At 36.7% G+C, this 121,436-nt stretch overlaps 8 protein-coding genes, 1 long non-coding RNA gene and 1 pseudogene across 11 annotated transcripts; 8 read left to right on the top strand and 2 right to left on the bottom strand.

The window, feature by feature from the left end:
- The first annotated feature begins 13,728 nt into the window (after window positions 1-13,728).
- Window positions 13,729-16,873, top strand: LOC147564139 (protein indeterminate-domain 14-like). Its single transcript, XM_086643705.1, has 3 exons — window positions 13,729-14,556; window positions 14,646-15,045; window positions 15,718-16,873. The coding sequence occupies exons 1-3, from the start codon at window positions 14,403-14,405 to the stop codon at window positions 16,601-16,603; spliced, it is 1,440 nt and encodes a 479-aa protein (XP_086499831.1). The 5' UTR covers window positions 13,729-14,402; the 3' UTR covers window positions 16,604-16,873.
- Window positions 16,874-28,118: 11,245 nt separating this feature from the next.
- On the top strand, window positions 28,119-30,232 carry LOC147564138 (uncharacterized). Its single transcript, XM_086665747.1, has 4 exons — window positions 28,119-28,496; window positions 28,695-28,930; window positions 29,239-29,306; window positions 29,520-30,232. The coding sequence occupies exons 1-4, from the start codon at window positions 28,119-28,121 to the stop codon at window positions 30,230-30,232; spliced, it is 1,395 nt and encodes a 464-aa protein (XP_086521873.1).
- A 1,795-nt stretch (window positions 30,233-32,027) lies between these two features.
- On the top strand, window positions 32,028-49,762 carry LOC147564137 (uncharacterized). The gene is made up of 8 exons (XM_086643770.1): window positions 32,028-32,365; window positions 32,614-33,790; window positions 37,741-39,097; window positions 39,276-39,555; window positions 40,462-40,569; window positions 40,670-40,948; window positions 41,633-41,776; window positions 49,247-49,762. Exons 2-8 carry the CDS (start codon window positions 32,650-32,652, stop codon window positions 49,433-49,435), a joined length of 3,498 nt encoding a protein of 1,165 aa, XP_086499896.1. The 5' UTR covers window positions 32,028-32,365; window positions 32,614-32,649; the 3' UTR covers window positions 49,436-49,762.
- Window positions 49,763-52,756: 2,994 nt separating this feature from the next.
- On the top strand, window positions 52,757-68,314 carry NRPD1B (nuclear RNA polymerase D1B). 3 transcript variants are annotated; one of them, XM_086643743.1, is made up of 19 exons: window positions 52,757-53,214; window positions 53,732-53,835; window positions 55,001-55,127; window positions 55,286-55,401; window positions 56,370-56,426; window positions 58,329-58,493; window positions 59,208-59,366; window positions 59,483-59,638; window positions 60,727-62,472; window positions 62,576-62,751; window positions 63,376-63,448; window positions 63,545-63,672; window positions 63,832-63,986; window positions 64,271-64,545; window positions 64,647-64,820; window positions 64,979-65,119; window positions 65,277-67,489; window positions 67,625-67,739; window positions 67,828-68,314. In XM_086643743.1, exons 2-19 carry the CDS (start codon window positions 53,755-53,757, stop codon window positions 68,077-68,079), a joined length of 6,309 nt encoding a protein of 2,102 aa, XP_086499869.1. In that variant the 5' UTR covers window positions 52,757-53,214; window positions 53,732-53,754; the 3' UTR covers window positions 68,080-68,314. The 3 variants fall into 3 exon arrangements, with proteins under 3 accessions (XP_086499869.1, XP_086499887.1, XP_086499877.1); XM_086643761.1 differs by having other exon boundaries at window positions 52,807-53,087; XM_086643751.1 differs by having other exon boundaries at window positions 52,872-53,225.
- A 2,266-nt stretch (window positions 68,315-70,580) lies between these two features.
- Window positions 70,581-76,508, top strand: LOC147564135 (110 kDa U5 small nuclear ribonucleoprotein component CLO). Its single transcript, XM_086643725.1, has 10 exons — window positions 70,581-71,461; window positions 72,683-72,751; window positions 72,857-74,050; window positions 74,168-74,266; window positions 74,360-74,518; window positions 74,704-74,789; window positions 74,870-75,068; window positions 75,175-75,285; window positions 75,554-75,760; window positions 76,068-76,508. Exons 1-10 carry the CDS (start codon window positions 70,709-70,711, stop codon window positions 76,164-76,166), a joined length of 2,976 nt encoding a protein of 991 aa, XP_086499851.1. The 5' UTR covers window positions 70,581-70,708; the 3' UTR covers window positions 76,167-76,508.
- A 575-nt stretch (window positions 76,509-77,083) lies between these two features.
- On the bottom strand, window positions 77,084-79,632 carry LOC147564134 (disease resistance protein RPS5-like; annotated as a pseudogene).
- A 490-nt stretch (window positions 79,633-80,122) lies between these two features.
- LOC147564133 (uncharacterized) lies at window positions 80,123-81,507 on the bottom strand. Its single transcript, XM_086665638.1, has 3 exons — window positions 81,081-81,507; window positions 80,695-80,858; window positions 80,123-80,602 (listed from the first exon to the last, which is right to left on the bottom strand). The coding sequence occupies exons 1-3, from the start codon at window positions 81,505-81,507 to the stop codon at window positions 80,123-80,125; spliced, it is 1,071 nt and encodes a 356-aa protein (XP_086521764.1).
- A 3,707-nt stretch (window positions 81,508-85,214) lies between these two features.
- Window positions 85,215-85,808, top strand: LOC147564132 (uncharacterized). Its single transcript, XR_015226074.1, has 2 exons — window positions 85,215-85,396; window positions 85,695-85,808. It is a non-coding gene; the product is annotated as an uncharacterized LOC147564132 (long non-coding RNA).
- Window positions 85,809-89,322: 3,514 nt separating this feature from the next.
- On the top strand, window positions 89,323-101,245 carry LOC147564131 (uncharacterized). The gene is made up of 10 exons (XM_086643695.1): window positions 89,323-90,232; window positions 90,480-91,221; window positions 91,738-92,356; window positions 92,536-92,701; window positions 94,092-94,452; window positions 95,535-95,645; window positions 96,037-96,391; window positions 96,903-97,128; window positions 97,817-98,038; window positions 100,989-101,245. The coding sequence occupies exons 1-10, from the start codon at window positions 89,703-89,705 to the stop codon at window positions 101,140-101,142; spliced, it is 3,486 nt and encodes a 1,161-aa protein (XP_086499821.1). The 5' UTR covers window positions 89,323-89,702; the 3' UTR covers window positions 101,143-101,245.
- Window positions 101,246-102,255: 1,010 nt separating this feature from the next.
- On the top strand, window positions 102,256-117,615 carry SOS1 (sodium proton exchanger, putative (NHX7) (SOS1)). Its single transcript, XM_086643583.1, has 23 exons — window positions 102,256-102,907; window positions 103,037-103,087; window positions 103,629-103,720; window positions 106,334-106,411; window positions 106,483-106,637; window positions 106,776-106,877; window positions 106,968-107,085; window positions 107,393-107,445; window positions 107,555-107,620; window positions 108,391-108,435; window positions 109,451-109,506; window positions 109,971-110,155; window positions 110,648-110,695; window positions 110,827-110,934; window positions 111,722-111,953; window positions 113,272-113,574; window positions 113,720-113,817; window positions 113,965-114,096; window positions 114,205-114,423; window positions 114,518-114,724; window positions 115,316-115,580; window positions 116,567-116,802; window positions 117,034-117,615. Exons 1-23 carry the CDS (start codon window positions 102,712-102,714, stop codon window positions 117,334-117,336), a joined length of 3,348 nt encoding a protein of 1,115 aa, XP_086499709.1. The 5' UTR covers window positions 102,256-102,711; the 3' UTR covers window positions 117,337-117,615.
- Window positions 117,616-121,436: the final 3,821 nt, after the last annotated feature.

Genomic DNA, 121,436 nt, shown 5'->3' with positions numbered 1-121,436 from the left:
TTAACCACCTATAATGTAACAATCAGTTTCTCTAATCTAATGTTTTGAACTAACTTTCTATAAATGTTGTGTTAACCTATTTCGCGTTAACCGTGTCTTTTAAAAAAAAAATAAAAGATTTAGATTTTGGTTGAAGAAAACTGTATACTTTCACGTTTAATTATTTATAACAGAAGAATATTATAATAGTTAGAAACAAACAAAAAGAAACAAGAGTTATTTCCTTCATGGCACCCTACTTTGTGACCAGCTTCTTTTTTAGTCTTGTTTTACATAAATTCAAATTTAACCCCCTATTTTCAAGTAAATGCCATAACTACCCTTCCTAATTTCAAAGTAAAAATTAAAAAAAAAAAGAGGTATTACCACCTCACTTATTTTCAAGTAAATGCCATAACCACCCGGAAATTTTTCTCTTTTTATTAAATATTTTTAATATTTTTTTATATTCTTATTTTGAAATTAGGAAGGGTAGTTACGATATTTACTTGAAAATAGTGGACCAAATTTGAATTTATAAAAAATAGGGGGTCAAGAAGGAAGCTGGTCACAGAGTAGGGGGTCAAAAAGGAAATAACTCTATAAACAATCCTATTGTAGTGCATCCGATTAGTTTGTATCTTGGAGATATATTTGAGAAAATTCTTCTTCATTTGTATCTTGAATGCGATTCTTTGGACTCGAGTCTCACTGTTACCCTTTTATTCTTTATAGACTTACTCTACTTTTATACATTAGTTATAGTCTAAACATCTTGCATCTTCTAAAATGTTAGTCACGGACGTTTAATCTACTTCGTTAAATAAGCTTTCAATTTTAGTCTGCACATGTGGTTGGATCAGAACTAGTAAATGACACAAAGAATTTTCATTATGATATAACCAATGATAAGATGATGTTAAGATTTTCAAGATTTTGATATTCAAAAGACAACATGACAATGTTAGTTACAAGAGAGTAATATATGAGTAAAATGAATATTTTTCCACTCTACAAAGGTTAATCAAATGAAAATATAGTTTGAACGAAAACACACATATTAAGGTTTTCAAATTATGTATTTCTTACACACATTTTTTTCTTTTTTGCGGATCATCCTTGTAGTCTTTTTGGATGTAGAAAAAGAAGATATCTTAGATCGATTTGCAAGAATTTCAGTGTAAATGTTCTATTTACACACACACATTATTACCACCCCCAACCCTAATTGTCACTACCAATGCCCTGTAATAATTTTGTATTAAAAAGTCCACCGCCCTTTGGTGCAACGGTTAGGCACCCTCTTAAGCCCATGAGACCGTGAGATCGAGTTTCGGTAGAAACAGTTTGCCGTCAAGATTTATCCCATGTAATTTAGGCAATATATATAGTAAATAATATTATAAATTTGTCGGAGTTTAGGCTTCTTTCATGTTGTCGGGCTTTAGATCTCTTTCATTATGGTTTAAATTAGGCAGTTATCGCCTCATCACATCATCATACTGTATCAATGCTTTGTAACGACTAACGTATATCATAGTCGATTTCTTAAAAAAATATATATTAAAATAATATTTTGTGGAATAATATCTATGAAACTAATTTGTTTAAATGGAATATTTTGGAGAGTAACATATTATAACAGAAATTATTTTTGGTTCAAATGAGAGACTTGAATTGATCAGTAGAACCAAACTTGGATAGACATAAGATAATTCCGTCCCAAAGTAAAAGCAATAAACTTTTTGTTCCAATGAGGCAAATCAAACTTTCTTCTAGCGTTTTGCTCTCGGATGAGGAACAACGGTTTGGTTTCGTCTTAGAGGCAAGCTCATTTTGGTTTTGAAGCCTTGGTCCAATGGAATCAAATTTTCGCCTAGTCCATGACATATGATTTTCTATCAGAGTAGGTGGCCCGTAATTACGTTGAGATTGGGTCGAGATTCCCCTAGCTAGAGCATCGGTTTTTGACCGTACTTTTATCTTTCATTGTTTAAGCCCAAAAGACAACTAAAAAGAGTCATCAATATTGGAAAATGAGACTGTATCCGACACGCGCTCTGATCGAATCGCCATAGACTGACTTGTCAGACCATGATCTAAAGAGAAGGTGGATTTCAACTGTGTAAAATGAACTTATTTGGACTACCGACTATATATCCCTATTAACCATTTCATATGCCATGCCAGGTGGATTTCAACTGTTATGGTCCCACATTGGGAGTGGAGAATCAAAGGAAGAAACTTTTCAGGAAAAACTGATTTTATCTTTGGGGAGTTAGCCTAGCCAACAGATAGGACAACTCAATTCAACGGTAGTTCTTCCTTTTACCTAAAACGAACCGTCAAATCCCCCACTCTCTCTTTTTTCCTCCTTATCTAACGGTAACGACTAGAGAATCTAATGACGCCGTTAATACTTTTAATTCTCACGTGCTAAAGCTGTCACTCACGTGCGTATCCTTTTTGTCTTTCTTTCTTTTTCTCTTTTACATGATTATACAGTGAGGGAGAGAAAGATACGTGTGTAAATATCATGATTATAGCACGAGGTGGTATCTGACTCTGAAAAGGTTTAAATCGTTTAAAGAGATCCAACGGTTGAAAATGAAACCAATGGAGATGTAGAGAGATTATCTTCACCTCGAAGACTACGCAAAAATGTGGAGTAGTAAGTTAATTGATGGTCGCTTTAGCACATGTAAAAATGTGATTTACTCAAAGTTACTCAAAAGGTCTCTTTAACTTTTGACTCATAGATCATAGATGTGTCCTTCATCAAAAAAAAAAGATCATAGATGTGATTCCTGGATAAAGTCAATAACATGGTCTCTTTTTTTTTTTTTCTTCTTGAAAGATAGTCACTCTTTTTTTTACTTTCTAGCCTTTTTAACCTTTCTAATAAACAAAATATTTGTTTTCATGTAGGAATTTTGAGTTACTTTCACCACTAACAAGAACTTTTCTAATGTAAAATTCAAAAACAAAATTGACTTTGTATTGTGTGGCAAGTATCAAACAAAGATTTTTAAATAATAATTTTTAATTGTCTTATATGTTAAGTCTAAATTGAGATTTCTTTTTGTAAATGATACTATTGAAATCTTCAATTCCAATATGTCTAATGAAATACTATAAAAATTATTGAGGGGGCATTTCTCAAGTTGGTAGTTTTGTTTATAATATTGAGTGGACAACTGAGGCTCTAAAGAGAATTTTAAGTATTATTGAGTTCTCTCTTGATACATCTTAGAATTAAATGTTGCTACATCATCTTAAGGCTAAAATCGAGTTTCGCATTGGAGGGAGTTTTTGTAAAATAAATCAGAAAATCTTATGTGACACTTAGATTTTTTAATTTTAGTCTTGCATTTTAGATCTCTAATAATATATAATTATGATAAATTAGTAAACGGTCCAAAAAGTAGCTCTTTAATAGAGTGAATCCATGTTAGATAGATAATAAAGTTATATGAAATCTTTGATGAATCCAAATTCAATTAATGGTCTTGCCCTATTATGATCCTAATATTCAAATAAAACTTCTTCGATTTGTATAGGTTTTTATTCAAAATTATAGCTCCAACTTTGCCTTTTAACACAATAAATGATTAAAGTTTCAAGAGATGAATTCGATGTAGAGAGAGAAAGAGATTATATTGAGATTTGCAATGGAGAGAAGGGCATGCAAGAGGAAGAGAGGGAATATGAGTCAAGTAATGGGTTCGAGTAAACCTTGTTACCTTAGCCCTGAACTAGGATCTCTGCAGATGAAAGATCGACACTTTGAACTCTACTCAGCCTGAATGAAATAACAGTCATATGATCATAGTGGTGGGCAACGGGTCGTGCCGTTGCGGCACGACCCGTTTGACAGTCGTGGCGTGTTAGACACAGTGGCGAAGCCAGAAATTTTTATGAGTGGGGGCACCTCTTTGTTATAGGTAATGAAAGAATTCCACAGTACACGATCAAGCTAGAATCGAAAAGCAAATTCATAACAAAATTTTATTTATAGTTTAGATATCCGAGGTAATTTTGATGTATAACAATCAATCTCTAATTTTCTCAATATGGATCAATCCTCCATCTGGATTCTCAAAATATACTGAAATAAAAAACAAAGGAGGGGATGAAGAGATAATGGTGAAGATTAAGAAGAACGATGCTAGATGATGAAGAAGTGATCGTAATTGAAGAAAAGATGAAGATTAAGTTTTCTTTCTAATAACATGTTTACCAGAGCAAAAGTCTAAAAAAGACAAATTTGAAATTCAAAATACAAGTCACCGAAAAATAAGATAAAATCAAAATTAAGGGGGACGTTTAGAAAACTCATCATCTCTACGAGGCCATTTTCATTAGTTGGTCACTTTGTGGAGGTCAAAATTGAGTTATTCAATTGATAAGAACCAATTTTAAGCCAAACATGACCTTTATAATGTATTTTTAACAAGTAGTCATCTTAAACCAAACAATAATTTCAACTAACTTAAGTAGTAGATATTTTAGAAAAATAACTGTAAGTAGTAGATATTTTCTAGAAAAAAAGAATGTTGTGTGTGGGACTCGATCCCTTGACCTCAAGGTTGAAACATAATCACTTCACCAACTAAGCTAGGGAAGAGTGTTTGAAAAACGAAAATATGTATATATATATATATAGATATATGTATCTAATATAGCGGCAAATGTCGCATAACATTAACGAGCCACGTTATGGTCGTGGGGGCCTGCGCCCCCATGGGTCCCCTATGTGGGCTCGCCCCTGGTTAGACACGACTTTGAGCCATATTGTGTCGTTCCTGTGGCGGTTCCAGCCGTTGTTGTGCGGGGTCGTGGCTAATGGGCCAGTTGTTGTCAAACGTAGCAAAATGAAGCACTAAATAATTTTCAAGTCAAACGTGGTGATCTTTGTTTAAACTTAAGAATCTATGTTTATTTTATTACTTAATAATTTTATTAACTATTAATTTTATCAATTAACAACTACTTTCAACAAAATAGTAATAATATTTTGTAAATTAAGTACCCGTTTCTAACGAGTTAGCGAGTCGTGGCGGGTTAGGAACGCCACGGGCCGTGGCGTGTCGTGTTTCTGTTCCTAACGTGTCGTGGTTGATGGGTCTGGGAGCTTAAAATCTCAGACCCACCACGGCCAGCTTGACCCGTAACGGGTCGGCACGCAACGTTCCCTGCCGTGCCGTGTCGTGTTTCCTTATAAACGGGTCGTATCGGTCCGTTTTCGGGCCCACACGACCAGTTGGCTACCACTATATGATCATGATCTGAAAGATTCTTTTAACAACACGACCACATGGCCTTCATCTAATTGGTGTCTAACCACCACAAAATCACAAATCCTCAACCTATAATAATGGTTAGAGTATAAATTTTAATGAAATGTTTTAATCTATCATCTTCGATGTACGCAAACAGTAGTTTCGCTATACAATAAATGTTAATCCCTCCATCATTTTAAATTGGTTATATAAAACCTAGTTAAGTTTGTGGTTGTGCTACCAATGCATGGGTGGATTGTGGAGATCCTTCATAGTTTGGCCGATTGAGCTATTGCCTTCTCAAATGAGAAATTCCTCATGAAGAATTAGACCTCGGCCCTACGTGGTCCTTCGCACTGTCGGATCGGGTCCTACTGTGGGCGCCAGATGCGAGATTAGGAAATAAATAAAGTAAAGGTAGGAGTATATGGGTTTTCAAGCCTCGTAGGATGACCCTAAGGGTCTTTATATAGCCTTTAGGACCCAAAATGTCTTAATTGCCGATTACAGTGCTTATCCAAATTCATGATGTATTGCATATTATATTCATGTTGTATTGCATATTATATTCATGTTGTATCAAGGTCATTGATATGTAATGACTCTTGGAGTCCAACCTATAAAAAAAGTTCCTTTATAATGTATATTTTATCTTTTTTTCTCGCAAAAAAAATGCTAACAGACAAACACATCTTTCATTTCCTTCATAGTTAATAGAGGACGTGGTAGTCAATGTCAAAAATTAAAATTTAAATAGATAATTTGTCAACTTAACGTCTCTATTATTCATTTATTTAAGTTCAAATGCGCATTTGGTCCAAATTTTGGGGGTTCAATGCACGTTCAGTCCAAACTCGGACAGAAATGCGTTTTCAGTCCAAAGTGTCAAGACAGCTCACACTTTTCTGGTTTTCATTTTATTTATCCCTCTTTTACCCCTCCACGGGAAATTTCCGTGTTTTTCAACAATTTGACGGACGACAGCGAAGCAATTAGTTCCCTGTACATGACGTACTGTCATAGAAACATTCAGATTTTTTGAAAATTCAAAAATGGCGCCATTTTTTGACGAAATTTCAGCCAATTGTTTTGGACCCCGCCCATTATATTTTGTTTCAACTCCTTCTTTTTTCTTATTTATACATCCAAAAATCTTCTTCATCATTCTTATTTTGTTTCACATTTTATCTTCTTCATCTATTTCAATCTCTAAAAACATAAATTTTATGTTCTTTCTTTCTCTAAAAGTTTTATGTTCTTATTTTTGGATGTTCATCATTCTTATTTTATTTCACATTTTATCTTCTTCATCTCTTTCAATTTCTAAAAATATCAAAGTTTTCTGTTATTTCTCTCTCTAAAAGTTTTATGTTCTTATTTTTCTTCTTCACCATTCCTATTTGTTTCACATTTTATCTTCTTCATCTCTAAAAACACCAAAGTACATAACCAAATGGCCAGTGCACAGAACCATTCCCGGTACAGAAGAATATTCTCAGTTCAAAAGTGTCCAGTATTGAACCAAATGGGCAGTACACAGAGCAATTTTCGGTGCACAAGAAAATTCTCAGTTCAAAAATGTCTAGTACATAACCAAATGGCGAGTACACAAAACAATTCCCGGTACACAAGAAAATTCACACTACAAAAATGTCTAGTACATAACCAAATGACTTGTACACAGAATAATTCCCTGTACACAAGAAAATTCCCATAACAAAAATGTCTAGTACATAACCAAATGGCCAGCACACAAAAAAATTCCTGGTACACAAGAAAATTCCCAGTACAAAAATGTGTAGTACATATCCAAAAAATGGCCAGTACACTAAATAATTTCCGGTACACAAGAAAGTTTTCTTGTACAAATCAATGAAAAACTACCAAGAATGAAGAAATTTGTTGAGATTGGAAAGAGATAAGAAATAAATTTGGAAAAATGAACGAAATTTGTTGAGATTGGAGAGAAAAATTTAAAAAGGTTGGAGAGAGAAATATGTGTGGGAGAAAATAAAAAAGAAATAAGAAATAAATCTAGAAAAAAGAACGAAAATGGCAAGTTGGTAAATTTTGCATTGACAATTATGTAAATTCGTGGAAAGTACAGGGTTTGATGTCAGGTGCGTCAGACTATTTTTCAAAAAATTTATCATTTTCTGGAAATTTTTCGGTGGTAATTTTGTAAATTAATGGAAAGTACACAGTCTGATGGGAGGCATGTCGAATTATTTTTCAGAAATTTTTAAGTTTCCTTGAAATTTTTCGATGACCGTTTCGTAAATTTCGAAAAGAAGAAGGGTGTTTCGGAAATTCCACCCCCGACCTGACTTGTTGGACCTGCCCCTCATTCTTTATCTGCAGTGGGCCTGATACATGTTGTTAGGTTGGTTTTGGGTGTTTTGCCCAATGCCTCTTTATTTAGTTAGTTTTATTTAAATCGTCGAATCTCTTATTCTAGGTTTACCTTTATAATTAGTAATTAGTGATTTTCGCTTTGGATATTGGTATTGATCAAACCTGTTGAGATACCCGAATCCTGCACCGACAACCCTAGTTAGGGTCATATTGGGTGCCCAGCTTGACCCATACAAAAAAGGAAAACCAATATTAATTCTTCTCACTTTTTCATTTATGTTGTGTTTGTTTTGTTATCATGATGATTTGGGTTTAAGATATGCATGCATGCACCTCATAATTAAATTGAATGTCCCTTCTGAATCAATTTATCTTGGAATTTTATATTTGGACAGTTTATTCATGACACAGTTGATAATTATCACCAACACTGTCACTGTACGACCATCATTTACAATTTAGGGTTATAACTCTTTTATGATCATCACACTAGTTGGCATAGATTTCCTTCAGACTATCTTCATGAGATTAGCAATTTGTTCTTCAATCTTTTTTCTTTTCTTTTCATTACAAAAAGTTGTTACTTTCTTATATTTACATTTATATATCCATTTCTCTTCTATATATAATCTTATCACTTTGTCATATTTCAAAATGATTTTTTGGTGCTCAAATGTGGTCTAAAAATGTTTTAAAATGTCAAATATTGTTAAATACATATATTAATGGGTCAAAGAATCGTGTCTTGAATTTTTTGAGGGATGAAACAAGTTCTAGACGCAAAATCTATTATTGTTATGCATATGATCTGATATAATTGTGTTGCGTTACATATAAATATAACATGTCATAATACTTATGTTATATGTATAATAATAATAATAAAATAATAATAATAATAATAATAATAATAATAATAATAATAATAATAACAATAATAATAATAATAATAATACAAAATTACTCAGGCTTGAAGAGCCTTCTCAACCCGGGTAGGCCGCCATGCCTCTAAACAGGTCAGGCCTAAATGCTCCGGCGGGCTAAAAGGTCTGCCTAACCTGGTTCGTATCATAGGCTAGTTGAGGCTGGAGCCGCCGAAGTGAAAGGGCAATTTAGGCATGTCTTGAATGGGTCGGGTCGGGTCAGGTCTGGGTCAGACTCGTGGCGGCCCAACCACATCACACCATTATATTTTACTAGTATTGAAGGATAATAAAGGTCTCACTAGTTGGCACAAGAAGAAATGAATAAAGGAGCTTCTTCTCCTTCAATTTCATGGGGAGATTGTGCAGATTCAATGTCATTCTCTCCATCTCCATCTATCTTTTATTTATACAATAAAAGCGTCTTCGAACATAGAATCATGTTTCATGGTGCGAGGAAGAGAAGATGTTTAAATGTTAAATATTTTTCATTAGTTGGTTAAGACCATGTCTTATATCTTGTTGACGTATTACTTAAAACTTGGTCTACTATGTCTAAGGTTTCGAGAGAGTAGGTCGACGCCTCCCTGGTCGACAAAAGAGTTTCAAAAGAAAGAGTAAGAATGGAAGTCTAGCAAATGTGAAGTTAAACTTTAATGACACAATAATCAGTTTGTGTGCCAAATTTGCTAGTTAGAGGCATATAGGGCCAAATGTGCCAACTGGTTATAAAATTGGGAGCAAAAATAGAACTAACTCTATTTTATACATTTAGGCGTTTAGCCAAGGGGTGGGGTGAATTTAGTTTCCTAGAATTGGGAAGAAAATTTAGAGAATAGGGTATTCTTGTGAGTGAGGAAATAAGTATATTTCTCACTAAAGGAAAGATGTATATATTGTACTTACTAGCTCAGGGTATCTATTACTACTTTTCTTTTTTACTTTTTATCTCTAAAAACAACTTTTCATTTTTATTTTTGTTTTTCATTAGGGTGGGGGAATGACCTTTGAGACTCATCACACACCCCACCCATCAAAAACACATTGTCAGTTTCTTCTTTTTCACTTTCCATCTTCAATTCACTTTCTAAAAAAACAAAAGGAAAATGAATGAAAAATCAACCACTATACAAAAACCCTAAGTACACAATTAGAACCTCTAATTTATTAGTAGATTAAAAAACAAAAGCAAAATCTCACATGTAAATAGAGAGATGATTTGATCAATTTGTTTCATAGTTTGTAGAAGCTTTTATCATGGAATCATGTTTTCACTTTTGTTTTTATGATGAGATGCATTAAGAGATAGAGATGAAATCTTTCACTTCTATACACTAGGAAAAATTGTGAAGTTGGTCTTGATGACCAATTATTCATTGGCTACACATTTTATGTGGAATTGGGTTCATATAACAAAAACTTATACTATTATATTGAATAAAAACAAATATAAACAAGACAAAGGCTTAGATGACAATGAATAGAGATAGAGGCAATAATGAGTCATTTGTCCCCCACACCTCAAGAAATAATTTAACGACACATATACCCTATAAGAAACATGGGACTTTTATCCCCTTTATGTATTAAATTTCACCATTGTTCCGGTTGGTATACTAAAATTATATTATTATAATTTGTACATGATAATATAAAAGAGAAATCAAACTAATAACAACAAGATATCAGACTTTTATTTGAGAAAAGAACCATGAGAACTACTATATACTATTAGAGACATAGGTGACAAACATTGAAGTGTGGATAAATGACACTCGTGAACATACTAAATTATAATGTAAACTCTTAGTTATAGGGTACTTCGGTAGCTAGGTGTCTTAGTTTCTCTTTCTCAGGATTTCAATTTTGTTCAAGAAACTGAAATTCTTTTTTTTTTGAATCGTTCAGCATGTGCCTCGAACCCTTGACCTCTAGGTGAAAGATTATACCTCTTACCACTCCAACCAAGAGTTGTTGGCAAGAAACTGAAATTCTATAACCTTGATATGTAAAATTTATAGAATACGAATGACGTGAACGCATCAGAATGATTAAGAGAATCTAACTATGAGCTAAAAAGCATTGAAATAAAACAATTAATACAAAATGAAAAGGATATAAAAGATGGCAAGCTGTTTGGTTTTAATTCATTGATTTGAACATGATAAAAATAAAGCTACTAGCCCATGGCTTATCTTATGGTGTGGCCGACCTAATAGATTCATATTTGGGCTTACACTTATAAACCCTAATGGTTGATGCTTACTAGAGAGCCCTAATTTGTTGGGTACTCTAAAAGAATTCCGTCTATTTTGTAAATATATGTCTACATTGAAAAAAAAATGTTATAATCACTTACAGTTTGATACAATCAATGCATTAATAACGCAATCTGTGTCTTAAAATAATTGATTTTTTTTAAAGTTAGTTGTAGAATGTAGTTAGAAAATCAACACATCTACTTCTGACTTCTGAGTCTAACTTAGAGCAAGACTCGAATTAATCTCACGAATATACCTTGACTACTAGATGACATATTGGCATTATACACCCCATAAGCAACCGTGGTAGGCATGGCCGCATGACCTTTGCTTTAAAAAGAAACCTAACTCAAAAAGACAGGATTTATTCATTATGATGCTTTGGGTATTTCTCTAGCCAAGCCAACCCATATAGTTGCATGATCTCTATGATAAAGTTAAGGGAAGAGAGAGAAATAGAATGTTTAATTAAGAGAGAAAAGGAGATAGTTTAAGAGATCTTGTTTGATTAATGGTTATTTTGTATTTAAAAATTTAAGTTTAATAAGAGATGATTATATTTGGGATCAAAAACCCTTGGGAAGTATGATTGCCAAAGACATTCTCTTCTGATACTGCATGTGTTGAGAATCCTCTTCCCATCATCCACCCATTCCCCCCTCTCTCAATAAACTACAAAATTCATTATTAAACTCCTTTAATTTTGTTTTGTTGTTAATTTTTTAAAATTTATGTTTGATTTACTACAAATCGGCTTACATACACCCAACTTCATAATTGTTGGATCCGTTCTATTCATTCTGTATGTATTAATATCTATCAAAATCTAACGGTCACCCGCTCGTAAACACGTGAAGTCTAAGCAATTTACATTTTTTTATTCTTGCGCGCATTATAAAAATTATCAAGAAAAACAAAACACATACTTCTAAAATTCTTTAATTATTATGTTCTCTCCATAAGAAATTGTTATAATCATGGGATAAAATGGGATTGGCATTTTAATGGAATCATATTCAAACTTCCAAAACTTTGTTTTTATTTTCTTTGTAATATTATTTTGTTTGTAATAATGTCAATTTATTAAGGGAGAGGGAATGAGAAGTGTGTGGAAGAGGGATAGTGGTGAGGGTTAGTTTGGTCCACCACTTGACTAGTCGGGCAGCCACCTAACAAGAGACCATATATTTGGTGTTGCAGGTGCTCTCTTAGATTCTCTTTCAACAGGTGGTACTACTAATGTGCGCCAAATATTGTCATAAAAAAAATATCAGTATAACTGCAGCATCAATTTAGGATCTCCACTTGTGTGGATTCATGTTGTTTACTTATGACAATACGTATTGATCAATAAAGATCTGTAGGGCACATTGATCTGCATATGTGGTTGTGTGGCGAGCCGGTCAGTTCAGTATGCGTACTGATATCGTCTCTGGTTTTTATACTCAGGGCGGAAACCTAAATTGTACGGAATTTTATTTTTGGAACGAACTCTCACAAGAGCAATTAAAACGCATAGACATTCCAATATACTATCTTAGCGCAAGGCTATAGTAGCGTGTCACTATTGTCTCTGTTTTTGACACCTAGACCCAAACCCAACATGGAGGAGATTTTGTTTGTGTCATGGTCCCTCACAAACCATCCAACATGTATAAATGTCCTAAGGTACTTCTAAAACTCTCCCACTATTACACCACAATAACCCGCATATATCTCCCGCGGGCATCCGTTTTTTGGGTTACGCGTGGGAGGTCTATATCTTGGGATTGTTTACGCGTGCAAGATGGATGAAAAAAATCCCGCAACCTGCACATGGGTTTGAGGACAACATTGAGCATGTTGGAAGCTTATACTGTCGTTGTGTATTCTGATAAGTAATCAAATGTGTATCTTCGCCATAATTGAGGCCTACGGGTGTGGAACAAAGCTTCTTACCTTGGTGTCTAAGACAATTTTGATTAGGTAGGAGGCTAGAATCAAAACCCAATACCCACTGGGCTTGCACCTGAGTTTCATCACCCATACACTTCTCACGGTAGCTAGGTCTTTACAAGTTGGAACCAAATAGTTTAGAAGATTGGACATGAACATTGCCAATACTAATTATTTCAATTTAGAAGACTGTTATGCTTGTGGGATATTATTGAGGTTAATTTGGTTGAACGACTTTTTTTGTTTGTGGAAATTGACTACGATTTACGATAGTCATTACAATGACATCGATACATCAAAGATGCTGCCTAATTCAAACTCTTCCAAGAATGGCCATATAACCCAACAACATTGTTTATACCTTAATAACCAAAGTTTTGGAGTTTTAGAATTTATGTCAACATCATGCACCATTTAGGCTACCAAATGTTGACTGGTTGAACGACTCGGTTCCTCGTGTTTTTACCTTCCATTGGATGTGATTGTTTCAATGTAAAATGATTTTTTTTGTAAGAATATGTTATTCTTGAATTAATTGTAATATTTTACCTTTGATTGAGATGTAATTGTTTCTACCTAGAATGATTTTTGTTATTCTTGAATCCTATATCCAATAGTATACAAAAAATTAGTTGTAATGTCTTATCATTGTACCACCTATGGGATGATTTTGTAGTCTAAGGAGTGACAATTACAAAAAATTCGGAGAGAGATTTTTAAGAAAGAATATTTTGACAATAGTATCCAAGTAAAAAAGTGTATTTCATCAAAAAAAAAAAAAAAAAAGTAAAAAAGAGTAATCTTTCTCAAAAAACACAACTAACTTAGCCTAAAAGTTTAGTAGTAATTAAATTAGGGTATCTAAACCTTCTACTAGTCAAATACAACAAGAACTTACTCTACTATATACAAGTAGACTAGTAGAGAGAGAGAGAGAGAGAGAGAGAGAGTTCACACGTGTATTAACAGGGTCTGACCTGTATTTATGCATGCATATTACGGTGTTATGAATCATGAATGTTTGTTTCCTACGGGGATGTTTTTTTTTCCCTGTCCAAAAATGCTTGCTTGTGTGGGGCTCAAGTTTCGAACAATTTGATTAGGTCAGAAAACTCTCTCTCTCTCTCTCTCTCTCTCTCTCTCTAAACATCTCTTTCTCTCTCTCTAACACAAACTAGACCCCTCTTGATATGGGGAGGGGTTTATTAAGGAGAGAGATTTATTTAGTTCAAGCAAGGTAGCTAGTAGCTAGATAGAGTTGAATTAAGAGCCACAGCCCCAAGAGAGAAAACCATAAAGCTGAAACAAAAGTTGAAAACTTAAAGGCTGTATATGTAAGAAAGCTGATTGCCGAAAGATAGAAAAGCTTTTTCTCATGTTCTCCCTCTCTCTAGATCTCTCTCTCTCTTTTCTTCTCTCTCTCTCTAACCTCATTTGATTTCTTTCTTTCTACCCATTACTTACTCCCCTATTATTAAAGTTATTGTTGAGATGAATAGCATCTCCAACTAACTGATCATCAAGCTGCTGCTTCTGCAACATAGGAGGTAGTTTTTGTGTATGTCTGTTTCTATGCTTTAGAGAGAGAGAAAGATCAGCTGGCTAGCTAGCTAGGGTTTACTTACTACTTGTCCTTATAACAAAAAAGAAGATCAAGAAAGAAATTGATGCTGATGTTAAGCAACAATAATAATAACCCTTCTGCTTCAACTATTATTCCTCCTCCTCCTCCTACCCATGATCAAGATCATCATCATCAATTTACTTGTTCAGAAAATGGAAGTAATAGTAAAAGAAAAAGAAGACCAGCTGGAACTCCAGGTTAGTATAATTTTGAATTTTGAGATGTGGGTTCTTCTTCTTCATCTTTAATTCTTTATGATTAATTAATTAATTTTTCATTTTGATAGATCCTGATGCAGAAGTGGTATCATTATCACCAAAGACATTATTGGAATCAGATAGATATGTATGTGAAATATGTAATCAAGGGTTTCAAAGAGATCAGAATTTACAGATGCATAGAAGAAGACATAAAGTACCATGGAAATTGTTGAAAAGAGAAACAACTGAAGTTAGAAAAAGAGTATTTGTATGTCCAGAACCAAGTTGTTTACATCATGATCCTTGTCATGCATTAGGAGATCTCGTTGGTATTAAAAAACATTTCAGAAGAAAACATAGTAATCATAAACAATGGGTTTGTGATAAATGTTCTAAAGGTTATGCTGTTCAATCTGATTATAAAGCTCATCTTAAAACTTGTGGTACTAGAGGTCATTCTTGCGATTGTGGCCGCGTTTTCTCCAGGTACGTACCTATATATATATATATATTCTCTCTTTTGATAACGAAGATTATTAGTCAGAAAGAATGATACCTTAACTAATCAAGGATTCTGATTCCAAGAAATCAATCAAAAGAATGAGGAATTCATTCATTCATTCATTCATAAAGAAAACACACACTAGCTATATAGGTTTGTTAGTTTCTTTTTTATTGGATAATTTGAATCTCACTAGCAATATGTTCTTACTAGGGTTCTGGGTTATTCGGATATTCTTGATAATCTTATATCTCAAGAACAAGTCATGTCTAGCTAGACTTCAAAATCACCATGATCATTTAGGTTTAATGGGCTCCTCTCTTTTTCTCTAATCTTCCTTTGATGATCCTAATCATAATCTCACTGTTAGGCCCTTAACTAATTAAGATAAATATAGTTTCATTCTTGTCATTATTTTTCTTCTTTTTGTTCTACTAATTAATAATTAATACACTAAAAGAAGACTTCATCATCTTTTTCTTGACTTTGTCTCCAAAACCCTTTATTGAATACAAACATAAGATCAAGTCACCAAACAATATAAGTTAATATTCTCTCTACTTCCTACAAATCTAGACATATATTCCTTAATTCTTAAGAATCCTTTTATAATAATATATATAATAATTTAATCTATTTTTTTTTTTTTGTTTTAGAGTTGAGAGCTTCATTGAACATCAAGACGCTTGCACTTCCGGACGTGTCCGATCCGATCTACAAGTACTTCAACCAGCTGCCTGTTTATCAAGAACAGCATCAAGTCCTAGTCCTTCTAGTGAAACCAATTTTAGTACACCTCCTTGGCCAAGTAGTTTGAAGATGAGTAAACCGATGGAGACGAATGTATTCTTACGTCCTGACCGGAGAAATCAAAATACTTTTGCTTCCCCAAATGATAATCATCATCAAAATCTTGAACTTCAACTCTTACCCTCTTCAAATAATCCTCTCATGAACAATATGGGTACTTCTCTTTCCCAAAATCAAGATGAAAATCATGCTACCCAACTTCAACTCTCAATAGGATCACATGACAATAGTGAGAAGAATGAATCAAATCAACCCTCAAATTCGAATAAAAATGGGTTTAGTGGAACATACTGTAGTAGTACTCGGACGAATGCGATATCTATCGATGATCCTGCTGCCTCGAGGATGAAAGAACAAGCAAGAGAGCAACTAAGGATTGCCATGGCTGAGAAGGCATTTGCTGAAGAAGCTAGACAACAAGCAAAGAGACATATAGAATTAGCAGAACAAGAATTTGCCAATGCCAAGAGAATTAGACAACAAGCTCAAGCTGAACTAGATAAAGCTCAAATTATCAAAGAACATGCATCAAAGCAAATCAATTCAACACTTTTACAAATCACTTGTCATTCTTGTAAGCAACAATTCCATACCCCGGTCGCCACTACATCTTCGGTGCTACCCGACGAGAACTCACTTGTAGCTGTTAGTTACATGTCTTCAGCTATAACAGAAGGTGAAGGAGAGAATGATAATAGATCAAATCATCAAGCAAAGATCTCTAAAACATGAAACATTTTCTTTGTTTCTATTTCTTAGCTCTTTAACTATATCTATTCTATGTTTATTTTATTGTACCAAATGGGTGGGGGTTTTGTAACTAGTTTTTTGTGTTAATTTAGTTGTTTTTCTTTTGCTTTGTTTTTTTTTCCAGGGGAAATTAGCTAGCCCTAGATCACTTCCTTCTTCAATTGTTGTTGATCTTCTTCTCTACTTATTATTCCTCCTATGTTATTTGTTACTTTCTCCGAGTTATCTTAATAACTAGTAAATTTTTAAGAATTTGAATCTCTAATTTATATATGTGCAACCCTGGACAATTTAACTTTCTATCACTAAATTTGGTCTGGCACTCTAGCCACATAGTCTGTCTGGGATTTTCGTTGGACATATTATCAGTAAAGATAAATTTATACAATTTTATCATGATATATAAAACAGATCAATGTGTAACCTTTAATTTAAAACTTATAGATTATGGGTTTTGCTAACAAGTCTTTAGGGCAGCATAGCATTCAGTTGTTAAAAAAAGGAGACCCTATAATTCATCAAGAACTATACCTTCACTATGATGAGTGGAGAGACTTATAAAGGAATCACTTTATCTTTTTGTTTTATGTTTTAAAGTGTTAGAGATATGGTATTTGGACTATTTGAAGATTTCTGTAAACTTAGTACAGTCCAATAGGCCATAAATATTACCAACTAGCTGAATTAAGAGAGATAGAGATAGAGAGAGAGAGAGAAAAAAAAATTGTATAGTATATAGTATAGTATATAGTGGTAGATATATCTAATCAAGTAGTCATTTTCAATTACTGGGGTTTCTTCTGAATGTATTGAATGCTTATCATAAAATACACCACCATGGTTTTCAGTGCTGCAATGGTAAGACCTTAATGACCTCTCTGGTCACTCTCAATGACAGTGTCTAGTCTTACTCATCCAAATCCCTCTCTCTCTCTTTCTCTCTCTTTATATGCATCATTTTCTCTCTTTAGACTATCTCTCTCTCATCTTGGAGTCAGGAGCTAATTATATATAAAGGCAGTAGTAGGATCAGAAGTCAGGAAGAGGACCAAATTTATCTCTATATATATGATACAAACATAGACCCAAATCTAGTTAGATTTCAGTTAAGAGACAAATGTAGAGAGAGAATTAACAAGTTAAAACTCCTTGTTTGTGTGTTTATGTTTCATTTTCTCTTTTTTTTTTCTAACTCTGAAAGGCCCAAAGGAAATGACATAAAAGATGACAAGATTCTGATGTGATAGGCATGGGAAATTTAATTTGTCTCATGTTTTTGTTCTCATCTAAAGAGGGGAATAAGGTATTTGTCCCTTTTCTAGATATAGGACTGGCTATAAGAGAAGAGAGTGAGCTTGCTACAAGCACATCTTTTGATATCCTGACATAGCCCAGGCCTGCTAACCCAGTATAATTTGTTGTTTGTGGAGGTGGGCTCAGGGCATATTGGGTGCATTAAGCCCAATATACTCTTTTCTATTTAGTGGAAGTGTTATGGGCACAACTACTTTTACAATTGGCACACACGGTTAGAGACGCAACAAGCAAAATCATGGTTTTACGAGAGGACGTGTATTATTTGTACAAACACTTCATCTTCTTTCCCAAAATTTTCCGACAACCACGACCACCACCACCACCCGTTCTCTCTCTCTAACAACTTCAACTCTCTATCTATGACCATCAATATCTCTCTTTGATATCTAACGGTCACCAAGATTTCCTCCCTTTACAATTCTCGTAGATAGAGTGGTAGATGCATCGTTGTTTAAAGAACCCTAATTCTATCACTCTAAACCGTCGAACCCCCTAACTTTATAACTTGTGACAATTTTTGGACACAAGGCGTTACACTAGCACTTTAGTTCGAAAATGTACAAAGAAATGGCAGTTCTATAGGAACCACTAATATGGTACACTGACGAAGCCAAGGACTTCGGCTTTTTTCTTGCATTTCTGGATTACAAAAGAAAATGAATGAATACCAAGACCGCAATGTTGTTAACTAAATATCCTGGATAGTACGAACTAGTGATTTATTTATAATGCCTTCAAAACACATTTTCTAATTTCTATGACTTTCGAATAATCAAGCTAATGATGATTCTAGTCCTTCACATGAAGAATGTAATTTTGCAATCCTAACAGAATGTTTTGTTGTTACTATTGGTTCCCCACAGTGCTCCAAAGCATGAATAGGTGACACTGGTGCTTCGAGTCATATGACTCATTATCCAAAGGTACTCTCTACTTCTACACCTTACTCTAGCAATGAGTATGTGTTGGTAAGAAGTGGTAAATCAATTGCAATAGCTAGTACTGGTAGCTCTAAGGCAATCAATGCTTCACATGAATTTGATTTACATAATATATTACATGTTCCAAATATCAGAAAGAATTTATTGTCAATTTCAAAATTCACAAAGGATAATGAATGCTGAGTCGAGTTTTTTTTCATGGGGCTTTAGTGTGAAGGATTGGTTGTCTCAGTCTACACTCTTATAAGGACCTATGATCAACAATCTCTATCCTGTTAAGTTGGACATCTTGACTATAAGTCAAGTTGTGACTTTGCTTGCAAATTTGGTTGCACATAGGAGATTTGGTCATCCCTTAGGAGATTGTGTCATACTTTTACTTGATTCTGTTCGCAAATCTAATCAGAACAGGTAACCTCTAAAGAATTGGCTCATTTATACGATTCATGTCTGCTAGGTAAGAGTGTGTGGTCAACTTTTTGAATTATCACCTAGCTTGACTCCTTCACTTTACACTTAATTCATTGTGATATCTGGAGTCCTTCTCCATGGATATAGACTCTAGCATTCGATGATATATTATTTTCTTAGATGATTATAACAGGTACCATATATGGAGTGGGACAAAAGTAAAGATGAATTGAAAATGGTTGAAAAAGGGATAAGTAAAGAAAAATTATAGAAGGAATGAAAAGTAAGAGAAAAAGGTATGGATACATTACAAATAAAGGTGGCCAATACGTGGACAACCGTTTTTCTTATATGGACAACTATCTTATGTGGACAACCAAAATAATTAATTTTTTTATATGGACACCAGTTTCTAAGGGGACAACTCTCTATTATTTTCACTCCAGTCCTCTTAGAATTAGATGTATTAGTTTAACACCTCCCTCTTTCCTCATAAACCCTAAGTAAAGTTTGGTCTTCTTCTACTACTTCATCTTCATCATCAACACAAACTTCTAGAGAGAGAATTTTTTTGGAGAAGATTATGACATCAAACAAAGGGAAGAGAATTGTTGAAGGATATTCCTAACCATAAAGATCAGATCTAAAAACCCTAAAACTCGTTAAACTTTTAAAACCTAGAAATCAAAAATTTCAAAACCTTATATTTTTTTTACAAACAAGTAGAGTTGCTCGTGCTTCGTGGAAAATCGATAAAACACGAGAGATCTTAATTTCTGAGTTTTTGTAAAAAAAAAAAAAAAAAAAATCTGACTTGCCAATTTCGTAGATTTCCTACGAAAATTTGGCAAGACAGAAGCAAACTTGCCACGAAAATCTAGCATATTTTCGTAGATTTCCCACGAAATTCTGGGAATTTCTTCTTCACTTCGATTTTTTGCCTTGAAATCGTTTTGTATTCTTTCAAAACCCATCAATGTAGGGTTTGATTAAAACCCATCTATTAAAACTCATCTAGGATTTGATAAAAAACAAAGGGAAGTAGTAGAAGCTATAGTTCACTAAAAAACAAAGAGAAGTGGTAGAAACTATAATTTAATAAAAAAATAAGGGAAGTGGAGATTGATGAGTTTTATCTTCTTCATTCATCTAGGGCTTGATAAAAAACAAAAGGAAGTGGTAGAAACTATAGTTTACTTTTAGTAGCAGTACAAGAATAAGAATAAGACTAAGAAGAAGGAAAAAGAAGAAGATGATGAAGAAGATGATGAAGAAGAAGACAACTTAGGTTTTCAATTTTGAACTATTATTTTGTTAATGGTCTACAAGTTAGTAACTGTTAGTATTTAAGACTTTATGGAGTTGTCCCCTTATTAAATTAAAGTCAACTAAGTCAAGCATAATTGACTCGCACCGGGCCCGAAAATAGTTGTAAATATAATAAAAACAGTTGTCCACGTATTGACCACCCAAATAAATACATGAATCGGAAAAATTAGATAACTAGGATTATTAAATACTGTATATTTTGGACTCTAAGGTCGAATAGACACCCTAAAGCCTATAATAGGAGCATGAAAGTTTATTAGTAACATCACTTTATTTATATTTTTTAACACAAGTCAATAAATGATCGAATTTGGGACCTTCGAATTTCATGCATGGTTTCGTCTGAAATCATTCTAAATTTTGAACTATTGTATCCAAAGCATACTTACCTTCATTTTTATCTTCTTCTTTTTTCTGTATATTTCTTCATTATCTCCTCTCAAATACTTATGATCTCTTCATTTCTTTTTTAAATCAAGAATGCCAAGAAAACCTTGAGAGAAAAAGAGAGGAAGAAGGAAAGGGTTTGTGGCTGAAATGAAGTCAATTTGCGGATTTGTTGTTATTAGGGTGTTAAGTTTCTTAAGGGCTATTAATAATCACCCTTATGAATTTTTTAGAGTCAATCCCTTGCTATGACTATGAAATTGCATATCAACCCTAACATTAACAAACTAGCCCTATTATTAACCCTAACACTAACAAATCAACATTATTATTAACCCCCATCATAACATTGTTATTTTTTGAGTGTTATCTGTGATAACTAATTCGAGTTAGGCCTGCAATCTAACTATTTTATTGCAGATGAGCCTTCAAATAACTGATTTTGTCTCAAAGTTTATCAATTTTTTCTTTTCATTTTTGTCCCTTACATCATCTCCTTATAACAAATGTTTTTCGTAAGTTTTATTTTCGATAAGTAAATCAATTGTAACACATTTCTATCACTTTCGTAGATTGTAAAATTTTTACACTGAACGAAATATTCCACAAAACATGTCCACTTTCAGACCGACCGAAATTTTCACAGAAAGTGAAATTTCATATCTTGGTCCCTCGCTTGAGGAAAACTTATGTCCCACCAAATGGTGGGAGAGGTTACCCAGTTATTTAGGTGCTTCCCGAGCCCAATAAAGTATAAAACAAGGCCAGCGCTTTGGGGAAAGCTAAATAGTTTCCGGGGTGTGAAGACTTGGTCAAAAATTGGTCAATTTTGTTCGACAATTTTATTTAGGGAGAAAGAAACATAGCTTCTCCACCTCAGCTCTCTCTCTCTCCACCTCACCTCTTTATCTTCTCCGATTAGGTCGCCGGTCGAAAATTTTTTCGGCCGGCGACCATGAAAAAATATATATATATATATATAACTGGTCTGTTCTTCAACAGACCGGAACTCCGGCGAAGGGAAACCCCTTCGCCGGAGTTTCTAGAGAGAGAGAGAGAGTGAAAAAAATTGTTTTTTTTTCATGGTCGCCGACCGGAAAATTTTCCGGCCGGCGACCTAATCGGAGAAGACAAAGAGGTGAGGTGAGGTGGAGAGAGAGTGAGGTGAGGTGGAGTGTTTTTATATTCCCTTTAAAATTTCACACCCCGGAAACTATTTAACTTTCCCCAAAGCGCTTGCCTAAAACAAGTATGAACAGTGGGGCATAGGGTTGGGAATTTGGTCCGAAAACCCGGATCCGCCCGCGACCGTCCGCGACCGAGAGGAGACCGCGACCGCCCGTGACCGAATCGGTCAAGGCCCGTCCGACCGAGAAGGCTCTAGCGGACGGTCACGGACAAAAGGGTCTACCCGGAGGTCCGCCCGTGACCGCCCGCTTTGGGTAAGACCCGCCCGCCCGCACCTTGACTAGAAGATCATGGACCATTAGATTTTCTAGGGTTACACTTAAGCCGTTGGATTTTCCTAAGTTTGAGTATATAAACACGAAAAACCCTAGAATCATTTCTCTTTTGTTTCTTCTTCTCTTCTAGCTTCTGGAATCTCGGCGACTTAATCCCCTAAACCTAAATGGCTAAATCTATTTTCCAAATCTGAAATCCCTAACCCTAAGTACCCTAAATCCTTAATCTTCCAAAGTTCAACCATGTTTAGTCTTCAACGAAAAATCAACCTTCACCCAATCAACCCTAAATCCTTAATCTTTGTTTGTTTTCGTTTGATGAAGTAGTTATCATCTTCAACCCCAAACGATGGTCGATTGAAGATTCAACCCTCTTCATTTTCATCTTCACATCTGGTGATTTAATCCTTTCGGTATGATCAAAGGTACGATCTAAGATCTATATATATATATATAGTTTTTTATTTATTATTATTCTTCTCTGTTTTCTTTTATTGATGATCTTCTCTGTTTCTTCACTTGTAGTTCACTGTTTTCTTACTATATCATCTTCTTCATCAAATCATCACCATTGGCCGTCGACAACTTTTTATCATCAAATCTACAAGATCTATACTTGGTAAAACCCAAAACTTTGATATTATTCTGATTTCTGATATTGTATAATATTTATTATATCCTATTTTCTGATTTTTGTTTTCATCTTATTTGTTATTTCAGGATACAACAACAACACAAACATTATTTCAAGTTTGTTGATATAATCGACTAAATTTTTGGTGTAATATTAAGTTGTATTCTCCAACTGATAGTTTGTAAATTTGTAACTTCATCTTTAAGTAAATTCTAAAATTTCACCTTTTTGTAATTTTTTTTGTAATTCTAAATACCCGAAGCCCGACCGACCGGTGCCCGACATGTCCGGATGGATAAAACGGACACGGGCGGACATTTTGAAGGGAAATTTCCGTTTAGTCCGTCCGTTTAGTCCGCCAGTCCGAGTGGACACCGCAGACTTTTGTCCGTTCCGTCCGGACCGGGAGCAAGTCTGTCTGTGGACTGTCCGTCCGGACCGATTCCCAACCCTAGCTGGGGGTAGGGTTGGGAATTTGGTCCGAAAACCCGAGCCCGCCCGCGTCCGCCCACGTCCGCAAAGGACCGCGACCGCCCGTGACCGAATCGGGCAAAAACCCGTCCGACCGAGAAGGCTTTAGCGGACGGTCACGGACAAAAGGGCCTGTCCGGAGGTTCGCCCGTGACCGACCACTTTAGAGAATGAACGACCGCCCGACCGAATACCCGTCCGTTTATTTGAAACCGTTTAGTCCCGCACCATTGCCCGGAAGAAGCGTGACCATTAGATTGTGTAGGGTTTTATCAGAGTCGTTGGATTTCTTCAGCCTCAGTATATAATTAAAAAAAAACCTAAATCCTCTCATTTCTTTCTTCTCACTTCTGAAAAAAAACCTTAGAAGTGGCTAACCCTAAAATCCTAAATCCCTAATTTCTGAAATCTCTAATCTTCTCGAATCGAGTCATCGACTTTCAAGGCTTCAACAGTTCAAACAATCAATCCTAAATCTCTAATCTTTGTTAGTTTTGATTATCATCTTCATTCTTCTACTGTTCAACCCCCAACGATCAAAGGTACGTTTCAACCCTAAATCCCTAATCTCTCTTTTATTCTTTTTGATTAAGATTTAGAAATATTTTGTGATTCGTATATTATATTTCATCACGTCTCAGAAGGATTTTTGTTCAAACATTTCTTTCTGATTTTGATGTATTAATATGATAAAGGTAAAACTTATACTAACATACTGTTTGGTATGTTTTTGTTTGTTCTTCTTCTTTTGTCTACTGATTCATTCCTTTCTTTGTTTATTGGTTTGTTCTTCTTCTTCATCTTACATAGACTGTGATTATTTTGCATCATAAGATCTATCAGATCAAAAGGTAAAACTCATAACTTCGTTATTATGTTTTCTGATATTCTATAATCTTTTATTATATTATAGTTTTTGAATCATTTTATTTACTATTTCAGGACAACACAACTCATTTCATTTGAAATTTGCAACCACAGAACCACCTCTCTCTGTGAGTATAAATTTTTGTATGAATTTGATGTTTTATGTGTATGTTGTTGTTATTACTATTCGAATGAATTTGATGGCTTTTGAATGAATGAACTATGTACACTGACCTTGTTTTATACAACATATGATGTTAACTCTTAACATGCCCTAGAGAAGTTTTCGGACTTGTTCAAGTTGAGTCGCTTCCTATTGATGATGGTTGATTTAGAGTTGGCAACATGGTCTGATTTAGGTTGTTTACCAAATGATGACAAACTGTAACATTGTAAATATGTTGTTTCTAGATTTCTAGGCATGTTGTAGAGTTAGGAACAACTGAAATAGTTGTTATGTTGTAGGTCATGGACATTGGCAACATGGTCGGTAAAACATGTATTAATATGCTTTCTTATATTCATTTTATCCGATATGGGTTGTTAATGTTGACCGATTGTGATGGCATATTAGGGTCAGTAACTATTTCATTTCATTCATGGTCGTGTGATGTTATGTTAGACTCTTATATTTTGTTTTCTGATTTCTTTTTATATCTTATTTGTTATTTTAGGATAGAACAAGAACACATGAAGAAGAGGACTGCCAAAATCTGGAAAATGTGGGACATCATTGAAGTACCTGATCCTGATAATGCTGGGAGAATTGTAGAAGTTGCGGTCTGTAAAATTTGTGGTGAAAGAACGATATGCGAGTCTAAGACTGGTACGATTGATTTCTTTCGGCATAGTTAAGTTTGTTCGAAAAAGCATCAGGTGGATTTTGAAACTGATTAAGAATGGTGTTTTGTTAATCGTGTGCATTCAATGGTGTCGAAGAATTGAAGTTAATGATTTTAGGCTACTTTGGTACTTAATTTTTCGATTTATCTTCTGTCTGCTTTGTAATTGAATTTTATTTTTGTTACACTTCTCGCTTAGTTCAGACTTCAGTAAATTTTAAATATTCGCCTCTTTGCACGTATTTTATTTCTCATTCCCGAAGCCCGACCGACCGGTGCCCGGCATGTCCGGATGGATAAAACGGACACGGGCAGACATTTTGAGGAAAAAATTCTGTTTAGCCCGTCCGTTTAGTCCGCCAGTCCGAACGGTCATCGTGGAGTTTTGTCCGTTCCGCCCGGACCGGAAACAAGTCTGTCCGCGGACTGCCCGTCCGGACCGATTCCCAACCCTAAGTGGGGGTTAGAAATTTGTAAAGAAACTAATGTCTTATTCTTTATTCCATTTAAGATGCGAGACTATGTCTTATTAACCAATAGCTTATTAGGGGAGAAGATCTATTCAATTCCTATAAACCAATTTCAACTTCAAATCTGAGGTCTGTTGAGTATAGGGAGTGCCTGTAGTGGGCAGTCTTTGCACTGTCGCCTTCCTAGGTGCTTTCAGGGTTGAGGTCTATTAGGTTTTGGGAGTGCTGTCATAGTCGAGTCTTAGAGCGTAGTCTTGGGGGGTGCCTTTTTTTTTAGGTTAGGGTGGGCCTTTTTAAGGTATTCTGTAGGAGTGCTCTCAGAGTCTAATTCTAGAACGCAGTCGTGGGTAGTGCTTATGGAGGCTAGTCTTAGAGCTGAGAACTTTTAGGTGCCCTTCAGGACTTAGGTTAGTAGGGTTAAGGGAGTGCCTGTAGAGCTGAGGTTTACATTCTTTTCGCTTTAGTCTGCTCTGTGGTGGTAGTTAGTTGGAGGTGTCCGTTAGTTTCAGCTTAGGCCTTTGGGTGGTTTCGGCATTATGGATTTAAAGGTGTTGGCCTGGAATGTTAATGGTTGCAATAATTTTGCTAATCGTAAACATCTTCTTAGCCTTATCAAAGCTCACAACCCGGACATTATTTTCCTTTCTGAGACTAAATGCATGAATGTTAATATAGACAAAATGGTGAATACCAATAATATATATAATAAGCATGTTGTTGAACCGGTGAATAAAGCAGGTGAACTTGCCCTTTTCTGGAATACCAATTATGACATGGAGATTATTCATGCTGATATTAATATGACCCATGTCAAAAGTACGCAGGGGATTTCGGGTAGTAAGATTTTTCTCACGGGTTTCTATGGTTGCCCTTATAAAAACAATAAAATGAAACCTTGGGAAAATCTCGCTAGTCTGGCCCCTAGTGACAATACCCCGTGGTTAGTTATAGGCGACCTTAACTGCATCCTTGATCCTTCGAAAAAGTCGGGTGGCCAACCGGCTCATCTTCCTACGATTCAACTGCACAACAATAAGATTAATAATCTGGGCCTCCATGATTTAGGTTATATTGGTTATCCGTATACTTGGACTAATAGACAATTTGCAGGGAATCTGATTGAAGAACGACTGGATAGAGTAGTGGCTAATTACAATTGGCTTAGCAATTACCCGAATTCTAGAATTAATCATCTCGATACTCTGGGTTCTGATCATAACCCTATTCTTCTTTCGACCAAGAATCAATCGCCTCTTGGCCGTAAACCCTTCAAATTCATTCGCACTTGGATGTCTGACCCCAATTGCGCCAGTTTTTATCAATACCAATTGGCTCACTATTCCTAATCCGATTCAATCCAAACTTAATTCCCTTGCCATTAAGCTCTCTAAGTGGAACAAAGAAGTCTTTGGTAATCTGGATACTAATATTAAGCAGCTCACTCAGAATCTTCAGAGAATTAAAAATGCTGAAGTGTTCAAAACTACTTACTCCCAAATCGAAAATCTCCTTCTTCAGCAAAAGAGTCTATGGAAGGAAAAATCTCGAATTGCTAATATCCACTTGGGAGATAAAAAATACTCAATATTTCCATGCCAAGGCCACCACTAGACATCGCCAGAATAAGATTCTGGCCATTAAGAGGGAGGATAATACGTGGGCAAATGATGAAGTGGAAATTGCGATGCTCTTTTCGAAACATATTCAGCAGATTTCCACCACAGCGGGATCTACGATCTCCTCTACTATTACGGGATGCTTCTACCCTCAGATTTCGGATGTGCAAAATGATTCCCTTACTGCGTTTCCGCATTACGATGAGCTTCGGAAGGCTACTTTCTCTCTTAAGCCAGGGGCGGCTCGGGGTCCAGATGGTTTTCCTCCGTATTTTTACCAGTCTAATTGGGATACAGTTAAGGATGACATTCAACTCATGACTAACTCCTTTTTTCAGAACTCTACTTTACCTGAGATGTCGAACCACACTCACATTTGCCTTCTGCCCAAAACTAAAGCTCCTCAATCGCCGGCTGACTACCGTCCTATTAGTTTGCTGAACACCACGTATAAGATCATTACCAAAATTCTGGCTAATAGACTGAAACCCATTCTGACTGATATCATCTCCCCTTTTCAAGGAGCTTATGTTCCTGGCAGACAAATTACTGATAATATTATTATTAGTCAAGAAATTATACACTCCTTCAAGAAAGTTAAGGGAGCCAAAAGCTACTTTGGGTTAAAGTTAGACATGTCTAAAGCTTTTGACAGAATTGAATAGAGCTATCTGGAGAATGTTATGAAACTGATGGGATTTTCTAGCAACTGGATCAATCTCATTAATACTTGTCTTTCTACTAGCTCGATGGCGGTGCTTATTAATGGGCGTCCGGGCAGTACATTCAATGTGAGCAGGGGAATTAGGCAAGGTGATCCACTCTCCCCTTTTCTGTTTGCCATAGCCATGGAAGGTCTTAGCCGTCTTCTAGAGAAAAATCAAAATGCTTCTTCTTTCATTGGCTTTCCCATCCCCAACGCGAACTTCTCGATCAAACATCTCCTTTTTGCGGATGACTGCATCATTTTCGGGCAAAACTCTCTTGAGAATATTTTCAATCTTAAACAAATTCTTAAGGAATTCAGCGAAGCATCAGGTCAGATGATTAACTATGCTAAGTCGAATATCTTTTTCTCGAAAAATGCGCACCCTAAGTTCAAACGGATGATTATCAGAGAACTTAAGGTTCATCAATCTTCGTCTGGGGATAAATACCTAGGCACTAAACTTTTCATCGATCGTAACAAGAAACAAGCTTTTAACTCCCTTATCACCCAAATAAAAAATAAACTTGCCAAATGGCAAACTCATCTCCTCTCGCAAGCTGGCCGCTCGGTAGTTCTATCAACCATCGCAGCGGCTGTTCCCCGATACCAAATGCAGTGTTTTGCTCTTCCTAAAGGCATTAGCAACGGCATTGAGTCTATTCAAAGGACTTTTTGGTGGGGAAAATCCAAAACTTTCCATACTATCAACTGGAATTCTATTTGCAAACCTCGCAAATATGGAGGTCTCGGGCTTCGTCTTCCTCAACTCGACAATCAAGCTTTCCTGCACAAGCTGAACTGGCGTATTATCAACAACCCGAATGCTATTTGGGTCCAAGTGCTTAAAGGGAAGTATTTTCATAATTCTCATAAACCTAAGCCATTTCCAAAAAAAAAAAAAAACCTAAGCCACCCAAGAATCATCATTCTTGGCCGTGGAAATCTATATCGAATTACTATCATCAAAGTGAGAGTCTGATTTTTTGGAACATCAACAAAGGAGAGCAAATCAATATATGGACTGACTACTGGATACCTAATCATCCTCCACCTATTCCGAATGATAGAGGTTGCACCTATGTTCGGGTTTCTCAACTTATTACGAATGGTACGTGGAATTTAAATGACATAAATATGTACTTTAATAATGATATTTGCAGAGCGATACTCAGCATCAATCTAAATCCTAATGATGAGGATAAAGCTATCTGGACACTGATAAAATCAGGTAATTTCTCTCTTAAATCCATGTACAATTTTTTACGTAACAATACACTTTATAATACTCATGATCAGATGGATTGGTTTTTTATATGGAATATGAACACTATTCCTAGGATCAAACTATTTCTTTGGAAATGCTGTACGAATAGCTTACCAGTAAAATCAAAGATTGGCAAGTTCATTGATAATAATTACTCCTATGTGAACTGTAATGAAGAGGAGACTATTGATCATGTTATGCTGCATTGCCCGTTTGCGAAAGCAATTTGGTTTCATTACCAAGTTAGAACTGATCACATCAATACCACTATTCAATGGATTCAGCAATGGAAATCCCTTGAGGAAGAAACTATTAATCTGTATGCTAAAATTCTTTGGTTTCTGTGGAAAGCCAGATGTGAAAACTGCTTTACGACGAATAAACAAAATCCATTACAGATGATAAAAAGGATTAACAACACCACTACTACTCCACTCAGAACTGAGAATAGCATTACCACTAAGTGTCAGGAAAAAACGGTTATACAAACATGGAGATCTCCATCGATACCTTATATTAAAATCAATGTAGATGCCTCTTTTGTTAATTTACATGAACAGGCTGGAATCAGTTACATTATGCGAGATGCAGATGCCAACTTTATAATGGCGGTAGCAGATATTGTACGAGGGCAACACGCTGAAGAATGTGAAAGCTTAGCGATATTATATGGTCTACTAAGCGCGATGCAACTTCAACTATCTTATGTGCATATAGAAAGTGATAATAAAGCAATAATCCAAGCTCTCAATGGTGAGGAAGGACGTATTAAATGGCAATCTCAAAGTATCATCCGACAGATCAAAGACATCAAGGAAAATTTTTCAGGAATTATATTCTCTCATGTGTCTAGGAATGGTAATAATTATGCAGATGCTTTAGCTAATTAATGGGGACGAGCTCACGGGTGTAAGAAACTTTGGAATGATGTTGTCTTTTTTTTTTTTCAGATTTCTAGTTGGTTTGTATTAGACGCTTTGGTTTAATGGTAATTTCCTTCATCAAAAAAAAAATTTCAACTTCAAATCTCATTTTTTTCATGGCAATAATCACTGGTCTGAGTTATTTTAAGGGTCTGATAAGAAGAGTTAGAAGATTTTTCAATTTTACTGTAAGCAAGTTTGGTGAACACGAGTCTAAACAAAAGTTTGTCTGTTTTCAAGTTCAACAACTTTCTATTAGGTTTGTTTGATATCAAGGAAACAATTTCATGGAAATAAAAGAATTCCGTGGAAACTCTTTCACGGAACTTGTTCCGTGGAAATAAGAGTTCTTTCGTTTGGTAGTCATTTATTATTTCGTGGAATTACGAACTCTGTTATTTGGTTGACAACTAACTTCTAAGAATATAATATTCAATTAAGAGTTTTTATTTACTCTTATGTAGTCTAAGTGATATTTTTACTTTTGCGAAAATTACATTTTCATCCTTATGTTGTCTAAATTACATTTTTACCCTTATGTTTTCAAAATTATATTTTTACCCATATGTTGTAAAATTATTTAAGCTTGTGTCACTTTACTAATTTAAGGATAAAAATGTCATGTTGATATTATATGAGGGTAAAAATGTCATTTTGACAACAAAAGGGTAAAATGTCAATTTGATATTATAAAAGGGTAGGAATGTAATTTTGGCTATAAATTCCAAAATGTCATTTTGACAACTTTGTAAACATGTCTTTTGGTAAGAATGACAAAAATGTCATTTGCCCAATGTATAAGTAAAAATTTATTTTGCTAAATTTTATGGGTAAAAATATCATTTTGAACATATATGGAGATAAATATTAGGTTTCGAGTATCCGAATAAATTAAAATATTTTTATTTTGATTTTTGACTTTCCACGGAAACTAATTCCGAGGGGGAGCAAGGAATTAAAAGTGGACTATTTCGTGGAAATAGATCCCCTAGGAAATTAAAGTCATGGAATTACACTTCGTATCAAAACGTAGAAATACCTATTTCCATGGAAATTCTTTTATTTCCATGGAAATGGGAGATATCAAACACACCATTAGAAGTACCATCTCATCGAAAGATTAATCATTGTATTATGAGATAAAACAAACATCAGTAACTGTATAGTACAATACATAGTTCAGACGGTTTTAAGGAAAGAAGTACAATGGCCTCAATTAAAACATATATTTCTATTCCTCTAATTTATCATTTTAATTTATTTGGTTTTCGAATCGAAGACAATATAATTTATTCAGAACTGATATGATTTTAAAATAATAAATCCGAAAACATTGAGGGGGGCAAGTTGCAAGTTACCTAGATAGCGGCTGATCCAGAAACTAGGCCTGCATGGGGGTGGAAATCAAATCGAATTCGAAATCGACACTATTACAAAAACTTCTCATACCCTAATCCAAATCAATTAATAAAATTTATGTATAATTAGTTTATGTTTTATGCAACACCAGAGTGACATAGACGAAATATGAGCTCAGACATTCAAGACTCTTTTTGGAGGTGCTCATAGGCAATATAAATTAACTGATCGTCCGGTATCACATACCTCCGACTCGAGGCATTTTTTTTGAACGTATCGGACTCTCGAACTAAATTCTCATGTTCCGAACCCTAAAACCACCGTGGACGTATATTCATGGCCCAATTCGAATAACCCAACCCCACTTTACGCTATAAATAAAAAAGGAGTAGTAATTTTGTGCAACGACTATATTTTTATCTATATTAATCTTATGTCCCTGCTTGCTGGGGAAATGCAGGCCCAATTATTAAGAAAAAAAAATACACAAAAAGTAGAGAGAGAGAGAGAAAACGATAGTGAGAGAGAGAGAAGACGAAGGAGAGAGAAAGAGAGAGCAAATGCTGTGGAGATTTCTTTGTTTTCTTTGATGGCGATGGAATCTATAGCAGACGAGACTTACCAGTACACTTTTCCCCTCATTTCAAATTCTCTCTAAACAAAAAAAAAAAGGTAGTCTTTTTTTCTCATAAAATCAATCTCCTTTCTCTTCTTCAATCGACCGACCGCCTTCTTTGATCCGTAAGTACCCTTGTTCATTTTACCTCATTTCAAATTCTCTCTACTTACCCCTTGTCTTTATTCTCATTTCAAAACTAGGGTTTCTGGTATATTCGCCATCCGGAACTCCGAATATTATTTCCTTTCTCATCTTTATTGAGTGTTTTGGATCTCTGCACTTTTTAGGGATTGGATATTTTTATGGGGGTTAGGGTTTTCTAAGTTAGGGTTTTGAACTGATTTAATCGAAATTTGGATTATTTTTTCAGGTGAGGGACGATTAGAAGTGGTGTGGGGGATTTATAATGGCGGAATCTGTTGATGTCATTTTAGAATTTCTTAGAAGGAATCGATTTACTAGGGCAGAAGCTGCTTTACTTGGGGAACTTACAAAACGTCCTGATTTGAAAGGATCCATTAAGCAACCTAGCTCTGAAGAAAATAGTTCAGCCAATCTGCCAGAAGAAGAGAAATACGACAATAGAGTAGTAGGAACTGTTTCTCGAAATAATAGTAGCGAAGTTTCGAAAGAACTGATTATTAAGGAGATTGAATGTGGTGAAGCTGATAGAAATGGGTCTGATAGCAAATGGAAGACTAGTTCTGTTGTGGAAAGAAAGAAACCTAACGAATCGTCTAATTCAACAGAGAGAAGTTTGAATTTTCCTCAACAATCTGAGGGTACTTCAGCTGATTTATACTCATGGCAATTCAGTCCTAATAATGGTCCTATTGATCTACTTCAGAAAGATCGTGATAGTACAGTTAATAAGTTTTCAGAGCTTCAAATATCCGAACAATCAATGTATTTATCAAAAGTTGGTTCTGCAACTTCAGGAGAAAATTATGGAACTCAGTCAGGTGAGCAGAGAGTGTTGTGGACTGGAAGCACAAGTACAGATGATCTCGAATTGAAACAGGAACAGAATCAGACGAATGATCGTAAGAAAATCGGTAAGGGATTGGAGACTGAGAATCTGTGGACGAAGAATGAGGATCCGAGAAGGTCTTCTTCAGAACAGTGGAAGGATGGTCTTGTCAAGACTGCTTTCCCTTTCCCCAAAGGTAATGCGTTATCCAGTAATGATAATGATCTTAGTTCTAGTGATGTTAGAAATGAAGGAAAGAGGAAAGTGGAGGGTAAAGATATCAGGGAAGCCATGAAGGAGGAGGTGGATGAGGTTGGGATGTCTTTATTTTTCGGAAAGAATCAAGGATTATTAGAGCAACAAAACATGGGTACCTTAGATTTAACACTTATGGCTGAGAACCACAAGGAAGATTATCCAAGGTTACCTCCTGTCAAACTCAAATCGGAGGATAAGTCAGTAAACATTCCTTGGGAGGAAAAGTTTGATCGCCAACCAAAGTTCACTAGTGCAGATAATACCTTTTTGATTGGATCTTTTTTGGATGTTCCGGTTGGACAGGAAATCAGCTCTTCAGGTTTGTTACTTGGAACACTTTGTTCCATTATATTGTGCTGCTATTGTCGTACTCATATGCAACTGCTATAACTTGCAAGCTCTTTGTGCTTTGATTTATCAGTTACTTGCCTTTCTAGAGAAGTTCGCCGGTTTTGTGATTTGAGCTCATGTTGCACTAGGAGCTGGTGTTACTCATAAGTACCAGGAATGTTACTTTGTCCAGTTTAGCTTGACAGAGTGATGTCCTCATTTAAGATGTCTGTAGGAACACAGTGTTGCAAACTTTAATCCATTCCGATTTTAGAATTTAAGATACTCGTTCCAAGTGTGAAGTGACGGTAGGTTTTCCAAGATAATTTTGATTAATGTCCGGTACTGATAATTTCATTTCACAATATATGTTTTCATGTTGCTAAGTATAAGAGTCGAAAAAAGAAATAAGTACATTCTGCTCATAGAGTTGTATCTTTTATCTACAAGGAAAGTGAGCAGACTTTGATGTTTTGAGGAAGATTGAAAACAAAACTTATGTGCAATAAGTTTTCCCGGTTGCTTATAGTTCCCCAATTTTCTGTGAAATGCATGTACTCATAGTCCTCTCAACTCCATCACCCACTACCTGTTGTCCTTTATTCTCGTTATTCTTCCAATTTTCGTTGTGAAGTTGATGTAAATGTGTTGGCCGAAGCTTAAAGGAGGTTTACATATTTAAAAATAAATTCGTAGTAGAATCTCATTGCTCTTGAAACAAACAAAACCAAAATTTATCATCATTTAATCTAGAAAATTATAACGGAGCTCTTTATACAGATAACTTCAATAAACACTCCTAGACCTACTACCTAGTAAAAGTCCAAAAATTGCTACCTAGGATAGCTAATACCACTGAAGCCTTTTTAGATATAAGTAACCCAAAACTAGTGAGTTATGACACTTCTAATTAGCTGCTGACAGCAATTGTGAAGATTGCAAAAGGAAGAAAGTTGTCCTAAATTTTTTCAGTTTAATCAAGAAACATAAATAAAAACAAATAGAAGTGAATGAAACAAAGATACCAAAACTATAGTTGTTTGCGCTGAAAATAACTCTCAAGGAACTTGATGGCCGTCAAAATTCTCTGTGCATTTCATCTTTGACTATATTCAGTGTCAACCATATGCTTCTTTTATGTCGTGTACATGAAATAAATTGCCTGAAATAGTCCATGTGCCTCCAAGGGTTGTTTTATCTAAACACCAGGTTCTCATGGGAGAAAGCTGGTATATGGTTGTATTAATTTCATGCTGTAGGATGACTATTCAAAATTCATGCATAATAAACTAGTCAGTTTAATTCATCGCTTAATGATATGTAATATGTTATAGTGATGACCAAATGGCAAATTTTACCATAGTTATTAAAAAATATGCTAAGCCTAAATTAGAAAGCTGGACACGTAAAGTATCAATTATGCCTCCTTGATCCATGGAAAGTCATCTTGTTGCTTATAACAACATATCATATATCAATGTTTGAAAAAATAGTTTTCCTCCTCGAGGCCGTCAGTGGGTATGTCAATTTGGAAAAGGAAAGAAGTAAAGAACACCGTAATCATTTTTTTTTTGAAAATTAGATTGAATATATTAGGAGAAAAAACTATTTACAGATGGGAGGGATACAATGGGCAATGTCTCACATCATCCATGTATCCCATTGCATAACTACTTCAAGATAAGATACATTCTTAAATTTATCTATTCTCCTAATCCAAGCGAAGATTGTGCCCTTCACGTCTTCAATATCAACTGAAGAATTGAGGTTCTTCTCTTTAAAGATCTTGTTATTCCTGTCGTTCCATATGCTCCATATAATTGCAGCAGGAACTAGTTGCCATACCTCCCTTCTATGCTTATGTTTGTAAAGCCCATCCCATTGAGTAACCATATGATTGATAGAGTTAGGTATGCACCATTGCCCAGTCATGGATTGAATGAAAAAACTCCACAAGTTGGAAGCCACCTTGCAGTGCAAAAACAAATGCTCCAACGATTCTTCCTCTAGCTTACATAGGATACATCTGTTAGGTATCTGGAATCCTCTTCTTTTCAGGGCATCCACCGTAGGTATTTTGCGTAGCAAAATTGCCCACATGAAGAACCCTACCCTGGGAGGCAGAGCTTTTATCCAAGCATAATTTGAAACACATGGCTCGAGCAGGCTGTCATCACTGTCCAATCTCTTGTAGCAATTCGAGACTGATAATGGATCTTTATCCTCGTTGCGCCATACTCTTATATCCGAGCCTTCCCCCCAACTGACATCATGGAGGATTTGTAATAGGTGAACATACTGTTGGAGTTCCCAATCATTCAAATTTCTTCTGACTGTTATGTCCCATTCCCTGCTAGTGTTGTTGGAAACCTCTGCCACGGTTGCTTTTGGTTTCATAGCCAGCCTATAGATATTAGGGAAAGTAGTTTGCAAGGTTTCAGTCCCCAGCCATAAGTCCGTCCAAAACTCAATCTTGTACCCATCACCCAGCCTCCACTTAGTGAGACTATGATACTTTCCCACATTAGCTGTTATGCCTTTCCAAACTCCACACCCATAGGATGCTCTTTTGCACTTATATGTCCATTCCTTATAGCTCCTGCCATACTTGCTACATATAATCTTTTGCCAAAGTTGATCCTTCTCATGATCCATCCTCCACAACCACTTAGTAAGGAGAGCTTGATTCATGTGTGCTAAATTTTTGACCCCCATGCCTCCCTTAGCTCTGCTAGTGGAAAGCTGCTTCCACTTCATCCAGTGAAGACTTTTCTGGTTCAAAGTATTGTTCCAAAAGAAAGAACACATTTTCTGCTCGATGCTCTTGAGGACCCCTTTCGGAATTGAGAACAATGACAGGTAGTAAGTTGGTAGAGCCTGAAGTACTGACTTTAGGAGGGTTATCTTGCCCCCTTTGGACAAAATATGGCCTTTCCATGCAGCTAACCTCTTATTGATCCTTTCGATAACAGGATCCCATAGCTTCTTGGACTTATAGCTTTCTCCCAGGGGCAAACCAAGAACACCGTAATCATATAGAAAGGAAGATATGACATAGCTTGCTATTAAATATTAAGTCACTAAATCTTCAGTATTTTGGTTAAATTATAAATATTGTTGATGTTCTAAACGCTTACACCCTCAATTTTTTGTTGAAAATTAAAACTTTACTGCAGACCTTAGAAAGATTCTAGTTATGATTGGTGTAGAGGGTTTTCAACAGTGTGATGTTCTTAAAACAAATAATTTCATGACTAAGACATAAAATAGGCATTTGTACTCTTGTTCGAGAAAAGAAGAAATAAGTTTATGTACTATAAGTTAAAACAATGTTACCAACTACTCTACTCCCCCTTGCGTACTGTGTACCATATTCCCCGTACTTTTGGGTAGTTTGCAATAGGGTACCCCAAATATGGCACCGAAATTCCCAATCTTAATTAATTGATTCCTTTATCAAACTCTATAAGCTCGATAGTTGGAGTAGTTAACTAGTAGACTTTTTTATTTAGCGAGTTAAGATTTTATGGTTTACGGGATAGAATGTCTGAAAGTAGGAGTATCTATTATATATGCATCATAGAGAGTATATATTGGTTTGAAAACTAGTCCAGAACGTACTGTAACAGAACATAGCATAGTGAAGAGGTATGTATACCCGATACTCACATGGTAGCGTACCGGTACCCGCAACATGTACTGGAGCGATCCGCGTACCAAGTAACATTGAGTTTAATTTAAAGCAGTGATTCTTACATTTCATTCTACAAGTGTCTCCTTAGCTTTACTTTTCTTGCTATTTCGTTCTCGTAGATCTAGAAAAATTTCATTTGCAGAGATTTATGTCGTTTGAATATATAGTCCAGTTATTAGTTCATAAAGAATATGTTCTTTCGTTCTCCTATAGATCATTCACCTATCTGTAAATAATGATATCAGGTGGGAAGAGGACTGTTGGGAATAGTTGGTTATCTGTAAGTCAGGGCATCGCTGAGGATACTTCTGATTTGGTTTCTGGTTTTGCAACTGTTGGTGATGGATTAAGTGATATGATTGACTACCCAAATGAGTATTGGGACTCTGATGAATATGATGATGACGAGGACGTTGGGTACATGAGACAACCCATTGAAGATGAGACCTGGTTTCTGGCTCATGAAGTTGATTATCCAAGTGATAATGAAAAGGGAGTAGGGCATGGAAGCATTCCTGATCGACAGGAAACAGGTCCAAGCAAAGAGGACGACGATGACCAATCATTTGCCGAGGAGGACTCTTACTTCTCCGGGGAGCAGTATTTCCAGGCAAAAAATATTGAACAGGTTGTAGCTTCGGGTGATCCTGTGGGGTTTTCAGGGGCTAAAATATATAGGAGCAATGAGCGAGATATGGTTGTTCAGTATGATGGTCAACTGATGGATGAAGAAGAATTGAATTTGATGCGTGCAGAACCTGTTTGGCAGGGATTCATCACTCAGAGCAATGAACTTGTCATGTTGGGGAATGGTGGGAGAGTACCGAACGAGTGTGAAGGACCTCTACCGGATGATATCTGCATGGAGGATGACCAGCATGGTTCAGTCAGGTCTATTGGTGTGGGAATCAGCAGTGATGTTGCTGATGTTGGAAGTGAACTACGTGAAAGTTTTGTTGGAGAAAGTAGTGAAGGGGACTTGGAATATTTTCGTGACCATGATGTTGGTATTAGTGGTTCTGTACCATATAATCCAGACACGGAAAGGAAACATCGTAACAGGTTGAAAAGAGAAAAGGGAAGGGCAGCTGCAAAACAGCCTGATAAATATATTATGGGACAAGGACAGGGTAACCCTTCAATTGGAGCAAATCATACCGATGCTGGATTTTCTTTTCCACCACCTTTGAGGTCTGGACAATTGCTGCAAGGAGAAGGTAAATCTCCATGGGTAAACAAGTGTGATGTTGGGATTGGAGATGAAGTAAATGATTGTGGTAATAGTTCGATCCTTGCTGATGACAAGCTTGCTCCGTGGAGGCGGAAAAGTACTGACTCTTCACCTGCCAAAAGCTCAAGGGATGAAGATCAAACAAATGCTGTAGGGTCTAATGACTCCACAGTCTCGAATGAGGGATGTCTGGAAAGAGAACATATGGTTAAAGGTGAAGATGATGAAGCTAGTGATGCCAGAGAAGAAGATCCTGTGACAACCTTGGAAGACGAGGAAGCAGCAGCTGTGCAAGAGCAAGTTAGACAGATAAAAGCTCAGGAGGAGGAATTTGAAACCTTTAATCTCAAGATTGTGCACAGGAAAAACAGGCATGTATTGCTCTAAATGTGTTCACCTTTGCCAAGTTTAGATATTATTGTTCATGTGCTAGTACTCTTATTACTTAGACGGCAGTGTCTTTTGCTTGTTTATTTTGAGAAGACCTGTTCCTTTTGAATTTCGTTCCTCTAAAATTTTGCCTGAATCAGTTGTATTTTCCCCCCTCAGAACTGGCTTCGAGGAGGACAAAAATTTCCATGTTGTTCTAAACTCCGTTATTGCTGGGCGTTATCACGTTACTGAGTATCTTGGATCAGCTGCTTTCAGCAAAGCTATTCAAGCACATGACTTGCACACAGGCATGGATGTCTGCGTGAAAATTATAAAGAACAACAAAGATTTTTTTGATCAGAGCCTTGATGAAATAAAGCTTCTCAAGTTTGTTAACAAGAATGATCCGGGTGACAAGTACCATCTTCTGCGTTTGTATGATTACTTCTATTATCGGGTAACATAGAGTTCCTTATAACCACTTTTCTAATTTTGAAGTGTTTACTCTAATTATGTGATTCTTTCTCTTCTTTTTGTGAAGAATGTTTATCTTGTTTTATCATGTTTCTTTACTTGTAGCATAACTCTTACATTTCTCTCATTTCCTGTTAATTCGTGGATAGTTTGTTAAAATGGTTGCTATGTTTCTTGCTAGTAACATCTGAAGTTCGCTGTCATCTTGTATGGGTCATGACGTATATATAATTTGTTTCAAGTCAGCCTTCCCACATTGTTTGTTTCAATTAGTAGAAACTTGAGAGGCACCATGCCAGTAGTGTAAACGTTACCTGATACTCTCCTCCCCCTAGCGTACCGCGTACCCGATTCCCCACACCCTTTTGTGTGAGTTCGTGATCAAGTATCCCAAAATTAGCTTACTGGAAGTTTAGTCTTAATTAACCCAAAGTCTTTGTAGAAAATCTATAAACTCTACCAGTTCAATAGTTAACTACAAGAATTTTTTGAATTAACTTGTTAGATTTTAAGTTTTATGTAGACAAAATGTCTGAGAGTAGGTGTATCTATTATAAATGCATCATAAAGGGTATGTATTGTGTAGGAAAATAGGCCAAACCGCGCAGCAATTGAAACTAGCGCATCGAAGAAGTATACCTCTAGGCTACCCGACACTCACATTGTCACATGATAGGAATGCGTACCCGTACCCGTACCACGCGTATTAGGTAACATTGAGTGTATTACCATACCTGCATCAAAGGAATATGCATATCCAGTTGAAACTTGTTCATGTATCATCAAAGTGGAGACGTCATCTGTTTTGCAAGACTTCATTAGTTGCAGATACTGTTAGTGTTGTCTGTCACAAAAACAAGCTCGGTCTGATTACTTTACGTATATGCAGGAGCATTTGTTAATTGTATGTGAACTTCTCAAGGCCAACTTGTATGAATTTCACAAGTTTAATCGAGAATCTGGAGGAGAGGTTTACTTTACAATGCCCAGGCTACAGGTTTGTGTGTCCCACATCCCAAAAGTTTCAATATTGAAGCCTTGTGCTGATAATTGTTTATCTAATATGGGATATAACTTTGTTGGAATTCTGCATGCAGTCAATTACAATTCAGTGTTTAGAGGCACTTCAGTTTTTGCACGGCCTTGGACTTATACATTGTGATTTGAAGCCTGAAAATATATTGGTGAAGAGCTACAGTAGATGCGAGATAAAGGTCATTGACCTGGGAAGTAGTTGCTTTCAAACAGATCATCTTTGTTCCTATGTCCAGTCCAGATCCTACCGTGCACCAGAGGTTATCTTGGGACTCCCTTATGATAAAAAGATCGATATCTGGTCACTTGGTTGTATCTTGGCAGAGCTTTGCACTGGCAATGTAAGTCATAGTAATCATCCGTTAGTTACATAGTTTAATTATCCATGTCAACTCCAATGCTTATCGTTGTTGCTTCATCTTTTTTAGTGGTCATTAGGCTGCTGTCATCTAGGTAGCATTGAGTTAAGACATGAAAGTTTATCGAATTTAGTTGGGACCTTCTGACTACAATATCCCTAACAAGGAGAAATGTCCCCTGGGATGGCCACAACCCTTAGAGGGATCTGAACTCTCAGCCTCCTATTTGTGAGGGAAGAAACAAGAGCCTTCCCAAAAGTCCTTTATCTATTCAAGCATAGTTGTTTATAGATGTTTTGCTATAAAAAGAGTGAACTGTGGTCCAAGTCTTTCTGCCTGAATTTGCACCTGTTATCTATGACGGACACCTGTCAGTTCGGGTCGTTTTATTAAGGGCAGCCATTGAGTTCCTATTAGTATTTTCACTTCCTTGTGAATGGAACTGTCCTTGACACCTTGTTAGCCACTTAGCCCCCAATATCATTTCTCGAAAATTGTTTAGATAAGTTTTGTTTGTTATGAATTTGCTAAAAAGATATTAACTCATCTGTATGCCTGTGTGCCAGACCTTCCCTGCATGCTCCAATCTGTTTTTTGACAATTTTCCTGTGTCAAACATTCACAAGCCTCATTAAAGATGTCATAATATTAGTTTTATTTGTGCAGGTTCTCTTCCAGAACGATTCTCCCGCAACTTTACTTGCACGTGTCATTGGAATAATAGGCCCCATTCAACAAAGCATGCTTGCAAAGGGACGGGATACATACAAATATTTCACAAAAAACCATATGCTGTATGAACGGAATCAGGTAACTGGTTTGTGTTAGCTCTAGCTACTGCTTTATGAACAAATTCCTGAAGTAGGGTATCAAAACTGTATGCTGTTAAAAAATCAAGCTGGTTTTTTAGGAGAGAGAAGCTCTGACACAGGCGACTTTTCCGGCGACCACCGGGCACACCCAAACCTAAAGATCGCAGCCAAACCGCTCCATCGCTAACGCCATTGCACTGAATACTCATTCAGGTATAGCGCCGACCGGTTTTGCTGAGTGCATCAATAGGATACTGTGTGTCGGGTTTCTAGTCGGAGAAGGGTGGGTTGTAGGTAAGTTCCGGTAGCAACTCCTACCCTCGAGATCGCAGGAAACCAAGTCACCGCTACTGCCATTGCACGGAACGTTGGTTCCGGTATAGCGCCGCTTGGTGACCTGAGTTGCATCAAGAGGGGGTACCGTCTCACCGGTCTTAGTTGCAGACCACCATGAACGGAAAAACTATAAAAATAGAACAGAAGCGTTATCTTCTCTCTCGCTCTAGGAATGGCAGGTGTAGTATTTCGGAGTTAGGTTTCTTTAGGGAATGGTGTATTGATCTTCCGTCCCCTGGGGTGGTAAGTTTATACACATTCCTTTTGGGTTTGGCTAGAGACAGAGATATGAAGGTTCTTGATAGAAAGATGTCTCGGTTTAGAGATGGGTCGTCTCTGTGGCTGTGGGAGAGTATGGTGAACCAGAGAGGTGAATTCATCTGGGCTCATAAAGTAGGTGAGGGCAATAATAGTAAGAAATCGGTTTGTATCCCAAGAGGGACTGCAACCGGCGGGTGGAGGGCTATGGCGGCGGAACTAAAGTTGCTGGTGGAACCTAATACTCAGGCCAAGAGGGTAGATCAAATAGGCCTAGGGAAGAGGGTCTCTCCATCTATTCCATTCTCTAGGATTCACATGGGGAATAAGGAAATATCCAATCCAGTTGTCACCGGTAATAGATTTGAGGTATTAGGGACTACCGAGGCGGCAGCTCAACAGATGACGGCATCATCACTCGGTGAGGTCAGGCGTGCTCCAACGGGCGGGATTTTGAAAAGACCTGAGAGGTCAGATGTCTATAAAGCGCACAGCCTGAGGAGAGGTAAGTACCATAATCCTTCTACTACTGTTTCTCCTCCCTCTGATCTTAAACCCTCATCTGTTTCTACTCTCCCTCCCTCCTCCTCTAATCCCCTTATGGCGTCGTCTGAAATACACATGGTTGACTGGTCTAAGACTATGGTTTGCTCGGTTGAGTGCCCTGAAAGTTCGTGGAAAGATGTTCAAGTGGTGGTTAAGAACATCGTTGGGTCGTCGGACTTTGTCGTACGCCCGTTCTCTGATAAAGACGCTATCATTTGGTCCAAATCCTCCTTGGAGGTTCTTAAGGAAGTGAGGTCGGTGTTACACCCATTTGCTAGGGGTTCTATCTATTTCCGACCATGGTCACCGGACTGCAACTCGGTTAAAATCACTCAACTTCTGGTGGAGGTCCGTATGTACGGAATTCCGTTCAATCTCTGGAATGGAAGTATCTTTTCGGACTTGGTGGCAGATCTAGGAGAAGTGGTGGAGATAGGGGAAGATACCCTGTTTCTCAAGAATCTCAAATACGCTTCAGTTAATGTGGAAGTCAAGAACGGGGGTAAACTGGCCGAACGGAAAGTATTACTGGTGGACGGAGTTGGTTACAACATTGACTTTAAGTCGATCACGATTGCTGAAAAGCACGAGAGTCTTAGATCCCATAGGGATACGGTGGCCCTAACGGAGGTTATACCTCAGGCGACTGGAAGTCCGGTCATGGAGAAGGAGGTTGGTAGCGACAGGAACTGTCCTGAAGGACGGCTGGTTGGTGAAAGTGGCAGTGTTAGTGGGGGACTAGCAGACACGCAGGCGGGTACGGATGCAGAGGAGTTGTTTCCACCCCTCATCCGGGACCCTAGAAAAGGTAAGGGGGTAATTACCCGTTTGGACCCAGAAGAGATTTCAAATAAATTGGCGGGAATGAAGGAAATGATAGGAATTGAGATTCGTCAAGAGATGGTCAAGGCCATGACGGACTTGATAAATAGTGCCAATAAGTGGGCTAAGGGTATTACTTATGTCAGAAAAAGAAAGGGTGCGAACCGCTCGCCACCTAAGTTCAAGGAAGGTCCCAAAAAGAAGGTGGTGCGGAAACCTTCTGGCATCAAGATAGGCAGCAAGAGTGCGGAGGGTAATACTGAGAGCCCGGAAGGTATGTCGGCTAAGAAGTTTGTGAATATGAATGAGGATGAACGTATGGCACACCTTCTCCAAACAGGAGCTGGACTGGGTTTCTCAGGAGCTGAAGAGTATGAGAGGATGTTTAACATCCTTAAGGCGGAAAAGATTGAGCTGGGTGGTACAAGTACAGAGGTTCTTGCAGGGGAGGAAGAAGCCATGATTATTGAACCACTCTCGGTCATTGCTCCTCCACCGAGCCAGGTGCAAGAATGCAGAGAAATAGTGCCATATGTGGGGAAGATAATGCAGGCTGAAGCTGAGGGTTCGAAGGGTAAGAAAGGAAAAAAGAAGAAGGCTAGAAGTGAGGGGAAGAAGACACACAAGGGTCTGGAGGTTAAGAAAAAGAAGTTCAAGGTCAAGAAAAGTGCAGGGGAAGGGGATGATGTAGATCAATGCCCTTAAACATTCTTAGTTGGAATGTTAGGGGGCTTGGCAAGCCAGGAAAGAAGTTAGCTGTTCGTAACTTAGTTAGGAAATATAATATTTCAGTTTTATGTATTCAGGAGACGAAAGTTAGTGACTTTCCTCCTTCTTTGTTTCGTAGTTTATGGGGTTCTGATTCATGTGGGTGGGATGGGGTTCCTTCTGAGGGGGCCTCAGGAGGCATTTTGTGTCTTTGGGACTCACTTGCAGTTAATGTGTGTGATGTACTTAAAGGCAAATATAGCTTATCTATTTTGTTCAAGAACCTTAATGACAATTTTGAATGGGTATTTACTGGTGTGTATGGACCCTGTGTGAATTCCTTGAGGATAGATATGTGGAATGAGTTAGATCTAGTGGCAGCAAAGTGGGATAAACCCTGGTGCCTAGGGGGAGACTTTAACGTTATCAGATTCATTCATGAGAAAAGAGGTAACTGCACTGTCACACCTGCTATGAGGGATTTTGGGGAGTGGATTGATAGGAATAGCCTGTTGGATTTACCTAAGCAAGGAATAGAGTTCACTTGGTCGAATAATCAAGATGACCCAGTGATGTGTGTCTTAGATAGATTCCTTATAAATGGGTTGTGGGAGGACAAATTTCCTGAGGTAGAGCAGATTGTACTACCCAGGCCAACATCAGATCACAATCCAATTCTTCTTAGAACCGAGCCGGAGCAATCGAACCCCCCTCCCTTTCGGTTGGAAGAGATATGGATGCTAGACAAGGACTTTAAGAGTAACATTGCCACCTGGTGGGCGGAGGCCCCTGTAGGAAGCACAGCTGGGCATACTTTATGGGTAAAGTTTCAGTTCCTAAAGGAAAAGTTAAAGATTTGGTCGAGGGAGAAATTCAAATGCTTTTCCAAGAACTTCAACGATCTCCAGAAAGAAATTCAAGAGCTGGATGATAAGGAAGTTTCTCGGAATCTGTCCCAACAAGAATTAATATCCAAAAAATGCTTGAGAGCTGAAATGGATAAATTATTAAGTCTTGAGGAAATTAGCATGCGACAGAAGTCGAGAACTCAGTGGCTGGAGGCAGGAGATAGAAACACTGCTTATTTCCACAAAATCATTAAATGCAGAAGGAGGCAAAACCGGATTGGCGTTATCATGAAGGATGATGTGGTAATTTCTGATGAAGGTGAGATTAGCAAGGAGGCCATCTCATATTTCAGTAATTTGTATGAAGAACCTCGTCTGTGGAGACCAGGGATAAATAATATGCACCTTCCTTCCTTGTCTGGTATAGAGGCTGAGTCTCTAGAAGCTGATATAACAGAGGAGGAAGTGTCGAATGCTATTAAGGAGATGGCTAAAGATAAGGCACCAGGGCCGGATGGTTTTCCCATATCCTTTTTCGTCAGGGTATGGGACATCATCAAGCCTCTGTTTATGGATATGATTGCTGAATTCTCGGAAGGGGCCCAGTTCCATTGGAGGCTCAACCATACTTTCATAGTTCTGATTCCTAAGACTCAAAATAGTTCTAGATTCCAGGAGTTCAGACCCATTAGCCTAGTTGGGGGAGCATACAAGATTGTTGCTAAGGTATTGGCTATGAGGCTGGCAGGTGTTATAGGAAGTCTAATCTCTCCCTTCCAAGGGGCTTTTGTGAGTGGTAGACAGATCTTAGACGGAGTTCTTATAGCTAATGAACTAATTGATTCTAGGAGGAAAGGGAGGACTAAAGGTTTAGTTGTGAAAGCAGACTTAGAAAAGGCCTACGACAGGATCAGTTGGGACTTCTTGTATCAGGCTATGGAGAGGATGGGTTTCGGTTATAAATGGAGAAGCTGGATATACTCGTGCATATCTACAGCCTCATTTTCAGTTCTGATTAATGGAAGACCGTCGGAGGTGTTCCAAAGTTCCAGAGGCATCAGACAGGGGGACCCCCTCTCTCCACTAATATTCCTATTGGTTGCAGAAGTCTTGAGCAACTGTCTTCAAGAGGCAGGAAAAAGGAACTGGATTAAAGGATTCAGAGCGGACGAAAATGGCGATGAGATCAACCATCTTCAGTTTGCAGATGACACATTATTTTTCATTGAAGAGGATGCCAACCAGCTGAGGAGACTGAGGGACATACTAATTTGGTACGAGTTAGCGTCGGGCCTTAAGGTTAATATGCACAAGTCCTTCATCTATAGTGCTACCAAGCTAGATGAGGATAATATGAGCCAGGACATGATTAAGGAGTTTGGTTGTCAGGTGGGCTCCCTCCCCACCACCTACCTGGGACTCCCTTTGGGTGAAAGTTATAAATCCAAAAAGTTGTGGGATCCTATAATAGAGAGGATTAACAAAAGGCTAGCTGCCTGGAAGGGTCAATTATTATCTAAAGGGGGGAAAATAACTTTGTTGAAATCAGTCCTCCAGGCTCTACCCACATACTACTTATCCCTCTTCTCTATACCAAAAGGAGTGCTGAAGATCATTGATAGCAAAATGTGCTCCTTTCTATGGAACAAAACTAATGGTGTTAAGAGTATGCACTGGATCAACTGGAACCAGGTTCGCACTAGCAGAAGTAAGGGAGGCATGGGAGTGAAAAATTTAAAATATATGAACCAAGCACTCCTCACTAAATGGCTTTGGAGGATGGACAAGGAGAGAAACCAGTTGTGGCAGAAGGTTATACATAGTAAGTATGGTGGGAGCTGTGACCTTTGGATTAGAAAATGCAAGAGCACATCCTTTGGATGTGGAGTTTGGAAAGGAATAGTGGCACACCTGAAGGACTATCATGCTATCACTAAATGGGTCCTGGGGGATGGAAGAAATATCAAATTTTGGACGGACAAATGGATTGGGTCGAATAGCTTAAGTATAAGCTTCCCGGATATCTTTCGAGTGGCAGTCAGGCCTATAGCTTCTGTGGCAGAGATGTATAATATTGAAAGCCAATCCTGGGACATTATACTCAGGAGAAACCTTAATGATTGGGAGCTGCAGCAATATGTCCACCTGTTGCAAATCCTTCAGGAAGCAAATTTCTCAGATGAGCCGGATTCTAGAGTTTGGAGCAATGGGGAGAGTGATCCTATGACAGTTGCTAATTGTTATAGAAGGTTGGACATAGATGGTAACATCCTAGAGCCTTGCGTATCCAAATCTGCCTGGATCAAGGCAATCCCACCAAGAGTGGGTTTTTTCATTTGGGCCATTTTAGTACAGAAAGTCCCAACTGTGGATGCGTTGAAAAGAAGGGGCTTCCAAGTTCCTAACAGATGCATCCTGTGCAAGGAAGAGGAGGAATCGGCTGACCACCTGTTCCTCCATTGTAGGGTGGCAGCTGGTATCTGGAACTATTTTGCTAGTTTGTTGAAAACTCAGTGGTGTCACCCGAACTCCATTCATAAGATGATAACTCAGTGGGATGGTTTGGCTAAAAGGAAGCACAGAAAGGAGGTTTGGCAGCTTATCCCAGCTGCTATTGTTTGGAGTATTTGGCATGACAGGAATAGTAAAATCTTTAAGGAAAAGAATCTGAATTCTTTGGTTGACATTGAAGATGTCAAGGGTATCATCTATTCCTGGATTAGGAGAATTGATAAGTTTAAGAATGTTACATACTTGGATGTAGTAGTTAATTGGGAGGCTTGGATGTTGTGAAAGTTCACCTATAGTCTCCCTCCCCTATGTACATAGCTATTTTATTTTAATAATATATTCATTCTAACTTTTCAAAAAAAAAAAAAAAACTGTATGCTGTTCAGATAATATTCTCTACCGTTATTTCTTCATATCTTTTGCCTGATGTAGCATCTCTTTCAATGAGCCCTCAACGAAACGTAGTACCTTTTGTCTTTTTAGAATCTCAATCAGATCTCTTGCAAATTTTTATTTTTTTAAACAGAGTTATTTGAATGCTTTTATCTCTAAGTGGGGTCGTATCTTTAAAAAAGTATGCAAAAAAAAAACAATCTGTTGCATCCTAGTCGTCTGCAAGAATGGAAATCAGAAATTGTCGGTGTTTCCTAGTTGGTGAAGATTTGCCATTTCTTCCATAACCATAATTAAGATCACAAATGCAAAATACCCATCTGAAAGAACATGGCGAGTGTAAAGGATTCCCGTTAAACTAGTGGTATAGTGTTCTCCAACATTAGACATCTTAGTTCTGGTTAATTTGTTACATGTTCCTTGTTTAATGAAATCCCAAGCTGCCCGTTTGCTTCTTTCTATAATGTCTGCCCTTTTTTCTTAGGTTGTGTTTGATAGCAAGTACGCTAGGTTTTGCCTGCCATTTTTCTTAGGTTGTGTTTGATAGCAAGTACGCTAGGTTTTGCCTGCCATTTTTCTTAGGTTGTGTTTGATAGCAAGTATGCTAGAGTTCCACGGAAGTGATCTTACGTGGATGGCAAAGAAGTGTATTCCATGAAATTGCAACCGAAAATAGTTAATGTGGGTTCACTGTTTCGTGGAAAGAAAATTGCAACCAGACAATAAAATTAGCCTATTTCTGTAGAACGCACGCATTTCCTCGGATATGAAGGCTAAGAAAGACAACCTTAATTTTCTCCATTTCCTCTCATTCTAGCAGTTCTATGTTAGTACATTACTTGATAAATGTTATACCCTTAACTATTTACAAACTTGTCTATTTCTCACTTAATGTATTGTTATCAAGTTGTGTATGATATTGGTCGTCCCTGTTGTGTTTTGTAAAATTTCTCATCTAAATGTATTGAAATATAAGTTTCAACAGAAAAGTATGTCAAATCATTACTGGCATTATGTTTAAATTGTTTGTGCATTATTCTTTTCAGGAAACAAACAGGTTAGAATATCTAATACCTAAGAAATCATCCATACGGCATCGTCTGCCAATGGGTGACCAAGGGTTCGTCGATTTTGTTGCTCATCTTCTTGAAGTAAACCCAAAGAAACGACCAACTGCTTTAGAAGCTCTAAAACATCCATGGCTCTCCTACCCGTATGAACCAATATCATCTTGAAGGAATTCCAGTCTAGAACTGACATTTTACAGGTGCCTAAAGAATTTCAGATTGGGTGTCACAGCGAGGAATTCACATCCATCGATCATCTAGTGGAAGCAACCGAGAAAACTGGGTGAGACTATTGTCGAATGTAATGGTGTATTTCTTTTTCAAAGAAGGTATATGTCAGCTGTAACTTTCCAATATAATTTCTCAATGCCTTCAAGAATTGACAGTTTTTTTTTGTTGATGTTGATTGTCCTGGTCTGAAGGGGTTCTTAAATCCTGTTGTGTATTTGATTGTGGATATTTAAGTTTACCCTTCATTGAAATTTCTTATCGAAATACTTTTTGGTTGGTTTGAAATGAACAGAGAACTCAGATATTGGAGCTGAGATTGACCTGGTAAGAAGTAAACAAACACATTTTGATGTATTATTGTAGTTTAGAAGAACTGAATCATTCAAGCTTTATTGATAAGGAAGCAAAATTTCTTTCTTGTTTTATGGCTTTATCTGTGCTGTTGGTGTTAAGCCCCAACCTAGTTCTGAACTTGTATTACTTTTGTATTTGTCATGTTTTTGTATTTTCGACTATTTCGACCTTTACAAGGAAGATTTTTGTAGTCGTTAGAAAACAGTAAAAATGGTTAGGGTGGTAACATGCCGCGGCCATTAATGCTTACAGCGGAATGGGTAACAATGTGATGTGAATTTCTTGGCAGAAACATCAGCAAGGAATTGACTTCAAGAAAGTGAAGTTTTTGCATCTGTTTTCCTATTTTCTTCTTTTCGGCTTTCATTTGTGTTGGTAGCAAATCATAATCCAGTAAGAAGAAAAGAGGAAACTTGAGTTGAAGAGGAGTATGGGTGAAATTTGAAGAAGACTATTTCATCAAATTTGAGGAAACTTATTGAAAATACACCGGCGGTCCTAGGGCTTGGATTGTTACAAGTGGCATTCGAGCAAAAATGGGCCGAGTGTCCATTCACTGGCTGCTGGTGGAGACACCAGTAACTTGTGATACTCGCCCCTTCGGGGTGGCCTTCTCTAAGCTCAGGACATGAACAACCTTGATGTCAATCAATCCCTTCATGTTTCACATAGGTGGAGTAAACCTGTCTTAAGGAAGAACATAGTAAACACTAAAAGTTAGGGTTTCCCTTGAACGGGAAAGATTTACTCTTTTCTAGAACACAGGATCCACCAAAAAAAACTAAAAATTCATGTACTCATGTATTTTCCATTCTTTGGTTGAGCGAACAACTTCACCTATTTTGTTTGTTTTTCAACAACTACCAAGTTACAAAAACAATAATATAACCGTTGTAATTTTGTAATGTCTGTTTTGTTCGACCAAAACAGCAACAACAGTTGCATAATAAAAGAAAGGGTCTATCAAAATGGGTTTCTTTTTTTGATAGGAAGGCTGTAACAAATAGCGGGTAGACGTGCTCTTAAATCTATACCATACGCGTGCGAGTTTGGTCAAATATTATATTTTATTATCTTCTTCTTTTCCTCATTATTGATGGTACATATTTAGTCAGATTCTGGTTCATAAATTTGAAACCAGTTATAGCAACTAAGATGGGCCATATAATTGTTAATATGGGATAAAATAAAATAAAACTATTTGTTCCCTAATAGATTAGCAAAGCAATTTATAGAAGTTAAAAAAAAAAATAAGTTAAACATTCTAGGAGATACTGTGCCTGTGAGTTGGAATCATTAGCAACATATTAGTAAGATACAGGGGGAAGTGAATTGTAATCTTGGATTAGTGTCTTTACTTGGAGAATCATGGGAGAAAACATGATGAGAATTTAAAATCACATATCAATTTCCCCACTGGTCATATTATTTTGAGTATGTGGTTTATAAAAATGTCTTGTTAGTGAGTGTAGCGGACGAAAAAGAATATACCTTTCCAGTCAACATCATTTATAAGCGCCCCTCTCCTTCGTTACTCGGGGGCCTTCTCATCTTAGCGTCAAGGTGATATTTTGCCGTTGAGTTACACCTTTTTTGTGTCCCATCGAGATATATAACTGGTTAGTCTTAAGGGGAAGGGTCGAGAAACTCAATAACGCTAGAGAAAGGGCACTGAAGATCAAAATGACGGGATGCCTATAATGACAATCTTGAACTTGAGAGAAATTTAAAGAAAGAATGAGATTGATAACATAACACGCCCTGCCTGTGTCTCAACAAGGTGGGCGGTAACGAGCTGGTGTTGCCAACTTTTCCATACTCCGTGCCCTGTTTGAAAATGGCTGGTTGATATGCATCATTTATAAATCGGTAGTAATGTCCAAGTGCAGGCGCGAGCCTAGAGGACAAACGAAAAGAGTCTCGTTTCAGGTCCCAGAACCAAGGGCCCTCCCAGGAAGGTTACGGAGAGAGAATTAAATGGATCTCGATTTTATTTTATCTTTATAAAAAATTACCAAAAACAAAAAGTAGTTTACCTTAATCGATAGAAAGTATGTCAGAGAGTCCAAGTAACTCAAGTTCAATCTTAAGCATAAGCAATTTTGGTGTTAAGAAAAAACTGAATAAAGTTCTAATTCGCCGAGTTCCGAACTCGTTGAACCACTTGATCATGAGGTCGGCAATGGACAAACGAGGGCTCTCTCCGAATCCAAACCGATTTTCGAGTAACTCAATCAGATCATTCGATTCAAACTGCAAGTTATGAACACAAGTTCCATGTTTAAATCTCAAATTATGTGCAAAGAAAATGTAAAAACTTTGAAATGATGTTTAATTTCTGGACATGAGAATCAAAGAGTTAGATAAACTTTGGAAAATAAAAGTCCTACTGAGCAAAAGGATGAGAATAGTTAACCTCGCAGTATTTTATAGTTGTACTAAAGTACTTTTTCAGGTAAACATACATTTGGAATGATGTTTAATTTCTTGACATGAAAATCAGAGAGTTCATATATGTTTTTTTTTTGTTAAAAGAGTTGATATATGTTATTTATCACTCACAAGAATATCTTCCATTTTTTAAGAACTTATCAATGTCCGAGAACCACGAGATTATACACATTTATAGAAACGGTATACTTCGATACTTTCAATTATCGTAATCAATAAATTTAAAATCCATTTATATAAACAAGGACCACAAAAATGTACAGTAATTAATTACTGTAATCCGTACCAATATTTTTTAAGTATCGTATAACAACATGTAATACAAGAAATATTTGTTCACAGTAGAAGTACTTTTGCTTAAAAAACATATACTTCTAAAAAGAAATTGTATACAAATCTTTTAAATATAAAACATAAGTAAGAAGAAACAAAAAATTTCGAACTTTTATTCTCATAGAAGTTGTGGCGAAGTTATAGTCGTTTTAGTGGGGATGACTGTAGATGTGGGGTGGTTGTGGTTGAAATCTGTGGTACTGAAATAAAAATGTATCTCAACACGTTACGTACTACTTATTTTTGTGTTACCAAACTACACCTTAATATGTTTTAGTGTTTTTTGTCTCAAATTATTTAACAGTACCACTAGGTGTGGTGAAAACCACGATACTCTTGGAAGACTGCACTGTGACAGTGCCTGCGGGTTAAACGATTCTTCTCTTCAATTTCTCTCTCTTCTCTCCACTCCTCTCCCCTCTCTCTCTCTCTCTACTTTTGGAGCTACTCGGTAAGAAGAACTAGAGAGAGAGAGTCGACGATACCACTAAACCCTTTCTTCGTTTTCAAAACCTCTTAAGAAAAAAAAAGAAATTGTATTTTCATACAGATCGTTTTTGTTAAAGAAGAAATTGAAGGTGAAGAAATTGTATTTTCCCCCTTTCATTTATCCATTTTTTTTCTGATGTTTTCTTCTTTTTTTTGTTGTTGATTTTTAGCTTTTCCTTCTTCTACATTTGTCTTTTCTTCTTCATTTTGACTTGAAAAAAAAACCTAGATTACTTTCTTTCCTTTGTGCCTTTCTTAAAATCAGGGCTTCTATTTTCTTACTAGATGTGGAAATTAGTTTTCACTCAAATCCACATCGTTTTACTTCATTTTATGTTGTTGCATGTCGTTTATGATAGTGTTTTAACAACATTTCTTTGCTATTACAGGATTTTAATTTTGTTATGAACTTCTTATGGGTTTTCCTCATTTTACTTTGTCATTCTTCTTATGGGTTTGGTTGTAAATTTCTTTCATGAAATTAGGTTTAGTTCATGAAGTAAGATGATTCTAGGTTTTAAGAAAATGGGTTTGGTTATACATTTATATACTTGTTTTAGTTTTGGTTTCTGGTACCTGAGGAGTGTTTTTGGTTTGTGTTTGCAGTAGGGTTTAATGTGAAGAAAAAGATGGAGGAGAAATTTTCAACCCTAGTAGTAGATGGAAGAATAACCAGAATCAAATTTAGTTTAGCATCTCATCAGGAAATTGTGAGTATAATGTACAGTTTTTTTATTGGTAATTTCAGAAGTAAGTGATGTTTAATCTTGTCATTACACAAGTTCCAAGTAATGTCGTTGATGTAGTTCGATTTATTTAAGCTAGATGCGTGCTGAAAGATTAGTTCATACTTTGATGATTTTATTTCTGTGTGCTGATCATTTGTTATGATTTTCTAGAACTTAAGTTTACGCTCCTGGATTGATGCTCTTCCCATTCTTGGTTCTTTAATTTGGGATTTTTTTTTCTTCTGAGATTGTTTGTCAACTTAAACAAATAAGTTGGAAGAACGTGGTTTCCGTCGTATTAGAATATGACGATACCTTGGTATCCATGGATACTCCTTTTAGTATTTCTTTTGCAACGTTGGATACAGATACTCATACAAGGGTGTCATACTTATTATGTCTTCGGGGGTGTACCTTCAAGTTGCACACAACTTTCACAACAAATACCAAATTACCATAGTGTATCGTGTACAGCAATAGTTGATCCATCTGTAAAAATTGGTAAATGAAATAAAGGACCTAGCTATGGAAAAAATGTTGATGGGCGCTTCACATTTTGTGATTTTCGCAGTTGATTTATTCTACACCTTGTGCTGATATTGTATACTGATTGCTGTACAAATGACTATCTCACATTGGCCGATACCAAGGGTTTACGAGTGGCATGTGATGGGAACCAAGGTTGTTGCTACTTGACTAAGTTTTCCCCTTCAAGCTGTAGGTTGTATCACTCTTTGGTTCAAGTTTACTAAGTACAGACTAGTGGCAGCCTATTCCAGTACTTCTGTCTAGAACTGCCTAAATGCGTACTTTAAACTTCAGTTTCTCATGGTATCTTGGATTTTATACCAATGCAAACCAGAGAAAGTTCCTAAACCTTATGTTACCATGTTCTTTTGTTTTAATATTGAACTTTCATGTATTCTTCACTTGGATTATAATTACCACGTCTGAAGTCTTAAGATGTATACATAGGTAGTAGTTGATGTATACAATTCCCAGTCGAAATCCAATCATTTTAGTAGTTCGCATTCAATTTCTATGCTAAAGAGGTCGTTTCATTTTCCGGGATATGCTTCTGTACTGCGGCTGTTTAATTATATTTCAGATTTCTACTTCTGATCATGTTCTTATTTTCTTTTTGCAGTGTACATCATCTATAAGTGAGTGTCCAATTACTCACCCCAGTCAGCTAACAAATCCTTTCCTTGGCCTGCCCTTGGAAACTGGAAAATGTGAATCATGCGGGACTGCAGAACCAGGAGCTTGTGATGGTGCGCAACTTTATCATCTGCATTTTATCACATCTGTTGGATTTATTGGGTGTCAAAGAAAATTATTTCATTAACGGATTGTAGTATACACTTGGAGGCACTATTGAAGTACTGTTGGCTAATCATCTTGGTAATAGATCCATTTCTTGTTAGTGCAGGTCATTTTGGATATATTGAATTGCCGATACCTGTGTACCATCCATCACACGTGGGTGAGCTGAAAAGACTCTTAAGTGCGATCTGCTTGAAATGCCTACGCTTGAAGAAGGGGAAGGTACCTTATATCTCCTACCAAGATATAGTTGCATTCCTTGTCTAGCCTGGTATTGTTATGTTGTAAGACGCGTAACATTTTACCCTAAATAAGTATCCTTCGATCATAAGATCCATATGAGAATGTAAGTTCGTTCCATTTTAGCCTCTAGTAACCCTTTTCTTCACAGCTACATGGAGAAGTTAATTTCTGCAAAACTCGAGGTTTTTATGTGCATATTCTAGTCAGCGTGGAAACGGAGATTATTGAGAAGAATGGAGGTAGCGATACTTCCAAACAAGTTGCTGGAAGTACGCCAACCTGAGTTCTTATAAACGACGAATTCAAGCTCAACTCCTTTCCACATCGACTTTTCAGTGTTTTAGCTCCTGTAGTTTTGAATTTGATTTTCCATTTCCTCATTAAAAGATTAAAATAAGCTAACTATTTAAGCCTTCAAACTTTTTGGAGCGTCACTTCCCGTTTAGTACATGTGGAAGGTCCTATATGTTTAACTGATCACCACATTTCAAATTTCTAGTTTAACATGATTGGATACTGGTATAAAGGTTCATGCGTTTAACTGATCACCACATTTCAAATTTTGATATTTATTTGTTTTAGAACCGCCACACTTTTAGAATTCTTTAGCTCATCTCTTTCCTTCAACTTTCCCCTCCTCAACAAGGCTTAAACCTAGATTTATCGAGGGCACACAAGTCTTCTTAGGATTCGGGCCAACTATATGGAACATTGGTACATACAGTTTAGTTCTTTTTCGTGAACACTTTGCTTCACAACTCAAGTTCTTACATGCACCTTCAATATTCAGTTTTGTGAAGGGACTTGAGGCTGACTTCATGCATAATTCTAGATTTGTAATACAAAACAATGACGCGATGGCGCTGCACTTCGTTTACACACTTAAAATATATCTTTTCTCACGCTTTTCAACTGTTAGTTTGTATAATATGGTTTTGTCTTTTCAGATCGGGCAAAATGGTGCAACAAAAAAATCCTTAAGTGTACCATGTTCATACTGTCTGGTAAGCATCATAGAATGTAATTTCAATATGGTGGATTTTGTTTATGAGTGTCATAGCATATTAAGAAGGTATTGTAATGCAAAGCAAAACATACAAAAAGCAACCTGAAAGTGCAAAAACTAGAACATCCTGGTTGCACCTGAAAGTGCAGGATCATATGAAGTTAAATGTGACACTCTATATGCTATTAACAAATGAAGAAACTGTTTTGATACCAGGTTCAAATGATAACTTTCACTTTTGAATCTAACTGATAACTTTGGGTTTGCTCTTGTTTGGCTTCGAAGTTATATGTCATGCATTCTATATTTTCAGTAATACTTGTATTCTTTCGTTCAAAAGACAGTTTTGAAACCAAAAAGTAGCAGAATATTATTCTGGGATATTGATACCTTTATATAGGGCTTGTGCACATGAAAATCAACCCTTAACAAGAACTTGGTTAAACAATTCGGTGTTCCTCTAGGCACCAAAGACTTGCAGGCTTATTTTTAGGATTTAATGATTTATTGAATCAAAATTGTGATAGGCAACATATTTCAATTGGTTTCCTTGGCCAATATATTTCAATTGCTTCGCTGTATATAAAAATATGATATATATATATATATATATATATAAACTTCGAATGAATATTTATTGGAAAAGAATATACATGATATAGGTGGTTAGCTTTGTTGTGTTATCATAGTGTCCCAATTGTGAACAAAATTATTGTAAGACTTAAAAGTAGGTGTTAGAATATATGAATGTCTAGCAACCAAACATATAATGTCCCAATTGGGTATCTAGCAACCAAACATATAATGTCCCAATTGGGTATCTAGCAACCAAACATATAATGTCCCAATTGGGTATCTAGCAACCAAACATATAATGTCTAGGTCCTCTCCACTCATTGCCAATTGGTTTTGAGTTGGATGACCACAAACTTAACATGGTATCAGAGCTAGGCCCACACGTGATAGGCTTAAAAGCCACACGTGCTCCACGTCACCCAAAAAGAAAGAAAAATCACGTGCTAGGCTAAAAAAAAACGCCACACGTGAGGGGGCATGTGAGAATAGTCCGACATAGGAGAATGTGGTATTATGTATTTTAACATTCATATATTCTAACAGTAGGCCAACTCATTTTCCTACTCCAATAAAATAATAACCCTTTAACATCCTCTACGCCTATGTTATATGAGGATTGGAGTATTTGAATATCTTGTTGTTTCTATCGTTCCACAAACTCCAGATGATCGACATAGAAACGAAGTTCCATAGATTAACCTTTGGAGTTTTCAAGTTTTGTCAGTTGGATAGTTTGATCTACTGACTTTGGGAGGTACCAACTGCTGTGGAAATTGTGTATGAAATAATACGATAAGCTTGGTGCCACGGTGCAGTGTAGAAGCAGATGCTTTGAGGTTTCTTAATTATCTTTACATTGTTTGCATCTGTTCACCAGCTGAAATACTCGGCATTTCAGTTGATCCAAAGTTGGAAGTTTTTGTAACAAGCAACCCACACAGTGAAACTTACTCTAGGTGGGATCATTTTCTTTTTCCAAAATATGGCTTGAAATTATACAGAAGTACCTTTGTTTGTCGCATTCATCCTTTGGTAGCATTGTTTTACCGAGAGGTCTTCCTTTCCCCTTCCTTCCGGACTTAGGTATCTGCTTCTTCGTTTAGGTGTTGATCTTCAATTTTGTCCAATAGATGGAGTAAAATTGGGAATTTTCAGTTGAGATTCCTTCTGACTTGAATGTTTCTGCATGCATAATTGATATATTCTTCTTTTTTCCTTCTACATATAATTCAATTTATGCGCACAAGTGTAGAATAGTATCAAACTGTCAATTTCTAAAAGTGAACTTTTTCTTATACAATCTATGATCTCAATGTCTTTCTAGGATATGCCACCGATATCTATAAGGGAAAGTAATGCTAAAGATGGTGCCTTCTGCTTAGAGCTGAAACTGCCGAAGTCAAAATTAAGGGATGGCGTGTGGGATTTCCTGGACAGATATGGGTTCCGCTACGGTTACGAAGAATGTCGAACTTTGCTTCCTTGTGAGGTATGCTATATCTTGCCCATCTTCAATTTTCATGTTAGTTATGCGTTGGTTCATTTTCTTATGGTTTACTATATTGTACTTGTTATTTGCTTGAACTGATAAGCTAACAAAGGGGCTGGTCATACAATTCTTTAGAATTTTGATCCCAACTTTAAGAGACTGTTACGTTGTCCAAATTTTGCTATTGCATGAACTCGAATAAGCATGTAGAGGAAGTTTGTATTTGGTACGATCTACTATTTTAGGGCATTTATAATTGTAAACAAGTGAGAAATATCTAATTCTGTAAAACAAAGTTAAAAAGCGTAACAGTCATTTAAAAGCTTCTTATTTTTTCCAACTTAAGAGAAAGAGTGAGTTTGTATATCAGTACAAATGTAAAGATTTGTCATTTTCTTAATGTCATGGAATATATGATCCCATTAGTTTATTTGGAAAAGCTTTATAAACTGCTTCTGGTGGGACACATTATGAAATTGGAAGCTTTACATGCTCAATAGACTGTTGAAAAGTGCCTCATGGTCCAGCATTTTGATGAAATGGAAGAAATGCTGGCGATTTTTTTAAGCTATAACCCTTCCAGTGATTCTTTGATACATGTTTTTTTTTCTCATTTTTAATCGAACTAACATGTCGGCTTTTATTAGTCAATATCTGAAACCATAGTTAAGAAAACTGAGTTTGTGTGTTATTCTCTATTGCTTACAAAATCAGGTTCTTGAAATTCTGAGAAGAATTACTGCTGAGACTAAAAAAAAGCTCACAGCAAAAGGTTACTTCCCTCAGGATGGGTATATCATACAAAAATTACCTGTACCTCCAAATTGTTTGTCCGTGCCGGAGATTACTGATGGAGTTAGTGTCATGTCTTCTGTAAGTAGTTCCCAGCCGAGTTACTCAGTTTACTGCCCTCATTGGTACTTGTACATGTTATTTGTTTATCATCTTTGCAGTATCTTACTACAAATTTTTGTTCTTTCGCTTTCCAGGATCTTTCTGTTTCAATGCTCAAGAAAGTTCTTAAGCAAAGTGAGATTATAAAAACTTCCAGATCAGGTCCTCCTAATTTTGAGTCGCATGAAGTGGAGGCTAACGAATTGCAGTCAGCAATTCACCAATATTTTCATTTCAGGGGTACTACAAAGGTATGAATGCTTTCCGTGTTTAGATGTATAAAGTCTACTCCTTGACCGTGGGTGATGAATTTAGAAATGCTGAGTAGGAAAATTGTGGTATGGTCGTAGTTGGGTTCCTGACTTACTCACAAGTCAGGTGGGGGTTAGGTGTTGGCTGAGTCAATGACCGAACCCTCAAGCCAGTCTAATCCCGAGTAACTTGCCAAGTCATCACGGCTTAGACAAGGTCCTTTCAGTGGATTAATTTAGTTGTGATCCCTACTGCGGAAGCTTTGGCAAAAACTGATCTATAATAGAATGCATACAAATGACAATGGTCAATTATTATGTGAAGAGATGTCCCTCAAGAGCTTGATAACTTTACGACGATGGTCTTTGAACCAAACTTTTAAGTAATGGGTTCGATCTCCATTAGTGTTTCATGTGTTGTATGCTAGCAGATAAAAGGGACCCATGTTTAAATTTTTTTTTTCCCACCTAGGCGTTAATGGTTTTCTCCAAGAAGCAAGTGCTGCCTTGAGGCACATGCTTCGATGCATAAAAGGTGTGCACTAGTTCTTTTAGAAGAAAAATAATAATTCCTTTTTTAATCTAAAAAGATAACATGATATAGTCTTTTTCACTGTGCTACGATAACATGATATACTCCCTCAGTCCCAAAATGAATGGCCTATTTCGAAAACCCAACATTTTAAGGGAACATCATTAATTAGAGTTTGACTATAAAGAATAACATGATTTTTCCAATTGTACCCTCATTAATTACAATGAAAAAGTTTAACTTAATTTTAAATAAAGTTGTCATTAAATTTATAGTAATGGGTATTATTAGAAAGAGCAAAAAGTTTTCTTTATTTTTAGAAATGGGACACTAAAATGGGACAACCCAAAAAGGAAATTAGGTCATTCAATTTGGGACCGAGGGAGCAGTCTTTTCCACTTTGCTACGATAACAGAAAGACCTAAGTCTGGAACTGAGGGGTACCTTTTCTGATTTCTGCATTTTCTTCCTGATTTTGGTACTTGTACAATATTATTGTTCGTAGTTTATTGCCATTTTCATTCTGTAAATTTGAATTTATTATTTACTTCACAAGGCGCCTCAAGATGTAAATACGAGGTTTGGGATCAGCAAAGAAAACGAGAGTTCTTCTACGAAAGCGTGGCTTGAAAAAATGAAGACTTTGTTCATCAGTAAGGGTTCAGGATTTTCCTCCCGCAGTGTAATTACAGGAGATGTGTACAAAAGAGTTGATGAAATTGGAGTGCCATCAGAAATTGCGCAAAGGATTACATTTGAAGAGAAGGTCACTGTTCACAACAAAGCATACTTGCAAGACCTAGTTGATAAAAAGTTGTGTCTTACATACCGGGATGGTGGATCCACATACTCCTTAAGGGAAGGATCAACGGGCCACACATCCTTGAAAGTTGGGCAAGTTGTACACCGCCGGATAATGGATGGAGATATCATATTCATTAATAGGCCACCAAGTACCCACAAACACTCTCTGCAAGCATTTTCAGTATACATACATGATGACAATACGGTCAAGATCAATCCTCTCATTTGCAGCCCCCTTGGTGCCGACTTTGATGGTGATTGTATTCATCTATTCTACCCACAGTCTCTTGCAGCAAAAGCTGAGGTGCTTGAGCTGTTCTCTGTGGAGCATCAATTACTTAGCTCGCATAGCGGGAACCTGAACTTGCAATTGGCAAATGATGCGTTATTGTCTCTGAAGATTATGCTGAAAAAATCTTTTTTGGACAAAGCAACTGCGCAACAACTAATGATGTTTCTGTCCACTAGTGGAGGCATACAACAGTATCCTGCTTTGGTAAAAGCTAATGGTGCTGGTGCTCATTGGACTGGGTTACAGATATTGCAGAATGTACTGCCCGCAGATTTGGATTGCTTAGGGGAGAGATACCTTATTAGTAAAAGTGAGATAGTTAAATTTGACTATAATAGGGACGTGGTGCAGTCAGTGTTCAATGATATCATAAACAGTGTTTTCTTCAAAAAAGGTTCATCGGAGGCTTTGAAGGTCTTCAACTCCATACAGCCACTGCTGATGGAGAATATATTTGTAGAAGGCTATAGTGTAAGCTTGGAAGATTTTTGCATTCCAGAGGCAATCACGCAAACCCTTCAGAAGAATGTTCAAGGTATTTCACCGCTTCTTTGTCATTTAAGGAGCACATATAACGAAGTGGTTGAGTTGCAAGTGGAGAATCACTTAAGAAGTGTGAAAGTGCCAGTAGCAAATTTCATTCTTAAATCTTCCGCCTTGGGTAATTTAATAGATTCAAAGAGCGAGGGATCCATTAATAAGGTTGTTCAACAAATTGGTTTCTTAGGCCTTCAGCTTTTTGACAGGGGAAGGTTTTATACGAGGACCTTAATTGAGGACATGACTTCGTTTTTCAAGAAAAAGTTTGCTGTTAATGGAGTTGATTATCCTTCTGAGGCGTTTGGGTTGATCAAGAATGGTTTTTTTCATGGTTTGAACCCGTATGAGAAGTTGGTTGATTCCATTTCTTCGAGAGAAGTGCTTGTGCGATCATCTAGAGGATTAACTGAACCTGGAACGCTTTTCAAAAATTTAATGGCCATTCTTCGAGATGTTGTAATTTGCTATGATGGCACAGTTCGAAATGTCTGTAGTAACACTTTAATCGAATTTGAATATGGAGAGGATGCCAAAACTAGTCCCCAGATTTTCTCCCCAGCTGGTGAACCAGTTGGCGTGTTAGCTGCAACTGCAATATCAAATCCTGCATATAAGGCTGTTCTTGATTCTTCTCCAAGTAGCAATTCATCATGGGAGTTAATGAAGGTATTTTTTTCACTTAGCAGTTGATTGGTGTACGTTTCACATTTCTCACTTTCCTAGGCCTTCATCTTTGGTTTATTTATCATCTAACAGTTTGTTCTTCCAGGAAATTCTACTGTGCAGGGTTAATTACAAGAATGATCTGAATGACCGCCGTGTAATCTTGTACTTAAATGACTGCGAATGTGGGAAGAAATATTGCAAAGAGAATGCAGCATGTTCGATTCAGGCTCACTTGAAAAGGAGGAATCTGAAGGACGTAGCAGACAATTTTCTTGTTGAGTAAGTTCTATCTTCATTTCTGAATTCTTTCTTGTCCTTCGTTATTTTTAGGTCATTTTCATTAACTAGTGCTTCTTTAGCAAATATGTTTCTTTGCTGGCATGTCAGTAATATCCTTTTCTTTCTTAATCTCCTTTTTTCAACTTTTATAATTTATATTATCTTGTTATCCCTTAAAAATTACTTCGTTTCTTCTTCTTTTTTCCACTCAATTGACGATCCGTCAGAGTCTATTGGTTTTGCTCCACTGACGATCATGGTATTATAATAACAATTAGCTACTTAATTTTTTATATGAACCCTGCTTTCCCTAACCATCAAAAAATGCCGTTCCATATTTTGAAAGCTGACACTTATCATGTATATATGTCTTTTTGTGTCTTTGAAGCCCAATACTTATGGGGGCCTCTTCCATACACATTGGATGTGCAAGATGACTAGTAGACTATATGTTGTAGTTAATTGATGTGCATGCTGCTGCTTACTTTGTTTATGACAGAAGATCAACTAAGATGTGGCATTCATTTGCTTTCTCTTTCATCCTCGTTTTTTTACTTCAAAAAGTCAGTGTTCTACATTAATAGTTTGCTAGGTTAACTCCACTACTGACTTTTCCAATAATAGATATAAAAGACGAGCTTCTACTGACAACGTTGAAACGGATGCTAGCCTTGTTGGCCATATTCACCTTAACAAGGTTAGTTCTTCTCTTTTCATATAACACTGATTGACCGGGTTTCAATTAAGTACAGCAAGTGTGAATTAAGGAATATTTTTTTGTATATTTGGACAGACACGGTTCAAAGAAGTGGATCTAAGCATGCTTCAAGTTCTTCAGAAGTGTCAAGAAAAAATCAGTTCGATGCCAAAGAAGAAAGACAGACTTGGTCGAATACTCAAAATTCTTTCTTTATCAGTCAGGTTTGTTTTGTAATGCAAATTTGTTATCTGTTTGTCTGATAGATCTTCGGCTACTTTCAGTTGATTGTTTTCTATTAATCTTAAGGATTTCTCAGTCGTTTTATGAAAGACTGGAAGTTGGGTGTACAATTAATTGATGGTTCCTGTTTTAACTTTCAGTGAGTGTTGCTGTTTCTGCGCGAATGATAACGAATGGTCCGAGAGTCCATGCTTACAGTTCTCCTGGCAAGATACTAGCGACTGTTCTTTAGAACAGACTTCACAGTTAATGGCCAACACTATTTGCTCCATCCTGTTAGAGACAATTGTTAAAGGTATCAACAGTTACACTTGATTCTTTTCTAAGAAACATTGAAATTATTTATCAATAACTACTTATGCTTAGTGCGCTCGAGTTCTTTCTGATTCCAACTTCAAGTAGTATTTTAAATTTTCTATCACAGTCGTATTGATGCCCCAAGTATAATTGGCCATAATTTTCCTTATCAATTGTCCAGGGTCTTGGCACTAGTCAAACTTAACAGGTTAAATCCTTTTGTTTCAATTTGCTATAGTGCCTACTTTTTAAAGTTGTTTCCTATCTCGTATGACTACTCAGGTGATCCCAGAGTATACATGGCCAACATAATGTGGGTTAGTCCAGATACGACAACTTGGGTGAGAAGACCTAGTAAGGTTCACAAAGGTGAGCTGGCACTGGAAATAGTTCTTGAAAAGGACGTTGTCAAGAAACATGGTGAAACTTGGAGGATTGTCTTGGATTCCTGCCTTCCAGTCATGCATCTAATTGACACCAGGAGATCGATTCCATATGCCATCAAACAGCTACATGAATTAGTAGGCGTTTCTTGCGCTTTTGATCAAGCAGTTCAGGTATACCATTGTTTTTCCAGAGGACATTTAGAGGTTTTCTGGTTTGTGTGTGTTCTGGTCAAACAGTGGCGTACTTCTAACATCGCGTTTGATTTCTGAAGCGCCTTGCAACATCAATCAGGATGGTTGCAAAAGGGGTGCTGAAGGAGCACCTCATCCTTGTGGCGAATAGCATGACCTGCACCGGAAATTTGCTCGGCTTCAACACTGGTGGTTATAAAGCTCTATTCCGGTCTCTGAATGTGCAAGTACCATTTACTGAAGCTACTCTTTTTGTAAGAAATTATAACTCATTTACTTTCAGACATATTTGTATTATGATTTATAGGGTTGGCACCTTAAGAAATCACAATTGTGCATTTATGTGGTTCTTTGCATTGAGGCAATTTGACTTGCCTGTTCCTTTTGTAGCTTATCTTTTTTCTTTCCGCAGACACCTAGAAAATGTTTTGAGAGGGCTGCTGAAAAGTGTCACACGGACTCTTTATCAAGCACAGTGGCATCTTGTTCCTGGGGCAAGCGTGTGGCAGTTGGTACTGGAGCGCGATTTGAAATTTTGTGGAACAAAAAGGAGGTTAGTTTAGATAAATTTATCATTGGTTGGTTCTGGAATATCAGATAAATATATATTATTTCGCTCTTTAAAAGTTATGCAGTACTTCAATAATTCATATACATATTGGGATTGCTTTTGCTATAATGTGGTTGAGTTGTTTGTTCCTGTTTGCTAGATGGAAATGCACAAAGAAGATGGACTAGATATTTTCAACTTTCTATCGCTAGTGAGGAAAACTTCAAATGAAGGGGAGTTGATCTCCGAGTGTTTAGGTGAAGATATTGATGACATTGAGATGCATAATGGGGATTTTGATCGGGCCTTATCTCCCGAAATACCTGATTGTGGTAAACCCACCTTTGATGACGGTATTGAAGTTGAAGGCAACTTAGAGCAGAACCAAACAGCAGAAGGAAATTGGGGAGGAGGTCCATCACAAGCTGTTGAGTCTGGGGCTTGGGGAAGTTCAGGTGCAGTGGCATCAAAACCAGGGGCTTGGTCTGGGTGGGATAGTAATGATAAAGTTCAGCAATGGGATAACAATTCTAGCAAGGCATCAGAAGAGCCCTCCGGTTCTGGTGGCTGGAATACGATGCAATCCATGAAGCAGCAGCCCCCGCAAGACAAACTCGATGATCCTTGGGCTAAAAAAGCTAGTACTACTAATAACGAAGGTAAAGCTCAGGTCGAAGCTTCTTGGGGAAAACAGAATGGTGAGGATAATACTGGTAGCTGGAATAAAAGTGGAGATAAATCTCAGTGGGGTCAAGAAAAAGGTTCAGATAATTGGGGTACAAATACTGCACAGGAAAAGGTCATTTCTCCACAAGCTTCAGGTGGTTGGGGAAAGCAAGATAAAAAAACAGATACAAGTGGGTGGAACACTTCAACAAATTCAGGTGGTTGGGCGAAACAGGATCAAAAAGCAGATACAAGTGACTGGGGTGGAGGTAAATCTCAGTGGGGCCAAGAAACAGATTCCGGCAGTTGGGGTAAGAATACTGTGCAAAAGAAGATCACTTCTCCAGAAACTTCAGGTGGTTGGGGAAAACAGGATAAAAAAGCAGATACAAGTGGGTGGAATAAAAGTGAAGGTAAGTCTCAATGGGGTCAAGAACAAGATGCAGGTAATCTGGGTACGGTGAACACTTCAACAAGTTCAGGTGGTTGGGCAAAACAGGATCAAAAAGCAAATACAAGTGGCTGGGGTGGAGGTAAACCTCAGTGGGGCCAAGAAACAGGTTCAGACAGTTGGGGTAAGAATGCTGTGGAAAAGAAGATCGATTCTCCAGAAACTTCAGGTGGTTGGGGAAAACAAGATAAAAAAGCAGATACAGGTAGTTGGGGTAAGAATGCTGTGGAAAAGAGGATCAATTCTCCAGAAACTTCAGGTGGTTGGGGAAAACAAGATAAAAAAGCAGATACAAGTGGCTGGAATAAAAGTGGAGGTAAGTCTCAATGGGGTCAAGAACAAGATGGAGGTAATCTGGGTACGGTGAACACTTCAACAAGTTCAGGTGGTTGGGCAAAACAGGATAAAAAAGCAGATACAAGTGGCTGGGGTGGAGGTAAATCTCAGTGGGGCCAAGAAACAGGTTCAGACAGTTGGGGTAAGAATGCTGTGCAAAAGGTCAATTCTCCAGAAACTTCAGGTGGTTGGGGAAAACAAGATAAAAAAGCAGATACAGGTGGGTGGAATAAAAGTGGAGGTAAATCTCAGTGGGGTCAAGAACAAGATTCAGGTTGGGGTACAAATGCCATTCAAGATACTGCAAATCCTCCAACAAGCTCAGATGGTTGGGGAAAACAAGATCAAGCAGCAAATACGAGTAGCTGGAGTAAAAATGGAGGTTCATTACAGTCGGGTGAAGAGAAAGATTCAGATAATTGGGGTAAGAAAGCAAACAAGCCAACAAGTTCAAGTGGCTGGGGATCTGCTGGTACTTCAGAATGGACTAACAATGAACAGCCTTCTCAAGGGGAGCAACAAAGTGAGTTACCTATCAAATCAGGTAGTTGGGATGCTATTCAGGTGAGTCAACCAGTTGCTTCACAAGGTTGGAATTCTTCAGGTAGTGAGGATCAGAGCAAAAAGGAAAATCCATGGACCCCAAGAGAAGAGGCGCCTGTCAAATCACATGCTTGGGGCACTGGTAGACCAGCAGGTTCTCGCCGTTGGGGTTCTGGAAATGATGGAGACCGCAAATTCAACAAGAATCGCCCCCCTACTCCACAAGGGAAACCGGATGATCAAAATAGTTGGAATTCGAATGGGCTCTTCACTGCAACTAGGCAAAGATTGGATCTTTTTACATCTGAGGAGCAAAGCGCTCTTACTGATGTTGAACCCGTAATGCAGTCAATAAGGAGAATCATGAACCAATACAGGTATATTTTGTGAAATTTCTTGGTGAAAAACAAATTCGTATATCAGTTGACTATCTTCTAATATGTACGAGTTCAAAAACTGATTAACCTTATCTGATTATTCTAATCTGGTATTTCTCTTTTGATACTGTGAAGAGAAACCGATGGAGAGCCTCTTTCGGCTGAAGACCAAACATACATCCTCGACAATGTCTTCAAATATCACCCTGAAAAAGCAGCAAAGACGGGTGCTGGAGTTGATCATGTTATGGTAACTGCTTATCACTAGACTTTTAATCATCACCCATATATATAAATATATGTTGCTGTTTGTTAATATCCGTTTTGGTGGTTAACAGATAAGCAAACACGGCACTTTCCAGGACACGAGATGTCTTTACATAGTGTCTACGGATGGACGTAAAGAAGATTTCTCCTACAGAAAATGCATGGAAAATTTTGTAAAAGAGAGGCACCCTGATGTAGCCGAAACATTCACGGGCAAGTACTTCAGAAAGCCTCGTGACCGAGAACCAGGAGCTATGCCTGCTACTCCTGCAACACCAGCAACACCTGCAACACCCATGCAAGAACGAAGAATGGATGAATGAAGTAGAAGGAATGTTTTGTATATCTTGTCTAGTTGTCTTCCTTGCAGTTCTAAAATTATATCCAGCTCTCAACTTTTGATATTTAGATAATGATATCTGTTTCCTTTTTAGGATTTTGTAAATTTGGATTTGAGAGCTAATGTTTTGACAGGGCTGCCTGCTCCTTTACTATGGAGGTTTTTGTTGTTGGCTTTCATGTTTTAATTGATACTTCAGAAGGTAAATTTTTGTGACAGTGATCCGAACTTACAGTCTCCATTAGTATATGAACATGACAAATGTGGCAGCCATGGGAACTTCTAGCCCGTCTGGCGAGTTCCTTTCTATATAAGATAGACTGCTATAGGAAAACCATTATGAAACTATATTCCCTAAATAGGTATTCCTTCCCAATTTTTGTTGAAATTGGAGGGTTGTTTCCACTAAAAGTTTGGACTGGGCTGTTTGGGATGGGCTCACTTCCAAGCCAGATTGGACGGTGGGGCTTGAGATTCCGGTGAATCGGTGATCATTATGGTAGCTGGGCAAATAAGGAGAAAATGGAGTCATGGTTATTAAAGGTATAAAAAATTTAATAAGTTTGTCGCACTTTAGACTTCTTTCATATTGTTGGACTTCAGGACTCTATCATTATTGGTTTAACTCAAGCAATTATTGTGCTTATTACATCTTTATGATGCATCAATGTTTAACACTAGACTACCAGGATCTATACATGAACATATCAATGAACTTGAATAGAAAGAAAATTACCTTTAACCGTTTTCCCACGAACTAAATCCCGACCAGTATTCGGAAGATAAGAGTCCCAATTGTTGCTCCTCTACTTGAGACACCGAGTGTATAACTTGAACTCCCTCATTTCAGTCCGCTAGGACCTTCTTGAAGGTTGAGATGAAGAACTCCTTCTTGACTAGATAATTGAGAAAACTCCTTTTGTCTCTCTCTCTCTCTCTCTGAAATGTATATTCTGAACCCTTTCAGTTGTAAGTAGAAGTCTCACTTCTTTTTTCTGTTTCTTAGATCTCTCTTTTTGAGTTGTCTAAGTTTTCCCTTTAGGTTGTCTAATTAGGTCCTTATATAGAAATTCCTAGAAAAGGTATTTGACCCAAACTAGGATTACTAAAGCCTAATTATAATATGTTTCCCAAAACACCCTTTTAGGGTTCCTTAGTGTGGCCGGCCAACATAGCCCTTTATGGGCTTCCTTGGCCGGCCCCTTGCTAAGGTCGGCCATCACATAGCCGGCCCACCTAAAGCCTCCCCGGGTCCTTCTTTAAGGCCCGGATGTGTTTATCTCTTATTCAGACTCCTCTGAACTAATTAGTCTTACTTATAATGGATCCAATCCACTTATGTGCCAGTCTGTTACTAGTCAATTCTCTCCGTTTAAACCATCACTCTTATGTGTAACCCTTGTAGGATCCGGTCTATGTTAGCAACGGATTATCGAAGTTATCCGACGATCGTAGTTGGCTTCTAGCTAAGCATTACGACCCCTAATTGGACCGGACTAATGATCTTCCGAGTAAGGTCATTAAGATCATATTCGCCAAATCGTACGCATTGACACCTTGGTCGAAGGACACTCCTTCGGAAGGATACCATTCCTTCTGACCGAGGGAATATATCATTCATGAACCTCCTAGGTAGTGAGGCCGTCGATCTGAGTGAAATGCTTCCTGAGGATTTTCTAGTTCCAAGAATGGTGAGATTTGGCTGGACTTGGATGCTCAGAGTGAGGATAGTACTTAGCTTTAAGGAATTGGACCCATATAGCATTCGGCTCAGTTTTTAGTCTCCATGCTAGCTTGCTAAGAAGGTTAGTGTTGTCTAGATCTGGTAAATGAATCCTCAATCCATCTAGTTTTTTAGGAAGACAGATATATGACTATGCTTTGGTACATATACCTTTAGACTTACCCCACCAAAACGATCTTTATAATGTCGTAATGCTTTTGCTTACACCTTTGAGAATGGCGAAGCAATGCATCTGGTATCGGGGTACGACTGCAGCAATTGCCGAGATGACAACTGTGCGGCCAACGTGGGAAAGGAAATAGTGGTTCCATTTATTGAGTTTAGTTCTGATTTGGGCAATAATATCATTGAAGACTTTAGTTTTATGAGCTCTTATGAAAAGCTGAGCACCTAGGTATTTCTCCGAGGTAAAAACGTATTTAACTGTGAGTGCTCGCATAACGAGTCGCTTAAATTTAGGGTGAGAGTTTTTGGAGTAGAAAATGTTTGACTTGGTGTAGTCTATCATCTGACCAGAAGCATCACAAAAAGACTGTAAAATGTTCTTGAGATTATGGATGTTGTCAATCGAGTTACGACCGAAAATAATACAGTCATATGCAAAAAGAGGTGGCTGGGGATTTTCCAACCAATATTTCGTATAGGGGGAAATTTTGTTGTTTGGCCTTCTCTTTACTCCCACCGCCTAGACTGCCCATATGACATCCCCATTTCTCACTCTCTCCCGTCTTCACTTGTAGTACAACTTTAAGGGTTTTGAACTTGCTGCAAAGGCGGTAGCTATAAACCCTTTCGAAGAAGACTCGACGCCTTTCTCTTTCTCCCTTCAAATTCGACCTAAAACTTGAGAGGTTCTAGTTTCGAAGCCATGGATGACAGTTTATATGACGAATTCGGGAACTACATTGGACCAGAAATCGACTCTGATCGAGATTCCGACAGAGAAGAAGAAGAAGATGACGATGAAGATATCCCTGACAAACCCTCAGAAGAACAAGCTCAATCTGATGAAGATAACCAACTTTCTGGTCCAAATGGTTGGATTACTGCCTCAAATGATGTTGATATGGATAATCAGATTGTTCTTGCTGAAGATAAGAAGTATTATCCCACTGCTGAAGAAGTCTATGGTGAAGATGTGGAAACCCTAGTTATGGATGAAGATGAACAACCTCTTGAACAACCCATTGTGAAACCTGTTAAAAATCTGAAGTTCGAATTAGGGGTAAAAGACTCTTCTACTTATGTTTCAACTCAGTTTCTTTTAGGTTTAATGTCAAATCCTTCTTTAGTTAGAAATGTTGCTCTTGTTGGTCATATACAACATGGGAAAACTGTTTTCATGGATATGTTAGTTGAGCAAACCCATCATATTTCAACTTTTGATTCCACTAGTGAGAAGCATATGAGGTATACTGATACTAGGATTGATGAACAAGAGAGAAGGATTTCGATTAAAGCGGTTCCGATGTCTCTTGTTCTTGAGGATAGTAATGCAAAATCTTATTTGTGTAATGTTATGGATACTCCTGGTCATGTTAATTTCTCTGATGAAATGACCGCCGCTCTTCAACTTGCTGATGGTGCTGTTTTAATTGTTGATGCTGCTGAAGGAGTTATGGTATGTTGGGTTATCTCTCTTTCTTACAATATTTAAGTTCTCAGAATATTTTCTTTTGTGTAAACACATCTAATGGCTGTTAGTTGTCATTTGTTATATGTTTTTGTTTCGGTTATAAGTACTAGCATTTTACGGGTATAATTGTAGGACACATTGATGAACAACTAGTTGTTCCCACATTGGTTTCTGCTCTTATTAAGTGACATCAGTCCTAAATACGGAGTACCTAATAGTATACGGAGACAAAGTAATACTGAATCGTTTTAGTGAAGGAACATAATAACGTACTAGTGCTTATGGTTTAGAAGAAGAGTTCCCTTGGTTCAAAGTTTACCCAAATTGACGCAAATAAGAAATGATGCGTGGTGAATTCTCTGATGGAGTTATCTTTAACTTCATCAATATAGATTTCATACAAATCAATTATGAGATAGTATTAGTTATCAAGGAGTCAAGGTTAGAGAGTTGGGGATTTAGATGTTCTGTTCATTTTAATATGAAGTTATGAACTTGGTTTAAGAGCTTGGCTTATTGCTCAGGGTACCTATTCTGGATTTAATTTGTTTCTAAACTCGAAATTATTCAAAATAGAGAATTATGTAAAGCTACTAAAATGCGAATATGTTCATAATGGTGTGCCAGGAATACAATATTTTTGTTATTTGACCACAATCGGAGAAAAAAATAGAAATAGCAACTCGAGGTTAGAATGCTCTGATGCTTTTCTTGGTGGTGGTTTTTGATGTATAAAAGTTCATTAGGATGTGCTAGTCTCTCTCTCTCTCTCTCTCTCTCTCAATAACACCTTAAAATAGCTCCGCGATGGAGTGCTAATTTAAGCAATTCTGGGAGACTTTGTGACCAAAACATACTACCTAAGGTCCCAAACTAATAAATGTCAATTAAACTAAATTGGTGCAGAATGATTTATATTCTCAAATTGGTCTTATTTGTACAAAATCTTATGTACTTAGTTAGTCATATTTGTGCTAAATGGTTTGGTTGTCAAACTATCAATAACGAGTTTCTTGATTTCTTGAAGCCTTCGGGGTAATGTGTTCATACCAATACTGAGTTTTTGAATGCTCCTTGGCGGGCCATTTATTGTGTTTTTTGTGCTTAGCTATCTTCATTTGTTTGACAGGATCATGGTAAGAGTAAATGTTTGTTAAGATATATAACTTCGTCAAAATGATGTGTTTGTCCATATTCTCATGGCAGGCAAATACTGAAAGGGCTATTCGTCATGCAATCCAAGAAAGGCTTCCTATTGTTGTTGTGATCAGTAAGGTATGATACGTCTTTTCCCTAGTGAAGTTCTCGTTTCAACTTTCAACTTCTCATATCTTTCCCATTTTAGTTTACTGATCTTCGTTCACTGAAATGATTTTGTAGGTTGACAGACTTATAACCGAACTTAAATTGCCACCAAATGATGCTTACCACAAATTAAGACATATTATTGAAGTCATTAATAATCACATATCTGCCGTCTCCTCTACTGCCGGAGGTGTCCAAGCCATTGACCCTGCCGCTGGTAATGTCTGTTTTGCAAGTGCAAGTGCAGGCTGGTCCTTCACACTGCAATCATTTGCTAAGTTGTATGTCAAGCTTCACGGGGTTCCATTTGACGCTTCAAAGTTTGCATCAAGACTTTGGGGAGACATGTATTATCATCCTGATACTAGAGTTTTTAAGAAGAAACCCCCGGCGAGTGGAGGAGATAGATCTTTTGTGCAGTTCATCCTTGAACCTCTTTATAAAATCTATAGTCAAGTAATTGGGGAACACAAGAAGGCCGTCGAGACAACTCTTGCAGAACTTGGTGTTACACTTAGTAATGCAGCATATAGGTCGAACGTCAGACCTTTGCTAAGGTTGGCTTGCAGCTCAGTTTTTGGGTCTGCCACAGGCTTTACTGATATGCTGGTTCAGCACATTCCTTCGGCCAAGGAGGCGGCAATGAGAAAGGTAGAACACATATATACAGGACCTCGAGATTCTTCAATCTTTAGCTCAATGGGTGATTGTGATCCTTCTGGTCCACTTATGGTTAACATAACTAAACTCTATCCAAAAGCAGACTGTAGTGTGTTTGATGCGTTTGGTAGAGTTTACAGTGGTGAGATTCAGACTGGACAGACAGTACGTGTATTGGGAGAAGGTTATTCACCAGATGATGAAGAGGACATGACTGTAAAAGAAGTAACTAAGTTATGGGTTTATCAAGCCCGTTACCGCATACCCGTAAGCAAAGCTCCTGCTGGTTCGTGGGTACTCATTGAAGGTGTCGATGCTTCAATTATGAAGACTGCAACTCTTTGCCATGCCAATTATGATGAAGATGTGTATATTTTCTGTCCTCTTCGTTTCAATACCCTTCCCGTTGTCAAGACTGCTACAGAGCCTTTGAATCCTAGCGAATTACCCAAAATGGTGGAGGGTCTTAGAAAAATCAGCAAGAGCTATCCTCTGGCCATTACTAAAGTTGAGGAGTCAGGCGAACATACTATTTTAGGCACTGGAGAGTTGTATTTAGATTGTATTATGAAGGATCTTCGTGAGCTGTATTCTGAAGTGGAAGTCAAGGTGTGCCTACTCTACTTCCTGCCCTTCCTTTAGTCCTTATAGCTGAAATTTATATAGTACAACACATTTGTTTGTTAAATAGCCTCGTGTTTTCATATCTACTTGGTGGTGGTGTAGGTGGCAGATCCGGTTGTCTCCTTCTGTGAGACGGTGGTGGAGTCCTCGTCAATGAAGTGCTTTGCTGAAACACCCAACAGAAAGAATAAAATAACCATGGTAGAGAATGGATCTTTCTTATCGAAAGTTTTTCGTTACATATTTACAGTATTTGCTTGAGAAATAAATGCAAATTTTATTTTTGTACTTTAGATAGCGGAACCTCTAGAGAAGGGTCTAGCAGAGGATATTGAAAATGGTGTTGTAAGCATTGATTGGCCTCGAAAGAAACTGGGTGACTTTTTTCAAACAAAATATGATTGGGATTTGCTTGCGGCAAGGTCTATTTGGGCCTTTGGGCCCGAAAAGCAGGTAATGCCAGTGCTTTATTCTAAGTCTTATGCGAAGGCTTATATAATTATTATACTTGCAAATTGAAACTTAATGTGGTTCTCCAAGATGATTTCACTCGCTTCATAGAATATTGCACTCACTTGATAAACTTCAGGTTTTCTTAAGACTTGAATCGCTTTTTGACTAATATCATCTGTTGCCAGGGACCTAACATTCTTTTAGATGATACCCTCCCAAGTGAAGTTGATAAGAACTTGCTGAATGCTGTCAAAGATTCTATTGTTCAGGGGTAAGTGAAAACTGCATTTATTTTGTTGTCTCATGGTTCTGCTTGTTTCATTCATAACATTGCCCATATTTTGTCTACAGATTCCAATGGGGTGCACGAGAAGGCCCTCTCTGTGATGAGCCCATCAGAAATGTGAAATTCAAGATTGTTGATGCGAAGATCGCCCCCGAACCCTTGCATCGAGGTACTGGCCAGATAATTCCCACCGCTCGACGGGTGGCATATTCGTCTTTCCTCATGGCAACTCCACGTCTCATGGAACCTGTGTATTATATAGAGGTAAAAATGACTTGCTCTTAAAAATACTGATGATTAAGAAGGTTGAAGAGGAAGCAAAGGGATATATTGGGAGTCTAACTTGGTCATTCTAATTTCTTCGTTTCAGATCCAAACCCCAATAGATTGTGTATCTGCCATCTATACTGTGCTATCACGTCGACGTGGGCATGTCACAGCTGATGTTCCTCAGCCGGGTACCCCAGCTTATATTGTCAAGGTTTGATGATTAAACATACCGTTTCTTTTAATCACCTTTTAGTAGTTATAAAGAAAAAACAACAGATGTTACTGCTGATTTTTTTATAACGAACTCTTAATACAGTCCAAATAGTACTCTCAGTATCATAAATTGTTCCCTTTTTCCTTTAAATTATGTTTTATGATATACAGGAGATTTATACGTTAATGCTTTCCTTTTGGTTATTTTCTGAAGTTTATTCTCCTTCACATGGGTTTTGATATTTTCTCTATTTATTATTTTCTAGGCATTTCTACCAGTGATAGAATCTTTTGGTTTTGAAACGGATTTGAGGTATCATACTCAAGGGCAAGCTTTCTGTCTTTCGGTGTTTGATCATTGGGCTATAGTTCCAGGAGACCCACTCGACAAAAGCATTGTCCTCCGTCCTCTTGAACCTGCACCAATTCAGCACCTTGCTCGTGAATTCATGGTGAAAACTAGGCGTCGTAAGGTATTTCACTTTTATATTATTGAGTACTACTCGTAGTCCAATAATATTAAACCCTTCGAAGAATAACTTGAAGTAAGGCTGAAATTTTTCGAAGCTCTTTTTAGCCCTCGTGGTTGTTACATAAATAAATAGATTTTCTTTTGCCTTCTGCTTATATTTGGTTGTGTGGAAGTCTTCTTCTGCAATCTCTGTTAAAATAACCACATATGGAGTAGATTATGTATGGAAAAACATAATATTTGTTAAATAAATTCATAAATTAGAAGACTATTATTCTTCAAATGACCTTTTTGTTGCATTTGTGCAGGGAATGAGTGAGGATGTGAGTATCAATAAATTCTTCGACGAGGCCATGGTTGTGGAGCTTGCTCAGCAAGCCGCTGATCTTCATCTGCAAATGATGTAAAGTTCTAAAAAGACACATCTGCTGAGAACTGTGAGAAATTGAGCTTTCTGTTATTGATGCTTAGACGGACGAATGAGGTTTTGTATGGTTGCATCTTGTTCTGTAATGCTGTTTTATTTTTGGTTTATGTAATGCTTATACGGCAGTTGAAACAAAGTTAACATCTCTATCTGTCATGAAAGATTTGATAACTTCTACTTAGTTGAGTAATTGGTATGTCTTAGTTTACCAACAACAGTTGAACAGAGTTTATGGGTAACAAAATATACTTGAGATGCCTAATTGTGAGGCCTGTTTTTTGAAGTTGTAATCAGATAATGTACTTAGTTGTTGGATGTTTCATTTTCTTTCTTTTTGTAGAATAGAAGATATGTTTCTTAATGACATTGATCAATGATCTTCCTTTGTGTGTGGGAAGTTAGTATTACCCTGTCCAAGGAAAGAAGCTGTCTTTATTGAGGTTAGAGACAAACCTGAAAAATGTTTTTTCCAAGTGCAGTTTCCATTTTGTTGCTCTTATATCTTAGGGATGTGTTCTTAAAGTCGGAAATAAGTGGGTCTTTAGTCAACCCATTCAGGTGTTAGGGTAATTCATCTAAGAATTCAGATTTTCTTAAATAAAATAACAAACATCTTAAATTTGAAAAATTGTGTAAACAATAACAACCTTAGTTTGGAAATAGCTTCTTCAGTTTGGAACAGTTAGCTACACAGGTAAAGCTCTATTAAGTTGACTAAATCAATATACAATATAAGTAGCAGGCATGAAAACGTCTTTAACTTTGTACGATCATTAACTTAAAATCCATGAGAAATTATTTCTTCTCTAAGGTTTTGAGCATAAGTAACCCATTTAAGTTTCTTCGACTAATGACAACCATAAACTTCCACATACTGAAGGTCTGAAAGACACAACTCCAGTCTCTTGTTCATGTTTAAGAGGCAAAAGCTTATTAACCCCCACTAGCTTTGGTAACAAAGTCAGATTTAGACACTACAAGGTTTGCATCTCCCAAGAGCTGATTCTCAACTCTTTCAACTCGAAACAAGATTCTAACGGAGTAAGGAAGAAAAGCGGTCTTTGACGGTGTCATCATCCCATTCTAAGCTTTCCCACCATTCCTTCCCTCCAAGAATACCTTTCAAAGTATTAGTTCTGTTGTCAAATGGCAGCTTTTTCAATTTAGGACAGTCATCTACACTTATATATTCTAAAGCGGGAAAAGGCATACTACTCGAACATATGCTCCTTAAGTTCCCTAGATCACACAACTTGAGATCTGTCAGATTTTGAAACAAATTTAACTTTTATGGTCGTCCACTAGAAACCAATCAGAAATTATTTCTTCTATTCCAACCATGAAGGATAAATCAAGGTTTTTAAGGTCCTGAGCATAAGTAAGCCATGTAAGGTTCTTTATTGATTCGCAACCGATGATTTCCACATTTTGAAGGTTTGAAAGACAAGACTGCTTTTGATCAGCTGGCAAAACCAGCTGCTTATTATCCCACACAATCTTTAACTTTGGTAACCTAAACAGAATTAGATGCTCCAAGGTTTGCATTCCCCAAGGGTTGATTTTCAACCTTTTCAACTCATAACAATCTTTTAACTGAAGTTTCTTTAAATTCTTCAAATTAGCAAATCTTAAAGATGGTGATGATTTTGCCAGTGATACAGAGGTGATACCTTCACAAAGTGTGATAGATAGCCTTTTGGTGATAAGTTGAAATTTGGAGGTGCGTACCAACTTTCGAAGAGCTACAAGATTGCCTATTGTGATCTCAAGATCATCCAAATGTTTCAAGCTCTCCAATTCCATTAGACTTGCACAACCCTCCATTTCCCAGTCCTTGAAGTCAGATTCATACAAGTCCAACACTCGCAATTGTGCAAGACAAGGTATCACCCCACTAGGCAATTTATTACTAATTCTCCCCATACGTAAGAACATCAAGTTCGCCAAAGACTTTAACTCGTTAGGAGAAAAATTCGAGCTTGTATAGCATAGATTGAGGTATCGTAATTCAGAAAGTTGACCAATATTTGCTGGAAACATTGAATTTCTATCTATGCTTAGAATTCTAAGTTTAGGCATATTGTCACAAGCCAGACTACCCCATGTTGCTTTTCCTGTACACCCACTTAAAATTATCAAAGTTGACAGATTAGAGCAATTTGTTGAAAGATTAATATTATGACGAGAATCATTCAATACTGATATCTTTTCAGCCTTCTCCCATTCATCCAGTCTAGGTTCTAAACCGACGTCGGCCAAATATTTTCCCTTGTTTCTCCCATAGTCAGAGACTATCCAAATTGCCAAATCTCGAACTACATCATGCATTTTAACATCCTTGAGATCTGAGTTGCTATTGGTCTCCAACAAAGACACACTCCTGAGACTTCCAATGATATCATGACCTTGGTCACGAGCTTCGTCTGTGTTCTCAAAGTCGTCTATGAATCCTTCCGCTATCCAATAGTCGATAAGTTCTTCTCCATCAAAATAATGATCTTCGGGGAACAATGAACAATAAAGGAAGCAAGATTTGATTTTCTCACTCGGTAAATTGTCATAGCTAAACTTTAGAACTCGTAAAACATCATCATCCATACCTGGAAACTCGGAGGCTGACTTACGTAATACATTTATTGCGTGCCTCCATTCATGTACCGTCTTCTTGCTAGCCATAGTTCGACCAATAGTGATGAGTGCTAGAGGTAAACCACGACATTCATTTGCAACAACTGCCGCAAGCTCAGGTATTTGTGGGTGACCATTTATCACTTCTTTTCCTACTTTCTTTTGGAACAGACTCCAAGCTTCTCTCTCTTCTAAGCAGTCTACTTGTATCTTTCTATGGGCTTCCATTTGCCCGCAAACACCCTCAGATCTAGTAGTGAAAACGACCATGGACTTGTTGGTTTCATGAGTACTATTAGAGTCGAAAGCGGGAACTCCTATGCTTTGTAAATCAATCCGTTGCCAAATATCATCCAAAAGCAACACAAATTTCTTGTTTGTCAACACCCTAAATATTTCTCTAGCTGTTGTGGCTAAATTTTGTTCGGCTGGCAGAGTCAAATGAAGTGAATCTATGATTTGTTTCTGAACGTCTTGTAAGTTCATATCTTTAGAAACCACAGCCCAGATCAAAAAATCAAAGTTATGACTCCTTTTGGATAATTCATTGTTGAGTTTCTGCAAGAGTGTAGTCTTTCCAACTCCACCCATCCCATATATTCCTAGAATCCTGACTTGATCATCTTCATTAACAAACTTCCACAACTCTTCAAGCATTGGTTCCATACCGACAACCCCAGCTACTGTTGGCATCTCTTGAATCTGTTCCATACCAAGAGTAGGTCTTAATAATAATGAGCTAGGAATTTAGGTTGTCGAAAGTTCGTTCAAAATAAGTTTGTTGGGCAAGCTATAGATGGTAGTAGTAGATCTTATATTTGCCATGTAAAATGTTTCAAAAGATAAAGTATTTGTGGATAGAAATTTAAGTGGCCTTTGAGCAAATTATATGGTTGGGTTTGGCTTGGAGTTGGATGAGGGGGTGGAGGCATTAAAGTAAAAAGGCTAAGGGCCAGGGACCAATACTATTAATTGACACATTGTTCGTCGACTCGAAAAATATAAGCGTCCATGTTGGATAATGATGAAGGAACATTCCATTGCAAAACGTGAGAGATCTACTAATATTTTGTTAACTCCTTTTATACGCTAATGCGTTCCTCTTGGTTATTTTCTTAAGTTTATCCTCCACATGGGTTTTTGATATTTTTTCTAATTATTATTTTCTAGGCATTTCTTTTTTTTTTTTTTTGAAAGCCATTAATACCAAACCAAGTTACAAAATTCGGACCAATTACAAACTTTGTAAAGTTAAATAAAGGACGAAATGTAATTAATTATCAACTGAGAGGCGAAAAACAGAATAACTTAATGAACGGTGGGTAGAACTGAAGCTGCCAACAAATGAGCGTCCTTGTTATTAATTCTGGGGCAGTATCGTATATCCAGCCGTTGGTTTTGTACTCTTGAACGGATGCCGTTGATTTTATCCACCAATCGCCATGGGATTTCCGGATCAACGGCCACGATTAGTTCGATCAAAACCCTACAATCGCCTTCGATTATAAAAGAGGATAGCTGCAGCTCATTTGCTAGGGTTAATCCCATCTCAAAGCCGGCAATTTCACTGTGAATAGGGGAAATCGGTTCTATCAAACTAGCTCGAGAATTCAAGATAACTCCATTCGAGTTCCTAATCAAGGCTGCACAAGATGCATGTGCTTCTTTGAAGGATCCATCGAAGTTAATCTTTAGTATTCCTTCTGGTGGAGGACTCCAACGATCATCCTGGTCATATTGGTTAGTCGAAAAAGTAGGGTTTTGCAGATGAACATACCTTAATTCTTCCTGTATACTCCAGCAACATCTGTTCAGAGGGTTTTGTTTTGGAAATGAAGATTATTTCTTAATTTCCACCAAAACCACATCATGTAAGTTACTTTGTACCAATTATTCATTCTCGAATTTTTATCATTTAGCACGGCTTTGAGAGTATAAACATGATCTAGTTTGATATATTGCAGATCCTCCACACCTACTTTCTGGATCAAACGATGATATAAAGGACAATCTCCGAAGAGGTGATCTCTGGATTCTAAGGTACCTGAATCACACAACTTACAAATCTGGCTTATATGAGGGATCCTAACTCCTATATTGGTAAGTGTAGGAATACCATTATGAATTAATTTCCTGATAAAGTTTTGGATTTTAGGTTGCATGAATTTCATTTTCCAAAATTGAGACCAAGGAAAGTCTAAAACTTGTTGAGAAATACTCGGATTTACCCTAATTTCCTCATAAAAGGATTTAGATGAAAACTTACCACTCTGAGTTGGACACCAAATCAATTTATCCATTGTATTAGTATGAATAATAGGGATGTTTTGAATAATGTCTGCTTCTTCTTCATTGAAAAATTGTTGGATTAACGATCTATTCCAAACTTGATTTTCCTGCATGATTAGTTCTGAAACATATACAATGTTATGAGGTAAGTTAGAATAATCAGAGGGGACATTATGAGTTCTATTAGGGATCCAAGGGTCTGATCTGATTTTTATAGAATGTCCATTAGCCACTTGCCATATACTATTGTCTCTGATAATCTCCTTGGTATCATTTAAAGATTTCCAAAATGGAGAAGACCCATTTTTTGCTCTATAAGACCAAAAATCCTCATTCTTGAGATACTTAGCCTGTAAGAGTCTAACCCAAATTTCATTGGGTTTAGTTATGAATCTCCAAGTCATTTTGGCTATAAGAGACATATTAACTTGAGCCACCGTTCTAATTCCCAAGCCCCCTTTATGTTTAGGGCTAGTAACAATATCCCAATTAAGGAAATTGAGTTTTTTCTCTGAAATAGAATGTCCCCACCAAAAAAATCTTTCAATTTTCTCTATATGCCTAGATACTGTTTTAGGCATAACTAGATAGCTGCAGGGGTAAGTGCAAAAGGAAGATAATATAGATTTAATTAAAATGGTTCTACCTGCCTGAGAAATAAACTTCTGCTTCCATCCTGATAATGATTTTTGGAATTTTTCAATGAGCCAGTTATAACTCTCTATTCTGTTATCTTTTTTGAGAACAAGAGCCCCCAGTTATTTTTCTCCGTCAGTCATCAATGGAGCATTAAGAGTGCGAACAAAAAGGTTGGAGATATCAGCTGGAACTCCTTTGCTAAAGTACAAAGATGATTTCAAGTAGTTCACTTGTTGACCAGAGAAGCTCCCATACTGTCCCATTATATTCATAACTGTGTTAAGGTTTTCTCTAGTTGCTTTACCAAAAATGATCAAATCATCAGCAAATAGTAAGTGAGTGATGCTAGGAGCTGCTTGATTGATTTGATAACCTGTAAATGTACCTTGTAACTCATAAGGATTAAAAAGGAGTGAGAGCGATTGTGAGGTTAAAATAAAAAGATAGGGCGATAAATGACAGCCCTGTCTAAGACCTCTAGAGCCCCTAAAGTCACCCACCTTACTCCCATTCAATTGAATATTGAACCTAGCTGAAGTAACACAAGACATTATGAGAGTTAATATACGGCCATTAAGGCCAGTGGCTTTAAGTACACGTTCAAGAAATTCCCAACTGACTCGATCATAGGCCTTAGCCATATCCATTTTCAGGGAAAAAGTGCCTTTTTTAGCGTGGGAAGCATGCATGGAATGTAAAAGCTCTTTGGTAATCACTATATTATCCATAATTTGCCTATTCGGGACGAACGCATTTTGATTCCACATAATACCATCCTCTAGATAAGACCTGATTCTATTCGCTATAAGTTTAGTGATGAATTATATACCGAGTTGCAGAGGGATATTGGCCTGTACTCCGAGGCCGTACTCGGATTTCTGGTCTTGGGAATTAAGGCAATAGTGGTAAAATTAAGATGAGGATCGATCAAACCTGTATTGAAGACAGATTGTATGTATGAGGTAAGATCTTCACCAATGATGTCCCAGTTATGTTGGAAGAAGAAGCACGGAAGACCATCTGGACCCGGACTTTTGATCGGTCCCATTTTCATAACCACGTCTTTAATTTCCTCTACTGAAGGAGTTCTAGAGATATCGGCCAGGTGATCAGGCGAGAATACCTTATAAGCAGTAATAATCTCGGTAGGCGGTTCACTTACTGGATCTGCCTTGAATAAGTTCTGAAAATACTCAATAAATTCCTTCGATATACTGTCCATATCTGGCCATCGGACTTAGTAAGTTGATGAATTTTATTCTTTTGTCTTCTAGACGACATAGCTAAGTGGAAAGCCTTAGTATTTCGATCCCCGTTTTGCACCCATCTGGCTCTTGATCGTTGCTCTGCCCTCGTTCTCTCAATATCTTCCAAAAACAGTAATTCTTCTTGAATTTTACTCTCCCGTTTTAATAACTCAGTAGTGGAGGGTAAAGATTGTAGGTCGACCAATCTCTTTCTAAGTATGGTTAGTCTATTCTTAAGAATTCCAAATGCTCTTTTACTCCATACCGTAATTGAGTCTTTAACTTTATTAGTCTTTTCTAGAAAGTTACCCTGAGTATTACTCCAATTTTCTTCGAACACCCTGTTGTAGTTTTGATGCTTAGTCCAATAGATTTCGAATTTAGCAATGGTTTTAATTGGTTGACCAGCAACAGTTAGTTTTAGCAAGATCGGAGCATGGTCACTATTGTATCGAGGTAAGTGGAATAACCCGGCTTCCGGATATTGCATCAACCAATTCGCATCACACAGACTTCTATCTAGTCTTTCTTTTGTCAGGTGGTGTATCGCCTTGTTATTGGTCCAAGTATACGCAGGGCCATTGAATCCTAAATCCAACAAATTTGCATCTCGAACAAACTGTTTAAAATTAGACATAAAAGGTATATTAGAATGACCTCCCCATTTTTCACTTTATATAAAGCATTCAGATCACCAATACATCAATAGGGGTTAGTAATATGTTGAATACCGGTAAGAATATTGTTCCAAAAAACCGGTCTATCAGCAGCATTTGGAGGACCATAAATAAAAAGCATATCCCAAGGATTAGAATAAGGGAATTTGATAGTAGCATGTATAAGGTTAGAAGAAGAGTAGTGTATGTTCAAATTTAATTCACTATTCCAGTGTAATACAAGACCACCACTACGACCTCTAGATGGAACATGATGATAATTAGAAAGAAAATATTTATTAAAACAAACAAGAGGAACATAAGTAGTAAGTTTAGTTTCAGAGAGAAAAACCACAGAAGGTTTAGTCGCTCCTAGGAACTGATTCAAAGTTTCTTTTGTCGGGGAGTTCCCTAACCCACGACAATTCCATGCCAGAACACTCATGGCTTCTGCGGCATTGGGGATGCCGTGACCCTTTCTTCACCTAACACAATTGAATGAGATGATCTCCTATAATATTTGGCAGATCTTTCAGTAACCGGTTGCATGTCTTCATCAACATATCCTACTAAATCTGTTCCTCCCGACTGCCCAGGATTAGTTGTTGACGTTTCCCTTGTAAACAAAGAGTTGTTAAATAGAGTAGTAGAATTATAGGTAGATTCAATTCCTCTCTTTTTATTTTGACATAAAGTAGACAATAAGTCTCCAAAATTGGAATTAACAGTCAAGTCAGGAATGGATTGAGGAACTCCCTGCTTTAGATCAGAACGGACCTCTCGACCGAAAGAGTCTAAGTCCCTAGTTTTATTTTTTGCAGAATAAGGAACCTTAAAATCATCATTGAATTTAGGAATCATAGATCGGGTAATTTGAGTCCTAAGATCTTCGGATATATTATGTTTGAGAAGATCATTGAAGGCTAACATGGTTGGACAAAATTTGATCGTATGTCCCGTAAGACCACACAAAATACAGAATCTAGGTAATTTTTCAATCTTAATAGAAATAGCAATCATTTTAGTATTAGAGATCTTTAAGTAGACTCTCGGAACAAAAGGTTTATTTAATTTAAATTCAATTTTGATTCTGCCGAAAAGACCCCATTTCGCTGCATCTTCTTTAGTAGTGGGATTAATTTGGCCTAGAGATTCCGCTAGTCTATTCACTATAGTGCTGTTTAGATGACTAGGAGGAAGACCATGCAACTGCACCCAAAACCAGGCCGAGTCGAAAATGTGATCCCCAGGCATAACATCTGGGCGACATCTCTGCAAAACTATTAGTTCTTCTTGGATAACCCAAGGAGAACTTTCCAAAGCAATATCGAGTTCCGTCACAGTAGAGAACTTAATAAGAAAAACATTATCCTTAACTTCAGATATATTGAACTTATTTGGACCGTGTATCACCCTCGAAAGTCTAGATAACGCCTGGTTAATATCAACCTTTTTGTCACTTTGAAACCAAATGACTCCATTTTTGACAATATCTGAAGAACTTTCATCAGAATCTACATCTTCTATCACTATAGGAGTAGGTTCATTAGTAGTTAATGCAGCAATCGTTTGGTTTTGAGACGGATTTGAGGTATTATACTCAAGGGCAAGCATTCTGTCTTTCGGTGTTTGATCATTGGGCTATAGTTCCAGGAGACCCACTCGACAAAAGCATTGTCCTCCGTCCTCTTGAACCTGCACCAATTCAGCACCTTGCTCGTGAATTCATGGTGAAAACTAGGCGTCGTAAGGTATTGTCTCTTTTATGTTATTGAGTACTACTTGTTGTCCAATAATATTAAACCCTTTGAAGAATAACTTGAAATAGGGCTGAAATTTTGCTAAGCTCTTTTCAGGTCTCGTGGTTGCTACATAAATAAATAGATTTTGTTTTGCCTTGTGCTTATATTTGGTTGTCTGGAAGTCTTCTGCAATCTCTGTTAAAATAACCACATATGTATCGAAAAACATAATATTTGTTAAATAAATAAATTTCATAAATTAGAAGGCTATTATTCTTCAAATGACCTTTCTGTTGCATTTGTGCAGGGAATGAGTGAGGACGTGAGTATCAATAAATTCTTCGACGAGGCCATGGTTGTGGAGCTTGCTCAGCAAGCCGCTGATCTTCATCTGCAAATGATGTAAAGTTTGTTCTAAAAAGACACATCTGCTGAGAACTGTGAGAAATTGAGCTTTCTGTTATTGATGCTTCGACGGACGAATGAGGTTTTGTATGGTTACATCTTGTTCTGTAATGCTTTTTTTGTTGGCCGCGGCTTTAGAGAATAAAGAAAAATCTTCAGGGAATAAATACTTTCTTTAAAATTGGTCAAATGAGATTGACTTTTTGGTTTCTATATGTTGCTAAGACGCTTCTAATTTTGGGAGTCCAAAAAAAAGATGCAGTCGATTTGTTAGGGTTAGAGAGAGAAACAGAGTTGTTTGTCCCGAGCTAGATTCATACCTTTATACTTTTTCTTCTCTTCTTCTGTACAACTAAGAAGTCTAGTAATGGTCCTGGTTGCTTAGCTTTTTTTCAAACTACGAACAAGTCCAAATGTTTTTTTTGTTGAACAAGTCCAAGTGTTTGCCAATCAAAATAATCTTGACATCAACATAAAACAATATGTGGATTCTCCATGGAACTTCTTGTAGATTATAGATTTCTAACCCAAACCCACTAATCATTAGGCCTAGTAAAGTAACCAAAACAAGAAATTTCTCCATTAGAACAAGTTTCATGGAGAAATTTGACATGGGTTTTCTTGCAGAGATTTAAATTTCATGTTTAGAGAGAGAGAGAGAAAGAGAGAGGGATGAAGATCAGTGGGTATCCAATTTGATTATTCTAATAAGAAGATCAATTGGGTTAGAGAGAGAAATGAAGTTGTTTGTCCTGATTGTGATTGGGGATTTGGTGAAGAGGTTGAAAACCCTTCTCGATCTACAAACGGAGAGGGTTGACGGAGAAGATTACCTGCTACTGCTACCATGTACATGTAAAATGAATACGAGGGGTTAGGTTTCGTCTAAGTAAAATGATATGAGTTGAATTAGCAGTTTCTCTCTCTAGTCCTCTTTGAAAGGGTATGAGTTGAATTAGCAGAATGGGAGATGAAGAGAAAAGATTAATTTTAGTTATGTAAGAGAACAGGAGATGAGTAAAGAGAGGACATGAAGAATAGATTTCTGAATTTCTATAGAGGAAAGAGAGGAGGGAAGATGAAAGAGGAGGGAATGACTTGAGTTAATTTTATTAATTTTTAAGGTATCCCCATAAAAAATTATTCCCTGGAGAATTTTCGGAAAAATCTGGATTCCCTCGAGAATTTATTTCCCGGAGAATTTTCTTTATTCCCCAAAGCCGCACCCTTTTTGTTTCTGTAATGCTTATACAGCAGCTGAAACAAAGTTAACATCTACTTAGTTGAGTAATTGGTATGTCTTACCAACAAAAGTTGAACAGAGTTTATGGGTAATTTTGAGGTTGATAAACTGTTTTTTGAAGTTGTAATCAGATAATGTACTTAGTTGTTAGATGTTTCATTTTCTTTCTTTTTGTAGAATAGAATATATATTTTTTCGAAAATGATATATGACCCTCTTTGTAACTCCCTTTCTTTCGTGGCAAATGAGACAAGCGGTATTTTAGTTTTTTCACCGTGAAGAATAAAATACCTCTTCTGTTATTCCGGCTCGTGTACAAGGGAGTGCACGAGAGAGCCCTTGTATCAGCGTCTATCGAGTAAGTGTAAGAATAAAAGCCACCCGTTTGAGTTTTCAGAAGATGGCATTGATCAATGATCTTTGTTTCCGGGGAAGTTAATATTACCCAACCAAGGAAAGAAGCTGATTTTATTGAGGTTGAGACAAGGAAAAAAGAAAATCATAACCTGAAAAACGTTTTTCAGTGCATTTTCCATTTTGTTGCTCTCTTATGTCTTAGGGGAATTTGGAAAAAGGAAGCCGCTAGTAGCACCCGCTAAAATTGTTGTTAGCCCTTGGATGATGTAGGTACCCCGTAAGGAGTGGGTGCCTACTAAGGAAGCACGCGGCCTGCCCTTTTTTTTTTTTTTTCTCTTCTTCACCTCTTCTCTTTCGAATCACCATTAACACTTTATCATGGAAACAACAATGTTTCTAAATCTATCATCATCAATCAACAATGAGGAGTTAGAGCAAGTCCAAGGCTAGCCGGTCCCGTGCTCTTAATTTCACTTTTTCATTCAAATTTAAGGGCCTCAGTTCAGCCCCTAAAATTCAACTCCAAGGCTAGCCGGTCTCAGGCCCTTAAATTTGGATTTTTAATTTCTCAATTTACTTAAATAATTCCATTAAACAATATCAATTACAAACTTAACATTTGATTAGAAATTTAAATCTACGTAAATACGACTAAACAACAATAGAAAAGTTAAAAATAGCTATAAGGGGTTTCTTGGTTCTTGTGGATGACTGCCGAACCAAGCTTCTCGCGCCGCTATAAGCATCCGTGCACCATGTTCGTCGACAGACCTAACATCAATCCTCAATAAGTCTATCCCATATTGTCGGTCTTTTGCTTGTTTATCGGTTTCTAGAAACCCTTTTTGAATTTCTATAGATTCTTTAAGTGATAACGATCTTTTTTGAGATTCTTCCATTCTATTTTGCCAATATTCCGGCGGAGCATCACACGGCTACTACTTTGTCTTTAGTGGTAGAATTTGTCGAATTTTCTCTGACTTTTGCATTTGCTTTGGCTTGTTTACAACCCATTGGTCTTTCCTCCGATGGATTGGTATTGGAATCTCTTTTCTCGAATGTTGACTCTCCTGGCATGTCTGCCATCCACTTGTTATGCGACATCAAAACTTTGTAAACATGTTGGAATCTAAACATTTTTCCTTTGTGATTGTTTTTAAAAACATCAAGTGCTCTTTGTATCTGAAATAATCAAAATTGATTTAAAGGGATATTATGAAATCAGATAAAAATATATAGATTAAAAGTAAGAAAAATTACCCGGTCATAGTCGTTCTCCCCGCTTTTTGGATTACGATCCTCAAAGTTAACTCTGACAATCGGCATTTATCTCACTGAAATGAGATTTACAACTCTTTTTTGTGCGTTGAGAGTTTGTAATTTCATTAAATTCATCGGTTATTTTTTGCCAAAATACATTAGATTTTTGGCAATTTCCGACAACCGTATCAAACGTGAATTTCAAATAAGAATTAGTAAGTACTATATCTTCATTGGTAGTATACGCAACCCGTTTAGCTTCTTGGTTGAAGTCGTGCCTTCTTGCTCGCAAGAATCATCTAAAGTTTCATCTACCGCCGAGAGAACGCGTGAAGAATCATTAAAAGTTTCATCACTTTCAAATTGGCTAGAGTGATAACCGGGAGTTTGAATGAGATCCATAAATAACTCATTATCATTAAAGGAATCCATTGAAAAAGATTGAAGAAATTGGCAAGAAAGTTGGAGAGATAAAATGAAAGAGAAAGAGTTAAAATAGAGTGAATGAGAGAGAGATGAAGGATGATTTGGGTTCAACCCCTATTTATAGGGGTTGAACCCAAAATCTAGCAGTTGGATTTGCTCCAACGGCAGATCTAGCCCCCCAACATGACCGTTGGGAGCTCCCCAACGGTCTATTGGGAGGGGCCGACTGTTCGTCTAAAGGGACAGATCGGGGGGGCTCAACCCCAACCGACTTGCTCTTAGAGAGATACAAAACTTTGTTTTAGAGAGAGAAAGAGAGTAAAACCAATAGGGAATAACTTTGATTTCGAACCAACCTTGATCTACAATGAGGTGTTGGAGAGAGAAAAAAATTTGATCCAAAATCACCATTAAAAATACTCTGGGGAACCATTACTCACGGACTGGTGCGAGACCAGTCCGAGCCCTTGATTTGGGTTTAGGGCAGGTCGATTTATATTGACTCCACCTGACTTCCAATCCGACCAAGTTGAATCCTTTGCCTTCCGGACCTAACCCGAGTTAAACTTTCAATTTCTGAAAGATACCCCCCTTATTCATTTCCAAGGGAATTTCAGACCAAAAATGGAGGAATCCGAACAACTGTCTGAAGAAAGCAACGAGAGAGAAACAACAACGAAACCCACTCCCTCTTCTCTCTTCCCTCTCTCATCTTCATCACCATCATTACAACCCATCAATACTTCTAACAATCCACAATGGCTATCCAATTCCAGCTTCACCACTGAACTCTCAGTCATTCAACAATCCGTATCTTCTCATTACGAAACCCTAACTACTACCGACCCTTTTCAACTACAAGATGACGACGAACAACAAGAAGAACCTGAGTCTCTTCTTCAACAAACAAAACCTTCTTCTTTCTCTCTTTTAAGTTCTTCTTCTTCTTCTGATTCAGATGAGAGAGAAAGAAATAAGAAGAAGAGGAAAAAGGAGGAAAGGAGACGTAAGAGGAAGAGATCCGGAGAAGATGATTCTTCTTCGAGAAAATCTGGTGTTCGACTTTGGGATGGTTCTGGCATCAAACCCTCCAAAGATTATTACTTTGATTCTCGTGGTGATCTTGATAATTTGGCGTTTGGATCACTTTACAGGTAAATGCGTTTTTTTTTCATTAAGCTTTTGCATTTAATAATTTAGAGGGAATTCATAGTTTATTAAACAAAATTAGCAAATTTCAATCTCCTGAAATATTTTTTCTAGGTTTTAGCAGAATATTTCATATGGGGGTGGGGGTGCTCAATTGTTTAGGTTTTAGGTTTACATGATTGGATTGTTAGGTATAGGTTTCACATTAAAAGATTATAGTAAAGCCAATAATTATGTCTAATTTAATCACAGAATGGATGTTGCTCGATACAAGCTCTGCAATCCCAACGAATCATCTGGACATCAAAAATTTTATGCTTTGCACCGAAAAAAGGATTCTTTATTGGATGGAGAAGTAGATACCAATTATTTGGATACTAAACTAAAATCGGGTGGACGATACTGGTCTATGAAATACTCAGCTTTAGAACGTCACAAGGATTTCAAACGTGTTCGAATTGTTGCAACTCCACACATGCCTGAATTTTCAGAGTTTATTCCAGTATCAGAGATGGGTGATGATGGATCACAAGTAAGTAGTACGCAAATTGAAGAATCTTGGGAAGATGAAGTGTTACGCCGAACTAAGGAATTTAATAGGATGTCGAGGGAATCGCCTAATGATGAAAAAGTTTGGATAGCTTTCGCCGAATTTCAGGATAAGGTTGCTAGTAAGCAGCCACAGAAAGCTGCCCGTCTACAAATACTTGAAAAAAAGATAAGTATATTGGAGAAGGCTATTGAGCTTAATCCAGATAATGAGGAATTACTTATTTGTTTAATGAAGGGGTATCAGAGAAGGGATAGCAATGATGTTCTCCTTAAAAGGTGGGAGAAAATACTTACGCAGAATCCAGGGAGTTACAAGCTGTGGAAAGAGTTTTTGCGAATTCTTCAAGGAGAATTCTCCACATTCAAGCTTTCCAACATGAGAAAGATGTACGGGCATGCCATTCAGGCATTATCTTCTTCATGTGCCAAGCTGTATAGGCAGGTTCTATATTATTACACTTCAGTCTTCATATGTTTTTACGTGCAGTTAATTCCCTCCATTCTGAACCTAAGATTTACGCTTCTCAGTTTCTTTATCATGTAATATTTGTCAATCTCTGGTGATGACCGTGATGTTAACACATGGAAGTTTAAATGTAATCGAAGTATGAACTGAGAATACAGTAGGAAACTAGAAATACAGAAGACAATGTAGAAGAAGACAAAGCAACCAAAGTTTAAATATAATCGAAGTAGTAATAACTTTGATTGAGAAGTGCTACAATTAGAGCCACTTATATTGGGCCTTATAAGGCCCCTCAAATAATAACTCTAGTTTCTAAACAATAAACACGACTCTAGCAGGATCTGGCTAGCCGCTAGCATGAAGTTTTCTTTTAGTGGTTGGACCATTTTAATAGAACTTCGCAATTTTTCAGAAGAAAGACAAAATAAGTTTATAATTTTCTGGTCAAGCTGTTGTTTCTTATGTTATATACTGATTATTGTCTGTGTGCAGGCTACACAAACTGCTAAACCAACCGTGACAGATTCAGCTACAATCCAATTGGAACTTAGTGTCGTCGATATTTTTGTAAGCCTATGTAGGCTAGAATGGCAGTCTGGCCATCAGGAACTGGCAACCGGGTTGTTGCAAGCTGAAATTGAGTACAGTTTGTTTTGTCCTTCTTTGCTCCTCACAGAACAAAGTAAACAAAGACTGTTTGAGCACTTCTGGGATGGAAATGGTGCAAGACTTGGAGAAGATGGGGCTCTTGGGTGGTCGAGGTGGTTAGAGAAAGAGGAGGAGGAAAGGCATAAGGTTATTCGTGAGGATCCTATTCAAGAAGATGAAGGTGGTTGGACAGGTTGGTCAGAACCTCAACCGATAATTAGTGAAAATGGACAAAACCCAGAAAGTCTTGAAGACGATCTTTTGGGTAATGAGGATATTGAGGAAGATATTGAAACTGAGGGTAAACAGGAAGATGACATAGAATCTCTTTTGAAGAAGGTGGGCCTTCATGTCGAGGCTGACGCTGATAAAGATGTAAAAGATACAACTACGTGGATTAAATGGTCGGAGGAAGAGATGATAAGAGATAGCGAGCAATGGATGCCTGTGCGCGGAAACTCTGGTGCTTTCTCTTTTCTTTTCTTTTGCTTTTGTCTCATAATTGTGGTTTAGCATGCATTTGTCTATTTATATCTGTAGGTTCAGGATTTACCTTGAACTTTTGTATTTCATTTAGTTTTGATATACCACATGTATTCCTTGACTAATCAATTGTTTGCACTCAATATGATCATCAAATAGGCGGAGCTTCTGATAATCCATCTGAAAAAGAAGAGGATGAGCAACTTCTAAGAACCATATTGTTTGAAGATGTTAGTGAATATTTGTTCTCCTTGTGCTCAGAGGAGGCCCGCATCTCTTTGGTATCACAGTTCATTGATTTCTATGGTGGGAAGATTTGTCAGTGGTTGGTATTCTTACTAATCTTTCCTTCACATCATTTACTTGCTAATAATTTAGCACTTTTAACTTATATTATGGTTAGTCAATATCTATTTGTAATTTAGATCAAAATATCAAATACTGAAATTAATTCTTGTGTTTCATGCCTTAATCTAAACCATCAAGCTAGTAAAAGTCTGTCCTTTAAGTTCTTCTTGTCATTTTTGGAACATTAACTTTTGAAGACTTTTAAATTAGTGGAAGATCTATGTATGAGGACGTTGGTCGAACTGGTGCCGACAAGTGATTAAATTTCAGTAGCCACTGGGAAGAGAAATATTTAGTTAAAATTATGCAGTCAGTGTGGGTACAATTACAAATTTAATGATGCAAATATATTTCAAGTGATGGACATATCATCTTGTTTTTGTGGGAATTTACTTAAGCACAAGGTCATCCTCTTGATAATCGTATTTAGATAACTTCATGTTGGGCTCGTGGGCGATTATCATTAATGAAGCAGACCTGATGGCTTGGTATTCGGTAGGGATAACAAGAACAAGAAACATCGTTTGGGACTTTGGAGAGCACTTGTTATCTTAAAAACTTGGTTTTTGCTAAATGATAAGGCCTAAATGCTAAATGATTGGTCCTACTTTTTAGACGAATTGTAAGCATTGATCATTGGGTTTCTATTATTATCCCCTTTATCATACACCCCATTTTGATCATTAACTGGCAATTCTTAATTACTTTCATTGTTTCTCCTTTAAAAGTTCGTAAAAACTCTGAAAAGCTGCACTTTTACTGTTTTTCCACATTGGTCTAAACATATGTTGATTGAAATATTTCGTTTACGTCTGAAATATATAGTGAGGGAAATTGTAAGTGGAATGTGTTGTCAGTTGAGTTCAGAACTGAAATATTGGCTCATTTTGGTTTGAAATTTAGCTCCACGGTTGGAAAATGAAATTTTGATTTTGAATGAAAAACATTTCTCAGACTTACAGTTACAGTATGTATATGGCAGTAACGTTATTACTTTACAAATAAAACTTTTGTACTGTGATTAAGTGTTTCTTTGAGTGGACTTAATTTTTCATTTGGAAAAAATGGTAACATTATTCAGTTGGATCAAATGAAATTTTGATGAGCATTAGAGAGTAAAGATATCATGCGTCAATATTGGCTTACTATACCGTTGGAGTCGGCATTTCAGTTGAACAAAGTTCATACTATGACTTTATTTCTAAGTGGGATGAGCTAATGCTGCAATAGTTTCTTTTTAATATATGCAATACCACTGTATTATACCACATTTTATTAATATTAATTCAAGTTTTTCAGAAAAAAAGGGGTTTTCCTCAATCTATGCGGTAAGTGATTATAACCATGTTTTTTCTTCTTGGTAACAGGACATGCACCAACAGTCCAAGTTGGGTAGATAACACCCTAAGCTTAGAAGTGTTAACAGATTCTATTTTAGAATATTTAAGAAGTGTCCATGAAGCGATATCCAACACAAAAAGCAGTTCGAGTACTTCTGCCTTGGAGTATCTTTTAGGAAGCTCAGATGACGTGTCTAAAAGAACTAACATGATGAAATTTCTTAGCAATGCACTTTTGCTTTGTTTGACTGCTTTTCCACGTAACTACCGCTTAGAAGAGGCTGCTCTTGTTGCCGAGGAACTATTTATAACAAGAATGAGTTCTTGTCCGCATTCAGTAACACCATCTCGAGCTTTAGCCAAAGTCCTCTTGAAAAATGATAGACAGGTATTCTTTGTTCTACATAGCCTATAACAGAAGTTATTGTCTTTATCATTGTATAAATGCATTTGTTACATTGACTATTAACATTGCTTTTACAAGTCTTTAGTTTTTCATCTTATAGGGTTTAAGGTATTCTTGTTCTCCACTCTTTGTGCAGATAAGTGTTAAGTTCTCGTCACTTGTGCAACTTGTTAGTTACTTGCATGGTACTTCCTATGATAGTATGGTATTATGATAAACTATCTGCTGGATCATGCTGGTGGTGATTCCATCTTAGCTCCAGAAGCATTGTGCCGTGAACTCTTGTAACCTCTAAATGTTGAAGCCTAAACATGTACCGGAAAGCAATCTAATTTTTTAGATTTAGTTTTTCTATTATGCGGACTATAGTTCTCCTACATCAATTACCATTGACTACAAGAGGGTCTTAAGAGGCAAAGAACAAAAAAAACACTATAATGATTGCTTACCTGAAGAGATCTACTAATACAATACATTCAACTAGGAAAATTAATAGTTTAGATCTATGTAAAATTGACACTTCTTAACACTTTTTCCCATGTTGAATAGTCACAGTGAGTTCAATGATATTATGTGAAAGATGTCATAAATATATTTCGATTATACCGGCACAAGATCGTGTTAGGCTCATAAAATTCAATGTAAAGACTAACAGTGTTTCAATTCAACCCCAATCAAGATAATTGTAGCCTCTTAGGTCATAAAATATAAGCTGCAGGACGTAACTAATATCGGAAACTAGAATATACAGTGTTTCAACCCCTAATTATTTAATAGCAGCAGACTGCTCTTAATCGTTTAACGTATTTAACGCTAAAAGGGGAAACTTGTAAAAGAAGTCGATGTGTTCTTAAAAAATGAACTGACGGTTAAGTGTTAACCTCTCTGAATGTTGACCATCCTCTGGATGTCTTCTAGAGAAGAAAAACTGAAAGCATGTAGTTAAAAGAGGAGAATATTGAAAAGCACGGGCAGACACTTCATTTTAAATCAGTTGTAAATATTTGATGACTCATTTTAGTCATCTATCTTGATTCGTCAATCATTTTAATATGTTGACACAGGATTTGTTGCTCTGTGGAGTTTATGCACGTCGTGAGGCTGCTTATGGGAACATTGATCTTGCAAGAAAGGTGTTCGACATGGCCTTATCCTCTATTGAAGGGCTTCCAACGGTAAGCATTCTATATTTGCTTACTTTATTTGCACGGAAAAGGAAACTTATGATGCCAACATTGGTAACTTAGTTTTGCTAGCAAGGCACCACACTCCCTATCCTTAGCAACAGAGAACTTTCTTCGTTTGGTGCAAGGCTGGTGCTAAGGTCGTTCCTACTCGACCCCGTAGGTCCAAGTGCATTGTGCTTTCATGTAAAAGATGTTATGCATCTTTACGTGCTTGCCCTTTTTATAGTTTTTTTTTCTTTTTAATGATAAAGGAGCATTAGTTAATTGTATCCAAGGGTCTACAACTTCTCATTGTGTTAATGTACTCTGTTTTGAGTTTTACTACAATATAATGAACAGAGCCTGGAATAATATGTATGTGTTTCAAACAAATTAACAGGACCTTCAGTCAAATGCACCTCTTTTGTACTTTTGGTATGCTGAAATTGAGCTTGCCAATTGTTCCGGAGGAGTACCAGATTCATGTGTGGAGCGTGCAACTCACATATTATCCTGCTTAGGAAGTGGTGTGAAATACAGTCCATTTAAGTGCCAACCTTCGAGTCCTCAATTGCTTAGAGCACATCAGGGATTTAAAGAAGGTATCAAAACATTGCGATCAACATGGGCACGTGGAGACATTAAACACGAGTCAATTGCTCTCGTTTGCTCGGCTGCTTTATTTGAAGAGTTGACTACCGGACCGATTGCTGGTGCTGGAGTTTTAGAGGAAGCTTTCTCCATGGTGCTTCCAGGTAATCTAACTTCTTTGGATACTTCTATATCTTAAGTATTCTTTCAATAGATTTTTAAGCTTCCTTTCCAACTACATTTCGACTGTAAACTAGTGAAAGAAAGATTAATAAAGATGTAAACAACCAAGTTTCTCTTTTTGTCAATGGTGAAGAAAGTAACTAGATATGGGCTGTTTAGGCTGTTCTGTTACCTTGTAAACAGTATATCTGATTCAAAGATATTAACTCGTCAATCGTCATGCATCTCTGTGTTGTACTTCAACATTGGTTGAATGTTTAAGTTGGTTATGCTTCGGTTGCTGTCTGAGAGAACTGATAGTCATGACATATTCATCTAAACATTTATCTTACATGTTAATAATTGTTATGTGAATATGAAACATGGTTCTTTTCCTTGGACGTTTTTTTTATGGCCAACGTTGACGAAAACAGTTCTTAAACATTTAGATTTGAGTTGTTAAAGAATTTTTCACTTCACTTGTATGATACTAAGTTATGGTTCTTAACTTAGAGAGAAGGAGCCAGAGTTCTCAGCTCGAACATTTGTTCAACTTCTACTTGAAAATGCTCCAGAAAAACAGCAAGCAGTCAAAGCTTCCGAGAGTATGGCAGTCAGTCTTGCAAGGCTTGCAGATATATCCTTACAGTCCAAAAGTTTTTTCTGCTTTCGTAGAGATCGGCTATCTTTATACAGTATCAAACAAACTTCGGTGGCTATTCGACGAATACTGTCAGAAGTAAGGTTTTCTTCTTGCAATTAACTAATGTCATGTTATCTACAAATTCAATAAATCATGGAGTGAAGTTCTCTATTTGTTTCTCCTTATTGCATATCTATAAGCCCAATAATCTGCGCATGAATTGCTTCTCAAGAATCTTCTTTATGACTTAATGTTGGAAGCAATCACTTTTTAGTTGTTAAACATCTGGTAAAAGCTGGATGCGTGCTTTCCTCCTTTTATTTGCTTTTTTATCTTTATTTTGGACGAAAATTGATTGAATTAATGGTGGGAATAGAAGTTAAATATATTATACTTGTGCGGAAGAAGTCGCAAACTACCAGAGAAAAAGTCATCTCTTAGAATACATTCAACTCTAATAGGGCCCTTCAATTTCTTCTCATCAGATGATGCTAGATGTTACTATCGACAAAATTTTAATTATATCGTCGATACCTGTCTGCTTGTGACTGATCAACTATATCAAGATATAAAGTAGATAGATGCTTTATGGGGGAAATTAGCTACATAAATGTTGTTCGATTTAGAAGACTAATCTCATTTCATCAGTAGTTTCTTTCTCCCACATGTTTGCATTTGCTTGAATGCTGTTTTGTTATCCTCCATTTATGTCAAATAGTCAGTAGTCTTTGTTGTTTAGTATCTCTACTTTTAACTGAACTTCTCTATTTTGCGTGTACTTCAGGAAACCATCTGTTATTGCTTGGCTCTTTGCATTGTCATTTGAGTTGGATAAAGTTGGTTCTCATCATAGAATCCATGGATTGTTCGAGAGGGCATTGGCAAGTGATAAGTTGCAAAACTCGGTTATATTATGGCGGTGCTATATTGCATATGAAATCAATGTTGCATGCAACCCTTCTGCTGCTAAAAGAATCTTTTTCAGAGCCATCCATGCTTGCCCATGGTAAGAGCTTGTTTTTTTATATACCATGAAAATCTGAACTGTTTTTTTTTTTCCGTTACTCCTATCATAATAGGCAAATTTGCTTCCTTCTTCAAATCAAATTACATTTTTTTTTCTCATTACTTGGATATCTTAGGAAGTAGAGTTCAATACCTTAATCCCATTGATTAATGGTTAATATAACAAGTAGCAAAAGGAAAGTCATAATATGAGAATTACTAAGGAACAGATAATGCTATAAATGTTTAGAAGGTGGAGCTAGGACCTAGGTCGAACGGTTAGCGGTGGAGTAGACCTTTGAATGTGACAAATGCTTACCTGTTCTATCTTAACTCCGTCCCTCTCTTAACAGCGAGAAAATCCTTCATCTTATGCACTCTTCGGCTTAAAATAAGTGAAATCTTAGGCTGATCAATGGAAGACCCTCAGAGGTCTTTCAAAGCTCTAGAGGAATCAGACAAGGGGATCCCCTGTCTCCCCTCCTGTTCCTGTTAGTTGCTGAAGTTCTTAGCCAGTGCCTGCAGGAAGCTGGGAAAAGAGGATGGGTAAAGGGTTTCACTGCGGATAATGGAGGAGAAAGGATCAACCACCTCCAATTTGCGGATGATACCCTTTTCTTTATAGAGGAGGATGGCAATCAACTTAGGACACTAAGAGATATCCTCATATGGTATGAAATTTCCTCAGGTCTTAAGGTGAACATGCTGAAGTCTTATATATACAGTGCTACCAAGATAGGCCACAATAATATGAATCATGAGATGATTAAGGAATTTGGGTGCCAGGTAGGATGTCTACCTACCTCGTACCTCGGATTGCCGCTGGGAGAAAGCTACAAATTCAAGAAGCTTTGGGATCCTGTTATTGAAAGGGTCAACAAGAGGTTAGCTGCATGGAAAGGTCACATTTTATCCAAAGGTGGTAAGATAACCCTCCTGAAGTCAGTCCTCCAGGCTCTCCCCACTTATTACCTGTCACTGTTCTTAATTCCGAAAGGGGTACTTAAGATCATTGAGAATAAAATGTGCTCCTTCTTATGGAATCATACTATGAATCAGAGAAGTCTTCATTGGATGAAGTGGAAGCAGATTACCACTAGCAGAGGTAAGGGAGGTATGGGGGTCAAAAACTTAGCACTCATGAATCAAGCTCTCCTTATTAAGTGGTTGTGGAGGATGGACCATGAAAAGGATCAACTTAGGCAAAAGATTATTTCTAGCAAGTACGGTAGGGGCTATAAGGAGTGGACCTATAAGTGCAAAAGAGCATCCTACGGGTGTGGAATTTGGAAAGGCATAATGACCAACCTGAAAGAGTATCATAACCTTACGAAGTGGAGACTGGGTGATGGGTCCAAGATAGAGTTTTGGACGGACTTATGGCTGGGGACAGAAACCTTGCAAATTACATTCCCTGACATCTATAGGCTGGCTATGAAACCAAAAGCCACTGTGGCAGAGGTTTTCAACAATGAGAGCAGGGAATGGGACATAACAATCAGAAGAAACTTGAATGATTGGGAACTTCAACAATATGTTCACCTATTGCAAATCCTCCATGATGCTAGTAGGGGGGAAGGGTCGGATATAAGAGTATGGCGTACCGAGGAAAAAGATCCGCTATCAGTCTCGAATTGCTATAAGAGATTGGATAGTGATGATAGCTTGCTCGAGCCATGTGTCTCAAAATATGCTTGGATCAAAGCTCTACCTCCTAGGGTAGGCTTCTTTATGTGGGCAATACTGATGCGTAAAGTACCTACGGTGGATGCCCTGAAAAGAAGAGGCTTCCAGATACCTAACAGATGCATCCTATGTAAGCAAGAGGAAGAATCATTGGAGCACCTGTTTCTGCATTGTAAGGTGGCCTCTAACTTGTGGAGTTTCTTCATTCAGTCCATGGCAGGACAATGGTGCACACCAAACTCTATAAACCATATGGTAACCCCGTGGGATGGGCTTTTCAAACATAAACATAGAAGGGAGGTGTGGCAGTTAGTGCCTGCTGCAATTATATGGAGCATATGGAACGATAGGAATAATAAGATCTTTAAAGAAAAAAACCTCAACTCTTCAGTTGATATTGAAGATGTGAAGGGCACAATCTTCGCTTGGATTAGGAGAATAGATAAATTTAAGAATGTATCTTATTTTGATGTTGTTATTACATGGATGATGTGAGACATTGCCCAAAGTATCCCACCCATTGTAAATAGATTCTTTTTCTTATATATTCAATCTAACTTTCAAAAAAAAAATCCTAGGCTTTGCTTGATCGAGGCTCATAGAAAATGACAATTGACAACTAAAGTAGAAATTCCAATGATTTGAATCAATCCTCACCAGCAGGATCATCTTCACAAGAAATTAGTGTAGCCAGTTAGGCCCGCTCATCTAAATTCGTTTCTTTGACATTTATATCACAAATTAGATGGAAACATATGTGACGTTTCTCACCGTCATCACCGCCTTCACTAATTGGAGGGTGGGTACGGTTTAAAGGAGATCAGTTAAGTGTGGTAACTGGATGCCAGTTTCTGCAAGAGGAGACTAATTAAATGTGGTAACAGGATGTCTATTTTTGCAAAGGGAAGGTCAATTCATTTCGGTAACCGGAGTTAAACTTTTACTAAAATCAGACGAGTCGACTAAGATAATCAGACATATGTTTGTGATGTCTTACATTCTAACACGTTCGACATAAGCCTTTCCTGGTCACTTCGAAATGTACTCAGATAACTAAATCTCGTGTAACGTGATCAAGGGAACTGTTTGTGCCCTACAGGCACAGGTTACCTAGTCAATATGAATGAAGTTTAAATTTTAATGGGGTATAGAATTTACTCTGAGATGCTTCCTTTAATATTATTTTCAATATAAGACAAAACTAGTTAGGTTATCAGTATGTTTCTGCTTCATGACCTTTCCGTTACTTCTTTGATCCCGGACAGGTCGAAAAAGCTATGGCTTGATGGGTTCGTGAAGTTAAATTCCGTCTTGACCGCGAAAGAGCTTTCAGATCTCCAAGAAGTTATGCGAGACAAGGAATTGAATCTGAGAACAGACATTTACGAAATTCTCTTACAAGATGAGATAATAACTTGAACTTATTTTACTCTGTTATACATGTACTTCAATAGTGTACCTAACTTGTAACATATACTTGTTTCCTCATCCCATTATAAAGCAATTTACTTCTTTGTTCTAATTCTTTTTTTTTTGTTTGTCTTTGTGTTTAATGTTGGAGTTATCAAGAAAACCGAAAGGCATGTAGAGTTGTAGACTGCCCTAAATTTACTAATATTTTGGTATAGGACTTCCACAACTACTGTTTTTATAACAGGTTACAGGTTGAGATTGAGTTTGTATTAATTTGTATTCTGTGATTGATGTGGGATTATCAGAAGATGTGGGATTATCAAAACACAAAAAAGAAGACTAGAGTATTATATTTTCGAACTCCTAAAGTCAAATTCGGCTACCAATTTTATCGACTTTCTATGCGTGAGAATTTTCGTCCCTTAATGTTTTAAGAATTGAGTTGTGATTTTTTTTTACAGGAAAAATGATGTATAACAAATTACTTAATAAAAAATGGCAACCCTTTGTTGAAAATGTTATAATCAAATTGGTTAAGTGACTTTCTGTTATCAGATTTGTACCTACAAACCTTTTTTTTATTTGTTGAACAAAAGTTATACCTACAAACCTGATTTGAATAACTCAATAAAAAGGACAAAATCCAATAAAAATATTTCACTTTTTTGGATTGTCTAGGAGTGATGACTAGCTATGAAAAGATTAACAGCATCTTCTATTTAAAAAAAAAGAAAAAAAATCCTACTAGACAAGTCTATATGAGATTTTATATTTGGATTTAACCGAATCACTACAAAAATATTGTGGACTTCAAAATAGATGTAAAACTATGTGAGTTTAATGATTTAGGATTATACTTCTAGTTCTCATATTCTTGTACATAGAAAAGTTATTAATTTGAAAAAACAAAGAGTAGCCGATGATGTAGCCGACTCGCATATTGGGTCAGATAGAGAGACATAAAAGATCTGTCAACGACAATGTAAGTTGATCACTCACGATGGGGTGGCCTTTTTTTGGTCAATTAATTACTTTTATTTTATTTATTGTCTCAATTACGTAAACACAAATCTTGATCATAAGTTGCTTTAATCATAAAGATTTGATCTTACAACCTCCTGGAGTTTGAGCATCCCACGACTGTATCACAAAGTGTTGGGAAAATGGGTTGGACGGCAAATAACATTTCTAAACAAATAAAAGGGACAAAGGTACCAAAATGTATAGAAGAAAATGTCAATCCTTGTCTAAGATCCAATAAACAAATTTATTTCGTGTGTCTTTGAATAGAGTGATGACTAGCCATGAAAAAGATCAGGAGCATCTTCTGTCTATTTAACTGAAATTTGTCAAACTTTTGATTATTAAATTTCTTCTCTCTTCATCCTACTGATTAAATAAAATACAGTAAGAATGAGTAGTAGGCTTATACCATTTCAGAGCAACAGAGAAACCACCACACATTTCAAATCTCTAAGTTTCTTGGGATCCATTTAGAGAGAGATTTTTTTACAGAGAGATTTTTCAATTAGTTCTACTGTTGTTGAAATCAAAATTAGGGTTTTGATTGGGAAGATGTCTACTGTATCTGAAGGTCCAGTTCCATTTGATGCAACAACTCAGAAAGAGAATATTTCAGAACCAACAGATGCTGTTGTGTTCTTTGGAATTTGTATGGTTTTGGGAATTGGTTCAAGGCATCTTCTTCGTGGAACTAGAGTACCTTATACAGTTGCTTTGCTTATTATTGGCATTGCTCTTGGATCTTTAGGTTTCTTTCTTTAACCATCTCACTTCTTTGCTTTGATTACTAAATTGTACTTTTATCACTTAATTTTGTGCTTGTTTAATGGTTTTGATATGTGAAAGTTATTACTCTTTTTGCTACTTCAATGTGCAGAATATGGTACACACCATGGATTGGGAAAGATTGGCTCTGGAATACGAATTTGTAAGTATATCTTGTATGAAATTCTTTCCATTATTTTTACAAAGTTAATTTCCATGTTTTCGATTATGGCACACGAGGTTGTAGATCAACTTGTTATACATCCCTTCAAAAGGATAGAACTTGAATACTATTGTCATGGCATATTATCATGGCTTTTAGGGTTAGTTTACATGACCTTTAGATGGCAGTTTATGTGCTAAAATTCAATCCTTTGGTATATCGATGTCATATGATGTAACATGATGTAATGAATCTTAAAAAAACAAAAGATAGAACTTGAATACTATTGTTATATGATGTACGATGAGTCTTTCCATCTTTCTATGGTAATGAAGCTCTAGTTGTTGAAGTAGTGTTAGAATTTATGAATGATATGTTTTGGTTTCAAAAATTTAATGAGACATACAACGCGAAGAATACTCTGAACGATGTGTTTTTTTAACCAATTGTCATAGTAAGATGTTGGAGTTCTACTGACAAAGTTTCCTCTTTTACTTCCATTTAGTTCTTCTTAACAAGGTTTACTGGCTTTAATGGACAGGGTCAAGTATTAATCCTGACCTCCTATTGGCTATTTTTCTTCCTGCTCTTCTTTTTGAAAGCTCATTTTTGATGGAAGTGCATCAAATCAAGGTTTGTCTTCTCTTGTCTTTTACAATTCATTTACTGATGAAATTCTCGTGTAATATTGAGTGTAAAAGGATTGTAAATTATAATTTACTCTTCTCTCATCGTAGACACCATATCCCATAATCCAGATGAACATAACACGTTCAAATTTCTCTTTTATCTGTTTTGTTTGTGATATATATTTTTTAATCTTAACTGAACGTCATCTTGGGTTGTTTTGCCATGTTGGATACTTGTGTTAAATACTCTTGTCTGTACTTGTAGCCACTTTAGTTTTTTTTTTTTGATGAGATTGTAGCCACTTTAGTTGGTGTAGTATACATGATAAACCTTGTGTACTTGCACTCTATCATGTTAACGACCATGAAAATACTTCTCCAGGTTCACATTTTTTAATAAAAGAAAGTTTGACTAGAACACATGACCGGAAACTATGGCGTGAGCTAAATCAAGGAAGAGGGTCCCTTGAGTTGGCTATTGGCCATGCTTGGACAATCCTAATTCAACTTTATGTGGTATCAATTTCTTTTAGATGTGGATTAGTCTTTGTTGATTTTCTTTTGAAAAGGTAAAATTGTATTTGATCATTTTTGTAATAGCTTTTAGGGAGTATCTAAGGAGGTCATAACTATTTTTCTTATATCCAGAAGAGAGTCCTAAGCTTGATATCTCGATTCACAACTTTTCTTGCTGCTCCTTAGTTCTTGTCATGGCGGCAATAGAGCAAGGAATGAAAACCGAAATTTCGGCAGGAAATGACCGAAATTTTTGGTTTTATAAAATAGGTACACGATATATCACTTACAGATATATCTTGTCAGATTTTCCATCGAAATTAGTCCAAATTTCAAAATAATGTTGTCCGATTTTCGAATTATTCGAATTTGGGTGGAATCTGACAATTTTTACTAGAAAAAGTGAAAATAATTGAAATTAAAATAAAAGGTAGAAGAGAAGATGCTTAAATTATGATGTTTATGTATTATTGAAGTCAATCAATCTATAAATCCAGACTCCATGGAAACTAAAAATCAAGGAATGAAATTTCGGCCGGACAAAATGGAATGTTTCCTTGAAATATTTCGATTAGTGTGGAAATTTTACAAATCTACGGAAATGGTAGAAATATGATGGAATTGTGCATAACAAGACTTTTCAACCATAACTAAGCATCAAAAAGATGTAATCTTGACTCTAACAACTCTAACAATAATTGATTAAGGTAGAAATGTAAATCACTTGCAGTTTGTTACGTTAAACATTAGTACCACATTGATCTCCTGCCTCCTTCATCACCGCCTTGGTTTGGACGTACATGGGATCCCTTTCCAATAAAATTGCAATACGTTCCCGTGACATGCGATTTTGGAACCAATTTTGATATTGTTGAAATGTGTAGCATGTTTTGTTCCTCATGAATATCCCTTAGTGGTCCTAGTAGGGGATAATGAGAGTACACAAAATAACTTGGTCCTCAAGGCACCAATAGAATTGGTTGTTCATCACCATAACTTGGGTAGTTATATCAAATGATGCGGATGAACTACCGTAACCAACGAGCGATCTTCTATACGCATACTACTGAAAGTCTTCGCAACAAAGTCAAGAGAATTGCTCCAAGACAGAGTACTCGAGACATCCATTTCAGCCAACTGTTTTTTATTTCTACGAGCATATGATATAAGTTTTGATGGTCTCTGTGGTACTTCATGATCCTGATCTTGCGTCAGATGATCAAAGTATTTTTCCTCTGTGCAAGGGACATATCCTTCATATTTTTCATTAGTATCTTCCTCATCATTGTTACCATCGTTATTCAAGCTATTGTGTCTGTTATTCCCGTTCCCACTATCTCGCTAGAAGGTGAAACAGAACCTCACTTATTAGGATCCATCAAACGATTGACATCTTCAGTACGTGATGCCCTAATCTAGGAATTAGCATTTAATACTAGTCGGAGCAATTCGATAATTTGGCCTACTGTTTGGTTCATCCTTTTCTTTTTTGATTTTTCATTCCTTGCCTAAAATTATAGTGAGATTTAGATGCAATAAGAATTGAAAGCAGAAGAGAAGAAACGTTCATATTAATGATTTATTGGGGTTGTGTTAATCTCTTACATATTTATTGGCTTATCACAATGTGCTTCTGGACGAAATACAAACTCTTGAAGTTGGAAGCCTGATGTTTCTTTACACAAGGATGCTTCTTCGAAAAAGTTTGATCTCCGTAACAGCTTCTCGTAAATGGTTGTCTATTGTCTGCCATTTATTTGTTGTTCGAGGCGCTGAATACAATTCACATGTTAGTTATGCACTTAGTTGGTTTTTAAATTGCTCATACCTTGCTTCACTTGAGCATGCACATTGCTTTGCACCTCAGGTGATGTAGACACAGTGCGTCTGCGCCCTTAACTATATTGCTTCTCTAATTTGTGATTTTTACGCTACACATTTCTTCTCCCTCTTGACTTGTCAATGAGGCTCTCACTTTTTATACTGAAAGTGTTGCCTATAGGGTATATAAGTGACCCGCTGTGACAGTTACATAATGATTGATTTTGTTTCACATCATGAGGGTAGCAAGTCCTTCTATCCTTTTTTGTGTTTGTTGCAGAGATGCATGGTCCAGATGCTTATACTTGCTGGTCCTGGAGTTCTGATTTCGACTTTTTGCCTTGGGTCGGCTTTGAAGGTATATGTTAAACCCTCCTGTCTAAGAAAACATCTGAATATTCTAATAGTTTTTTCTACAACTTGCTATAGCTCTTTCCATACAACTGGAGTTGGAAAACGTCCTTGTTGCTAGGGGGGCTTCTTAGTGCTACTGATCCTGTTGCTGTTGTTGCTTTATTGAAAGATCTTGGTGCCAGCAAGAAACTGAGTACTATAATTGAAGGGGAGTCCTTGATGAATGACGGGTAATCAACTGTTCAATAGTTAAATTATTTTCTTCAGTATCAAATACTCTAGCCTGGCCATGTAGATTAAGTGATAAGCTAAGCTGTGTTTATTCGGCCAATCTGGCCTCCTTTAAACAGTTAATCTTTCATTTCCAGGACTGCTATTGTGGTCTATCAGCTGTTCTACCGAATGGTTCTTGGCGAGAGCTTTACCGTTGGAGCCATAATCAAATTTCTAACACAAGTTTCGCTTGGAGCGTATGTGCAACTGCAAACACTATTTTCATTTAGAATTAGACTGTAAAAGTAAAAATAAGGTTGTAAACTCTTTCACGAATCATGATGCAGTGTAGGTATTGGTCTTGCTTTTGGAGTGGCATCAGTTTTGTGGTTGGGGTATATTTTTAATGATACTGTCATAGAGATCGCACTGACGCTTGCTGTGAGCTACCTTGCTTACTTCACTGTAAGATCTCTTAGAAAAGCTATTTTCTTACTTTTGGTGCTATATATATATATATATATATATATATATATATATATATATATATATATATATATATTCCACTTATCTTGTTGGTGCGTTCTTTTGATTTTTTTCATAATTTGTAACAAAGTATGGGCTGCAGTTTCATATATTGCAATTCTTTCATTTATAATGTTGTTCTTATAATATAAGTTGTCTAAATCAAATCATAACTGAACAAAGAATATAGGAAAATAAAACATTTGCACCATATATTTGTTCGACCTGATCATGAAACTGTATCTAGGCTGAAGATGGTGCTGACGTTTCTGGTGTCTTGACAGTGATGACTCTAGGGATGTAAGTTTACTAAGGGATACGGAAAAATCTTCTAATTTTATCAGCGAATATGTTTAAGTAACCCACATCTTATAAAATTTTCTCTACTGGAATTACTATTCGTGGACAGGTTTTATTCGGCAGTTGCTAGGACAGCTTTTAAGGGTGAAGGCCAACAGAGCTTGCATCATTTTTGGTATGCTGCTTATATTCTTTTCTAGGTATAGCTGAAATTGCTGTTGATTTTTTATTAGTTTTTGTTTCAGTTATCTTACTCTTAAAGGAAGTCTCTTTATGTCGATCAATAGTTGGATATGTGTAAATTTTTGTCTTGAAGTATTGAGGTTAAACTTGATGTATCCTGTATGCAACATTAAAAGGAAAGTTAAACAGTAGTGAAGTTGGGGAAACCACTAAAGTGTGTACAGAAGTGAAACTGTGAGGATTTTAGGTTTAATTAAAAATATTGTTTCATGGATCAAAGAGAAGTTGGGGAAGCTACTGAACTTGTAACGCTTCTTGTCTGGAGGGGATTCTGTCCCTCTTTTTGGAGGTATGCATACATCCATGCCACTTTATTAACATTTAGAGGCGAAGTGATCTACATACCTAAAAATTCGCCGACAAATAAAAATAAGGTTGTGATGAAGTGGACATTATGGTCGTAAGAGCATTTTACTCCTAAAATGAGGGCGTTGGGCTTATGGGTGCTTGGTTGAAGGCCTACTAATGAGTTAATACACTGAACTGGGCGAGCATAGATTTTGTTATGTAGTTGAAATAAACTGTAATAGGGATAAATCGAGTTACTAATTGACCAAATTGCACTGATGGAAGTAATGCCGGTGTTAGGATTTTCTTGGGGAGTCAGATTGGGTGGCGCTGCAAGCATGTGTCATGTCTCGCATGCCAAGCTTCTTTTTGTCTTGACCCTTATATTTGGAATTATGTATATCTATTTTTCAGGGAAATGATTTCGTACATCGCCAACACTCTCATTTTCATATTAAGGTGTGTGCTTTTCTTAATCAAGTTAATATCAATATTTTTATGTCGCAAGAATGACTTATTGCTTACACTATTGCTAAACTATCAGCAATAAAAGTTTCAAGAATGAACAACTTGGCTTTTTCATTGATAAAAAAATTGTTGCGGATGAAGTGATATTAAGGGGAACTTCTTACTTTCCAAACAAAAAAGATGAACAAACTGCAATTTGATCATATTTATAGACATTATTCTACGACCGTAAGGGGAAGCTTGAAGTTAAGAGTTCTAATTAGACTCTAAAAAGACTAACTCATAACTAAGAGTCCTGATCGGACTCTTACTCATCCTAAACCATATGAAAAAAAACCCAAAAGCCCTATAGTGATGTATATGGTCAGTCGGTAAGTGCAAGGCTCTAAGGCCCATCTAGCTGGACTTTTGGTCAATGGATTCTCATGCATCATAGCATTTGCACCTATGTTGCTAATGATGACTAATAGCAAAAAAAAAAAATTCTCATTCGAGAAATGTACTGAATATATTATGAGTTCTATAGGCACCATATGCATCCCAATTCGGAATTTGAATCAGGTCAAGAAAACTCAATTATTTGTTTCCACATCCACGTTGATTTTCATCTAATTGGCTCTCTTGTTAGACCATACTATCTCACACTAAAGGGTGATTATTCATTGTTCAATTCGTGAAAGAAAAAAGTGGTTGGAATGTCTGGACTCCTAGCCTCCTATTTGGAAGGAATTGGTGGAGTACCCTAACGTTTTCAGCAGTTCAACTTATCTTAAGAGTTAAGACTTTAAAAGCAAAGAACTTTATGTAGAGAAATTAGTTGGAGTGAACTTTTATCCTAATGCTTTGTCAAATTCTTTTCCCAATCATGTATATCAACTTTTGTATAAGAAATGAACATGTAGTATAACAGACTAAAAAATCTTTTGTGTATCTTCGAACTTTTTCCTCTTTCTGTACATAATCAAAAGATTCAATACAAGTTTAATGTATTTGCATATTTCTGCAGTGGAGTTGTCATAGCTGATGGAGTTCTACATGATGGAAGTTATTTATTCAAGCATGGTAAAGTGCCTTCTGAATTCTGATCAATCTAGATTTTGATATTATTCTCAAACAAGGATTTAAATTTTGGTCACGATCAATATTTAGTTCGGGTTGGAAATGGAAATATGTCTTGGTGGCTGATTCCTAGAGGAGAGTGTTCAGCAACTAGGTAATTATTTGTCGGGCTTAGTAGTGACTAATGCCTATAAATATATGGGCTCTAGTTGAAGCTCTTTTACTTTTTTACATTCATCGATTAACAATCAGTTTGTAAAGATAAGGTAACAATCAAGTGAACAACAAGATAGGATTAGATAAGCTTGCTACCTATAATTAATCCTGAATGGCAGGACTTACACCAACTCGGAGTTGTGGGCCCTCCTGTGTGTACTGCAACATTTAAGAGAGTAATTATGTTTTGGTTTATGCATTTTCATTCTGCTTAAAGATTTCAATATATTGGTTCTTCATTTTTATTTCAGGAACTTCATGGGGTTATCTCGTCCTTCTCTACGTTTTGGTTCAAATTTCTCGCATAATAGTTGTAGGAACATTGTATCCCTTTCTGCGTTATTTTGGCTATGGCCTGGACTGGAAAGAAGCAAGTATTCTTGTTTGGTCCGGTTTAAGAGGCGCCGTTGCCTTATCTCTTTCTCTCTCAGTTAAGGCAAGTATTACATATCTGTTAGTCAATTTTGTACATAGATAATGTTCTTATTTAAGGTATTATTAGTTGGTCTGAATTATTTTGGTTGGTTATGTTTCGTAGTAGCTTTTCAGTATATTTAGCTTCAAGTTAAATTTTATTGGTATTTTAGGTAGAATTATTACTTCAGCATTTGTAGGGCCTCTCCTTTGTACCCTAACTTTTTGCAGTAACTATCTTCTCAAGATTTCATGTTTCCTCTCTTATGATATGGTAGGTGACGTAGGTTACACAGCTTAAGAGCCATCTTTGCCTTGTTGACAGAAAGTTGGATTTGTCTAAAAGTTAGACCATTATGTCTTTGCTCATTTTCATTTCTCTGATATTGTTCAGTAATTCTGCTAATAATGGTTCACACAAGTTTTTACTCTTATTATTCTCGTTATATCTAATAAGTTATATTAGTACCATAACTGGCATTTTTTTTACGAAGTCATATTTTCTTGATTTCAGCGTGCCACTGACAGCTCAAACTTTTTGGACAAAGAAACAGGAACTTTGGTATGTCAGTTCTCCTCATATTTTTCTATAAAATTATATGTTGAAATGGTTATTGGGATCTAAATATGTGCGTAAACCTGAACTTATTTAGTTTTCTTTCCTATAGTGATTGAAATATTTCATCTTTCCAGTTTCTCTTCTTTACCGGTGGAATTGTTTTCTTGACGCTTATTATCAATGGGTCGACTACGCAGTTTTTTTTGCATCTTTTGGAACTGGGTAAGCTATCAACAGCAAAGGTGAGATGATGTGACCGTTGGCCTCCCTTTAAAGGGTAGCTCCCTTAGCATTTTATTATTATTATTATTAGCAATCAAGGGAGTAAAGATTCTTTTAATACGATTATTAGAGAATGATTTAGAAATTTAGTTAAATTAGGATGCAAAGGAGCAACTATATATGGGGTAATGGGGGTACCAGATATATAGCCATTTCCATGTCTCAGAACCCATACTGGCTGGCAATATCCTGCATAGTGTTGATGTCATGCCCCAGAGCTTATCCTAAGGGTTATGAACATCAAGTTGAATAAAGTTTATTTGTAAATTGTATCTACTTTTTTTCCCTTACTCCAAAGGTTACACAACGAACTCGTATTATCTCTCAAGAAAGTACCTAATTTTTTTATCAAAAACTATTTGTACAGATAACTCGAAAAACCTACTAAATCCCCTAAAGCATGGTAAGCAAGACACCATTAGTCTTATGACTGTTTTGTAGACTTTAAACAATTCTAACAAAAACTTATGACTTCCTAAAATACCATTTAGAAACTAATGTTAAAATTTACAAACTATTTCTAAATCAACTTGAAAGCTAATAAACCTAACCACAGTCCGCAAGTACTAAGTTTCTCATAGATTGCATAAATTTGGTTTCAGTTCATTGTACTGTCCACTATTCTTGAACCAATCATGGCATGTTACTATTTAGGGTCTGTCTTAACTTCTACATGCTTCATCTCCACTGCATACAGTTATCTTTACCAGTTTCACTTTCATCTTTTCTATTTCCATATGATGTTAGAGGCGCATAGTGGACTATACAAGGTACGAAATGATGAAAAAGGCACATGAAGCTTTTGATGATCTGGGAGATGATGAAGAACTGGGACCTGCTGAGTGGTCGACAGTGCAGCGATACATTTATTGCTTAAATGACTTGGAAGGAGATCAGATGCACCCACACAGTGTATTAGCTCATGAAAAAATTGGTCGTTCTATGAATTTAAAGGATACGCGGATGCGCCTTTTAAATGGTATGCTCCTGCATTCTTTATCTGGAACTCCATATTTCCTAGGTTAGTAATATTAAAAATAATATTAAAGACCTCTGTTTACGGGGAGGTCGACGTGCCCTACTCCGGTACTAAGTTATGCTCAGAGCCTAACCCACGTTAAGGGCGTCCTACATCTGGCTGATTCACCTTTCTGCTTAGGACATCCTTATTTGTCTCTTTATCTTGTCGTTAGTCTGTTACGCATATGTCGTACCATCCTCTCTACCTTTTATTTAAATTCTTGAACCTAGAAGCTGGGTAAAATTTTCTTTTGAAAAGAAGCTTCGTTCATCTAAGATTCAGATGTAATACAATTCAATAGTTCGGGTGGAATATCTTCTAAGACCCAACGGGGCCGTCTCTATAACAAGACAGAGACCAAGTAGCAAGAATATGGGTAGCCATGCTACAAGTTTGAAAACAAAAACAGAAAATTATAGAATCAAAAGCTTCCTCCGGGTTATGGAAATCAGCGAGTATAGATTGTATTCTCCATGGTGCGGGTTCACTTTCTTCCATGAGGCAATTCACCAAAGTTTTCGAGTTGCTTTCAACGACAACTTGGTTGAAGCCAATAGACAGTTTTTTTTTTTGAAAATTTGAATGAATATATAAAAAGAAAGAAAGTATTTACAGGGTCGGAGACTCTCACGACATCCAGGCCTCCCAATTAGCCACTACATCACAAAAAGAGATATATTTAAAACCCCTAATGTTTCTTGCCCATAGGTAGATAACCTCTTTAATGTCCTCAACGTCTAAAGATGTAGAGAGGTTAACTTCTTTGAAAATCTTGTTGTTCCTATCCGTCCATATGCTCCACAGGATCGTGGCTGGGACTAGGTTCCAGACGGCTTTCCTATTCTTTAGCTTGAAGAGACCTTCCCACTGATCTAGCATTTGGGATAACGTCTTCGGGCGAAGCCAATAGACGGTGCCGTTTCCATGCTCAGTAAAATTGCTGCCGCCTCTGCTTCAATTGAAGTAGTAACATTTAGATGTTCGGATGCTCCTATTTGGTTCTGAGATTCATGATTTCTAATAATTACCAAACAACTTGCAACCCTAGCCAATGAGGCTCCATCAACATTGACAACATTTTTCGGTGGAGGTAGTCGTTTCAGTTTAACAGTTGGTGATACCATTTCTGTTAAAAGTGCAGCATCATATTCGCATTTTAGTAATATTTAGTATTGGTTGGGAAGTTGGACATAAATATACTTTCCCATTAAACATTAATTCTCATTTGCCATATCTATAGGTACTAATTATTTCAGTTTGACAATCTCCATGTCAGGTGTTCAAGCTGCTTACTGGGAAATGCTTGATGAGCAACGGATAAACCAGACAACTGCAAATATTTTGATGCAATCGGTTGATGAGGCAATTGATTCCGTTTCTACTGAACCTTTATGTGACTGGAAAGGCCTCAAATCCCACGTCCACTTTCCAGGTTATTATAGATTCTTGCAGACAAGCATTTGTCCACCAAAGCTGTCCACGTATTTCACAGTCGATCGGCTAGAAACCGCCTGCTACATTTGTGCTGCATTTCTCCGTGCACACAGGATTGCAAGGAGGCAACTGCATGACTTTATTGGTATAATTTCTTCAAGTTCTTCTTCATCTGCTAACTTAACCCATAACTTGTTTCATTGCAAGATCTTTTGATTGGATAGTAGGTTATTTTCTAGTTTCTAACTTTCATTGCTGGCTTGCTCTTAAACATTTCTTCTACCTTCTAGGTGACAGTGACATTGCCTCTTTTGTAATTAATGAAAGCGAGGTAGAAGGAGAAGAAGCACGAAAATTTTTGGAAGAGGTTCGAGTTACATTCCCTCAGGTATGTAATTCAAAAATGTCCTCGATGTATTTCGGTAGATTGTGTTCATTAACTCATAGGTTTGCACTCTTTTTAGGAACAGTGAGTATTGGTTCTAAACTAGATCCTTGTTCTAGTGCTTGGTATTGACTGTTGGAACTCTCCCAGGTTTTGCATGTCGTTAAAACAAGACAAGTAACATATTCTGTGTTAAAACATCTGAGTGATTATGTTCAAAATCTTGAGAAGATTGGAATATTGGAAAAGAAAGAGATGGTTCATCTACATGATGCTGTTCAGGTAGGTTGAGTGGATAGCATTTCATCAACTGTATTCTGTACTTTATTTTCCAAATTGTTCATATTTTGCACTACTCACACTAAAGACAGTAGTTGATCTTGCTGCCAGACCAACTTGAAGAAAGTTCTAAGAAATCCTCCTTTGACAAAGATGCCAAAAATAAGTGATATGCTAAAAGATCATCCTTTGCTGAAATGTCTTCCTCCCATTGCGCGGGAGCCTCTTGAGAGTTCTACAAAAGAATTAACAAAATTGCGTGGAGTAACACTCTGCAAAGAAGGGTCCAAGCCAAATGGAATTTGGCTTATCTCAAATGGAGTCGTCAAGGTAAATCAATCAAGAACACGTTGCGATGTAAATATATATATAATTTGGTGAGTCAGCCAGTGAAAATGTTTGGGGAAAAATTCTTTTTATGCAGTGGACAAGTAAGAATTTGAAGAACAAGCACTCATTGCATCCTACATTTACACATGGAAGTACTTTGGGCCTGTATGAAGTCCTTAGTGGGAAGCCCTATATCTGCGATTTTGTCTCGGAGTCGGTTCTATATGGTTTCTTCATTGAAACTGATAGGATACTTTCTGTGCTCAGATCTGATGCTGCAGTTGAAGATATCTTGTGGCAGGTACAGAATGGCGATTTTATGCCTGTTAATCACTCTTTTTTTCTCTGATATATCACTCGCCTGTATAGTAGAACTTGAAGAGGAATGATGGAGTAAATAAAATTGACTTTTACCAGTTAGGTACTGATAAAACATTAAGTCTGTTGGCTTTAGCATGGTTTTTTCGCCTGAGTTTACCGGATTTATATTCACCAGTGGAACCTAAATTTGCAAGTCGATAGTACCCCTAACATTACCCTGAAAGCGTTTACCTCCCGTACGTGGTACGGGTGCATGTAAGAACGTCCGGTAAGTTAGGGTCAGTGAGCTATTTCCAGTGTGGTACATTTTGGAATATTTTTCTAAATAATAGACTCTTTATGATGCTTATAGAATAGATATACCTATTCCCCACAAATTCTATCTCCATAAAATTTTCTAACTAGGTAACTAGAAATCTTGGTCGACTAGTTGAGCATACAGATTTTCATAAAGAAACTGAGTTAATTAAGGCTGAAATTTTGGTACGCAATATTGCAGTTTCCTTGACTTCCTGGTAAATTGTTTTTGTCTTGAGATATTAGTTTTTACAGTTTGTGGTTTTGTTTGCAGGAAAGTGTCTTAGCTGTTGCCAAAATCTTGCTTCCCCAGATATTTGAGAAAATAGCTATGCAAGATTTGAGATCCCTTGTTGTCGAGCGATCAGATATGAATATATTCTTAAGAGGAGAGACTGTTGAAATACCACCTCATTCCATTGGATTTCTATTGGAAGGATATATAAAAACGCAAAATGATCAAGAGGAAGTGGTTAATTCTCCAGCAGTACTGTTGCGCTCGTATGGAGATCTAGGCTCTCTCAATTTGGAACTATCAGGTAGCCAAATTATTCAGTTTCGCATAAAAATTGTACATCGTCTTATATCACCTAAAACCTCGTAAATTATAATTTATGTTCTCATGTTTATGGTAGGAAGCTTGAAATACCAAAAACAGTAGAGTTACCTATGGGTACTTTTCCAGGATACTGTAAAATAACTAACGGTAGCTCTAGTATCAAAAGATGAAATTGGATAGTGTATTCTAAATCAGATCGGAGTACATGATACAAACAAAAGAAAAAGAAACTATAAAAATATTATGTTATATATGGTGCCGTTGGTAGGCAGGAGATGAAGATTGCAAGAGTTATTGATTTTTGAAAGGTTGGTGTACCGTGTACACTTGACTTATTTCTGATAAAATGAGATCTTATTTCAGTGCAGAATCGGTTAAAATTTTACACATGATTGTTCAATAGGATATGACTTGTTGCATGATACTAGTGATCGTGGGCTAGTATATATTATATGGCTTCTCTTAGTAAATGAGCAGGTGTGTTTGATTTCCCTGCTCATTTGAAGATGATAAAAGGAACTGTTCTTCATTTCTTAATCTTTCTTTAGTGTCAATTCAAACGTCTGCTAAATGCTAATTGAAACACAAGTTTAATCAGATTGGCATGAAATCTGACTCACAGTCTGAATTGACTCGAGTCAGATTTCAGAAATATTTTTTTGTTGGACTCTTGATGTCTGACTCGTCCCCATTTGAGTTAGTCGGTTCAGATTTGGACGAGTGAGATCCAGACAATGAGAAAAATACCACCTCCGTAGTTAATGAGTACCATTAATGGATTTAGAATGTTTGTTTTTGTCTGACTCGTCTAAATGGCTAATTTGGGTTGATTTGGCCCATTTTACTCAGATGATTCAGAATTGGACGAGTTAAGCGAGTCAGATTCAGACAATGAGAAAAAAAAAATAAACAGCACCTCACTAGTGAAAGATACAATTAATGACTATGAATATTGATTGGTTGTAGGTTCCAAAGCAGCAAGTTTCTGCCATCAAGGAACATGGTATCAAGTTGAGACAAGAGCAAGGATAATTGTATTGGACATGGCAGCACTTGATGCTGAAAGCGCACTACAAAGAAGATCATCTTCATGGGTCTCAGCTGCAGCTGAACCTCCTAGATCTTTAAGTAAAGAACACGGTGGTTTGATGAGTTGGCCAGAGAATACCTCCAGAAGAAAACTACCACGTCAACAGTCTGAGGTAATCTCTTGCATACTATCTTTCGTTGGCGTTATTTTGTTCCAATTTCTTAATAAGCAGTGTTATCAGCCAAAATAATCGCAAAAAAACATAGTCTGTTGAATTTCCCGTTGGTAGCCATCCAAAACCGAAATATTTCGGCAATTCAACCGAAATGTTTCGGTTTAGCGTTTGCAGTTGGTGTTAAGTAAAATTACTGTCATAAACTAAGCGGGTGGTTTCTCTGATCAGAAAATGGGCAGAAGCTATAAGCAAACACCAAGCTTCAGAGTTTCTGAGACTAAGGCGTCACACAGTCTATCATATCCAAGAGTTCCGTCACGAAAACAGGTACGTCCACTTGTATCTGTCAAGTCAGAAGGATCTTCCACAGTGAGGAAAGACTTCCCGTCGAAAGACTTTAATGCTCCATTACCAGTTACAAATACGGAAGATCCTCGTGGGGGAGATGATTCCAGTGATGAATCTGGTTGCGAAGATGAACACATTGTCAGAATTGATTCCCCAAGTAGACTTTCTTTCCGACAGCCTTGATGTTTTACTTTATTAATATATAGTAGCATTCTGTTAGTTGTTTAAATGAGTGAAATAAATAAAACCCTAGAATCTGGTTATGTAGTAATGGGTAGTATGTGAATGCTAGTATGGCTATAGAACAATGTCTGTTGTAGTTCTTTATTTTCCCTTAGTTTGCTTTGTTAGCTTCATAAACAAACCATGTATTTACTTATTTTTATGTTTGAGAGATTTAGATTTTGGATGATTCTATACAAGTAAAACTAGCAATTGAATAACATTGACTTCCAAACTAAATTTATTCCAAGCTAATCTTTGGTGAAGTCTTGCTCGAAAAATAGATTTATAACGTAAGTCCCACATTCTCTAACATATGCTGATGTACGGATAAAGACACAGGGAGATGTCAGTAGCTCATTATGGACCTCATGATGTCTAACGGTTCGGTAGAATCCTGCCAGTGTCCAAGAAAGGAAACCAGTTCCGTAGTTTAGATGAAATATTACGAAATTAAGGATGTGAGAAACCTAAGGTTGACCAACTCAAACTAACCTATATGACTGTGTAGGATTCCCAAATTGTTATACTTGCTGAAAGAAATGTAGTTGTTGGTTAGGCTCTCGTATAATATTTTGTAGTCACGAAATTTTTATTTACAGTTTATTTTACTATTTTGTATGAAATTTCTCTAGTCGTTTTAGATATTTGTAACTTATAAGTGTATACATGGATATCAAAGATTTTTATAGTTATTTTATCGAAATTGTATGTGATAGTTATCTTATCGGAATTGTATATCTCTTTTAGCACGCAACATGTATTATCCATATAAATGGAAAAAATCAAAGCTAACAAGAAATAACCAGGATTTGTATTGCTTCTAGCTGAAAACGAAAGATTGGGCCTGGTTTATTCAGCCTACTGAGTATTACGTGGAACTATTATCACATTTGAAAAGCTATCTTAAACAAACAATTAGGTATGTTTTGGACGACTCTTAGATTTTGTTTTAGGTCATGAGTTTGAAAATTTACATTTTAGGCTGTCAACTCATTGTTGACTCCTTTATAGCAGCCCAGGATGAGGCGGGAATAGGGTGCATTATGCACAATGACCAGGCAAATTTCCTTGCAGCGGCAACTTTCACTTGTCGAGGTCAAAATGCTGAAGAGTGTGAATGCGGAGCGATCTTAAAAGCTTTGCAATGGGCTCTTAAAAAAAAGATTGATTACCTACATATTGAGAGTGACAACCTTAATATAGTTCAAAAACTCAACAAGGAAAATGTAGACATATCTTGGCAGTCGGAAAAGATTATAGAGCAAGTGCAACAGCTGGAGGTCAATTTCACAAAGGTGCTATATACTCATATCCCCAGAGAAGGTAACCACAAAGCAGATCATTTGGCCAAATGGAGTAGAAGAAACAAAGGAACCTGGGTGTGGCTTTCTTTATTAGATCTTCCGCAGTAATTGTATAAGTTATTTTAGTTTGTTTTCGTTTGTACCTCAACAAAAAAAAAAAAAAACTCATTGTTGACTCATTTAACTATCCACAAGAAATTAGATTTCAAAGTCGAAAACATGTATCTCTCACTCAACTTCATCATGCATTCACTAGAACTCTAGAAGTTCTATTTGATCCGATTTTATCTTTAGCTCAAGAATGTGACAAGATGAATAAGATGCCATCGAAAGACTTATGAGACCCAAATGAGTGTGGTCCACTCAAAACATCAATATGAAAATTTCGCAGATGTGTATATAAAAGTAGAAGATAGTTGTTTGAGTCGGAAAATAATTATAATAACTAAAAAAGTCTAATTTTTTTTTCAGTTAAGTAGGGCAAAAAGTTATGTGTAATAATAAGTAAAGTTTGAAACTTATATATTTGGGAAGGAATTTAATCAAATAGGTCATAATAATGTGAAAAAGCCGTAAATATTTCGTAATTATTATTCAGGTAAAATATAGGGGTCCGTGGGTATATAGACCAAAATAATATTCAAAAAAGGTTTATGATCCAATCTTCCCAAAACATGGATATTTAGTCCTTTTACATTGTGGACATAATAACCCATTCTTTATGAGATAACTACCGTCCATGTCCCTCCTACAAAAATCACGGGATTTTTAATTTTCTAGGGTGAATTTGGAATGTTTCTAATGTGGGCGTGATTTAGGGGATTTAAAGCAGCTAACGTATAAATCCGAAATTGATTTGTCTCTATCTTCTAATCGTTTTGGAAAGCAAATCTATTTCCAAACAATTCGAAACAAAAATCGTAACCAAATCAATTTTCTCTCTCTTTACAGATTTGAAAACCAAATCAATTTTCTCTCCTTACTATGTAAATTTTTTTCAATTCAAATCAATTTTCTCTCACTTAACTTTCAGATTTGGAAATAGTATATTTTCTAGGATCGATTTAGCGTGATTTGGGGATTAATATACAAAACATATATATATCACTTTCTCTCACTTAACTTTCAGATTTGGAAATAGTATATTTTTCTGGGAACATTAAAGCAACATATGTTTTCGTTTTTACTCATACATAAATACACTTAGAATACAAATTATGAAACAAATACGTAAATTATGTATTATTTATGACGAGGAAACCATCATTTGTCAAGTATACAACATAATTTATCAAATGTATGTGGGTCTTGTTCAATAAATTACACATAATTTCTTTTACATTACACATCTTTTACATTTTGTTACAAAAAAAAAGTTCAAAATCTTCTTTGGTTAAAAAATGGGGCCCATCCATGTACTCTCCATTAGTTTCGTTGACTCACTTTGATTTGATGATTCTCTTTGAAATTTCATCTGGTATATCAAATCTACACACATAAATACACATACATTAAAGAAAAAAAATCATATATTGTATTATAAACTACATGTACAGTTTCGTAAATTATATATAATGTTTGTCAAATTTTGACAACATTTGAAGGTTTTGAGTAGTTTGGTAAACTTATCATGGCTACTGTTTTGGATGAAAAGTACACGTAATGGTAAATAAATAATACATAATTTATGTGCGCTTATACGTAAATTATATACATAATGGTAAGAACATGAAGATATACGTAAATTATATATACTTTATTGCAAAACACAGGAGATTTGATAGTAAAGCGGAGTATTTCTACTAATGAAATGAGTACTGTTTTGGTGTTAAAGCACGGGTAATGTTCTATAAAATACCCATAATTTACTATAAATGTTGGTAATTTACGATAAAGTACATGTACTGTAAATTCTGTTATGAGTAACTGTACAAAAAAACAAATGTTTCATAAATCCGTACGAATTGAAGACCAGATCTAAAGAAAAAAAATGAGAATATCATTAAGTTTAAACTACAAATCTAAAGATATCTGCAATGATGATTGATTGCAATAATGTCAAACTCGAGTTGATGGATTAAACATCAAGATCAAAAACATAAATGAAATTTTAAGAGAGAGAAAGAAAATAAACATCAAACATTCGATTGGTGATTGATAATCTGATCTCACGAAATATCAATAACAACAGAAGATTAAACATAGATCTAAAGATCTTAAACAGTTATGAAAATTTTAGGGTTTTAGTTATGAATCATTGAATAAGGAATAAACATAAAGATCTTAAACAGTTATGAAAATTTTAGAGAGAGAAAATAAACATCATACATTCGAAGTTAATGAATTAGTAAACAGATCTTATAGATATAATTAGGATTTTAGTTATAAGAAGAAATATTAGATATTAACAATGGTGTTTATAAAGATTTCGAAAGTATTAAACCTGATAAATGATGAATTTGGACAGCAATATAATGTAGAAGAAGAAGAAGATTTTCTGAGTTTAATGGAGGTTTGTCAACTGAATCGATTTTAGAGAGATCAAATAAAGAGTTTCCGTTACTGAAAATAATGAAGATATCCTTACTTTGAATAGAAACATGATTGGAGAGAAATATAGGAGATAAATATGGAAAAAGATATGCATAGAATCGGTTTTAGAGAGATCAAATAAAGAGTTTCCGTTACTGAAAATATCCCATGAAGATATCCCTACTTTGAATAGAAACATGATTGGAGAGAAATATGAGAGAT

The sequence above is a fragment of the Eschscholzia californica genome, unplaced genomic scaffold, assembly GCF_041429995.1.
Source record: "Eschscholzia californica isolate CP2 unplaced genomic scaffold, dmEscCali1.0.p SCAF_1, whole genome shotgun sequence".
NCBI classification, from domain to species: domain Eukaryota; kingdom Viridiplantae; phylum Streptophyta; class Magnoliopsida; order Ranunculales; family Papaveraceae; genus Eschscholzia; species Eschscholzia californica.
This window is presented reverse-complemented; position numbering and strand designations above follow the sequence as displayed.

Coding starts and splice junctions, on each gene's coding strand:
- LOC147564131 (XM_086643695.1), top strand. CDS start 89,703: ATGGAGGAATCCGAACAACTGTCTGAAGAAAGCAACGAGAGAGAAACA. Junction 91,222..91,737: donor GTGCCAAGCTGTATAGGCAG/GTTCTATATTAT, acceptor GTCTGTGTGCAG/GCTACACAAACTGCTAAACC. Junction 98,039..100,988: donor GCCATCCATGCTTGCCCATG/GTAAGAGCTTGT, acceptor GATCCCGGACAG/GTCGAAAAAGCTATGGCTTG.
- LOC147564137 (XM_086643770.1), top strand. CDS start 32,650: ATGGCGGAATCTGTTGATGTCATTTTAGAATTTCTTAGAAGGAATCGA. Junction 33,791..37,740: donor ACAGGAAATCAGCTCTTCAG/GTTTGTTACTTG, acceptor TAATGATATCAG/GTGGGAAGAGGACTGTTGGG. Junction 39,098..39,275: donor ATTGTGCACAGGAAAAACAG/GCATGTATTGCT, acceptor TTCCCCCCTCAG/AACTGGCTTCGAGGAGGACA.
- SOS1 (XM_086643583.1), top strand. CDS start 102,712: ATGTCTACTGTATCTGAAGGTCCAGTTCCATTTGATGCAACAACTCAG. Junction 114,097..114,204: donor ATCTACATGATGCTGTTCAG/GTAGGTTGAGTG, acceptor TCTTGCTGCCAG/ACCAACTTGAAGAAAGTTCT. Junction 114,725..115,315: donor TTGAAGATATCTTGTGGCAG/GTACAGAATGGC, acceptor TTTTGTTTGCAG/GAAAGTGTCTTAGCTGTTGC.
- LOC147564139 (XM_086643705.1), top strand. CDS start 14,403: ATGCTGATGTTAAGCAACAATAATAATAACCCTTCTGCTTCAACTATT. Junction 14,557..14,645: donor AAGACCAGCTGGAACTCCAG/GTTAGTATAATT, acceptor TCATTTTGATAG/ATCCTGATGCAGAAGTGGTA. Junction 15,046..15,717: donor TGTGGCCGCGTTTTCTCCAG/GTACGTACCTAT, acceptor TTTTTGTTTTAG/AGTTGAGAGCTTCATTGAAC.
- LOC147564135 (XM_086643725.1), top strand. CDS start 70,709: ATGGATGACAGTTTATATGACGAATTCGGGAACTACATTGGACCAGAA. Junction 71,462..72,682: donor ATGCTGCTGAAGGAGTTATG/GTATGTTGGGTT, acceptor TTCTCATGGCAG/GCAAATACTGAAAGGGCTAT. Junction 74,519..74,703: donor CCTTTGGGCCCGAAAAGCAG/GTAATGCCAGTG, acceptor ATCTGTTGCCAG/GGACCTAACATTCTTTTAGA.
- NRPD1B (XM_086643743.1), top strand. CDS start 53,755: ATGGAGGAGAAATTTTCAACCCTAGTAGTAGATGGAAGAATAACCAGA. Junction 59,367..59,482: donor GAGTTAGTGTCATGTCTTCT/GTAAGTAGTTCC, acceptor TTCGCTTTCCAG/GATCTTTCTGTTTCAATGCT. Junction 64,821..64,978: donor TTACTGAAGCTACTCTTTTT/GTAAGAAATTAT, acceptor TTCTTTCCGCAG/ACACCTAGAAAATGTTTTGA.
- LOC147564133 (XM_086665638.1), bottom strand. CDS start 81,507: ATGACTTGGAGATTCATAACTAAACCCAATGAAATTTGGGTTAGACTC. Junction 80,859..81,080: donor TTGGTGTCCAACTCAGAGTG/GTAAGTTTTCAT, acceptor TGTGTGATTCAG/GTACCTTAGAATCCAGAGAT. Junction 80,603..80,694: donor GAATGAATAATTGGTACAAA/GTAACTTACATG, acceptor TGGAGTATACAG/GAAGAATTAAGGTATGTTCA.
- LOC147564138 (XM_086665747.1), top strand. CDS start 28,119: ATGGCGGTGCTTATTAATGGGCGTCCGGGCAGTACATTCAATGTGAGC. Junction 28,497..28,694: donor TGATTATCAGAGAACTTAAG/GTTCATCAATCT, acceptor TACCAAATGCAG/TGTTTTGCTCTTCCTAAAGG. Junction 28,931..29,238: donor GTCCAAGTGCTTAAAGGGAA/GTATTTTCATAA, acceptor TGATATTTGCAG/AGCGATACTCAGCATCAATC.